Genomic DNA, 139,885 nt, shown 5'->3' on the forward strand with positions numbered 1-139,885 from the left:
TATGGAGCTGCACTTTCTTGATTTTTCCTAAATATATGTACTAATTACCTTGACAAAGAAAGAACCGTGTAGCTACAAAAATTAGCAAGATAAAATTCTGTCATACCTATTCTGACCAGGAGCGGTCATTAATACGTGTAAAACATATTATTTTTTTCTATTTATCAGTTAGTACTTGCAGCCATGTATTGAAGTTTGATTACATTAGTCTGCATTCCTCAAGTGAGCAGTCTGTTGACACTTGTATTGTTTCAATGAACCTCCTCATAGCCCATCAATCAGCCTTGACAGCTCATGGTGCCAGGCTGTCTGTCTGTACTGGTCATAAGAACATAAGAACATAAGAAAGTTTACAAACGAGAGGAGGCCATTCGGCCCATCTTGCTCGTTTGGTTGTTAGTAGCTTATTGATCCCAAAATCTCATCAAGCAGCTTCTTGAAGGATCCCAGGGTGTCAGCTTCAACAACATTACTGGGGAGTTGATTCCAGACCCTCACAATTCTCTGTGTAAAAAAGTGTCTCCTATTTTCTGTTCTGAATGCCCCTTTTTCTAAACTCCATTTGTGACCCCTGGTCCTTGTTTCTTTTTTCAGGCTGAAAAAGTCCCTTGGGTCGACACTGTCAATACCTTTTAGAATTTTGAATGCTTGAATTAGGTCGCCACGTAGTCTTCTTTGTTCAAGACTGAACAGATTCAATTCTTTTAGCCTGTCTGCATATGACATGTCTTTTAAGCCCGGAATAATTCTGGTCGCTCTTCTTTGCACTCTTTCTAGAGCAGCAATATCTTTTTTATAGCGAGGTGACCAGAACTGCACACAATATTCAAGATGAGGTCTTACAAGTGCATTGTACAGTTTTAACATTACTTCCCTTGATTTAAATTCAACACTTTTCACAATGTATCCGAGCATCTTGTTAGCCTTTTTTATAGCTTCCCCACATTGCCTAGATGAAGACATTTCTGAGTCAACAAAAACTCCTAGGTCTTTTTCATAGATTCCTTCTCCAATTTCAATATCTCCCATATGATATTTATAATGTACATTTTTATTTCCTGCGTGCAGTACCTTACACTTTTCTCTATTAAATGTCATTTGCCATGTGTCTGCCCAGTTCTGAATCTTGTCTAGATCATTTTGAATGACCTTTGCTGCTGCAACAGTGTTTGCCACTCCTCCTACTTTTGTGTCGTCTGCAAATTTAACAAGTTTGCTTACTATACCAGAATCTAAATCATTAATGTAGATTAGGAATAGCAGAGGACCTAATACTGATCCCTGTGGTACATCGCTGGTTACCACACTCCATTCTGAGGTTTTTCCTCTAATCAGTACTTTCTGTTTTCTACATGTTAACCACTCCCTAATCCATGTACATGTGTTTCCTTGAATCCCAACTGCGTTCAGTTTGAGAATTAATCTTTTGTGCGGGACTTTGTCACACATTTTTCTAAGAAATTGTTACACCAATACACATTGCAAATGAATCTCTAAGATGCAGGACAGCAAAGCAGTGTTTGTAATTACTGCACATTTTACCAAACATCTATTCTGTGGCAGCAAAGATGGACAGTGACAATCTGGCTCTGAAGCAGACTGGACACCAACATGATCCATGGTGCATGGACTTGGAGGAATGGAAGGAGGAATTCATTTGGTGCCAGAAGTCTGGATTACTGCTGATAGCTGTGCCAAACACACAAAGACAGTCTGCAGTAAGTACTTTGTAAATGATTGTAAATAAAGCCCATTTAGTTCAAATTTTTATTTTTTCATGCCATTTTGATGATAGTATGTCTGTGTATAAAAGCATAGCCTTGGTTGAATAAATGCACTTTGTTATGTAGGCAATATAAACACATTTATTAGAATGTTGTGTAATAACATTCTTTACAAATTATTGTGTAAAACGTTATGACTTTTTGACCCCAAAGAAATACTACAAAAAATATAGCATAATGGGTATAATTATAATTTCGTAACATACAAATAAATACATGTTTAAAACATGCTATAATACTTTACGTTTCTATATATTACAGTATAAAGAAAACGCATGCATTTTAAATGATGCCTATGCAAATTTTTTGCTGTGTCTGTCTCAGCGTCACGTCCTCCTGATAGTCTTGGCAGAGTAACAGATTTGTTTTTAGGGGTAGGCTCTGGCGTAATAATAATAATAAAAAAATCTTTCAATTTAAAATCACAGTCTAGCTTGGAATGTTTTTTTCCAATGAAAAGTTTTAATATTTTTCTGTCAAATCTTTTTTTTTTTTTTAGTCAGTAGAGTGCAAAACCTAAATCCAAGATGGCCACCGGATAGGAACTGTAGTTGAATTTGGTTTGTAAAAAAAGCATTTTTAAACATTTAATTTTTTTTTTTTTTTCAATTTTGATTTCAGATATGTTTAAGTTAAGTGAAAACTATCAATACTAACTTATTTGGGTTTTGTTTGTTAAATAATAATAAAAAAAAAAAAAACACACATTTTTTTCCACCCTACTACCCTGCTATAAACGTGGTCGTTCTAGTGTTAAAGTACATGTTAGTGCTTTACACTGAAGTTTCGTATGTCTCCAAGTGTCTTTCTTGCCACAACCTTGCTACCTTGATATTAAATGAGTAACTGTTTTGTGTGATTTTCAAATGTATTTTGATTGCATGCTATTGAACTTGAATATGAGTAATTATTGGTAGTTTATGTTAACATCTAAATCTCTATAGTTTTCAGAGAGCGATATTGAAAAAGGTTTACATGTTAAAATAAACACAATTGTTATTTTGGTAATAGTTGGAACTGTGTCTAAAAATAATTAGCAAACAACATTATCAACAGTGTATCAGTTTCCACCAACATTATTTCTGATATCACCATAACCAGACTACTTACAGTTTATTAACACTTTGAGTAGCGAGTACTAAAATGCACTACCTGTCTAAGTGAGCGAGTTTTTTTTTTTTTAATTTATTAATTTTCTTCTGTCTGCTGCATGTGTTTGATTATTACGAGTAAAGCGTTCAAACAAACTGAAAGCTTTATGTTTGTATATATGTAATGAACACTGACAAAATACAAACAAATTATTTTAAATAAAACACACACACACACACACACACACACATATATATATAGTAATACAAACAAGGGTGTTGAAGGAGTAAAATCAACAAATATAGAAATCGACTCGGAACTCATCTGTAGTCAAGAAGTAGTTGACAACTTACAAGCTGAAAGCATGAACCACGAAAAGACTACATATCCCAGAAAGTCTAGGGAAAGTAATCAGCCTCAGCTGAAGACCAGCAGGAGTTTTAAAAATCTGCCGGAATCAGAGGGAGGGGGAGAATGACAGAGAAAGACACAGTGGAGCATATACAAACACATTTGAAACTAGCAGCGAGTGGAACAAAGGACTCTACTCACAGTTGTTACTACAATATCAAGAGGAATTATTTGCCTGTTTTTTGAGTGTAATTACAAATCAACAGAGTGGGTGTATGGGTGCGGAGAAAGACTGCTTGGAGAGAACTCACACACGGGGCGGACTCCGGAGTAATGCAGCTGCTTGCACCGTTCAGCCACAGTGAGTACATACATTTGGGGAAAGTTGTGCTCATGGAATTTATGGAAGTACGAGACTGTGAATAAAAGGAAGTACAACAGATGCAGCAAGTGTAACTATGACTGCACAGAGGGTTGTGATATGTGCGAAAAATACATATAATCTCAGGGAAGGCAACAGGGTTGAAATCAGTAGGTTTTGTTAAGGCAAAGGAACGAGAGTGGATTACAAAAATATCAAAAAGGATTTTTAACTGACTTATATAAAAGTACTTACTTGTGCAGCAACGTGCGATTGTTCTGTTTCAGAGCTTTCTTTGGGACAATCACAGTGCATAACCGTAATCCGTCAACAGGTGGCAACCAAGGGCACAATAGACGGGGACAACAGTTCTAGTCCTTTACAAGACATAGAGCCATCTGTTGGATGATCTGGAGTTTGTCTGGACTAGAATCCAGACGACAGCCAAGGACCAGCCATCACGTGCTCTCAGTGGAATATCACCCACTGGTAGAACGGTGGACTATACAGCTACGGGTCGGGGAGAAGGGAATTGAACTTGGAATGGGATCAGGATTGTGTTATTCGAAGAATACAGCAGGATTCCTGTGTTTTTTTTTCATTATATTTAGAAAAGAAAGAATTAAAATTTAATTATTATTTGCTTTCTGATCTTCAGTTCTCCTTTGTGGCCCCACCCATCCAACAGCTCACTGAAAGTCTGTCAGTAAGGTGTCAGTATTATGATCAGTATATATATATATATATAGTCTATATATATATATATATATATATATATATATATATATATATATATATATATATATATAGACACACACACACACACACACACACACACACACACACACATATACACACATTGCCTTGCAAAAGTATTCAGACCCCTGACCAATTTTGTCATATTACTGAATAACAAATGGTACATTGAAATTTCATTCTGTTTGATATTTTATTTTAAAACACTTAAACTCAAAATCAATTATTTTAAAGTGACATTGGTTTTATGTTGGGAATTTTTTTAAAGAAAAATAAAAAACTGAAATATCTTGCATGCATAAGTATTCAACTCGCACACATTAATATTAACAATAATAATGCAATAACAGCTTTAAATCATTTGGGGTAAGTATGTACCAGCTTTGCACACAGTGTCAGAGTGATTTTGGCCCATTCTTCTTGTCAGATTTGTTCCAGGTTGTTCAGGTTGGTTGGACGACGCTTGTGGACCACAATTTTCAAATAGTGCCACAGATTCTCAATGGGATTGAGATCAGGACTTTGACTGGGCCACTGTAGGACATTCACCTTTTAGTTCTTGAGCCACTCTAATGTTGCTTTGGCCTTGTGCTTGGGATCATTGTCCTACTGAAAGGTGAATTTCCTCCCAAGCTTCAGTTTTTTAGCGGACTGAAGCAGATTCCCTTGCAGTATTTTCCTGTATTTTACGCCACCCATTCTTCCTTCAATTGTAACAAGATGCCCAGTCTCTGCTGATGAGAAGCATCCCCACAGCATGAGGCTGCCACCACCATACTTCACTGTAGGGATGGTGTGTCTTGAGGCATGGGCGGTGTTAGGTTTGCACCACACATAGTGCTTTGAGTTTTGGCCAAAAAGCTCTATCTTGGTCTCATTCTGACCACAAAACCTTTTCCCCCATCGCAGCTGGGTCACTCTCAAGCTTTCTGGCAAACTCCAGACATGCTTTCAGATGGTACTTTTTGAGTAACGGCTTCTTTCTTGCCACCCTCCCATACAGGCCAGTGTTATGCAGAGCTCTTGATATGGTTGACTGGTGCACCATTACTCCATTCCTTGCCACTGAACTCTGTAGCTCCTTCAAAGTGATTGTTGGCCTCTCTGTGGCTTCTCTCACAAGTTTCCTTCTTGTTTGAGCACTGAGTTTTGAGGGACAGCCTTTTCTTGGCAGTGCCTGAGCGGTGTGATGCAGCTTACAATTCCTGATTATTGATCCAACTGTGCTCACTGTGATATCCAAACACTTGGATATTATTTTTTACCCTTTCCCTAATCTATGCAGTTGTATTACTTTATCTCTAACTTCTGTAGAATGCTCTTTGGTCTTCATTTTCCTTCAGATTCACAGCCTTACCAATGATCCTTCAACAGTGGGGTTTTTATCCAGAAGATGTGACAGGAACTTTAATGGTTCACAGGTGGAGGCTAATGGTAAGGTAATTGTGTCCTTGTTAGGGCAATTTCTTTCATCGGTGCAAACTGGGAGCTTCCACAGCACAGGGGTTGAATACTTATGCAAGCAAGATATTTCATTTTTTTTATATTTCTTAAAAATATTTCCCAACATAAAACCAATGTCACCTTCCAATAATTGATTCTGAGTTTCAGTGTTTAAAAATAAAATATCAAACAGAACGAAATTTCAATGTACCATTTGTAATTCAGTAATATGAGAGAATTGGTCAGGGGTCTGAATACTTTTGCAAGGCACTATATATATATATATATATATATATATATATATATATATATATATATATATATTATAAGGAAGGTTTTGACTAAAAAATAACATGTAGGCAATAAGCAACGGGGTGAAACAACCACAACACCGCGTCCTAACAAAAAAAAGACAGAGAGAGATGAATAAATCATATATGGGTAAACAGGTGGTGGGGGTGGAGGGAGTGAGAGTGTCGAATGCTTCTGCATATGATACGCCTTGAATCATGGAGCAATGCACAGAGCTTGGCGCTGTCTCTTTGCTGTCACTTGATGTTGAAGGTAAATATTTTTTGCTTATATCTTCACTGATGAACTCGCTGAATCTGATTCAGTGGAAGAATTATATCTATTTGAATTTAAATCGGAAATTGAATTCAGTATTATTACTATTACTTTCTCACTGAGCAATTTTTGCCAGTTTATAAACACTTTAAAGTTTTTTGTGATGGGTAATTCTATGTAATTCTGGCTGAAGGTGTAAGGGACCAATAAAAGGTGTTACATAAACCTAGTGTTACAATATGAGGTGATCAGGGATTTTGTAGGCTCAGTAATTCAAGTTTAAAGTTGCAGAACGTACCGGTACGTTTGTACTCCCACTAAGAAATAACTAATAAAATAGTTGATGAATAATATAATCACTATCTCCCTACAGAAATCTAGAGGTCCGTCATGTTGCCAAAAGTAATACATACTCCAATAGTACCGATACAACCTAAGAAGTGCTAAAACCAAATAACTGCACAGAGATGGGAATCACAGTTAGGGTTTGGGTTAGCACAGAGATGGAAATCACAGTTAGGGCTAGGGTTAGCACAGAGATGGGAAACACAGTTAGGGCTAGGGTTAGGGTTAGCACAGAGATGGGAATCATGCTAGTAATCTGTGACACCTGCATGATGTGGGAAATCCAAGAAAACCCAGCAGAGCTAAATCAAGTGTACATAAAGTGCCGCATGATCCAAGACTTGCTTAAACTAGTAAGTGTGCTAGAAATGGAGCCGGAAAAAATGAGACAGCAATAGGATCTTGAGAAGCTGGCACCCCCACAATTCATGGAAGTCTGCACCATCCCTAACAGACTGAAAGACACTAGGGAGAGAGATGGTAAAAACAGCTGGGTTCAGGTAGGCAAAAGCAGTGAAAAAAAGAAACTACATCAAACACAACCACCAGAAAACAAAACATCCAACAAATTGGAGCCACTTCAAAATGTTGATGAGCAATACCAACATCAAGAGAACTAAAGGAACAACATCCAGGACCCTATTGACAGTGGTGACCACAGCAAGTTCAGGTCACAATTTGGACCCCTTACTACAACAGTGTGCTGCCTTACAGGAGCTTCTGTCACACACATCACTGAGAACGTGGACAGGCTCCTAGAACGAACAGGAGATGACCCAATAGTTGTCGTCCACATCGGTACAAACAACATTGGAAGAGACAGACCAAAATCCCTGCAAAAGAAGTTCAGAGAGCTAGGAAGGAAATTAAAAGACAAGACCAAAACTGTGGTATTTTCTGGGACACTGCCCGCACCTTGCAAAGGACCATATGGAGAGTTGGAAATAATTAATCTAAACGTATGGCTGAAGACGTGGTGCACACAGGAAGGCTTCACATATCTTTATCATTGGGCCACATTCTACAGCAAGGACTATCTATATAAATGGGACGGTCTGCATTTAAATAACAAGGGAACCAGTCTACTTGGAGAAAAGATCCTCGAGCAGGTTCAGAAGCATTTAAACTAGAAAGGAAGGGGGGAGAAATCAACAAAAAAAAAGAAGGGAGACCACATCAAAACAAGATCAACAACTCAGGTAAGACAACCATTAAATGTATTTATCTAAATGCTAGAAGTATCAGAAACAAAATTCTAGAACTTGAAGCTACTGCACTAACAGGTAACTATGATGTGATAGGTATTATAGAAACTTGGATGTCTGAGAGTGATGGGGACGAATATAATATTTGTGGGTAGACACTGTATAGGAAAGACAGGCAGGAGAGAAGGGGTAGTGCTATACATAAGAAACAGTCTTGAAGCCCAGGTGTTAAACCTGGACAAAGAAAACAAAGCCGAATCAATATGGGTCAGAATAACAGACAAAAATTCAAAAGGGCATAATAAGAGGAGCATGCTATAGACCGCCAGATTCAGACAGTGAACAAAATGATCTGTTATACAATGACATTACAAATGCATGTAGCAAAGGAGAAGCCATACTAATGGAGGATTTAAACTTCCCCCATATAAAATGGGAAAACCCGAATGGTAGCACGACGGATGAAATTGAAATGGTGGAAATGACAAATGACTGTTTCCTAACACAATTTGTCAAGGCACCCACTAGAGGGGAGGCATGCCTTGATTTAGTCTTTTCAAATAACGAAGACAGAATAACTAAAACAGAGGTCAGAGAACTACTGGCAAACTCAGACCATAACATGATCTCACTTGAAGTGCTTTTTAAAAACCAAAAAGTAATGACTAAAGCTAAGGTTTACAATTTTAGAAAGGCAAACTATGAAGCTAACAAAAAGAGACTCACAGAGTTAAATAGAGAAAATATCCACAGAAAAAGGAAAGCTGTTTTTTAAAATGTAGTACTAGAGGTGCAAAACAATTGCACCTCAAAAGTAGACAAATCTAAATCTAAAACTAAATTGCCAAATGGTTTAATAGATCAATTTTAAACAATATTCAGCAAAAAAGGCCCTTTACAGAGCATTTAAAAGGGACCAAAAACAAAGAACACAGAAAGAGTACTTAGAACTGCAAACACAAGACAAAAAGGAAGTTAGAAAGGCAAAGAGAGAGATAGAAATGAACATTGCTAAGGGGGATAAAAACAATTCCAAAATATTTTTCCAATAATACAACAGCAAGAGAACATTCAAAGAGGAGGTTAAATGTCTAAGAGATACAAATGGCAAAATCATAGACAAAGAAAAATAATAGCAAAAATATTAAATGATTACTTTTCACAAGTTTTTAGAAAGGAAGATATGGACAACATGCTCCACATGTCAACCTGTTCCTATCCAGTTTTGAATAACTTTAGCATAACCGAGGCAGAAGTGTTAAAGGGACTAGGAGCTCTTAAAATAAACAAAGTGGTTGTACCAATAGACTGGAACATTGCAAAAGTAATACCGATCCACAAAAAGAGAAACAAAACTGAACCAGGTAACTACAGACAAATAAGCTTGACTTCTATTATATGCACAACTTATGGAAACTATAATAGATCCAAAATGGAAAATTACCTATATGGTAACAATATCCTGGTAGGGAGATTGTCTAACTAACCTGCGCAATTTTTTGAGGATGCAACATTAATAATGGATAATTGCAAAGCATATGACATGGTTTATTTAGATTTCCAGAAAGCTTTTGACAAAGTTCCGCATAAAAGAATGATTCTCAAACTGAACGCAGTATGGATTCAAAGAAATGCAAGTACATGGATTAAGGAGTGGTTAACATGTAAAAAACAGAAAGTACTGATTAAAAGAGAAACCTCAGAATGGAGTTAAATTTGCAGACGACACAAAAATAGAAGTGGCAAACACTGTTACAGCAGCAAAGGTCATTCAAAATGATCTAGACAAGATTCAGAACTGGGCAGACACATGGCCAATGACATTTAATAGAGAAAAGTGTAAGGTACTGCACGCAGGAAATAAAAATGTACATTATAAATATCATATGGGAGATACTGAAATTGAAGAAGGAATCTATGAAAAAGACCTAGGAGCTTTTGTTGTCTCAGAAATGTCTTCACCTAGACAATGTGAGGAAGCTATAAAAAAGGCCAACAAGATGCTCGGATATATTGTGAAAAGTGTGAAAATTTAAATCAAGGGAAGTAATGTTAAAACTATACAATGAATTAGTAAAACCTCATCTTGAATATTGTGTTCAGTTCTGGTCACCTCGCTACAAAAAGGATATTGCTGCGCTAGAAAGAGTGCAAAGAAGAGCGACCAGAATTATTCCGGGTTTAAAAGGCATGTCATATGCAGACAGGCTAAAAGAGTTGAATCTATTCAGTCTTGAACAAAGAAGATTACGTGGCGACCTGATTCAAGCACTCAAAATTCTAAAAGGTACTGACAATGTCAACCCAAGGGACTTTTTTGACTTGAAAAAAGAAACCAGGACCAGGGGTCACAAATGGAGATTAGACAACGGGACATTCAAAATAGAAAAAAGGAGGCACTTTTTTACACAGAGAATTGTGAGGGTATGGAACCAACTCCTCAGTGGCACCCTGGGATCCTTCAAGAAGCTGCTTGATGAGAGTCTGGGATTAATTGGCTACTAACAACCAAACAAGCAAGATTATCTCATTTGTAAACTTTCTTATGTTCTTAATCACAGTTAGACTTACAGTTAGCACAGAGATGGTAATCACAGTTAATGTTAGGGTTAATTTTAAGGTTAGGGTTAGCACAGAGATGGGAATCACAGTTAGTGTTTGGTTTTGATATTTTATCTGTTGTATTGGTTATAACCCAAAATCAGACTCTCTACATAGAAACCAGTCAATTCAGACAAGAGCTTTGTAACTCACACTCCACATGACAAGCAACAATAGTATAATTTAATGCATCATTCCAGCTATATATACACACATTTAGATTCAGTGACTCATTTTAATGTAATATTACAAACCTAAAATATCAAAATGAATCAATGAAATAGAATTATTAAATGAAACCTTACAAATTTCCTTTACAGAAATATAAAACTATGTAACACAATTTTTGTTCCTGGGTAGTAAGTGTTATTTCCTAATTGCTTATGCCTCAAAAGTATAGAAAATGGCTATTATTCCCCACAAACTTTGCTTTTGTGACCAGGACAGTGATATTTTGAAATTTACCTATTTCCAATGAGAAAACATGCAAATTTGTGTCTTTTCTTTCACATAAAGTCAGAAAAAACAACATATTAATCCAAATTAACGTGCATTTATACTAAAGTAATACAAAAATGACTACAAAAGATTTAGAAGTGAGTAGTTTTTCGGGATTTACGATTATACTGTAAATCACTTTCACGAATCAGACACCAAATGTAGTCTCCCATCATGTTCTCGTTATACTGTCCTTGGTAGCGGCGTTCAAAGTCCAGCATATCCTGGTGGAAGCGCTCGCCTTGCTCCTCCGAGTACGCTCCCATGTTCTCCTTGAATTTATCAAGATGAGCATCAAGGATATGGACTTTGAGGGACATCCTACAGCCCATTGTGCCGTAGTTCTTCACCAGAGTCTCAACCAGCTCTACATAGTTTTCGGCCTTGTGATTGCCCAGGAAGCCCCGAACCACTGCGACAAAGCTGTTCCAAGCCTCTTTATCCTTACTAGTGAACTTGTGGGAATTCATTGCACTCCAGGATCTTCTTTATCTGTACTCCGACGAAGACACCGGCTTTGACCTTTGCCTCTGACAGCTTAGGGAAGAAGTTTTAAAGGTTTGAAGGCTGCTGACTCCTTATCTAGAGCTCTGACAAATTGTTTCATAAGGCCCAATTTGATGTGCAGTGGTGGCATCAGCACCTTCCGGGGGTCCACCAGTGGCTCCCACTTGACGTTGTTCCTCCCGACAGAGAACTCGGTCCTCTGTGGCCAGTTCCGCCTGTGGTAGTGCGCCTTGGTATCCCTGCTGTCCCAAAGGCAAAGACAGCAGGGAAACTTAGTAAAACCGCCTTGGAGACCCATCAGGAGTGACACCATTTTGAAGTCTCCTATGACCTCCCAGCCGTACTCATCATACTTCAAAGCATCCAGCAAGGTTTTGATGCTGTTGTAATCCTCTTTGAGGTGCACCGAGTGAGCCAGGGGAAGAGATGGGTACTTGTTACCATTATGGAGCAGCACGGCTTTGAGGCTCCTGGATGAGCTGTCAATGAAGAGGCTCCACTCATTCTGGTTACAGGTGATTCCGATTGCCTCGAACAGACTGGTCACATTGTGGCAGAAGCAGAGCCCAGCTTGACGGCTGATCTGCGACTTGCACACTTTCATCCAACAAGTTCCACTGCTTGAGCCTAGACGTCAAAAGCTCGGCATTGGACTTGGTGAGACCAAGATCTCTAATCAAGTCGTTGAGGTCTTTTTGGTTGGGGTAGTATGGGTTTCTCACCTCAGCTCCACCTCTGAAATTGTCATCTGGATCTACAACGTCTTCCTCGCTCTCTGACTTGCTGCTCTCTTCTAAAGACTGCTGCTCTCTCTCTGAAGGAGTGGGTACGGGGAGCTCATGGCAGTGTGGCACTAGGGCTATGGATGAAGGAAGGTCCGGATACGTGATAGCAGGTGCATTCTTGCCAGTCCGACGTTTGGAAGGGTCCACTATGCAGAAGTAGCAGTTGCTTGAGTGGTCAGTGGGTTCCTGCCAAATTCCTGGGATAGAGAACTTCATGGCTCTCTTTTCCCCTCTGTACCATCCTACAAAAATACATTTATTTCACCTGTGACTAATGTGTAAAAGATTCTCGCAACATTTTTCATATATGATATATTTTTTCAATAACATTGAAAATTGTAAAACATTTTAAAATTAAAACCTTTTACAATTTTAAAAATGTTAACATTTTATAACATAAAATTCCGAGCAACAATTGTCCATCTTACCTTCCAGAGTTTTTTTGCAGTGCTCGCAGGTGAAATGAGGTGCCCAGGGTTTGGCTTGATCCCCGACAGGCATGCCGAAATATGCCTTGTAGGCCTCACACATGAACCGGTGGGCTTAAGGCCCCTGTATTTATACTACTATTTATATTACTGGAAAGTTCTAGAAGTTACTCCAAGTTTACTCAGCACTGAATCTATCTGGAATGTTCTGGAAAATAGGTAAATTTCAAAATATCACTGTCCTGGTCACAAAAGCAAAGTTTGTGGGGAATAATAGCCATTTTCTATACTTTTGAGGCATAAGCAATTAGAAAATAACACTTACTACCCAGGAACCAAAAAAAAAAAAAAAAAAAAATTGTTACACGGTGTAATCGTTTCAGTGTACAAATATAGTGGTTATATCTTTTCTAAATTGCAATATTGGTTTGTAGTGTTGACTGGAGTTCTCTTTCCTATAGACCTCTATACAGCACTGAAGCGCTGAGTAGAGTTCTCTTGCTTTATAACTCTAGATCAGTAATGTTAACAGACTTCGATACAAACAGAATAAAACAAATTTATTATATATACTATATAACTCAAATATACAAACTGAATGCTCCCTCCCAGAATCACTACCAAATACAATGGAGATAGGTCTACAGAATTAAATACAAATGCAAATAGAATAAATTAGAATGAAAAATAATACTAATTGTTAACTCAAATAATATAGAAAGCAATAGTTTAATCAAACTGCTGAAGAATATTGTACTAGTAAGACATTACATTAAAACCTGTATCTCATATTCTTGTTCAATTTGACACTACAGCTATATATTTATCACATTCTTCCAGAGTTTGGCCTTTTGTGTGTGTGTGTCATACAGTGATCAAGTTATTTACAAAAATGGTTCTGTTTATATATATATTGGTTTTGTGTATTATACTTATTATTTGTAATAGCACTTTTCCTTTTTTTGTGTGGATTTTCTTTTCTTTATTTATATTTTTGTGATCATTGTTATTATAGCACTGTTTGATTTATTAAACTAGATTGTTTGTTTTGTTGTTGCACAAGGGTATTAGTAAGCGGTAAACCTTGCTGGACTGTATTTTTCCTTACAGCTGAAACCCATCGTAAAATAAGGGGATTAGATTGAATGTGAACAGGGATTGGACTAACGTGGTCAGGTGGGCACAGTGTTTTTAATATTTTAGGATGTATCAGTGGACAAAATAGAGGAAGAAAGGACAACGGATAGCGGATAATGGATAATGGATGGTGGATCGCAGATAACGGATAACAGATAGAGAATAACGGCAATGGATAGCGGATAGCAGATAATGGATATTGGAAAACGGATAGCAGATAGCGGATAATGGGTAGTGGATAACAGATAGCGGATAATGGATAGCGGATAACAGATAGTGGATATTGGAAAACGGATAGCAGATAGCAGATAATGGGTAGTGGATAACAGATAGCGGATAATGGATAGTGGATAACAGATAGTGGATAACGGCAATGGATAGCTGATAGCGGATAACAGATAAGGGATAGTGGAAAATGGATAACGGATAACGCATAACGGATAGCGGATAAGGGATAGTGGATAATGGATAACGGATAACGGCAACAAATAGCAGATAACAGCAATGAATAGAGGATAGTGGATAATGGGTAGCAGATAACAGCGGATAACGGATAACAGATGGTTAATTGAGTATAAGGGATAATGGATAGCGGATAATGACAACGTATAATGGATAGTGGATAACAGATAGTGGATAACAGCAACAGATAGTGGATAACAGATAACGGATAGCATATAGCGAAACCAAGATACGTGGAAAAGATACAGAACTTAAGAGACACAGAGACAGTCAGAGAATCAAAAGGAATCAATGAAAAAGATTAAACCTTACCAATGACAGTATTAAGTAACTTTACAGAATGGTAATGGTTTCAGAGTAAAAATGGAGTGGATACATCTTTCCTAAATTAGGATACTGGTATGCTGTGCTGAGTGGAGTTCTTTCCTATAGACCTCTGTACAGCTCTGCAGTGTTGAAAACGAGATACGTAGAAGAGATACAGGATGTAAGAGACACAAAGACAGAGACAGACACAGGGAGAGGGCACAAGAACAGCTACACTGGATGTTGGAGAAAGCCGGTCAGGATGACATTGAAAGGCCACACCAGAAAGACACAAATAAGATTTGCAATCACTACAGCTGGACAAGAGAGAGCAAGTACACATCGGGCTGAGCCAGAGAGTGTAAACAATGCTATGTGTTCACTTTGAGTTAAGTGTTCATTTGTTAATTATATGTTTGGTATAAAGGGGCTTACAACCATAATACCTTATAATCTAGTTAAATCTCATTTATGTGCATTTTAAGTGTTTGCCACACAATGTCCAGGTAATTTGCACAGAGATTCATAACAGAGAAGTACGATAAGAGTGTAAATGCAGCAGTGTGTTTTAAAAGTAGTGGTTCTTAGTTCTGATTTCCAGCAAAGATTTATGTGTGTGAGGGGTTAGCGAGGAATGCCCTGGGGGATTTTATAATTAGTTATTGTTTAATGTAGTGCAATATAATAATTTCAATGGTGACTGGCTGTTGATACATAGTTATAAAGTATACTATTTTGTGAAGGGGATAGGATGTAGTTTCTATATTTTCTTTGTAGTGTATTATACCTTTATGAGCACAAGTGACATGCTAGTCAAAATACTTATGTACATAAGACAGCAATTGCTGCTTGATGAAGTAGGTGGCCTCGTGTTACTGTTAAAGAATAGTCTTATTTTCTCTTATCTTCCCTATATCTGTTTTGTTAGCAGTACTACATTGAAGGGGTCGTCTAAAATATTGGACACTGACCAGACGCTTCCACGTCTTCTATTGGAGGGACCAAACTGTTTTGTGGACTATCTTTACAACTGGGATCCTTGTGTTGTGTTATATTCCAATCTGTTAAATATCTCTACTGCCCTGTTATCTTATAACACCCTGTATTGTTATTTATACAGATTTTAACTGGATATTTTAGTATGCTTTTAGTATAGTGGGTCTGTTTTTATTGCAAGGTAGCTAAGGGTTGAAGTCCACAGGATTCTTCCAAGTGGCTTTTTCTGGAGGGGGATGGGTGGTGGTTGGGGGGGAGTTACGATTTGGTCAGCATCTGTTCTCACGCTTGAGAATAATTTCTAAATTGAGGGAACAGGAAGCACTATGACTCGGATACTGGTGGTTCCCAGACGGTAAGGTAAGCAGTCGCGTATTTTAGAGGTTTGTTAGTGTATAAGCTGAACATACACTGAACAAAAATATAAACACAACATGTAAAGTGTTGGTCCCATATTTCATGAGCTGAAATAAAAGATCCCAGAAATTTTCCGTATGCACAAAAATCTTATTTCTCTCAAATTTTGTGCGCAAATTTGTTTACATCCCTGTTAGTGAGAATTTCTCCTTTGCAAATATAATCCATCCACCTGACAGGTGTGGCATATCAAGAAGCTAATTAAACAGCATGATCATTACACAGGTGCACCCTGTGCTGGGGACAATAAAAGGCCACTCTAAAATGTTTTGGCACACAGCACAATGCCACAGATGTCTCAAGTTTTGAGGGAGCGTGTAATTGGCATGCTGACAGTAGGGATGTCCACCAACGTCGTTTTAGAGAATTTGGCAGTATGCACAACCGGCCTCACAACCGCAGATCACGTGTAACCACACCAGCCCAGGACCTCCACATCCGTCATTTTTACATGCGGGATCGTCTGAGACCAGCCACTCGGGCAACTGATGAAACTGTGGGTTTGCACAACCAAAGAATTTCTGCACAAACTGTCAGAAACTGTCTCAGGAAAGCTCATCTGCGTGCTCGTTGTTCTTACCAGGGTCTTTATCTGACTGTAGTTCGAGGTTGTAACCAACTTCAGTGAACAAATGCTCACCTTTGATGGCCACTGGCACGTTGGAGAAGTGTGCTTTTCAAGGATGAATCCCGGTTTCAACTGTATTGGGCAGATGGCAGGCGGCATGTATAGCATCATGTGGGCAAGTGGTTTGCTGATGTCAACGTTGTGAACAGAGTGCCCCATGGTGGCGGTGAGGTTATGTTATGGGCAGGCATAAGCTACGGAAAACGAACACAATTGCATTCTATCGATTACAGTATGAATGCACAGAGATACCGTAAGGAGATCCTGAGGCCCATTGTCGTGCCATTCATCCGCCGCCATCACCTCATGTTTCAGCATGATAATGCACAGCCCCATGTCTCAAGGATCTGTACACAATTCCTGGAAGCTGAAAATGTCCCAATTCTTCCATGGCTTGCATAATGGCAAATGGTGGTCACACCAGATACTGACTGGTTTTCTGATACACGCCCCTACCTTTTTTTTTTTAAAGGTATCTGTAACCAACAGATGCATATCTGTATTCCCAGTCATGTGAAATCCATAGATTAGGGCCTAATGAATTTATTTCAATTGACTGATTTCCTTAGATGAACTGTAACTTGGTAAAATCTTTGAAATTGTTGCATAATGCATTTATATTTTTGTTCAGTGTATTTTAGTATATAGTGTTAAGTATAACTGAAAAGAAATGTGAAGAGGGGGAGTTTTCTAGATAAAAACGATAAAATATAAAATATGGTCTTATCCTTGTCCTGGACGTGTGGTGGGTTGAAGTGATAATTAGTGAACCTGCATAGCTTATATCGTGATTACAATTTGGTCTTGAAATTCAGAAGTATTCAAGAACCAAGTTTATTGTAAGCTCTTTTTCAATTTTGTACAAGGTAATACTTGTGCTGGCATAATTGACTCTACAACTGATAGATTATCAACCACAGTGTTGAGTGATAGGGAAGGCCCAGAGTAGATATGGCCTTGTGACATGTGCACTCTGTTTTTCAGTAACAATACAAGCTTCCTGCCATCTGTGAACTAAACAGACAGACAGCTTTTCAGGGAATTAAAACACAAATGGAAACAAAGGAAAGAGGAACATAAGCTCTCCTTCTCATTTGTTTACATCTGGTGTTTTTTACACTGATAACATTTGAAAAGGAAACCTGTAATACAGATTGTATCAATACAAGCTTGTGAAGAAACAACCTTAGATATGGGAAAAGACAGAAGACTGCATATTCAATAGAGTGCCTACAACTCCCATTATGCTCTTCACCAGCAGTACCAATGAGAGATGATAGGGGCTGTAGTCAGAATGGAGTCAGCCACAAAGTTCATGATCTATAAAAATGATCATTCTCAAAAATATAAAAATGTGTGATATACCAGGGTAAAAGCACAGCAAAATATAAAGCACAGCACAACACAATCATCGTAAAGCAAAAGTGAGCATTGAGAATCACAGATATGTAGTATAAACAAGCCTGCTAATAGTGAACTGGAAAATGACTGTACATTACTAGAGAGAACTTTTAAAATGGGATAAATCCAATATGTTTTTTTTTTTTTTCAAAAGATTAGGCTTAGGGAGTCCCCTGGGTGTGTGTGTGTGTGTGCAGTGGTTTTAAATAAACACAGACCTTTCTTTTTTCAAGGAAATTCATGGTTAAATGAATTTTAGTATAAGCTTTTCTCAGATATTTATTTCTGTTGTCTGTATTGACCTGCTGTGGGGATTGGATTGTTAACACCGATTCCAGAACATTCTTAACCAGATCTTCAAAGCTGACTAGGTAAGACACAGGCCACAAACTGTGTTAACTCTTTGAAGCTCGCCTTCCAAAATGCTATCTGATTGTCTGGACTCCTAAGGTGTCATAAAACTTTCCAAAGCAAGCTATAGTGACAATGCAGTTGTAACATTATTGTGTTAAAAGTTAGATAAAATGCTTTAAGAAGCATCTTTTATTACATAACTAGTGGACTAAGTTTCATAGTTATTTCACGAGGCGTGAGCTGGGGGGTAGAGATAGGGCAGAAGAAGCATAAGGGATCGGTAAGGATAGGATAGAAGAGCAGGCGAGGCCCACTCTAGTAGCAGACCAGCGAAGCTGGACATGGAAGCTAGGATAGAAGGTGGTCACTGACTGAGGGCGGCAATGCCGACACGAGCCCAGGGCCGAAGGACCTAGCAACCGAAAACATATATAAGGGTTATGACTCGGGGAGCCGCCCCTCAGAGGAAAACGGTCCCGGAAGACCAGGACACGAAAGGAGATAGAGAGGGAGAGGTACTCAGCGTCTGAGACCTCTGTAAAGGGGCGCTCGTTAGACCCCCAATTGGCCGAGACTTCACGCTGCCTGGGACCTGAGATAAGAACAAGGCATAGAGGTTAGTATGGGGCTCAAGCATGAGTAGCCACGTCCCGTATTGAGACAGAGTATAGAACAGCCTTTAGTGAGGCAAGATAAGCGCAGGAGCTGCAAAAGAACAGAGTGTGGCCGGGGGTCCACTCTGACTCACACGGTGAGAACCCCCCTGAAAGTCAAGGGAGGCTGAAGGCTGCCCTGAGGTCAGGGAAGTGATGATCACTTGCCCCCCAAAAGGATGGACCCCCGACTCCTCACCAAATCTCCCACACCGTGAGACAAACAAAAGAGAACACATGCTAGCACATAACATAAACAAAAGACTAGAAGGACAAACAGGAGGATGGTTAGTAATTTAGTAGGATATGACTGTGTATACCTGCTGCTCAGTGGAGAGGAAAAAACCCCTTGAAGCTAATTAGGGGAAAACCTCTAGTGGCTCCGGCAGACAGGTAGCCCCCACTTCAGGTATACTAGCAATTTTGGAATGGGCTGCAACTATGTCGGCGGGAGATGAATGAACATAAGAATCCACTACAGAAGAGGACCAGCGCCCCATGGTCTTGATCAGGCTTTGATTGATGCTGGCCCTTGCAGCAGAGATGGCTGCACAGATACGGAATGAACGGGGTGAATAAAGCTGAGGAGGGAGGCCTGACCTGGAGAGGAGGGTGGAGAGGTGGGTTGAGAACCAGAGACAAGTGAAGATAGATCGGGAAGAATTGATGAATAGAGGGTCCGGGGGGGGGGGGGGGGGGGGGGGGGGGGGGGGGGGTTCCTGCATGAGAGATATCTTGGCATTGCTGAAAAAGGGTAGATAGCAGACTTGGTCCTTGATAGCAGACTTGGTCCTTGAAAGCTGAATGAACTGACCGTGCTGGATTTGGTCTGTCTTTGAAGTGCGCCGCCGAATAAGAAATAGGAGTTGGAAATAGAAGAGAGGTCACAAACGAATACCCACCGAGGGGAAGCAAGAAGCTGAGGGAACTGTGAATTCGAAGCTTCTGAGAAAGCCAAAGAGAGCTGTGAGGCAGATGGTAGGGGGAGAAGCAGCCTTTCTGAAGAGTAGAGATGATTCTAGCATTTTTAGAAGGAGCAGCAACTATATCAGGGAAGGATGAATGAATGTTGGAATCCACTGCAGAGGAGGACCAGTTCCCCCACATTCGTGATCAGGCTGGGGGGAAGGGGAGAGTCGAGGAGAGAGGCCTGCTCTGGAGGAGAGGGTGGAAAGGAGGGAGGCCTGCGAGGAGGCGAGGGTGGAGAGGAGGGAGGTCTGCGAGGAGGCTAGGGTGGAGTCAAGGAGTGAAGCCTGCTCGGTGGTGAGGGTGGAGAGGAGGGAGCCATGCAAGGAGACGAGGAGGGAGGCCTGCTCGGAGCCGAGGGTGGAGAGGAAGGAGGCCTGCTTGGAGGCAAGGGTGGAGGAATCGAGGGAGGTCTGCTTGAGGTGAGGTGAGTGATGATAGGAGTGAGAGGAATCAATGACAGGATGGTCTGAGGAGGGGAGTGGGGGGGGTTCCTGCTGTGGAGATACCTTGAAAAGGGAGATAGGGAACTTGATACTTGATGTGTGAGTGGACCGACGGCACTGAATTCATCCGCCTTGAGGTTGTGCAGCCAAGTGATGGAGTAAGCATGGAAGGTGGCTGAGAGGCAGCTGATCTCCATGGGTAAATCATTGTAGAGGGAGATGCGGCTTTTCTGAAGAGTGGAAATTAGCAAATGGAGAATATATGTTGATATAGACAGACAGGAAGGTGAGGCAGGGGGAAAGCTCTTAAGAATCCCACAGAGGGTCAAGCAGAATGCTGAATATGGAGAGCCTGGAGGGAGTTGGAGAGAATCCCTAAAACGGACCATAAGAGCCAAGTTTTGATTGAAGGGCTATGATTATTCGAGTCTGGGCGCAGAGGATTGAAGACACTGAGCAGGCTGTAGAATAGGAGCTTTTGAACAAGGTGGAGAGCTGCAGACATGTTACTGAGAGTAGGTTTCAGTCAAATAGCATCTGGAGAAGCTGAGGATTCTGGATGGGGGTTGTAGAAGCAAATGGGACCAACTGACTGAACTTGGATACCAAATGTAGGCAGAAAAGCTGGAACTGAGGGCTGAGGTGGCAGCTGGACTGAACGAACATGAATCGGCTACTGGGGAAGCACGGCTCCTTTGCGCCCCATATTCTAGAAATAAGGGCAAAGATGAGATGCCACTTTTCTATGTGTTAGTTAATACAGGATTGATCAGCGGTTTGCAACTATCATGTCTGCTTGAAATGGAAAAGGTAAACCCACATTCAGAGATTTGGGTTCCGCAAGGCCAGTTATTCTCTTAATAGTGGAAATCCTTAACTCATAATCAAGACAGATTTCCAGTCTCATACCACGTCTCAAACCAAGTATTAATGCTGTGACATTTGGGAGGATGAGCGGAGATAGGAATAGGATTGCTGAAGAAGTGCCCCGTATTTTGATTAGATGGAGATTAGCGTTAGCCTTGATTGTGGGAATGCTGCCACGATCTACGTATTGGAGGAAGGCTGGAGCATTGTAGGCTCTGGAGAAGTGCAGCTGCAGACTTACAGTAAACTAGAGTGACTTTTGCAGCTGCAGTAGTGAACTGATCTGAAGAGGGAGTGGAGATCTGCTGTAGTGAGGAGCAATTAACAGTAAAGGGCGGGATCTGCTGAACAGAGCAGAGGTCTGAGGAAGAAAACAATGGAGTGCTGTCAGTAGTGTGCAGAGGCCCAGCTGTGAGAGCAGAGATCTGCAATAGGGAACAGAGGACTACCATCAGTAAAGAGCGGTGGTCTGCTGCAGAGAGTAGGGATCTGCTGAATGCAGTAGATATTGGTCTTTCAGTGTTAAGGCCGATTTAGATGGAGCCAGAGATGGGGCTGCTTTGGGCAGAGATAAAGATTGTAGAGATCTGAGACATCTGCAGAACCAGAGAGGATGAAGAATATGTTGCGTCTGCAAAATCTATTGATTGGTAGGACATGGTTCCATGACTGACTAGCGGCTTGCGTTGATGAAATGATGACTTTGATGAAGCTGGTGGGATTGGAGGAGCAGTCCCAAATGAGGAAACATGAATCTGGGAACAGGAATAAGTCACAGGATGGATGTGTGATGCAGGAAAGCAGGACATTACTATGATGGTAGATACTGAGCATCTCGAAAACAGCCGAGTAAGGTTGCTCCATGACCAGGTCCTTGAAGAGGGGAACTGTTGAAATTGGAGAATGTCAGTTACTACAAAAGGTTGAGGAGGAGGGGGCCTCCTGCAAATCCCTCAGAATGACAACAAACTGCAAGAATGTATAGAAAAGCTGGAGCGTGTGAGCTTCACAGTGATAGCAAACCATCTTAGAGACTGTATAAAATTTGTGGTGTTATACTGCCATCTAGCAGTTATGATCAGAATTAACCATTGGCTTGAGTGAAGCCATGTAGAATATATTTGGTTATTGTGATTAAAATCCTTGTCGGTGTAGAACTACATTTGCGTATTCTTTTAGATTTTAATATCTTTGTTACATGTTTTAGGACAGTTAGTCATGTATATAAATACATTACCATATATTTAGATGTCAAAATTTGATGAGTTGAACGAGCCCTCGCAGGTTGTAAAAGCGCAGCAGCAGCAAGTGAGGCAATGAGGGTGTTGGTGTGGTAGCCACGGACTGAGACGCGCCAGTGGAAAAGTTGCAAAACAGCAGTGTTGTTGGATCTTGTTGTGACCAGTCAAAAGCACAAGCCGCCACACGCCGAAACTGAATGGACAGGTCCCTAAAACGTTGAACATAGCCAATAGAAATCCAGGCAGGATCCCATGAAGGAACGGTAATTTGTGCTGGCTCTGAGAGCAGAGGAGAGGAGCTTGATTGCAGCGAAGAGTAAAGGAATGTTCAGCTGACAGATCTTTATGGTGGATTAAATAGAGGAACTATGGCAAGGCAAACGCTGACAATGGGAATGTCGATGTCTTGTTGAAGGAGCATTAGAGGTTTTAGTGGAGGGCCAGTTTGTCTAATAAAGACGCGGACAAGTTAAAAAATGAAGCTGCGGTTTGAACGGTGCTGTTGCTAGTCTGGAGGCTGGAAAAAGCAGAAAAGACTAATGCTGGAACGCCTGCAGCCGAATGGAGAAGCTGAATGATGAAAAGCAGCACCGGAGCAGGTAGAAAAATATGTGATAATATCTTGGGAGCGCTGCACAGAGAATTGATTCCAGTGAAATGCAACGAAGTGTAGATTAGCGGAGAAATACGAAAAGACGGTGTCTGAGTGTGTGCTACAAAAAAACGAAAAGCTAGACAGCAAAAGGTGCAAGTGATCAGGGCTTAAATAGTAAATAGGAACTAATTGACAGGAAATTGGAAGCCCCCTGCTGCATGCCTCCTGAACTACGCAAGACTCGGCAGTAGGACAGACTTACGTCATAAGGCAATTGTGTAGGTAATACATCTAGGCAATGCAGAGCTGCTCCTCAGCGTCTATGCTCGCAATGACACCTGTCCTAAGGTGGGGTATTAGACACTACATCGGCATCCTGAGGTGCCATAGAGTGTAGTACAGATGCTCCAAATAATGGAGCAGAGGAATCCAGCACGTTTAACCTGTAAAACCTCATAAAGGTATGCGGTGTAGCCCAATTGGCTGCCGCGCAAATATCAGAAACTGGCACCCCTCTGAAGAGGGCCCAGGACGTTGCCATACCCCTGGTGGAATGCGCCTTCAACTGCCCTGGCGGTGGAAGGCCTGCAGACTCATAGGCTAATTTAATAGCATCCACTATCCAGTGGGAAAGGCGATGTTTTGACAACGGCTGACCCAAGGTCTTAGAACCATGGCATATGAACAGTTGTTCTGTTTGCCTCACGGTCTTAGTACAGTCAATATAACATCTCAATGCCCGCACAGGGCAGAGCATGTGTAACCGTTGTTCCTCTGGAGAGGAAAAGGGAGGAGGATGGAATGCCATCAACTCAACCGGCTGGTTTATGTGGAACAGGGATATAACCTTTGCCAAAAAGGCTGGATTTGGGCTCATGGAGACCTTAGAACCGTCTCCTGCGAAGTGGATACATGAATGATGCACTGACAGTGCATGTAACTTGCTGACGCATTTTTTGCTGACACTACCGACAGTAAAAACGCGGTTTTCATAGATATGAGCTTCATATCCACTGTGTGGAGAGGCTTGAACGATGCCTTGGTAAGGGCTTCTAGCACCACATCAAGGCTCCATGACGGTAAGTTGGTCATTCTTGGAGGTCGCAAGCGTCTTGCGCCTTTAAGGAACTGAGATGCCAAAAAATGGCAACCCGGTGATAATCCGTCAATGAGTACATGGCAGGCTGATATGACGGCTAAATACATTAAGTTTAGAGGGAGATTTCCCTTCATCTAAGAATTTCTGCAGAAACTGTAATATTACTGCCATAGGACAAGATATTGGGTCATGGCCCCCCCCGCCAGACACCAATCTTGGAACAGCTGCCATTTGTACGTGTACTGCGACCTGGTAGAGGGTGCTCTATCGCTCTGAATGGTCGAGATCACTGCTGTCGAAAGCCCTAAGGCTGACAGGCGCTCCCGTTCAGGGGCCAAGCCCATAGCTGCATGAGCTTGGGGTTCGGGTGCCAAAGCCGTCCTTTGGCCTGGGACAATAGGTCTGCTCGCAGGGGAAGCTCCTGCGGTTGAGCATGTAGTAACCGCACCACGCTCGGGAACCATACTCTCCAAGGCCACCAAGAAGCGATCAGAATCACAGTCGCTTGCTCTACCCTGACCTTCTCTAAGAGGGCTGGGAGCATCGGAATCGGTGGAAATGCATATAGGAGGACAGGCGGCCAATCGTGAGCCAGTGCGTCGACTCCTAGGGGGCTGTCGGGATCTCTCACCGAGAACCATAGGGGGCAGTGCGTGGTCTCTCTACCTGCGCTCTGCTGAACCATTCCCAGATGCACTCTACCACCTGAGGGTGGAGACGCCATTCTCCTGCAAGAGGGCCTCCTCTGGATAGTTTATTACTGCGTAATTGACTCTGCCCGGTAGGTGACCCACGCGCAGAGACGTCAAGCGCGGCTGTGCCCATAGCAACAGCTGTGCTACCATTCGGTGAAGGCGGGGGGACCGTAGGCCACCCTGGCAGTTGATATATGCCACAACCGTGGTTTTGTCCGACCGCACCAACACGTGCTTGTCTAGAAGCCCTGGCAAGAAGTGCCGGAGGGCGAGGTCCACTGCTCTGATTTCCAGAGCTTTGATGTGGGCTGACCTCCAGAGTCCTGACCACACTCCGCTGGTCCTTGAGCCGTTCCAAACTGCTCCCCAACCTTGGTTGGAAGCGTCAGTCTTAACCACTTCCCTCCGGAAGATGGGACCCAGGCGAACGCCCTGGCGGATGTTTGCCGGAACTTTCCACCAGCATAGTGCTTCCCAGCAGGTTCGGGATACCGTCAACCTCAGGTGTTTGTCTCTCTGCGGATGTAACGCGAAGGCATTGAACCAGGCCTGTAGAGGTCTCTGGTGTAATAAGCCCAAGGGAAGGGCTTGTGAGGAGGCAGCCATCAGCCCCAGCATGCGCTGACACAGCTCCTTGCTGATTGTTTCTCTCAACCTGAACAGGGAGAGACACCGTTCCAGCGAGGCAACTCTTTGTGTCGACAGGGTCGCTTCCATGGACACTGAGTCCAGATGCAACCCCACGAACTCGGTCTGTTGGCTTGGCACGAGGCGGCTCTTCTCTGAATTGACATTTAGACCCAGCTGCTGAAGATGGTTTGTAACCATCACTGTGTGCTGTGCCAGCTGCTCCTTTGAAGTTTCAAAGCTCTATGGAACAAAATGTGTTTCCAAGGTCCAAATCCAGCGAGTCTCAAAATTCTTTCACTTCAAGCTGTGATCCATCAACTTCCCAACAGTTTTCACCATCACCCAGCCTCTCATCACTAGCTTCTGAATCTAGCAGTTTGCATAAAAATCAGGTAAAAGAACCAAATTGCAAATCACAACCCAGCTTTTCAACATATGTTCATGCAAGTTTTTTTGTTAATGGCTTGGTTACTGTATTACATGCTTTGCTGTCTGTGCCACTACATATTGGAGACCAAACATACATTTAATTTGCAGCTTTGTAAGTATGTTATGTTGTAACTCACTGAGAATATATAGTATTTTTCTATATTCACACATGTATGTGTCCTTTTTGTTACACTGTACGTGTTGTTCAGATTGTGTCTTTAAATATGGCACAGATTTTATTAATAGCTACAAAGATAGATATGCATGCAGATAACCAAGGCTTGGAGAGAAAATTATCGAAACATTAAAAGTCTTTGTTCTACTTTGTATTTTACTTTTATTGCTGTATCCTTTTAATGTAGCCTTATGGCGTAGTTCGGGAGACGCTGTAAAAGGCCCTCACCTGCTTTTCTCTCTCTCTCTCATTCAGTTAAACCGAAACTACGCCATCCCGTCCTTACTGATGATATTCGGCTGGGGGAAGGGAAGCAGACACATTTTCGGTATATCCCCTTTCGGGCGGGGGATGACTCAGCAGCTCTCCCCCCAGCTGCTTCCAATAACTGGCATTGTGCTCTTGCACTTTATTAATTCACGTGCAGTTGTACTGAGACTCCAATTGAATGATTGATTACACTATGTAACACAATTTTTGTTCCCGGGTAGTAAGTGTTATTTCCTAATTGCTTATGCCTCAAAGGTATAGAAAATGGCTATTATTCCCCACAAACTTTGCTTTTGTGACGGGGACAGTGATATTTCAAAATATCACTATTTCTAATGGAAAAATGGGCAAACGTGTGTCTTTTCGTTCACATAAAGTCAGAAAAAAACAACATATGAATCCAAATTAACATGTATTTATACTAAAGTAATACAAAGATGACTACAAAAGATTAGTTTTAGTAGTTTTTCGAGATTTACAATTATACTGTAAATACAAAAGCAAAGTTTGTGGGGAATAATAGCCATGTTCTATACTTTTGAGGCATAAGCAATTAGGAAATAACACTTACTACCCAGGAACAAAAAAATGTTTTGTTACACAGTGTTACCAGTCGAGTCTCGGTACAGCTGCATAAAAGCAACATGTTTTCACTCACTTGGGGTTGTGTGTTCGGTGAGTGGAGAATGGGATTGGAGACGGAGGTAAAGATAATAAGAATAGTTAAAGTATTAGTAGTAAAATATCTGCTTACCGTGTTTTGTTTAGTTAGTTTTGTTTGTCTGGTTATTTTGGCGAATGTGCCGTGTCCTGGTTTTTGTATTGTTACAACCATTTATTTTCTGTCTGTTTGTTTATTTATTAAATGTTGAGCGAAAGCATTCGCTCAGCTCCACCAAACCCCACCTCTCTTTTTGTTTATTTATTTCCTGGCTCGGGTCTGATGCTACCCACTCTGGCGGTCTTTGTGACCATCCCAAAAAAGTTGATGCTATAATTGGTATGTATTTAATTTGTTCAACCAAATGAAGAAAATAATAATAATAATAATAATAATAATAATAATAATAATAATAATAATAATAATAATAATAATTATATATAATAATATATATAATATATAATTAGGTCCTGATATCTGAAATATAATTTATATTCTATCATTTTTGTTTTAAGCAAATCTCTTTATATGGTATATTTTAAAAGCTGTTCTAATAAACCATAATTCTACCATCAACACCACAGCTTTCTACAAAGAAACACTCTTTACTACCGGAGATACTCTTCACATCCTAAAGCTTGTCGTCACTCCATTCCCTATAACCATTTATTAAGACTGAAGAAGGACTTATTGTCTGAAACATCATGATTTAATTGAATTTATTTATTTATTTATTTTTGTTATCAATTATTCACATTTTTTTGCACTTACATTACCTTTACCTTTTTGATTTTGCACCTTTTGGTACGCAGCATCTTTCCTTTTTAAAAGCGTGTTTGCATGGTAGGCCGCTCCTGTTTATCTGTGTCGTATGTGAGCGACTGTCCGTGTGGCCATCTGCAAATGATTGTCTATTCTTTCTGAGAGTACACGTGTCCTTCTCGGGGCTAGGGTTTGTTGTATCCCCGCTGTCGAGTGACCTATGCAGTCGCGTTCTCCACAGGGCTAGGCCTTGCCGCATCCCCACTGTCGAGTAGTTCTACTGGCACAGACCCACCGCTACAGTGGTTAGGGCCTGTATTAAAGGTGTACTCTCCCTTCCTTTGCTATCTTACCATGTTTTGCTGTCTGCTTAAACTCACCCACCACGGCTTCGGCCTTGCGTCAATCCAACCCCCCCCCCCCCCCCCCCCAAATGGTGCATGCTACACGCAGACCAGGTGTGCATATGTGTGGGTTGACTGTGTGGTAAGGTAGACACCTTGAGTGGTGGCCTTCCTGTTGCTGCGGTACCATGGTGTGCTCAGAGCCCGTAAGATCGTTCTCATGGGAGTACACGTGTTCTCCTTGGGGCTAGGCATTGCCACATCCCAGTTGTCGAGTAGTTCTGCCGGCTACAGGACTACCACTGCGGTGAGTTGGGCCTTGTACAGAAGGGGTACTTCTCTCCCTCCTCTATCTCGGTGCTCAGGTGCTTAGAGTAGTAACACATGGTGCCAGAGCCTCTATGGTAGCGAACATTAACGCTACATGGTACGAGGTGCATTTAGTGCCCTCAGTACTTGGTGTACGCGGTGCTCGGTATGCACAGTGCACCTAGTGCACTCATGTTAGTACCTCTACCCCGTAGTACGATTATGCATGGTGCGTCACAGTACACAGTGCGCACAGCGCTTGGAATGCACAGTGCAAGCAGTGCACAAGCTGCATGTTGCACTTGTTGTGTAGCCACTGCTCTCCTAGTGTATACCTTACCTATGTCGCGGTGCACAAGGTGCACACGGTACTCGCCGCATGGTACGCAGTATTACTGTTTTAACACTCTGGATTTTTACACTACATTAATGCTTCCAGTGTTTAACGCAGTGCGAGCAGTGCTTTGGTGCTATGCACAAAGTCAGGCCCATGTCGGGGTCTTGTCTCTGTATAGCCTGTAACGCTGTCATCCCGCAGGAGCATAAACATACCCTTTGTGAGCGGTACCTGGGTGTTCTTCATGCCACTGCTGCCCTTGAAAGAGAAGTGGCATGCAGTGTCTGTGCGGCCCTTCAGCCTTGCGTCCTCTACGGACGGACTGTCAGCGGCTCTGGGTGCCCCAGACAGCATGTACCAGGACATACTACTCGAGGTACTTTCTGGTACCCAAGAAAGATGATGGCTGTTGCCCCATCTTAGACTTGAGGCTTCTGAATGGGTTCTTAAAAGAAAGGAGTTTCCGAATGCTGAATCATGGTCACATCCTCCAGTCTGTCCGACCGACTTATGGGACGAATTCTTTCATGTTTCCATTCGCCCAGAGCACAGAAAGTACCTGCACTTTTCCTTTCTAGGAAGCCTGTACAAGTTTGTTTTGCTGCCATTTGGCCTTTCCCTGGCTCTGCATACATTTTCAAAGTGCCTGGATGCTATCCTGGCTCCCCTGCAGCTGCAACTCAGATCACAGAGTTGCAGCTGTCCAGGGTTGCCTCATCCTGTTTTATCAGGGATTGCAGGTCACCCTCAGATTGTGCCATCTCAGCCATTCAGCTGGGTTTGTTTTCTTCCAGGGCTGAGCGGCACAAATGTGCTTATCCAGACGGACAACAGTGGTGGCGTATTTCAACTACCAGGGTGGTCTACAGTCCCCGGTGTTGCATTGCATAGCTTTCAAGTTACTGACATGGGCTCAAAGGAATCTGCTGTCCCTATGGGCGACACATGTTCCCGGCACAGTGAATTGTGCAGCGGACCTCCTCTCCAGGAGCAGCCCGCATCCATCGGAGTGGAAACTCCACCTTCATGTGGTGAAGCGCATTTGGGAACGGTTTGGGAAGGTGCAGGTTGATCTCTTCACTTCTGTAGAGATGACGCATTACCCCCTGAGGTACTCCCTCCACCTCTTAGGTGGTCCACTCGGCATAGACGCCCTAGCACACAAATGGCCGAAAGCGATTTTATACGCTTTACTGTCCATACCGCTGCTCCCGGCTTTTCTCGAAAAAGTCAGGTTGGAGAAGTTGTCAGTTCTTTTAGTGGCCCAGGAGAATATGGTTTTTGACCCTGTGCCAGCTGTTGCATGGCCACCCTTGGGAGATTCCAATTCGTTTGGATCTCCTCAGTCAGGCGAAAGGCTCTCTTTGGCACCCAGAACCAGGCAGGTTCCAGTTATGGGTCTGGCCCCTGAAAGGAACTGCTGGCTAGCCCTAGGGCTATGAAAGCGGTTGTGGAAATGATGTAGACGCTAGGGCAGACACCACTAGGTCATTATATACCTGTAAGTGGAAGTATTTTCAAACTTGGCATCTGGCTGGGAACCATGATCCCATTACCTGACCTATGCCAGTCATTTTGCAGTTTCTGAAGAACTGCTCGATGCTGGAAGGTCACCTTCCACCTTGAAGGTGTATTTAGCGGCTATCTCTGCTCGCTATGTCCCCGTAGATTCTATGTCTCCAGGTGCATATTTTTTGGCTACCCATTTCCTTAAAGGCGCATAATGATTATGCCCTCCTAGGAGGACTGTTCTCCCCGAATAGAACTTTACTATTGTTCTAGAGGCTCTCACGAAGGCCCTGTCTGAGCCCTTACACTCCATAGATCTGAAGTATCTGTCTATGTAGACAGCCTTCCTTGGCTATCACCTCCGCTAAATGGATCAGTGAACTGCAAACGGTGTCTATACTCAGATCCTGCGTGCTTATTTGGGAAGATGGCAGTAGGGTGTCGTTGCGCACCAACGCTGCTTTTGCTTCTACGGAGGATGAGCGATTAAATTTCCTTATGTGACCTGCTGTAGCTACTGTGCGTAGCAGGTGGGACACAGGCAGTGCTGTATTGTTTTGATTTAGGTTGCTAAAATCTAGTTTGCAGAATTGGACGTAAAATACCAAAAATGATCAACAAAGAAAAATAAGCTAAGTATATTTTGGCTGAGGAATGTGTCAAGACATTTCCTAAAGAAACTGTACATGCATTTGTGACTATGATCAATATGATCAATCACTATTTAGCTTCAGAATCACACATTAAACAAAAGGCTACTACAGAGGCTGCTGAACAGAATATAAAATAAACAACATCTTTCAGAAAAACTGGAAAGTCAGCACAGACAAAAAAGTATTCCTGTGTTGGTTGCAGCCAAGTTAAATCAGCACTACTGGTACAATCCAGCACAGTTACCTCCGTTCAAACAACCTGCTGTTTACTTTTTAAACGCAGTTAGAATTTTAGACCCGAATAGGCACGTTTTCTGTTTTGACTCGGTACTGATAAAATAAATTCCTGGATGGGACAAATAACATGACAACGAACGTGCTGTATATATGGACTTCATTAAAGAATGCCAGATACTTTTGGGTAGCCGAGTATTGGGACTGTTTCTAATTGATTTCCATATCTGTATAACTTGGCAGAGCTTTGCCCTACACTTCCATCCAGTTCAGTGGATGCAGGCGTGCAGTCTCAATGTATGGGCAAATCCACACCAGACAGAGAATGTCGGCAGCAACTGCTGGGAATGTTGCATGCTTGCCTTTTAACAAATGACAGCACTTTATTTTAGAAAGGAAGCAAGTACCACCATTTTTAGGCTTTTATAGTGCTATGAAATATTATCTAGGTGTATTTAATGTTTAAAGAAGTCCTCTAAATGTCTGTGAAATCCTAATCCTAACTGGATGACTTGGTCATGCGCATAAAACATCCTTTTTGCCGATGACATAACTGTAGAACTCCTTCAGCGCATACTGAAATTAATTTTTACAATTGAGCTTTGATTACCCGCGCAAGCTTCAATTCACAACAACAACAATAATAATAATAATAATAATAATAATAATAATAATAATAATAATTATTATTATTATTATTATTATTATTATTATTATTATTATTTTTATTTTCCCACTACGTTCGGTTTTTTTGCTTTTTAGTGACAGGCTCGTCAAACACCAGCCCCCATGAAACCAGACGCACCGTTTAAAACACAAGACGCATATCACATCATCTGATTGCAGGTTAACGTGATTTAATAGATGCAATGCAAAAATTCACTCAAACAACCACCCTAAACCAGTAGAGTATGCTTTTGCACTGCGAGACAGTACAGCAGCTACATATACAAAATTTCCTAACGACTGGGTTTTCAAGTTCAACGTTTACTCAAAAAATCGGAACAAATGGCGTCCCTACAGTACCTTAATCGGGACATGGGACAAAGCCCCTAATATCTGGACGATCCCAATATTATCAGGATGTCTGGTTACACTATATACCAGCACGATTCTGGTTTGTTTCAGTGTTTTGTGTCTGTCTGTTTATTTTGGCCACCATGCCGTTTTGTTTTGTGGAAAGTGTTTTGTTTTTGTTTAAGTATTTTATTTCATTTCATTTAATAAATATACGCACAGTGCTTCAACCCACAGTACTGGTGCCTGTGTTTCTTCCTGGTCTGATGTTACCACCAAGCCATCCTACCACACAATAAACAAACATTACAAGGGGTCCCATTGCTGTATCATTTTGGTCTTGCTGCGTGTACAGTGCTTGAACCCAATATAATTAAGAAACATCCCACACACTTCCACATTGAGGAAGGACTGCAATAAAACAAGCAGGAGGCCTTTAAAGAGATCTACACTTTATTATTATATTACATCAATGTTGATGGCAGTTATATACCAGATTACTCTGGTCTCACAAGCATTAAAGCATTGTAATGCTTTCATAAACTGACTGCAAAGAGAGAAAGCATCTGTATTAAATGTAAAGTTCAGAGCATGATACCCAATTTCAGCTGAGTGTGTGTGTGTGCGTGTGTGTGTGTGTGTGTGTGGAACAGTGTAGTACGAGGGAATTATACTGGATGTGAACAGGATTGTGAGAACAATTCCTCTATTTATAATAACACTTGATCAGGACATTCTTTAGCACAAGTTATTGAGATGATTACAATCTGGGGGTGTGTGGAGTTGCTGTTTCTCTTCATATGCCTCAGTTCCATTAGTCCCTGTGTATTCAGTGGATGAAGGTCGTGGTGATATGCTTTCTTTCTCTTTCATGATTCTAATCCTGGTAGCTCTGGTTGTGTATTGATAGCCATGGTGGGGGCTGCACTATAGATTTGAAATTCTGAATCAGGGTGTTTTCAGTCCTGTTTGGGATCTCGCGATGCTGAGCTGCTACAAGCAGGGCTGTGAACGTGTGAGTGTTTGTATTTCAGTGGCAGTCTGTCTGCAGCATGAGGGTAACCAGGTTAAACATATTTAACCAGCGGGGATCGCTGAGATAGTTTCAAAAATCATTCTGATTGGCACAGAGCACAGTGTATCACCCCAGCTCTGCAGGTAAGCTGCTTTGTAATCGACGACAGCACAGTCTGCATTGGAATACACTTCACCATAAAGAGAAACTCTGTTGTCTGGCTCTTTGTCTTTCCAGTACCTGAAATAGATTCATATTTAATTAATACCTTGCCATGATAAACCATACAGCACGAGAACTGGGACCAGTGCCTCTGACTCTTTCAAATGGACAGACAGCAGGCTAGTTCAGCTGCCTCTCATTCACGTCTTTCACTCTAGAGGAGGCCTGGGTTCCAGTCTTTTCACTTTCTGAAAACTGGGACTGAAGCCTTCAATTCAGATTGAGGTGGCACAGGAATTCACATTGAAACATTTCAATGAATAAATAAAAACATAAATACAGTGTATATTGTGCACCAGGGTGTTATTCACTTTCACTACAGTATAGAGTATAATGTTCTCACATTATTCGCTGGAGTATGTTCTCTACCCAGAGAAACTCTCCCTCTGTGACCGCATCAGAGAGTCCAATCCAAAAGAAATCTCTGATTGATCTCACCTGGCTCTGTATGAACTCCTAAACAAACCACAAACACAGTCAGATAGACTCATCCCTGACAGTTTTATTTTAGTTTAAAAACTAAATTACATTCCAGGGTAGACCGAATAAGATGTCCAAGTCACATTCATCAAACCTGAAACTAAATAAATCTGGAAGCAAAACAACAAAATCAGCGTGACCGACTAATCGATTAATGACTGGTATTGACAGACAATTACAATCAATACAAAGTATTAATATAATGCTATTTACTGCAAATGTTTCATAATGTCAGCTAATGTTGAATAAACATATATTTAATAAACATATATCTACTTACTTTTCAAACTGTACTTTGACAGTTTGAAAATATTTGCTTGCATGTAATTGGAAGTCAGCCAACGTGAGTAATTTAAAATATGGACTTAGTTTTTAGTGTTTTACGGGTGTGGGGGAGGGAGAGGTAACTAAAATGTAGGGTTTTTTTTTTTTAATCCATGGTGTGGAGGATGGGTTAAGTATATTGTACTTTTATGCTATTGTGACAGAGATCGAATGACGCTTGGTGTTAGATCTCCTTTCCGACCGGTGAGGGCACTAGAAAGAAGGAACAGTGTAACCTTAAACAAATGGCAAGGCAATTTAAACCAAAGGGTAGGTGGAAGTCGGCCGTTTAGGAAAGGGACGGATTTACAGCACCTAAACTCACTGACCCGGACGATAAATGGCGTGGCATCTGAGGATTGGAGGAGCGGATGCACTCGTTAACCTAGGGGTCATGGGCGAGGGTATAAATAGGGGGGCGTGGGTTTGTGATCTGTTTCTTTGCATATGGTTAAGCCAAATAACCAAGAAGGAGCCCGTCTTGTATATACGAAAAACCGTGAGTGTTCTGCTTGTCTGTGTACTAACACTGTTTGTCTTGTGTGTCGTTTTTCACCAAGAATACTGAGCACGATCTGGAGCTGCAGCCGCAGGCCAGCGTAAAACCCGAATATCACCACTCACCTTTTCCACTACAGGAACTGTCCTTTGCACCATGAGCACTAAAATCACACACTGTCGGAATTGTGTCTGTGTTTTGTGTTTTTGTGGGTGAAAGAAGTGGACTGTGGGTTACGGGTCAAACCCGTGGAGTTATAATCAGAAGTGATACACGCCGCTGTACCACTTCCAACATTATTATTATTTGCAGATTTGCTATAAGGCTCTGGACATTTAATTCATTTAATAAACACCCTTGCACCTGTACATTATCGTCTGTGTCATTTATCCACTCTGCACTGCACTCACCTGCACGTATTCACCACTTTGCCACAGCTATTCATCATTAATCGATGTAAGACCCTAGATTAAACATGGCAGGTTGGAAAGTAACAGTAAAGTTATTCATCGTACCTGCTCTGCCTCACTCTCTATAATCGCCAGATGCCTCCCCCATGGACACACAACTAGCCTGGCTGGAGTGCCAGCCCTTTCTATCAGTTGAGAAGTAGTAACACTTTCCATTGGACTCCATCCAATTCACTGGACAGGTTTTACAAACTCGCTCTGCACAATGAGAGAAAAAAAAAAAAAGCAGTGATAATATTTTATAGAAGCAGTTGCCTATAGCGATCCAATCTACAAGAAAACAGCAATCGCAAAGCTTTATTTAAAAAATAAAACAGAAGCCGACAAATCTATAAGTTCAATGAATAACTAATTATAATTTATTCATAAAAATAACTTTTGAGAACATTCTTTAACTCACAAGTTTAAGCTTTGTCACTTGGGGCCTTAATTACAATTTGTTCAGGTCTGTTTTTAAAGTGAATTTTGCTTAAATAAAAGTTACAGTTAATGAAAAAGTTTATTTGTTAGTTTTTAATTTTCTAAAGCCTGGTTTAACCAAAGAGAATGTGCTAGTCCTTAATGGTCCCTGATACAGTCCTTTTTGTGAATAGCTTCCTATGTTTTGTAATCCAGCATTAGCTGAGTAAAAAATAAGACAGCTCTAGAGAAACCACTGAAAATATACATTCATATTAGTAATAACTTTACAGCAAGAAAGGCTTTACTTTTCAAGGCATGGCTTTACTCCAGGCCTTACCTAACTCCTGTGTTACAAACCCATGAAATAAACAGGTTGAGAGAGAGAGTGCTTAAGAGAACCTGAATTACATGCTAAGCTGTGTGGTTCTATTGTCAAAACTAACAATGTTAATGTGAAAAATAAGCAGTTCAGGTTTGATCTAAATGACCTACTCATTATGGACTGAAGCATCTCGAGCTATAGACTTGAAGAAGGCCATTACTTACAAAGACATGAATGGACCAGCCCACCAATCACACTCCTTGAAAAAAGGAACCACTCACCCTTGGAAGAGGTGTCTGTGACGGGACAGTACTGGTCCAGTGCTGAGTATTTCTCTGAGATGTTGCTGTAGTTCTTCTCAAGTTCTGTATACAGGGATTGGATTTGTTTTCTCTCCACCGTCAAGTTAGAAACTGCAATGAAGAGCACTTTTGTTCAGAAAGCTGCACACACAAGCTTACTGTGACACTGAGCAATAATTGACACAGGACAGTATTTAATTAATGCTTAAGTGTTTGTTTAATAAACCACTGCCCCACCCTTCTTAGATACAGGCTTCATATTTAGGGTTTTAGGGTCTCTTTTGATGGGTTTGATAAAGGTTTGTAAGAACTGTTTTTAAACTTTATATATAGGGCTCCAAGGGGGAGTGAATTGAACAAGATTTGAGCTAGTAAGGAAGGTAAGGTACTAAGATACTATACGCAACACTCATATTATTCGTTACAGATTAGGAAGGAAAGTCAAAAGCCCCTTAGTAGTCCAACGGAAAGCCTAATTCAAAATAATATACCGGTACATATTAATAATTTATTATTTCTTCATTTAAAAAATATACAATTTTAATAAAGTTTTGGTTACAATGTATGTTAGGCTGCATGTATTACAAAAGTAAGTATCAGGACCCCGCTGAGCTTACTAACAATGTGCCTGCTCCAAGTCAATATTTATATATATATATATATATATATATATATATATATATATATATATATATATATATATATATATATATATCATGTGTTAGTGTGTTAGTGCGACTAGAAATATCGTCACTCTTAAGGATAATTTCCTGTTTGGTAAGGACAGCACAAACAGTTTAAAAAAAAAAATTTTAATAAATTCTGCTGGCGGATAAGACTCAGTGGAGCCTTTCAAAAGACTACAACTCCCCTAGTTCCTGGAACTCAGTGGATCTGTAGTGATGGGATTCTGGGAAATAAATGGGCAGTGTTTAGAGACAGTGTTGCCAGATTGGCCGGCTTCACGTCAAATTGGGCTTGTATTTTTTGTATTGTGCATGAAAAAATAGCTTTGATACACAACCTTTAGTGCTAACATCACTGTTACTAAACATTGTAACAATAACATGCATCAATATCTGTTGATATGACCCACATTGCATTGTGGGTATCATATTACTTTGGGCTATACGTAGCACTTTCTAAAAGGCACAGTCTGGTATTAAGATTGGAAATGAAAATTTGTTCTCAAGAGTTTTACTTGATTAAAGGAAATTAATGATTGATTCGTATTTCAGGCGAATGTTTAATAATTGCCAGAGACCCTAGTTTTCCTCAATACAAAAAAAAAAACAACAAAATGATCTGTTATCTCTCTCTCTCTCTCTCTCTCTCTCTCTCTCTCTCTCTCTCTCTCTCTCTCTCTCTCTCTCTCTCTCTCTCTCTATATATATATATATATATATATATATATATATATATATATATATATATATATATATATATATATATATATACACACACACACATATATATATATATACAGCTCTGGAAAAAATTAAGAGACCACTGCAAACTTTTCTTAAATCAGCATCTCTACATGTATGACAGCCATTCCATTCCAGTGTCTGTTGAATTCCAACACAGGCACACCTCATTCTACTGAATGAGGTACTGATTAGGGGATCACCTGAACCAAATCTTATTTAACGAGGAAAAGTATAAAAACCACTCCTGTGGTCATCACTATCCTCTTGCAATTGGACCAGCTGGATGGCAAAACAGTGCTAGTAGTACCTCAAAAGTAATTGGAATCAAAAAAATAACTATTGACCATGCCCAAAGAGTTGAAAAGGAAAGTTTTGAGTGAGGAAAAGAAGGGTTCAATTCTGGCTTTACTGGCAGAGGGATACAGTGAGCGTCGGGTTGCTTCCATCCTTAAAATTGCAAAGACGGCGGTTCATAAGAACAAGGTCAAGCAGCACACATTGGGGACAACAAAGCTACAGACCGGCAGAGGGCGAAAATGACTCTCCACTGACCAGGATGACCGCCAACTCATTCGAATGTCACTGAGTAACCTAGGGTGACATCAAGTGACGAACAAAAAGAATGGCAAACGGCAGCTGGAGTGAAGTGCACGACGAGGACGGTTTGAATCAGGCTCCTAGGGGCAGGGCTGAAGTCGTGCAAAGCTAGAAAAAAGCCCTTCATCAATGAGAAGCAAAAAAAAGCCAGGCTGAGGTTTGCAAAAGATCCATAAAGATTGGACCGTAGAGGACTGGAGTAAGGTCATCTCCTCTGATGAGTCCAATTTTCAGCTTTGCCCAACACCTAGTTGTCTAATGGTTAGACGGAGACCTGGAAAGGCCTACAAGCCACAGTGTCTCGCACCCACTGTGAAATGTGGTGGAGGATTAGTGATGATCTGGGAGTGCTTCAGCAAAGCTGGAATCAGGCAGATTTGTCTTTGTGAAGGACGCATGAATCAAGCCAAGTACAAGTTTGTCCTGGAAGAAAACCTGCTTCCTTCTGCTCTGACAATATTTCCCAACTCTGAGGATTGGTCTTTCTGCAGGACAATGCTCCATGCCACACAGCCAGGTCAATCAAGGTGTGGATGGAGGACCACCAGATCAAGACCCTGTCACGGATAGCCCAATCTCCAGACCTGAACCCCATTGAAAACCTCTGGAACGTGATCAAGAGGAAGATGGATGGTCACTAGCCATTAAACAAAGCCGAGCTGCTTGAATTTTTGCGCCAGGAGTGGCATAAAGTCACCCAACATCAATGTGAAAGACTGGTGGAGAGCAAGCCAAGACGCATGAAAGCTGTGATTGAAAATCAAGGTTATTCCACCAAATATTGATTTCTGAACTCTTCTTCAGTGAAAACATTAGTATTGTGTTGTTTAAAAATGAATATGAACTTATTTTCTTTGCATTATTCGAGGTCTGACAACACTGCATATTTTTTGTTATTTTGACCAGTTGTCATTTTCTGCAAATAAATGCTCTAAATGACAATATTTTTATTTGGAATTTGGGAGAAATGTTGTCAGTAGTTTATAGAATAAAACAAAAATGTTCATTTTACCCAAACACATACCTATAAATAGTAAAACCAGAGAAACTGATAATTTTGCAGTGGCCTCTTAATTTTTTCCAGAGCTGTATATAGATTATGGGAGCGCTGTCACAAATGAATCTAAAACCTGTCTTCCCTTGTACAAGGTGCAATCACCTTTTTTGAGTGAAAGATGTATGTGGCAGAGATAGATGTCTCTTTGATAGAAACAGTTTATTTTTAATCTTCCCACTGATGACGGGAATGTAGAAATGGAAGGTCTGCTAACAAGATTTAAGTTTTTGTAGGTATCAGGCTTTTAAAGACACACCTGTGGTGGCTTTGACAGATTCACTGAGAGCAGAAAGAAAGAAACTGACCCAAGACTGTGACAGCTACTGGAAGCAGCCTGATCTTTGAAATGCAAACTGAATGTTTGTGAAACTGATCATACTGTAAGATGGGCACATTTGGGGAGTCTGGAATGTAAGAAAAGTTTCCCTGCTAGACATGTCCCGATATCTTGCAGGTATCAATTAAAGGCTATTGTCTCTCATACCTGTGATGTGAAAAGATGGCTAGCTCGTCCTGTTGTCGCCTTCACAGAACCACTCAGAGCTGAACCAGAAAGGGAAGTTGAATCCTGCTGGAATAAAACTGATTTGCTTGACATAACTGGGATAATCTAAAATGAATGAATGAAGTACCCTACTTATAATTGCATTATGATATATTATTTTTGTTAGTATGCAATATAATTTGATATACCCTGTTATTAGTCAGTTGTATTATTGATTAACATTGTTGTTTGTAACCAGTAAGAATATTATTAGTGGAATTGGATGAAGTCTTTGTAGGAGAGTTAATTGCTAAAAGCTCATGCTGGCAAACTGAAGAGTCTCTCTTATCAGGAGGAAAGAATAATAAGAAGTCTACTAGTAGAAATGTTATAAAGATTTGAAACTAAGAGAATACAGTGCAGAAATGAACTTGAAGAAAAACTTAAAGGTGCCAGTCTGTGCCAGGCTATAGTAGGTTTGACAAAGAGAAGGTAATTCATTTTGGTAACCTTGTTTGTAAGGGCTAAGTGGGGGTAGTTGAAAGACTCCTAGCCACTAATGAAAGTTAGAATGGTTGGGAGGTTCTGAAATCCAAGATTTCTATAATAAATTATCTTTTACATGATAAGCAAAGCCTCATGGTACAAGAAAAAGGGAGTCATGGTAGACTAAACATGGCTTCATAAATCATAGAAATTAATAGATCACCTGGTAAAAACAAATCAGGGAGACCATGTTTAGATTTAGCAAGAACACCATATGCATGAAAAAGCTTACAGAAGGGTTTTCAGTTAATGATGAACTCGACAGAGAAGCAGACAGTTTGGAACCTGCCTGAATATGATTTTTGTAGAAGCACAGAGAGAGATCATGTTTAGTTTAGAGCACTGAATATGTAACATGGGACTGTTACATTCTAAATATATTTTTGATAGCCTAGATTTAAGAGAAACTAATTGGATTTATAATGGCTGACTTACAAGCTTGCTATGAAGCTCCTACCAGCCTTTATCCAACATGACTCTGTTTATTGCTAAATCACATCTATACATGTAACGAAGACAACCTATTAAGAAGGATGTCTCCTAAGTGGCTTCTCTGATCAATGCCCTTCTTACATGGCTGCTCAGTTTGGGAGGACGGCCTGCTCTATACAGATTCTGGGTGGTGCCGTGTAACTTCCACTTCTTAATGATCGACTTGACTGTGCTCCAAGGGATATTCAATGCCTTTGAAATCTTTTTATACCCCTCTCCTGATCTGTGCCTTTCCACAACTTTATGCCAGAGTTGTTTTGAAAGCTCCTTGGTTTTCATGGTAGTATGTTTGCTTTGAATGCACTACCCAACTGTGGGACCTTACAGTGTATTTAATCTGAAATCATATGAACCACTTTTATTGCACACAGATGGACTCCATTTAACTTATTGTGTGAATTCTGAAGGCAATTGGTTGCACCTGAGCTTATTTAGGTGTGTCATAGCAAAGGAGGTGAATACTTATCTAATGAAGACTTTTCAGCTTTTTATTTTTAATTGATTTGTTTTTTATCACACCCCCCCCCCCCCCACCCACACACACACATTTTTTCACACATTGAAAGTATTGAGTAGGTTGTGTAAATCAAAGGGAAAAAAAATGCCATTTAAATGCATCAAGATTTCAGGTTGTAACGTAACAAACTGCGAAAACGTCCAAGGAAGGTGAATAATTCCTATAAGCACTGTAGATGTCCATCTCCATAACTACTGCTGTCTGAGAAGAGCCAGATACAGGTCTGAGCTAAAGAGGAAGTTCTGACTCCTATATTAACAGTGCAGACTCTGCAGCGCTGGACAGGGGCTAGAGGAATTGAGGATTCATACTTGAAGGAGTGCTCAGAAGGCTTTAAAATCCTTTGCATATATCTAAAGGACCTGTTGTCTAATTGTGACAAAGCTAGCTAAGGATCTTTTTTTATCTCAGGGTACATGGGGCTGGATGTCTGTCACACTTGATGTACATTTTCATGTTACTGCTCAAAATTTGAACCATGGCAATGTGCTTCCCCTAACGCTGGAAGCCCAGAGTAAGAGTCACTGTTCTTCTCCCTCTCTATACTGTTTGGGGATATTAATATTCCCTCTAACTATTCCTAATTTTACACCTGTTGGTTGCTTGGGCAATACTGAACAGACTTCAACTAGACCCGCATCTTTGTTCCTTCTCTCGCCAAGCCACTTTCCTTCTGTGTCTCACAAATCTCTTGTGTTTTCTCAGCTTGCTCTGCCCCAGCTTCAAAAGCTCTGCTGCAACCTATCAGAATTCAGCAATCCTCTGGGCAGACTCCTGACAATACATTTCCTACATGAGAGAGAAGGATACAGAACAGTGTCTCCTTAATTGGCTGTCAATCCTGCATGGCTCCACTCCCCAGCCAATCACAGAGCACCAACCGATGCACTTCCAGCTGGCTTCTGTGTCAACACCACGTTTGACAAGTGGAGCCCCCTGCACGCTCACACACCGACAGCCAGCACAGATATCTCCTCATATTTAAGCCTGGGTATATAGGGATCTATATACCCAGGCTTAAATTTAACTTGAGGTAAAAAAAAAAAAAAAAAAAAAAAAAAAAAGAAAAGAAAAAAAAAAAAAAAAACAATTTGAAATACATAGCTTGACAATGCTTTCTTTCCCTTTTTTAATTAATCTTTATTTAAGCAGGATTGCATGCAAACATAAGTTATATAACAGGAGAAGAATGTGTAAAATCTTATTTTTTTAATTTGCATTAAAACATAGTACATTACAATATTTGTGTATTTCATTAATAATACTGTATATAGATTTATAACTGTATGTATCTATATTCATACAATGCACAAAGTTATTTCTGCCAATCAGCGCACAGACAGCCATTCAATTACACAACAACACGTTGGTCCAGATGATGAATATTGTTTAAGAGTTTTTATTTCAGAACAAGTTTTAAAACAAATATTGACAATTCCGCAATAGCTGTGCAGAATAAGAATAAAAACCACAACTTTATACTTCTAGATTTGTAATATTTCCTGGTTATATTGATTAAAGTTGTGGCTGCACTTTTGCAGAGCCTTTAAAGCACAAATTCCTAGTAAAAAAAATAAAAAGATACATTAAAAGGAACAAAGAATAAACAAATATTGGAAATTATAACCCTCAAAGTTGTTTTACAATAAAAACTAAAATCTACCATGATTAACAAACAATACACAACTCAAAAAACACCTCCTTAATTCAAATGTATTAATAGGAAACACAAAACAGGGATTATGATCTATTCAGGGATTCCAATATATTTAGTGAGACAGCAAGAATACAAGCAAGGGGTCTGTGTAGTCAGGGAATGTAAGTCCGGAATGTATATATATATATATATATATATATATATATATATATATATATATATATATATATATATATATATATATATAAACATATCATAAACAAATGTAAATGGAATGTAACTTCCTGCCTAAATTGAGAGAGAAAGTGAAACTGACCCACAATTGTTTTATATATCGATTATCACTGCCATGGTTTCACAAATCCTAGTATATTGTAGCAGTGTGCACGATCCATCAAGCCAGTCCTTTAGGGGATCTGCCCAGTATGCAAGATGTGCGCAATCCTCTCCAGACGAGTCCACTTTTTTCCAATCATCAGGCTCATTACCATACCAGAATCTGTAAGAGATGAGCAGCAATGCCAGTCAGCATCACACAATGTCAGTAGAAAATGTCTAGGTTGTTTGCTGCTGTATCCTTTTGATCCTCAGCAGTGATTTCAGAATGAGATTGAAGCTCTTACTTTGCGTTGTCATTGAGAGGAGTGCCGTCCACCCAGAGCCAGACTCCTTCAGTAACAGTGTCAGTCAGTCCCATCCAGTAGGAATCCCTTTTAACATTGTCTAAGAATCTCTGAGCAGAAAACAACAGCGTACTATCAGTTAAAATGGAGCTGTAACATCTTGAGGCAAAGAGGGGTGTCTTTTTAAAAGAAAGAGAGAAAACTCTTACTGTACTTAATGGAAATTAATACATGAACAGCAATTTTTTGCAAAATTATTAGAATTTTGAATTGAACTTGTTGCTGTAATATACCTGCTATGCCTCACTCTCTATAATCACCAGGTCTGCTCCCATTGACACACAGCTAGCCTGGCTGGAGTGCCAGTTCATTGTATCAGTTGAGAAGTAGTCGCACTTTCCATTGAACTGCACCCACTTCTCTGGACAACAAACCCGCTCTGCACAGTGAGAGAAAGCAGCAGTGCATGTGAGACAAAAACATCTGGAGATCTGAAGGGGGCTGCATCTACAACACATGGCTAGATTCTCAGCATTCGCACGATTTCATCAGAAGGAAACTAATGTCATTTTTAAGCCATGCAGGGCTGATTCTAAAAAGGTTTGAAAAATGACCAGTGTGGGGTTGTTTAACTTCAATTTCTGCCTGTTCAGTAATAACTAGGCCTGCTTAATAAGGATTTGAACTAGTGGCTTGCATGCACCCCCAGCAAGGGTCACCACGTGGCTCCTACTTATAAGCCCACTCTACAGGGATGTTTTATTAGGCAGTGCAAGGAATTGTATTTATTAGAAATAATGAAGCCACTCACTTTGAATACCAGATTTCAAAACATTCCAGTGAATCTTACTCATCTGATGTACGGTAGACTACCAACTGCCAAAAAATACTAAAGACCTGGATAAAAGCATTTCCTATATATTCTGCTCTTAATTAAACAAGATGTATACAATTTTCATTTAAGCAAGCGCAGCTCTGGTGCAAGATGCATTGAGAATGCCAATGGGTCTGTATAGGACTCACCCTTTGAAGAGCCTTCTTTTAGAGGACATGGTGAATCTAAGGATGAGGATTTGAAATGAACATCAACATTCTTTTTCAAGTCTGAATTTTGTTGCAGTTTCTCTGCCCTGTGAATGAGATTCAGAGAGCCTGCTATAATTACTTTGCAGTTCATAGAGAGTGTCATTGACCCTGCTACTTTCAAACAGCAGCCATGAATGACTTTCATTGAGCCTGCTACTCTCACCCAGCAGCCCTGAATGACTTTCACTGAGCCTGAAATCTGAGGGGAAGAAGCAAAGAGATTGATGAGAAACAGATCTGATTCATCAGTGAAGACTCTTATAATAAAATCACAGGAAACCAGCATTCAATTTCATCTTCAGCCAGTTTTCAAAGCTACAGAACTACTGCTGGGACAATACTGGAGTACTCAAACAAAAGCTGATTGAAACGTATTTGGTGGCAAAAACTATTATGTTCATATTTAAACATATAGCGGTATCTTGTATGTATCTACAACAAACATATATAGTACTGTGCAAAAGTTTTAGGCAGGTGTGAAAAAATGCTGTATAGTAAGAATGCTTTCAAAAATAGACATGTTAATAGTTGATATTTATCAAAATGCAAAGTGAGTGAACAGAAGAAAAATCTACATTAAATCAATATTTGGCGTGACCACCCTTTGCCTTCAACAGCATCAATTCTTCTAGGTACACTTGCACACAGTTTTTGAAGGAACTCGGCAGGTAGGTTGGCCCAAACAGCTTGGAGAACTAACCACAGTTCTACTGTGGATTTAGGCAGCTTCAGTTACTTCTCTCTATTCATGTAATCCCAGACAGACTTGATGATGTTGAGATCAGGGCTCTGTGGGGGCCATACCATCACTTCCAGGACTCCTTGTTCTTCTTTACGCTGAAGATAATTCTTAATGACTTTCGCTGTATATTTGGGGTCGTTGTCATGCTGCTGAATAAATTTGGGGCCAATCAGATGCCTCCCTGATAGTATTGCATGATGGATAAGTATCTGCCTGTACTTCTCAGCATTGAGGAGACCATTAATTCTGACCAAATCCCCAACTCCATTTACAGAAATGCAGCCCCAAACTTGCAAGGAACCTCCACCATGCTTCACTGTTGCCTGCAGACATTCATTTTTATATCGCTTTCTAGCCCTTCGGCGAACAAACTGCCTTCTGCTACAGCCAAATATTTAAAATTTTGGCTCATCAGTCCAGAGAACCTGCTGCCATTTTTCTACACCCCAGGTCCTGTGTTTTCATGCATAGTTGAGTCGCTTGGCCTTGTTTCCACGTCGGAGGTATGGCTTTTTGGCCGCAAGTCTTCCATGAAGGCCACTTCTGACCAGACTTCTCCGGACAGTAGATGGGTGTACCAGGGTCCCACTGTTTTCTGCCAATTCTGAACTGATGGCATTGCTGGACATCTTCCGATTGCTAAGGGAAGTAAGCATGATGTGTCTTACATCTGCTGCAGTAAGTTTCCTTGGCCGACCACTGCGTCTACGGTCCTCAACGTTGCCCGTTTCTTTGTGCTTCTTCAAAAGAGCTTGGACAGCACATCTGGAAACCCCTGTCTGCCTTGAAATTTCTGCCTGGGAGAGACCTTGCTGATGCAGTATAACTACTTTCTGTCTTGTTGCTGTGCTCAGTCTTGCCATGGTGTATGACTTTTGACAGTAAACTGCCTTCAGCAACCTCTCCTTGTTAGCTGAGTTTGGCTGTTCCTCATCCAGTTTTATTCCTCCTACACAGCTGTTTCTGTTTCAGTTAATGATTGTGTTTCAACCTACATATTGAATTGATGATCATTAGCACCTTTTTGGTATAATTGTTTAATCATGAACCTGACTATATATGTATGTGAACCTTTAGGATCAGTAACTTGTGGCACCCCATTGAACAGCAGTGACTTCAACAAAACGTTTTCTGTAACTGTTGGTTAGTCTCTCACATCGGTTTTGAGGAATTTTGGTCCTTTCCTCCTTATAGAACTGTTTCAACTTGGTGACATTTGAGGGATTCCTTGCATTCCTTGCATGGGGTTTAGGTCCGGACTTTGACTAGGCCATTCTAAAATGTGGAATTTCTTCTTCTACAGCCATTCTTTTGTAGATCTGCTTGCATGTTTAAGATCATTGTCTTGCTGCATGACCCACTTTCGGTTCAGCTTCAGATCACGGACAGATGGCCTGACATTCTCGTTTAGAATCTTCTGATACAATGCAGAATGGCTGTGTCAATGATGGCAAGCCTACAGGTCCTGAGGCAGCAACTCAGCCCTAAACCATCACACTCCCACCACCATGCTTGATAGTTGGGATGAGGTTCTTATGTTTGAATTTTTTACTGAGGCCAAAAAGTTTTACCTTATACTCATCTGTCCAGAGAACATTGTTCCAGAAGTCTTGTGGAGCATTTTTATATATATATATATATATATATATATATATATATATATATATATATATATACACACACACACACACACACACACACAGTGCCTATAGAAAGTCTACGCCCCCTTGAACATTTTCACATTTTGTTGTGTGAGTCTCAGAGTCTCATACATTTAAATGAGGATTTCTTTTCCCACATAGCCATTCACCATACTCCACACTGTTAAGGGGAAAAAAAGTTTTTATTGAGAAAAAAATTAAATATTAAAAATACAAAACTGAAAGATCATAATTGGATAAGTCTCCACCCTCCTGAGTTAATACTTGGTGGCAGCACCTTTGCCAGCAATTACAACTGTGAGTCTGTTGGGATAGATCGCTACCAACTTTGCACACCTAGATTTGGCAATATTCTTCTTTACCAAACTCTTTAAGCTCTGTCAAGTTCTTTGGGGAGTGTTGATGGAGAGTAATCTTCAAGTCATGTGATAAATTTTTGAAAGGATTTAGGTCGAGGCTCTGACTAGGCCACTCAAGGACATTTACCTTTTTGTTCCTTATCCACTCCAGTGTAGCTTTGGTTGTGTGCTTTGGGTCGTTGTCACTCTGAAAGGTGAACTTCCATCCCAGTTTCAGCTTTCTTGCAGAGGGCAGCAGGTTTTCCTCAAGTACTTCTCTGTACTTTGCTCCATTCATTTTCCCTTCTATCCTGACAAGTGTCCCAGTCCCTGCCGATGAGAAACATCCCCATAACATGATGCTGCCACCACCATGCTTCACAGTAGAGATGGTGTTCTTTGGGTTATGTGCTGTGTTGGGTTTGCGCTAAATATAACCCTTTGCATTATTTAGGCCAAAAAGTACCATTTTAGTTTTGTCCTACCACAAAACTTTTTGCCACATGGCTACAGAATCTCCCGAGGTTTTTTTTTTGAATACTTCAAACAGGATTCAAGGTGGGCTTTCTTGAGTAATGGCTTCCTTCATGCCACTCTACCATACAGGCCAGATTTGTGGAGTGCTTGGGATATTGTTGTCACATGCACACTTTGATCATTCTTGGCCATAAAAGCCTGTAGCTCTTGCAAAGTTGCCATTGACCTCTTGGTAGCCTTTCTGATCAGTTTCCTTTGTTATATTTGAATATTCTTAACATTACTGGGAACCATGCAGAATTAGTGCAAACATCACAGAAAGGCAAGCGATAGGTAAGCAATGTTATAAATGGCAATTAGCTCTACATCCTTTAAGTAATGGATGATTGAGTGTACTCACAGAGCACTACCAGGGCTACACTGGCTGCCAGCTGTAGGCAGCTCAGAGCTGTAGGAACCCACAGAGTTCGTCCACAGGAAGCTGCTGGTCTATTAGAAGAATCCACAAGCAGTGCAGATTCTGAAAACAAGAGAAATAAAGGAGTGCTAACCAAGGTTTTAAAATTCAATTTTCTTACCTTATTTGCCCCACACAGAGACGTTATCTGCCCCTTTCTGTGGGTAGGTGTGACAATTTGGCCAGCGACTGTGAACAGTGATGCAGTGCAGAAAAAATCACAAACAATTGTAATCCGGTATGAAACAGGGGTTTTAATTATAATTCGGATCTGATGACCAAAAAGAAAAATGCTCCGGCAATACACAACAATGTGTAATGCGCAGAGCCAAACAAATGGGTTTACAGTCCTAAACAATAATCGCTATCCGTCCCATAATGCTAAAACACGGTCACCAGTCCAGGGAGTGTGTATTAGTGCTCATGGTGGGTGATAACAGACTATTTGGTGAAAGTTCGTGAAGTGCAGTTCCGGCTTGTGCTGGCCCAAAAGCGACAGCTCAGGAACGTGTTTAGCCATCTAGTGATACAATAAACAAGACAATTACTAACACATAAAAACAAACTAACTCTCAAGAATATTCTTATGCAGCTCTCAGTTCTTCCAAGTTTATGCACACAACCCAAACGAAGGAAAAGATTAGCATTTCTCTGGCCCCTTTTATGCTACCCCACATGATCCCTTGGTAAATGATTCCAGCTGCGTTTATAGCTTGCAGCTGCTACCTCGTTTACCTGCCAGGTTAATACGTTCCTGCAACAGAGTCTCGCATCCATCCATATTGACCGACTTCCTGACCTCGGAAACGAACTGTCAGGCCAGCCCGTTCAGATACTTTTCCTTTCGCTATTTAGCACCTTCACAGTTCGAGAGGGAGATTTACAATCTGAACTCATTGTATTTCTGTCACAGTAGGTTATGGAATAAAATTAGGATTTCGTGGATATTTCGCAGACCTATTTAAACATTAAATAAACCAAAGTAGACAATATTTCAGAGCACTATAAAAGCCTAAAAATAGTGGTACTTGCTTCCTTACTAAAAGAGAGTGCTGTAATTTAGCAAGCATGCAACATCTGCCAGCAGTTGCTGCCGACATTCTCTGTCTGGTGTGGATTTGCCCATACATTGAGACGGCACGCCTGCATCCACTGAACTGGTTTGAAGTGTAAGGCAAGACTTTGCCAAGTTAAACAGATGTGGAAATTAATTCGAAACAGTTCCAAAACTCGGTTACCCAAGGGCATCTGCAATACTATAATAAAGGCAATGTATGCAGCATGTTTGTTGCCATGTTACTTGTCCCATCCAATAATTAATTTTATTATTATCGAGTCAAAACAAAGAAAACGGGCCTATTCGGGTCTAAAATTCTAACTGTATTTAAAAAGTAAGCAGCAGGTTGTTTGACGCGAGGTGGCTGTGCGAGATCGTACCTGTAGTAGGGAAGACCGGGGTTGGTTGCCACACAGTGCTCTGAAACTGGATGGTGCAGGCGGGTGATACTAACACTGAAATGTGTGTTCTATTTTCTGGCACGTAACCATTTGTAATTTGAGGTCAGTTACATCTAACATAAAGGTTAGCACATATTTCTTTTTTTTTTTCATACCCAAAGTAAAAAATGTATATCTTGTTATTCATGTTATAACTCTTAGTAGTATTGGAGTTTGTTTGAAGTGATGGCCATGTTAAATAGAACCAGATACTTTTAGTGTAAAAACAAAACCAGTAGGTTCTCCGAGAGAATTAAATTGTCATGTAAAGTCTCGTTGGGGTTGATTGTCACATGTAAATCTTATAGGAAGAAGTCTTATATTGTTTCTTTCTACGTTTTTACACCAACATGTGAGATATGTTACCATATAGTGCTTATTATAATTATTTACTGTTTGTCCTCCAGTTCTGTGGAGGCTCTGGTATTATTTGTAGCATTTCAAATATATATATGTCTATATTTTTTTTTTTTTTACATTCACATAAAATGTAAAAATGCAACTTTTTTGTCATTGTACACAGTAGAAAGTTTATGTCACTTAAAAAAAAAAAAAAAAAATGTTGCATTATTGTCTCTGTAAAAACAAGAACATACTTTGTGACAACCAGCCCCATATCATGTGAAAACCAACCCCAGTATGGGGCAGGTTGTCACAGGTAGGGATGGGACAGTATAAAATTTGCATGGTATGCCAACCGTTTAAAAAAAATACTGTGGTAACCTTAATATCACGATATACAGTACATCATGCAAGTTATCAAATAAAGGCTTAAAAGAAGAAAGACTAATGTAAATCACTTAAATTACCTTAATTCACAAAAATAAAACCAACAAACACATTTCATTTCATGGAATGATTTAAACATTTGGTATTTAGTACTTTAATATGCCAAATAACTTTTCTTCTTTTTTTATAAAGACAAGAAGAAGAATTTAATGTTGATCTCTAAATATTATTGTTTACTTTAATTTAATATTCTTTTTTATATAGATATAATATATATATATATATATATATATATATATTATATATATATATATTATATATATATATGTAATATATATTATATAATAAACGATTTTATTGTACCCTCGAGCATTATAAAATCTATTAATTTCTCAAAATGACGTGGTGCAAAGTTTGTTAAAGTATTTTAATGTATAAAATTAAATAAATAAATACTTTGTTTAGCTGAAGACAAATAGAATTGGGAAACAATCGGTCTTTTGCTTAAAACACAAACACGTACTGGTTATTAAGAGCAGAGATGAGTTGTTAATTTTTAAATAAAATACGTACAGCAAAAAAAAATAAAAAATCAGTATTTTAATACTAACATGTGTTATTGGATTTACAGCTAAATTGCACTAGTAAGCTTCCAATGATTATTACACATATGGGGCCCGATCCTCGAAAGGTTTGCGCACCACGCAGAGGGGTATGTGTGTCGCAAATCGCCATTGTGCCGAAATTGTGCCTAGTTGCAATGTTCAAAATGTCCTTTCTACGCTGTGCAGAAATAAATTGTATGCATCGCTGTGGTATTGTTGCCCCACACCTGTGTATATTTCGGTGTTGTATGTTACGTGTAGCGTGTTAATGTTGATGTATAGTCATCGGTACACGGGGTGTAATATAGGGTATGCTCACGAGTGTTTAAAATGTATATTGTATTTAGGCACGAGGATTGCACAGCACTTCACGTGCAGGTAAAATGTAATAATATGTGAGCATGGGGAATTGCACTTTTATTAAATCACGTGCAGTTGTACCGAGACTCCAACTGAATGATTGATTAGCAATTGGTCTCGATACATTGGTCTCACTCGGGGTTGTGTGTTCAGTGAGTGCAGAACGGAATTGGAGAATTGGAGTAATAGTAAAGTAATTGCAAATAATAATATCAGCTCACCGTGTTTGTCTGTATAGTCTGTTTTGTTTGTCTGTTTATTTTGGCTGCCAGTGCCGTGCCTGTGTTTTGTTTGTCTTTACAACCTTTTAATTTTCTGTCTCTTCAATTATTAAATGCTGAGCGCAACCAATCACTCAGCTTCACCAAACTTCACCTCTCTGTTGTTTATTTGTTGGTTCCTGGTTCTGTTATGACGTCGCCCACTACAGCCATCTTTGGGACATGTGGTGTCATCGTGAGATTACCAGCGCCTCCTAGATGCAGACCAGAGCAGGAACCGCAGTGTTTTTTTTTTTTTTTTTTAAATATAAGGCTGGAGAGATTACTGCACTGAGCTGGAGGAGCTCCTCAGTGGTCTGGAGGAACAAGGCTGATGCCTTGCCTGCGGGGTGTACGGGCACGTGGTGGCTGTCTGCCCCTTCCAAGAGGAGGAGGAGGAACCAGCCCAGGAAAGGAAGGTGAGGAGGAGGAGTGGCAGGAAAAAGCTGCAGCAGCAACCGCAGCAACAGCAGGAGGAGGTTAGGGGTAACAGTTGGGAGTTTTTTTTTAAAGAACCTCGTGGCGGAGTTGTGCCCTGGTTGTGGGGAGTATGGGCACATGTTTGCCATCTGCCCAAAGCAATATGCAGATGCGGAAGTAATGTCTGAGTGGGAGCCCCTGCATCCAGCGCCCAGGCGGGGGGACCGTGAGTATCCAACGCCCAGACAGGGGGAACCGTGATCGTCACTATGTCACATACTGCATGATAACCTGGCCAGAACAAACCTGTGCAGTCATGCCTTGTCTGGAGCAATTGGTAGTATCTGTCTGTATGTGTATCCTGGCTACCGGGACCTTCCAGAAGGTAGCAGGCAATACAGTGGGGATCACCCAGTCAGCCGTGACCCGCCACCTCGACAGGTTCATAACCGCGTTGCTGCAAAGTGCTGAGAAACGTATTAAATTCCCCAGTACCAGAGCAATTAGGGAGGAGATAATGCAGGGTTTTTATGAAGTTGCGCACCTGTCGTAGGTGCAATTGACTGCATCCATATTGCGATCAGGGCACCTGTTCCAGTTTTCCTGTTCTATCAGGATTCCAGTTGTATTCAGAATAGTGGGAAATTTCAATAGCTATTCCATGCCATGTAAACAGGGTATTCCGAATGAATCTGTCTGTATTCTAGACACCTTATTCAGAAAACCAGTCTTTCTAGACACACGCGTCATTATTTATAATCTATAATACATAAGACGACGGCTTGTGTCGTCTTATATAAACAAGATCAAATACACAATAAAATACAATTAAGACACAGGCAAATCACATTTAAAAAAATAATCAAAATACACAAAAGTAGTCAACTATTTAAAACAATTACAACTCTCAGTCACGACATCATGCAGTTTACTCTTGCAATAAAGCCTCAGTACATACATTTGAGATTTTAAAATGTAAAAAAGAATGAGATCTGAGGCTATGGTTACTATAGGAAGCTATAAGGTATTCATAAAAGTGTACATAAGAACATAAGAAAGTTTACAAACGAGAGGAGGCCATTCGGCCCATCTTGCTCGTTTGGTTGTTAGTAGCTTATTGATTCCAGAATCTCATCAAGCAGCTTCTTGAAGGATCCCAGGGTGTCAGCTTCAACAACATTACTGGGGAGTTGATTCCAGACCCTCACAATTCTCTGTGTAAAAAAGTGCCTCCTATTTTCTGTTCTGAATGCCCCTTTGTCTAATCTCCATTTGTGACCCCTGGTCCTTGTTTCTTTTTTCAGGCTGAAAAAGTCCCTTGGGTCGACACTGTCAATACCTTTTAGAATTTTGAATGCTTGAATTAGGTCGCCACGTAGTCTTCTTCGTTCAAGACTGAACAGATTCAATTCTTTTAGCCTGTCTTCATATGACATGCCTTTTAAGCCCGGAATAATTCTGGTCGCTCTTCTTTGCACTCTTTCTAGAGCAGCAATATCTTTTTTATAGCGAGGTGACCAGAACTGCACACAATATTCAAGATGAGGTCTTACTAGTGCATTGTACAGTTTTAACATTACTTCCCTTGATTTAAATTCAACACTTTTCACAATGTATCCGAGCATCTTGTTAGCCTTTTTTATAGCTTCCCCACATTGTCTAGATGAAGACATTTCTGAGTCAACAACAACTCCTAAGTCTTTTTCATAGATTCCTTCTCCAATTTCAGTATCTCCCATATGATATTTATAATGTACATTTTTATTACCAATGAGTCAAAATTTGAAATATTTGTGTCCAACCGCCAAGTATTTGTAAGACGCAGAGAGGGCGAGCACATGAGTTCTGCATGTGTGGTTCCCACTGTCAAGCATGGAAGAGGCAGTGTCATGGTCTGTGGGTGCTTTGCTGGTGACAGAGTTGGTGATTTTTACCAAGTCCATCACAGCATACCTCAGAGGCATTCCATTCCATCAGGATTATGGCTAGTTGGGTAGTTCTTCATTCTTCAGCAAGAGAATGACCTGAAACACACCTCAAAGATGTGCAAGAACTATCTGGTGAAGAAGAAAAGTTAAGGACAACTCAGTATAATGACCTGGCCTGCCCAGTCTCCAGATCTCAGTCCCATAGAAATTGTATGGGACAAACTGGACAGAAGAGTTAAAGCAAAGCTACCCACAAGTGCCCTACAGCTCAGGGAATTGCTGTAGAAGAGCTGGGAAGACATGTCAGGTGATTTTCTGCTGAAACTTGTTAACCGAATGCCTCGTGTTTGTGAGGTTGTTATTAAGGCAAAGGGTGGCTATTCTGAGGAATCAAAGATTTACAGACAATTTTCGATTTTCTTGAACATTGCTTTTATACTTTTCATGTTTTGTTTTGTATATTGTAACATGTGTTTTCATTTTCAAGTATTTACAGAAACGTATACGACGTAAAACATTGTGAAAAAATTATGAAAAAAACTTTGTTTTCAACAAGTGTACTCAAACTTTTGACTGGTACTGTGTGTGTGTGTGTGTGTGTGTGTGTGTGTGTGTGTGTGTGTGTGTGTGTGTATATATATATATATATACAGTGCCTTGCAAAAGTATTCAGAGTCCTGACCAATTCTCTCATATTAATGAATTACAAATGGTACATTGAAATTTCATTCTGTTTGATATTTTATTTTAAAACACTTAAACTCAAACTCAATTATTGTAAGGTGACATTGGTTTTATGTTGGGAAATATTTTTAAGAAAAATAAAAAAAACTGAAATATCTTACTTGCATAAGTATTCAACCCCTGTGCTGTGGAAGCTCCCAGTTTGCACCGATGAAAGAAATTGCCCTAACGAGGATAGAATTATCTTACCATTGGCCTCCACCTGTGAACCATTAAAGTTCCTGTCACATCTTCTGGATAAAAACCCCACTGTTGAAGGATCATTGGTAAGGCTGTGAATCTGAAGGAAAATGAAGACCAAAGAGCTTTCTACAGAAGTTAGAGATAAAGTAATACAAATGCATAGATTAGGGAAAGGGTACAAAATAATAAACTAGTGTTTGGATATCACAGTGAGCACAGTTGGATCAATAATCAGGAAGTGGAAGCTGCATCACACCACCCAGGCACTACCAAGAAAAGGCCGTCCCTCAAAACTCAGCGCTCAAACAAGAAGGAGACTTGTGAGAGAAGCCACAGAGAGGCCAACAATCACTTTAAGGAGCTACAGAGTTCAGTGGCTGGGAGTGGAGTAATGGTGCACCAGTCAACCATATCAAGTGCTCTGCATAACACTGACCTGTATGGGAGGGTGGCAAGAAAGAAGCCGTTACTCAAAAAGTACCATCTGAAAGCACGTCTGGAGTTTGCCAGAAAGCATGAGAGTAACCCAGCTGCGATGTGGGAAAAGGTTTTGTGGTCAGATGAGACCAAGATAGAGCTTTTTGGCCAAAACTCAAAGCGCTATGTGTGGCGCAAACCTAACACTCCCCATGCCTCAAGACACACCATCCCTACAGTGAAGTATGGTGGTGGCAGCATCATGCTGTGGGGATGCTTCTCATCAGCAGGGACTGGGCATCTTGTTACAATTGAAGGAAGAATGGATGGAGCAAAATACAGGAAAATACTGCAAGAGAATCTGCTTCAGTCCGCTAAAAAATTGAAGCTTGGGAGGAAATTCACCTTTCAGCAGGACAATGATCCCAAGCACAAGGCCAAAGCAACATTGGAGTGGCTCAAGAACAAAAAGGTAAATGTCCTACAGTGGCCCAGTCAAAGTCCTGATCTCAATCCCATTGAGAATCTGTGGCACTATTTGAAAATTGCGGTCCACAAGCGTCGTCCAACCAACCTAAACAACCTGGAGCAAATCTGCTAAGAAGAATGGGCCAAAATCACTCTGACACTGTGTGCAAAGCTGATACATACTAACCCCAAAAAGCTTAAAGTTGTTATTGCATCGAAAGGTGGCTCGACCAAATCTTAATGTGTGAGGGTTGAATACTTATGCAAACAAGATATTTCAGTTTTTTTATTTTTCTTAAAAATATTTCCCAACATAAAACCAATGTCACCTTACAATAATTGAGTTTGAGTTTCAGTGTTTAAAAATAAAATATCAAACAGAACGAAATTTCAATGTATCATTTGTAATTCAGTAATATGAGAGAATTGGTCAGGGGTCTGAATACTTTTGCAAGGCACTGTGTATATATATATATATATATATAATATATATATATATATATATATATATATATAGATAGATAGATAGATAGATAGATAGATAGATAGATAGATAGATAGATAGATAGATAGATAGATAGATAGACATTCAGTGCTATCATGCCCTTGTAATAAACTATAATAAAATAGTATGATTAAAATAGGCCTATTCAAAATGTAACCCTGGTAACCTGTTGAAGATGCGTTATTCAGCCCTCAGTCTCTGGTATTTACTGCACAGCACATTACTGTATTACTGCAAAAAGGAGGAGCTTTAGGAGGCTTCTTGATTGGGAAAGTTATCTAAACACTTTTACAGTTATAATTCGATTATACAAACAAGTCCCAAATAGTTTGGCTAATACAGGTTTTACTGCATGTAAATACCATTACATTTCACAATCCCTAGTTATCCCGAACAGTGCTGGAGCTGGCTTGTTTGTCAGCTGTCCTGTGGCACAGTCTCTGCTGAAGATGCTACTTACCCCATTGTTGCTCTCCTGGTCTTATGCATTGGGGCTGCTTGCTGACTGTGTTTGCATAGATAGAATCTGATGCATACTCGTTCATCCCCAGAGCTAGTGCTGAGAAGAGACATAATAGAGATTTTACTGCATGTAAATACCAATACATATCATAAGCCTTAGTTATCCTTCAGTCTACAGAGCAGCCCTGACTCTTGTATTAACAGTGCAGGTTCAGGGGGCTGCAAGAATTGTGTTTTCACATTTGGGGTGGTTGCGCTGAACACTGCTAAATACAGTACAATGCATAGTTTAGCCTATTGAGTCTATGCACAAATGATCAAAACCTTGTGCACTGCATAAAGTGAATTAATTGGGCAGAACGACTCGATTACAGGGTCCTGTACATTGCAGGTGTTTCCAGTTTGCAGTCCTACCCACTGCACTGTGTTATCAAGTCCAAACTATATGAGCACAACACTCATAAAACAGCTCTACGATTGATACAAGGCTGTGAAGTGGGTTTGAACATGGCAGCACTGCCCACTAAACAATGAAGAGGGGCTGCAAGTTTCATATTTACTGAACTTGACATCACACTTCCTGCTCCTCAGTAGCTGCAGTGACACTTTGTATGAAATCAGAGGAGGGACATTTATTCTGAGGCAGAAGCATTACTAATGTTTTTGGTTTTAACTCTTTTACAAGAACTGATTTTTTAGTCAAATTTAATCCTTGCAGAACTGCAGAGCACTCCTGTAGTAATTAAACCATCATACTAATATTTGCTACATACTGATCTATCTATCTGTTTATATTTAGTGTAAGACACTGCCATTGTTTCATGTTCTTGTCAATCTGTTGCCATCAGCCCCACCGCCCTTCTTACAAAACTTTAAGGACTCTTATAAAGCCCATTGAATAAATAAATCAAGTTTGCAGTAACCCTTTTCCTATTGTTTTAGAGATGGTTTATTTGTTTATTCTCAAGTTTCAAAGCTCTGTTTAATATATAACATACTACTTAGGGTAAAACAAAAGACAAGATAAAGAGAAATGAGGTACCAATGCTAACTTTAAGATTGGTGTCTGTGTCTTTCTACTTACCCCCATGTTGTGCTCCTGCCCTTCTGCTTGTCGGCTGCTTAATGTCCACGTTTTCATAATCATGATCTGGTTGAGAGCTGCCCTTCTCCATAGCAAGTGCTGTCTGAGAAGATACAGATACAGGTCTGAGCTAAAGAGGAAGTTATGACTGCTATATTAACAGAGCAGGGGCTAGAGGAAGTGGGGATTCACACTTCACTCTGCGTCGCAGTGTAAATGCTCCCCATCAATATAGACAGTGTTGTATGAGTTACAGATGACTTAGATAGGGGTTTAAAGGTATTGTATCAAGACAATACTGTGTTAATATATTGTGACCGTTCACCTACTCTCAGGGAGATGGAACAAGCTGACGTTTGCTCTTTGTTAACATAGTATTTGCTTGTTCATAGTGGCCCGTGGTGGCTTGGCTGTGGTGGCCTATGAGTGCGCAGCTTCAAGATACTTCATCGCTGAACACGTCACACTGACATCACGTGACACGTGAAAAATAAGGCTGTAATCAATTTCACTTTGCTTTGCTCACACCTTCTATTGTGAAAATAAGAGGTAGATTTTAAAATAATATGACTATTATATGTACGGTTATACTTCACAATGAAACAATCACTGCAAATATCTTATTTATATCTTTTACGCAACCATCCCAAAGAAGTAGGCCCCTATATCTTTTTTTTATACTTGCCAAATTTCAAAGAAACATCCCAAACATTAGTTATTATTATCATTTAGCTAATACTTATCCAAGGCAACTTAGAAGAGTAAAGGTGTCAGAGGGTAGTGGGATCAGCCTTAGGTGGACCAGCAATGACGTCACAGAGTTGAGGGTGGAGTGCAAAACTCAACGCCAAGCCAGACATCTGAGTGGTACATTTATTTGTTGTTTCACAAAAAAAAAAAAAAAAAAAAAAAGGGCCGAAGCAACAGTCAGCAACCAAATTGGGAAGCATTAATTATAAAAACAAAACAAAAAACACAAAAACCCCATCAGTAATACCAGCAATGGCAGAACCGGGTTTAAAAGAAAATAAATTACACAAGAGTCCCACACACAATAACAAAGAATACACAGCCACTGTACACACTACACTGCCGCGGTGGTGGTGGTGCTGGTGGAGCTGGTGGTGGTGGTGCTGCTGAGGCTGCAGCAGAGCTTGGTACACCTACGTCTCCATCTACAGCATACTGCAGCGCTCACTTCCCTGGGAATGGCTGGTGTCAATACGAGTTCCATGGACGTCCGCCAAGGTGGGAAGAGAAGGGTGGGGATCAGGACCCTGGAGAGGTCGCAATCTGTTCAAGGTTCTGAAGAAGACAAGCACGCACACACACGTAGCAACAAATATCCAGCAGCACAGCCTTCTCCAGGTTGCTATCCCAGGACCGATAGCCCAAATGCAGAAACCTCGCTGCCTAAAACTTGCCCAACCCCTCCCCGCCCCTGCCTCTGCCTCTGCCTCGTCTCTGCCCCTGCCTCAGCCAATTGGTGGATGCAGCACAGCTGATTGCAGAAAGTGGGCTCGGTGACTGTGTGGTTCCATGTCAGGGCAAAAGTGCCAACCAGACCGGAACTTCCGATCTGGCCACCTCCCAGCCATTCACCCCGACCTCGGACTACCCTACATAACGCCACATGAGATCAGGAGGGCAAATTTCAGCAGGACCCTGTTACAACCCTGTCAGAAAAGGGTAATACAAGTTTGTATGCAATAAGTAATTCATACAAAAAGTACAAGATATAAACAAATACAACATTAACAAAAATACTTTGAAAACGAAACCTTTTTTTTTTTTTAGCCCCAAGATTTGAAAAGTAGAACCCAGATTAATACTCTATGAATACATAACACTGTGGTTGCTTCAATAAAAGATCTGTCAATTAATTTCAAGACTTTCACCACTGCAATGAATTTGATTTTACACTATTAATCAGTTTGCTGATATGGATTGGGAGGTCCACCTGTTGAACACAAATATAAGTCATTTCAGATATTCTATAAACACCAAATGAAACAATGTAACTTATTAAACTCCTATCTGAGTTCTCTGCAGCTCACACCTCATACAGCATAATAGCTACAGAGATAAGCAGCAGTAATAGTAACAGATGGAAGTGTGAATCCCTACTTCCTCTGTCCAGCCCTGCAGAGGCTGCCTTGTTAATATAAGAGTAGCTCACTTCTCTACAGCACTAGCTATGGAGATGGATGGCATTTACACTGGGCTGCAGAAGCCCTCGGAGGATGTCTACTCAACAGTAAACCAACCCCAGGGGAGGAGAGCAGGAGCAGAACAGGGTGGTAAGTACCAAGGGGGTCACATTTAAACATGTCCCCGCTTCACTTAACTACTGGTAAAAGTTTAGCCATTTTAGCCAGTTTTTTTTTGTGTTATATATATATATATATATATTTATATATATATTATATATATATATATAACTCGTGATCTCGTGCTTTGTATATTCCATTACTTTTTTCAGCAACTTTAATTTATGGGGAAAATGTAGCAGGAGGGATACTTTATATCATTTACATTTGTGTAATGTTGTATTTCTTATCTGTTCAAAACATGACAAACCAGGGTAAACTATGGTAAATTCATACTATACACACGGAAAAATGGCAAATTACCCTGCAAGTGCAACATGGTAAACACTTATAAGGGGATATCCTATTATATGTGTTCTCCATCATTCTCTATTGTTTCTAGATTATTATTTAGATCATTTTCAACATTACTAACTATAGTTCTATGTGTGAAACAGAAAACAAATCATTTCAGTTTCTATGACTAGAACCCATAATATTTACATCTTACACAGGTAAAACAAAATAGTAAAAAAAATAAAAATAAAAATTAATCGATGCTTTTGAGTGTGAGAAAAAAAAAGAAGTTGTGTTTAAGGAAGTTAAATCTTACACAAACTGTGAGAAAATGGAACTACTGCCATTGAAACCGCAACTGTGTGTTGCATACTTTTGAATTAAAACGGCAACCCTGATCAGCATTGGCCAATGATTATATGTTCTGAAAAAGAGAAAGATACACTTTAAAAACTTTTTTCTGAAATAAAACACTGTCTGTGTAGTAGAAATGAGCAGAGTATATTGAGACAGTGTGGACCCTTATACCTGGGCTTAGTGAGACTATCGCCACATGGATCTTTTAGGCAGATCAGAGACCCCACATGAACAAACCTAGGGGCAGCTGTAAAGGCGTTGAAGCATTGTTGGGTGACTAGGACACTGGGCAGTGATACAGCTCTGGGGCTGACCCTGTGTACCTGTGCATGTGTTGTGAATGAACACTTCTCTCTCTCTCTCTCTCTCTCTCTCGTGGAGGATTGTGGGAAGGGCTTACAGAGAGGTGGAATGCCGGTGCGGTAGGACCGGGAAATTTAAAACTTTATCTATCTATCTATCTATCTATCTATCTATCTATCTATCTATCTATCTATCTATCTATCTATCTATCTATCTATTTATTTATTTATTTTGTTTGATAGTTACTTAGTTGTTCTTTTTGGGTGTGTGTTTGGAGATCCCGTTATGGGGTCTCGTTCAGGAGGGCTGGGGGCTCTCACTCGCCAACACGGGGTCCGTTGCCTGCCTGACCCCGGGGTTTCGGTGGAGGAGTGCCTGCTGGCAGTAGGAGAGGTGGTGGGGTTTGAGAATATTATGTCGGCGTCAAGAATGAATAAAGCGCTGGTAATATTTTTAGTGGAGGTGTCTCTGGTACACAAGCTGGTAGAGGAAGGATTTACAGTGAAAGGTGAATTTGTTCAGGTTTCCCCTCTAGTAACCCCGGTTACGAAAGTTATTATTTCTAATGTGCCTCAGTTTTTAAAAAATGAGCAATTAGAAAAGAATTTAGGTCGTTTTGGTAAACTGGTGTCCCCGATTAAGGGAATCCCGTTGGGGTGCAAAAATAACAGTGTTAGGCACGTCATGTCGTTTAGAAGGCAGGCGTTTGTTTTACTAAATGATCCTAATCAAATCATTAATGTTGCCTGGAATTTTAACGTAAAAGGGATGAATTGTGTGGTGTTCGTCAGTTTCGAAACGATGAGGTGTTTTTACTGTGGAGAACAGGGACACCAGAGGAAAGCCTGCCTGAGAAAGGAGGCTAGAGCGGAGACAGGGCAGGATCAGGGCGATGCTGGCAGGGAGGAAGTCGGGGGTGTTGGGGGTGAGCGGGAGGAAGAGTCGGCTCCTGCACCGCAGCCGCAGAGCGAGCCCGTGCTGACCGAGGAGGCGGCGATCCAGAAGGAAACCGGAGCAGAACCACCAACGCCACGGCCTCGCACAAAGAGACCCAGCCGCAGCCTGTCACTGACGGGTTCGGAGGATAATACAACTACTACTGAGAATGGTGAAGAATCATTCAAGGTAGTAGCGAAAAAGTTACGATTTCAATGGAAGACTGCAGAGCTGCCAGATGGCAGAGCACAGCCAGTGCAGAACCCGTGCAGACAGGGAGACTGCGGGCTCCAGGCGGGGCGTCACTCCCTCCCAACGCGGAGGAAGAGAACACAGCGTAGGATGAGCCGGGCGCGGTGCAAGACTCTCCGCTAGCTGAATCTCAGCCGCCTGAAATAGTGATGGCTGTGGCAGAGACCGGTGTCGAGGAGTCGGAGGGAGCTGCGGAGGAGCGGATTCTCGGGGGCAAGCGAGAGGACAGCGCGGATGAGATGGAGGGGGAGCTCTCTGACTCCTCGCTTATCTCAGACATCCCTGATAGCCAACCCGTCAGTAAGAAAAAGTTATACACGCTTGAGCAGGTAAATGATTTTATGATAGAAACAAAAGGGAAAAGGGGAGTAGAAATAGAGAGTTTTTTCCCTGATCTAAGGTTATTTCTCCACTCCGCTCACGTTATAACAAGGAAAGCCACAATAGAAGAATCTGATCAGCTAAAATGTTATAGATTTAAAAAAATTGTTCAGAAAATTAAAAAGGATCTTAAAAGTGGTTCAAAATCTCTTGTTTAAAAATGGCTGTGTTTTATGAAACTTCTTTTATTACTTGTTTTAGTCTGTTAGTTTTTTTAGCTATGATGGAAAGGTGCGTTTTTGTTTCTTTTAATCTAAACGGCTGCAGACAGTCTTTTAAGAGGGTGCAGCTAGTCGAGTTTTTAGAGCAGAAGCAGGCGGGGGTGGTGTTTCTGCAGGAAACACACTCGGATCAGGAGAATGAGGAGGCGTGGCGAGCGGAGTGGAAGGGGCTGTGCGTGATGAGTCACGGCGCTAGTACTAGTGCAGGAGTAGCCGTGCTTTTTAAACCCAGCCTGGGGGCAGTTTTACTAGATATGGATGAAATCGAGAAAGGGAGGATTTTAAAAGTAAGAGCTAGGCTGGGCAGTACAGTGTATGTTTTTATTAATATTTATGCCCCCAATAGAGGGGGGGGAACGAATTTTATTTTTTAAGAAATTAAAGCAAGCTCTTTTTAATATTAATAATAATGATGTGGTGGTACTAGGAGGAGATTTTAATTGTACTGTTAATTTTAATATTGATAGAAATAATGATGAACCACACCCTCAGTCCTCCAGAGAGTTGGCTGCATTGTTAGAGTCCAGTGACCTGGTTGACATATGGAGATGCCTGCACCCCAGTTCAAGACAATACACCTGGTCTCAGTATCACACAGACTGTGTATATAGAGCAAGACTAGACCGGTTTTATACTTCTAAAAACGATTTAAATAAATTTATCAAAGCAAGAATCATCCCCAGTAGTCTCTCTGACCACCACTGTCTATTAATTACAGTAATAATTCAATCAGAACCCCACAGAGCATCTTACTGGCATTTCAATGTAAAATTATTACAAGATGTAAAATTTAAGCAACAATTCAAACTTTTTTGGATAATTTGGAAAAAAGAAAAAGCACAATATAAAGATTTAAGACAGTGGTGGGACATTGGCAAAATACAAATTAAATGTTTTTGTCAACAATATACTATAAATGCAACCAGGTCACTGAACACAGCCGTGAGAGAACTGGAGTCCAAAATCCTCCTCCTAGAGGAAAGTTTAAATTCAGAATTTAAAGAACAGACCCTGGAGAACCTAAAAGAGCAGAAAATCGCGCTGGGGAGCTTGCTGAAGGAAAGAGTGAAGGGGGCGATTGTGCGTTCCAGATTCATGGAGTTGAGAGACATGGATGCCCCCACTAGTTTCTTCTTCAACCTGGAAAGGAAGAGAGCGGACAGTAGACAGCTGTGCTGTATCAGGACTCCTGGTGGGAAAGAACTGCACACCCGGGAGGAAATCAGCAGAGAGGCGGTGCGTTTTTACAAGGAACTTTATAATAAAGAACTGTGCAACATAGAGGACACTGAGCGGCTGCTCCAGGGGTTACCCAGCCTCAGTGAGAAGGAGCAGATTCAGCTGGACGCACCGCTGACCCACCAGGAGATGACCGCCGCTGTCAAGCAGCTCTCCAGCGGAAAGGTTCCCGGGATCGATGGACTGCCAGCAGAATTTTATAATAATTTCTGGGATATAATGGGGGAGGATTTGCTCCAGGTTCTGAGAGAGAGCCTCAGCCACAAGGAACTGCCTCTTAGCTGCCGTAGGGCAGTGGTTACACTGCTGCCCAAGAAGGGAGACCTTTGCCAGCTTAAGAATTGGAGACCTGTGTCAATTTTATGTTCTGATTTAAAGATTTTATCCAAAACAATCGCTAATAGATTAAAAAGTGTTATTGGAACTGTAATACATATGGATCAAACATATTGTATACCGGGTCGCTCTATTTTTGATAACTTATTTTTTATTAGAGATTTTTTAACTGTAAGTGATATTTGTGATTTTAATGTAGGAATGGTCTCCCTGGATCAAGAGAAGGCTTTCGACAGAGTCGACCACACCTACCTCTTTCATACACTGGAAGCCTTCGGGTTCGGTCCTGGTTTTATTTCTTATATTCGGCTTTTATATTCCAACATTTTTAGTATTTTAAAGATCAACAATGGGCTGAGTCAGCCCTTCCCAGTGTGCAGGGGTATAAGGCAGGGCTGTGCCCTGTCTGGTATGCTGTATTCACTGGTTATAGAGCCCCTGCTGCACCTGCTGAGGGTCAGGCTAGCTGGATGGACAGTGCCCTCCTCGCCCTCCACACCCTCCTCTGCCACAGTGAAGGTGTCTGCCTACGCAGACGATGTGACTGTGTTTGTGAGTGGGGATGCAGATGTCCAAGCGCTGCAGCAGACTCTAAATGAGTTCCAGAGAGCATCTTCTGCCAGAGTAAACTGGGCAAAATGTGACACCTTCCTGTCAGGCAGCTGGGATGAGGGCACCCCTCCTTTCCTGCCTGAGGGGCTGAAATGGAACAGAACAGGTATTAAAGTGTTGGGGGTGCACCTCGGAACAGAAAACTACATGAAAAAGAACTGGGAGGGTTTGTTGGACAGGGTGAGGGGGCGGCTGCAGAGGTGGAAGGGACTGCTGGCTCAACTGTCCTTCAAGGGCCGGGTGCTTGTTATTAATAATCTGGTGGCCTCTAGCTTGTGGCACAAGCTGGTATGCCTGGACCCACCCCAGGGCCTGGTGAAGGAGATCCAGAGAGTGTTGCTGGAGTTCTTTTGGAGCGGGAGACACAGTTTGAGGCCGGCAGTCCTCTACCTCCCTAGTGATGAGGGGGGGCAGGGGCTAGTCAGCATTGCCAGCAGGGTGGCAGCCTTCAGACTGCAGGCGGTTCAGAGACTCCTGTACACTGAGGAGGAGGCTCATTGGAAGAGGCTGGCCTGTTTCCTTCTCAATAGATTTGGGGGGCTGGGGTTAGGAAAACACCTGTTTTTAATTGAGAACACCAGTTTTAGTAAAGCAGGACTTCCTCCTTTTTATCAAAGTATTTTAAAAGCCTGGCAGCTGGTGAGGGTGGAAAGGGATGTGGAGTCCTTGACAGGGCAGGACCTGTTTGAGGAGCCCCTATTTTTTAATCCACTCTTTCCAGTTAAGTTCCTCCAGTCGATGACGCTCTGTGCCAGTTTTTTAAAAGCAGGTGTAACCAGGATGGTCCACCTGTTAAACCTTGAGCTCTCCTGCTGGCTAACTGCCTCCCAGCTAACTGCACAGCTAGGCTGGCACTCAGAGAGGCTTGCAGAAAGACTGATGGGTGAGTTGAGGGGCTGCCTCTCCCCGCGGCTCAAGGCAGTCCTGAGGGAGGAGTTGTCCAGAGGCACAGAGCAGAGACAGCTTTCCTTATTTCCAGGGATGATCGTGTCACCAGCAGTAGGTGAGGAAGGTGAGGGGGGTGGAGAGAATGGAGGGACTTTGCTTAAATTGCAGAATGTGGAGGAAATTATCTTTCACACAATGAGTGGAAAACATATATACAAATTGTGTGTTAAAGCCACAGAGTATAGTAGGCTAAGGGGTCTGGTAGACTCTAAGTGGCGAGCTTACTTGGCTGTAGAGGAGGGGCACAGGCCGGTGTGGAGGGTGCTGTACAAGCCGCCTCTCGCCAAGAGAGTGGGGGACCTGCAGTGGAAGATTCTACACTGCATTGTGTCCACAGGCAGGTTTCTCCATAGAGTGGACCCCAGCATCAGTGAGCAGTGTGCTTTTTGCTCAGCAGAGGAAACTCTCTTTCATGCCTACAGTGAGTGTGAGAGGCTGCGGCCACTTTTTAATTTACTGCAGGGAATCCTGAATAATTTAGGGGTCGTTTTTAGTAAGGAGCTTTTTATTTTTGGGGTTCTATACAGTTTTAAAATGAAAAACACGTGTGTTCCAATTAATTTTTTAATTGGACAGGCAAAATTGGCTATTTTAAAGACAAGGAAAAATCAACTCTCTGGTTCTGGACTGACCAGTTTAGTGGTTCAATTCAGGGTGCTCGTGGTCAGCCAGATCAGAGTAGAGTTTGAGTATTTTAAACTGGTCAGTAACCTGGAGGACTTTCAGGAGAGGTGGTGTGTGGGAGACGCCTTGTGTGCTGTGAGTGAGGAGGGGGAGCTCCAGTTTTTGTTCTAATTTTATTTAATTTTTGTTTCACAGTGTTTTATTTTGGCTTTTATCTGTTTTCAACAAATAAAAAAACACTGTTTAATATTGATTTTTTAATGATCCTTTTATTTTGTTTAAAATGTGTTTTTAAGGAGAACACAATGTATTTTAGGATTTTTAAAATTTTGCTGAGGCAGTAGGAATCTTAACTTTTGTTGTGTTTTACCTTTATTTGAATTTTAATGGATTTTATTTGGAATATTTAAATAAAGGATCTTAAAAGTCAAAGTCTCTCTCTCTCTCTCTCTCTCTCTCTCTCTCTCTCTCTCTCTCTCTCTCTCTCTCTCTCTCTCTCTCTCTCCTCTCCACTGCTGGTAAAGCTCCTCCATACAGATGGGCTGCATTGGTCCTGGCAGGGCTGTGCACTCTCTTAGTGGCTGCCATTATATTCCTCTCAGTCTACAGTGAGTATTGCAGACAACACACCATGTACACATTACCCATAATACAGCAGAGTGCAGAATTCAAAGGCAGTTAGTTGTTTTGACAGATTCAGTAACAGGGTTAGAAACTCACAGCAGCCCTGCAGCCAGTCCTGGGTTTTAGAACTCATTGAAGAATATTATTTTTTCACAATTGTCCGCAATGCCTTACATGTTGCAGGGTTCAGTTCTGAAGTAGCTCTGGAGTCATTACAGAAGCTGGAATTCTTCTAACGAAGTGTCATGGTGGCTGGTGTTGTTGACGAGCCTGTCGCTAAAAAGCAAAAAAGTACCGAACGTAGTGGGGTTAAAAAAAATGATTCAATCGTATGCCCATGGTCAAATTATCCAATTAGGATTAGGATTATAATTAGGATTTCACAGACATTTTGCGGACCTGTTTAAACACTAAATACACCTAATATTTCAGAGCACTATAAAAGCCTAAAAACAGTGATACTTGCTTCATTACTAAAACAGAGTACTGTCATTTGTTAAAAGGCAAGCACGCAACATCTCTTGTATGTGTCTCCGTCCGGTTCCTGGGACAGGTCGTCTGAGATGTCCCGAGCCGTTGACGGTCCGGCCATGGAAGATGCAGAGCTTGTCCTTCTGGCTCTCTCTAACCAGGCCTCTTTTACTCGGGGCTGAAGGGCCTCACAGAAGCTATATGCCTCCGTCCTTCTTGAGGGCCATGGTGGCATGTGGTACGCCCAAACAACGCATGCAGAGGGTGTGCTTGTCCTCCTGCGGGATGCTGGCATTGCAGGCCGTACAGGGATGACATTTATTTAATCTATTTATTTAAGTCACATTAGAAGATGTGCAAAAGCGATTACCTTCATCTGTACAGTTTCTTTGGAAAATGTCTTGACACGATCCTCAGCCGAAATATACTTTGCTTGTTTTGCTTTGTCGTCCATTTTTGGTATTTTACGTCTAATGATGAAAACTAGATTTTAGCAACCTGACTCAAAACAATGCAACACTAACTTTGTCCCACCTGCCAGGTAGAGTACAGCAGGGCACAGAAGGATGCACTGATAGGCTGATCAATCTGAACAGTAAAAAAGTAAGTTAACCGCTTTGGAGTATTTATTTATTTATTTATTTATTTATACATTTCTCTAAGTTTTTGCCTAAGTTCAATGCACACAGGAATAAAAAAAAAAAAAAAAACTATCTACAGGAGAAACGTAACTAGTTTGCGTCGTTTGCGTTGTACAGTAGTTCAGGGGGTTTCTTTCCTCCCCTCAACAACCGAGTGTCCCGATTCTTCACTCTTGCGATCTGATCACCATAACCATGTTGGCAAAAATTTGGCTTCATAAGTGTGGACCTGCATATAATCTCATGCGATTGGCTGAAGCGAAACAGATATTAAATTGATAGTATTGTACGGTGTATTTATCGGAAGTAATGAGCAAAAGGAAGCAGGTAAGTTTGATTGACAGATTTGTGAGATAGGTTTAAGTCTGTATTTTAAATAGGTTAATTTGTACCTTTTATTGTTGTTTGACTATTTGGCTGCTGTCACTGTAGTTGCTGTTCTGTCTCGATGGCAGTGCGCTGTGTTCCTTTTCACAATGGGAAACAGCGAAGCAATTTGATTACAGTTTTACAAAGTGACAGTGTAGGTGTTGTGAAATTAGGGAAAAAAGGCAACATTCTGATTGGCTGAAACACTTTACATCATGTTTACATCATCCTTATCTGCACAAGATGGGAGGTCAGTCTGACTTAGTTTTGCTTACCGTGTGAAAGATTTCTATGGGCGCTTATACAGTATAATCGTAAATCTCGAAAAACTACTCACTTCTAAATCTTGTGTAGTCAATTTTGTATTACTTTAGTATAAATACATGTTAATTTGGATTCATGTGTTGTTTTTTTCTGACTTTATGTGAACGAAAAGACACACATTTGCCCGTTTTCCCATTGGAAATAGTGATATTTTGAAATATCACTGTCCTGGTCACAAAAGCAAAGTTTGTGGGGAATAATAGCCATTTTCTATACTTTTGAGGCATAAGCAATTAGGAAATAACACTTACTACCCAGGAACAAAAATTGTGTTACATAGTGTTATCATTAAATCGCAGTTTGAAAAAAAAAAAAAAAAAAAAAAAAAAAAAGTATCAGGTTTCTTTATTTTTCTTTCCAGATAACCATATTTTCTATACATAAGCAACCTACAGACTAATGAAAACAATACCAAAAACGTATTTAAAAGTCACTCACCCCCATTAATACTGGTATAACACTGTCAAAAATAAAAACAATGTTGAAGGAAAATATGACTGACACCAGATTCACATAACCACTCCATTGTTTTAACTTAAATCTCAAACGTGCAATACATTCGTGAAACAATTAGCTTATAGACTTGGCATTACACAGCGCCATCTAGTGACTTAAATACACAACTTTTAATAATTGGATTAATATGAAAAGAACCTTTAAAAGACAATGTTAGGAATTTTAAAATGTTTTGTAAGTGCTCAATACCACAATCTTAAAAACAGCATGTTACTTACATTTTCCTAATCACCTCTGTTCTAAGTAAACCTTACATCGCAGAGTAATTAAATCATACTCTTACCTTAAATTAATCTTCTCGATTTCATCTGTGTAAAGTCTCTAGTAATGTCAGTAAAATCCAGTTTTCTGAGTATATCACTTCGTGGATATGATGGTAATTCTGTTTAGGCGATCCTGATTCATGGTGGTTCTTAATCAATTCTTAATGAGTCCCATGCGCAAAAATGATCGTTCTCCAGAACTGTTAAGGTAAACGCACAGAACAGTGGTGACATGCAGAAACATGGATATCACTTGAGAATTCGTCATAAGCTGAAGCTGGTCAAATGCTGTTCCCTTTCAATTTGAAGATGGCCACCAAACATCACGTATGGGATATACGGCTGCCTATTGGTAAATGTCACTGAGATCTTACTATCAAAGATGCCGATAGGCCCCCTTCCCTCTATTACCTCCTTGGTCCCGCCTACAGAGGTAATAAAACTATCATGCAGGGAACCTCTTTTTGCTTCTCAAGTTGGTAAGGTAAGACCTCTGTATTGCATTGAGCCCTTTTTATTATTTAAAAGCGCTGCATTGAGCTTGCTGCTAGTGCTCTTGCACTTCATGCTGAAAGCTGGCTTGCCGCTTTTTCATGGAATCAGTAGCTCCTAAATCGTAGCCCTTTTTTCTCTTTCTAATACTTTACCTTCAGCACCTGCTCGCTTGGGTTGCAGGCTGCTTTGTCTTTACTGTCTGTCGTCTGTGAGCCGACTGCCTGTGCAGTATTGATTTTAAAGGAGTGAGTGTGTGTCTTTCACCCTTTTTTACTTGGGAGAGCGCTGTTACTCCACCGGGGCTAGGCCTGCCTTGTCCATGCTGTCGAGTTAGTCCACTAGCCACCTTTGGGCTGCCAGTCAGGCCTTGTTGTTTTGATTGTGCTGCATTGTCCTTACAATCGAACAGACAGTGTGCTCTCCCCAATCTGAACTGAACTGTACTTTTGTATTGTGTATTTGCTGTATTGCTGTCAACTGTCCACCGCGGCTTCGGCCCTTGTATCCCCCTGTTGTACAAGTTGCCATTGTTATCTCACATGTTGCTCCAGATCTCCGGCCTGCAAGGGCAGGCCTTGGGCCGGAGCCTGGCTGGCCTAGTGCTCGCGCACAGACTGCTGTTGTTGTCACCGATGCGGATAAGGCTGCACTTTTGGATGCGCTTATAATGCCAGGCCATACATTTGGTCCAGTAGTTGAGGAGCTCCTGCAGCGGTCTTTCCGAGAAAGCAAGACGTCTAGGCAGGTAGTCGCTTTGCTCCCTCCCCCGACTCCAGTGTGGGGTAGGTTGAGCTGCAGGCACACACCTCCAACACGGTTCCTCCCCTCTCTCCTCCTTTTTTTTTACGAAATTTTTCAAAAAAAAAACAATTTTTTTTTTGACAGTCACCAGGACGGTGCCAGTCCCCACAGCCCCTCTGGGTGACCTTAGGCGTTGCCTACAGGCCTCACCACAGGCAAGAGACAGGGTTCTCCCACAACGTGGAGGGTGTGTAGGCCATGGCCAGTCCATGCAGCAGTACCCTAGAAGGCGGTTGCAGCAGGGTTACGCAATTCAGTTTCGCTTGGGACCTCTTTCTTTTTGAGGCCACGGGCCACAGACCCTGGGACAGCTTCTTTCAAAGCAGCAACTGTCACATTGGATTGCGAACAGTGTCACCTGCATATGATGATGCTGACTTACCCCCAACCGGGCGTGTAACCGCACATTACACGAGAGGTGTGGCTATGTCATGGGCCCTCTTTAGAGGTGCCTCTATGGCTGCGATTTGTGATGCGGCTAGCTGGGCTACGCCGCATACTTTTTCCAGGTTCTATCACCTTAACGTGATAGATCCCTCATTGCCTTCAGTGGGCACAAGGGTCCGTGAGGTTGCACGCTCGCACAGCGGACCACACAAAGAAAACAAAATATAAAATTAACACACTAAAACGTGACTGTTACACACAAACCTGTGGGTTTAAACGAAAGGCAGATTGAAGTTACCTCAATATCTAATTTCTTTTCAACAATCAATTACAGTAGTGAAAGCTTATAAACTCCCCATATTTTACCATTGGTACCTCCCATTTCGTGCTTCAAGAACCCAAAAAATGAACCCTATAAATGACGAGGAATCCTGTGCTTAACCGGCACTTTAAAACAGGTAACATGTTTTCTATTGACCTTGATGGAACACATCTTTTATGGGGAAGTATCTTAACTCTGTCACAAATGCATTATGGAAATTGAACGCAGCACAATGTTTGAAAAAAAGTTCATTTTACAAAAAGTAATGAACAACAGTGAGCGGAAAAATTCTCGCTCTGAGCATCACCTTCAGGGCACACCAGCACGTAACCGAGCCTGGCCGGCAGGCAGAGGGAATGCAGGTCGTGATCAGTCCACAAACCAGCATCAGAGGAGACGTTTTCAGATTTTTGGGTTTTTGAGTTTTCTCGACGACTGGTTGACGACTGTTCTCAGTTGCGAGAAGGAGCACTGGCCAACACGACGGTTGTGATGGAGCATCTAGTCAGGCTGGGTCTCACCATAAACGATGCTTACACCACTGCAGTGCACCACATCCTGGGGCTCCGGCTGGACTCCACTATGAAGCGTGCATACCTGTCGGACGACAGGGTTGCAGCTATACAGGAGTGCATCTCCCTGTTTCAACAGGGATCGCAGGTCACCCTCAGAATGTGCCAAAAACTGCTGGTTCTCATGGCCGCAGCTATCTCGGCCATTCAGCTGGGTCTACTTCTCATGCGCCCACTGCAAGCATGGCTCAATGCATTTCACCTCAATGCCAAACGAGATAGACACCATCGGCTGACTGTGTCTTACGTGAGCACAGCAGCCCTACGCTGGTGGAGGTCTACCTCTCACCTGTGCAAAGGTGTGCAAATGGGAGTATTACTAAACCGCCAAGTGGTGACAACAGATGCCTCCAAAATCGGGGTTAGGGAGTGGTCTGGGAAGGCAGAGGAGTCCGTGGATCCTGGTCATCCCTGCACATAAACATGCTATAGTTGCAAGCGGTGTTCCTTGCTCTCCACCACTTCCTCCCAGTGCCAAGCGGTACACATGTACTGATGCGGACCGACAGCACAACAGTGGTGGCGTATGTCAACCACCAGGGAGGCCGATGGTCCCTGGGGTTGCATCGCATAGCTTTCAAGCTGCTGATACAGGTGCAGAGGAACCTGCTGCCCTACAGGCGATGTACATTCCCGGAGCAGTGAACTGGGCAGCGGACCTCCTCCCCAGGAGCTGCCCCCCTCCATCAGAGTGGCGACTCCATCCTCAGGATGATGGAGTGCATTTGGGAATGGTTCGGGAAGGCGCAGGTCGAGCTCTTTGCTTTGGCAGAGATGACGCATTACCCGCTGTGGTACTCATTCATTTGGATCTCCTCAGTCAGATGAAAGGCTCTCTTTGGCACCCGGAATGAGGCAGGATTCTGACCCCTGAAAGGGACCACTGGTTAGCCCTAGGGCTATCAGACGCGGTTGTGGAAACAATGCAGAGCGCTACGGCAGACTCCACTAGGTCTTTGTATACCTGCAAGTGAAAGTATTTTCAAGCTTGGTGTTTGGCTGGGAACCATGACCCCATCACTTGCCCTGTACCAGTCATTTTGCAGTTTCTGGAAAAACTGCTCAATGCTGTTAGATCGCCTGCCCCTTATGTCTCTGGGTGCACATTTTTTGGCTAGCTGTTTCCTTAAAGGCGCTTGATGATTACACCCTACTATGAGGACTGTTCTCCCCGAATAGAGCCTTACTATTGTACTAGAAGCTCTCATGAAGGCCCTTTTTGAGCCCTTACACTCCATAGAGCTGAAGTATCTGTCTATGTAGACAGCCTTCCTTGGCTATCACCTCCGCTAAATGGATCAGTGAGCTGCAGGCGCTGTCTATACACAGCTCGTGCATGCGTATTTGGGAAGATGAGTGTAGGGTGTTGCTGTGCACCAACCCCGCTTTCCTCCCCAAGGTGATTACAGCCTTCCACATCAACCAATCTGTGGAACTGGAGTGTTTTCATCCCCCTCTGTTTACTTCTACGGAGAATGAGAGATTGAATTTCCTCTGCCCATACGGGCATTGAGATGCTACGTGCATAGGTCAAGAGCTCTACGTCAATCAGCTCTTTGTCACGGAACATGGACCCTAGGACAGCCCCTCTCTAAGCAATGTCTGTCACACTGGATTGTGGTCAGTCTCCACTGCGTATGAAAATGCTGGCTTACCCCCACCAGTTAGGGTAGTTGCACACTCCACTAGAAGTTTGGGTACGTCTTGAGCCCTTTTCAAAGGTGCCTCAATGTCTGACATTTGTACTGCGGCTAGCTGGGCTAAGCCACATAGTATCTCCAGGTTCTACCGTATTAATTTGGTAGACCCTGCCTTGCCTTCTGTAGGCACAATGGTCCTTGAGGGTATAAGTTCTCACCGCTAACCTCTGGGTTATGCTGTGTTGTGTGTCCCTCATGTGCCCATGTCCATTCCTTCTCCCTTGCGACAGCTTTTCTATACATTATCCCATACCAATGTAAGTGGTGGTCGTCTTCGAATTGAAAGGGAATGTTAAGTTACTTACCGTAACCCTGGTTCCCTGAAAGAGAAGAAGACCACCACCACCCGTGAGGTCACTTCAGTAACCCTTGTGGGTTTGATGGAAAAAAAAGAGGAGGATCTTCCTGCAAATGATGGTTTTATTCCCTCGGTAGGCGGGACCGAATGAGTCATCACAGGAAGGGGCCTATTGGCAGCTCTGGTATAGTGAGCTCAACAATACCTACCCGAAGGGAGGGAATATTCCATACCAGTGTCAGTGGTGGTCATCTTCTCTTTCAGGGAACCAGGGTTACGGTAAGTAACCTAACATTCTGTAAACTATACCGTGAACTACCAAATCAATTACAACGTGCACACAAACTCACTTTAAGTGCCAATTTGTCCCAATTGGTAGTGCAGCCGGAGGAAAAAGTTCTCTATATCCACTACAGAGTAGGCAAAACCCTATTAGCTTTGGTGGAGTTATTATCAATGATAATTATTTTAAAAAGTGCTAACGAGCAATCGGTACGCAAAAAACATTAAAACAAAGAGACAAAATCAAAAACACTGAAGAAAATAATCTAAACATACAAAGCTATCAAAAAGCAATACATGAAAATAATTAAAACCAAAATAGTACCAGCCACTGTTTTACAAAAGAAAACAAATACATATTAAAAAAAAAAAACACAGTAAAGGTGTAGTATCAAATTCAGTTCCCCACGAAATCCAGCCCCCGTATTTGTTGTGCGCATGCGCTAAACAATCTTTCCCTTGTAACAACACGTGCCTGCTCCGGTGGGACTTCGGGGGGGGAAAAAAAATCCAAAACAATCACCAAAAACGGTATACTGTATATTGTAGCGTGGACGGGTGGAGGCAGCAGCAGGGCTGGTAGGTGACGTAATCACGTACGAAGACATAAGCTCGATATTCACTCCTTGCAAAGGAACCGGCTCTTTTGTATAGCGGTATCGGCGCTATGCTTTCGTGCGAGAGGTTCCGGGTTTGTGCTTGCCTTCCGCCTGTGTGATGCGCCTGCCTGTTTTAACCGAGATCGCTACTTATATATAGTGTAATAATTGAACAGTAATATGATTAACTAGTGCCAACCACCGCCCCATGGTTGTAATGTCCCACCTGCTACACATTGCAGTTACTAACTTCCGGGCCAAGAACCTCGAACTCCAATCCCAGTTTTCAGAACTGGAAAGGAACTACACCAACATGTCTGCCACAGGTGAGTGCTGCTTCAGATTCTAGTCTATCTTTATTTTTTTTTTTTGTTTAACGTTAGATCTGAAGCAGAGCTCTGCTGGGAACCCCCTCAAAAACGCAGATCTGGTAAACTTTTTGAGAAAAGACAGAAAAAGATTAACAAACACAACAAAAAATTCAACGTAAAAAGTAGGCAAAGCTCAAAACTAACCAAGTCCAAAGCAAACCAAAAGCTTCTGTAAAATAATATCGTGAACTAGCTCATCAATTATAACGTGCACACAAACTCACTTTAAGTGCCAATTTGTCCCGATTGGCAGTGCAGCTGGAGGAAAAACTTCAATCTCTATCCACTACAGAGTAGGCAAAACTGCATCAGCTTTAGTAGAGTTATTATCAATGATAAGTGTAGGAAGTTTGTATTTTGATTATAAAAAAATAAAATTTAAAAAAGTATTATTTTAGTTTCTTTAGATATGTGTAATTATTGTTATACTGTTTGTGTATTGATAAGTGCTCATTTTCTATGCACTGCGTTCTCAATTGGTCGTTTTGTTTATAGCTGATGACCTTATTTTAGAACTCAGTTTTGAAAGTAAATGATAAAAAGAAAGAAAGCAGTGAGTTTTTGTAAGCGGAGGAGAAAATACTGGGTGCATTAAGTAAGTGAGCCGCTCAGAGTGAGAATGCTCAAAATGCACACTGAGCTCATTTAAATGACTTAATGCTCTACTCCACGAGAGCGCTGAGTGACATTTAAAAATGGAGAATAATAGTTCTTTGCTTGTTTGTGTTTCTGAAGTGATGGTAGATGAAATGGCCCTGTGTGAAGTTACTGTCCCCTGCTGTACCTCCCTGAGTTCGGCGCTCTGTTTGGACTGAACCTCATGTCTGTCTGTGTTTAATACCAACATTAATAATGTAAATATGAATAATATTCATACTACAAGCCTAATACATCAATAACCGTAAAACACCTCTACATTTTTTTAAAAATGAAATTAAATGAAAAAATTCGAAAACAATTTTTACCATATTATTTAGCCAATTAATACACTGAACAAAAATATAAAACACAACAATTTCAAAGATTTTACTGAGTTACTGGATTTCACATGACTGGCAATATAGATATGCATCTGTTTGTCACAGATACCTTAAAAAAAAAAAGGTAGGGGCGTGGATCAGAAAACCAGTCAGTATCTGCTGTGACCACCATTTGCCTCATCCAGCATGACACATCTCCTTCTCATAGAGTTGATCAGGCTGCTGATTGTGTCCTCTGGAATGTTGTCCCACTCCTCTTCAATGACTGTGCGAAGTTGCTTGATATTGGCGGGAACTGGAACACGCTGTCGTACACGTCGATCCAGAGCATTCCAAACATGCTCAATGGGTGACTGGAGAGTCTGGAGAGTTTGCAGGCCATGGAATAAGTGGGACATTTTCAGCTTCCAGGAATTGTGTACAGATCCTTGTGACATGGGGCCGTGCATTATCATGCTGAAACATGACTTGATGGCTGCGGATAAATGGCACGACAGTGGGCCTCAGAATCTCGTCATGGTGTCTCTGTGCATTCAAATTGCAGTTGTGTTCGTTGTCCGTAGCTTATGCCTGCCTATAACATAACACCACCGCCACCATGGGGCACTTTGTTAACAACGTTGACATCAGCAAACCGCTCGCCCACATGATGCCTACACAATGTCTGCCATCTTCCCGGTACAGCTGAACCTGGGATTCATCCGTGAAGAGTACACTTCTCCAGGGTGCCAGTGGCCATCGAAGGTGAGCATTTGCCCACTGGAGTCGGTTACGACTCCGAACTGCAGTCAGGTCAAGATCCTGGTGAGGACGACGAGCACGCAGATGAGCTTCCCTGAGACAGTTTCTGACATTTTGGGCAGAAATTCTTCGGTTGTGCAAACCCACAGTTTCATCAGCTGTCTGGGTGGCTGGTCTCAGACGATCCCGCAGGTGAAGAAGCCAGATGTGAAGGTCCTGGGCTGGCATGGTTACACGTGGTCTGCAGTTGTGATGCTGGTTGGACGTACTGCCAAATTCTCTAAAACAACATTGGAGATGGCATGTGGTAGAGAAATGAACATTCAATTATCTGGCAACAGCTCTGGTGGACATTCCTGCAGTCAGCATGCCAACTGCACGCTCCCTCAAAAGTTGAGATGTCTGTGGCATTGTGTTGTATGACAAAACTGCACATTAGAGTGGCCTTTTATTGTCCCCAGCACAAGGTGCACCTGTGTTTAATCAGCTTCTTGATATGCCACACCTGTCAGGTGGATGGATTATCTTGGCAAAGGAGAAATGCTCACTAACAGGGATGTAAACAAATTTGTGCACAAAATAAGCTTTTTGTGTGTACGGAAAATTTCTGGGATCTTATTTCAGACCAACACTTTACATGTCACGTTTATATTTTTGTTTAGTGTACATAACTTCATAACTTGAAACAAGTTCATCGTTCTTGACAAACCTATTTGTCAATCCTGCCAGTCATCTCCATTTGTTGCCTGCAGGTGGCCGTTCCGTTCTCTCACTAATAACTGATGAGAAATGCTCAGGAGCTCTTCGAGCGGCTCAGCAGTAGCGGAGCTGAGCAAATCGTTAAGTTGATTCTTTTACTGAGCCGCTCTGAGCCACTCACTTACTTAACGCCCCCATAGTTTTCGACCGTTGATACCGTTTGATACGTATTTAGATTAATAACAAGACTGTATACACAGAAATCATAAAAAAAGTGACACTAAGAATATAAAAGAACCTAAGGATAAAGGATATAAAGACATAAGGATAACAAAATAGTTACACTCAAGAATAGTCGTTTATGCTTTTGGATGGAGTTACTGTCACGGAACATATTGCTGTATTTGAAGGATTTTCCACTTGTCTGGCTTTTATTGGATGTAAGTAAATAAAAGCTTATTGTTTTCTGAAGATTAGGAGGGCTATACACCTGGAATTATTCTGGAAGAGTTGGAAGCCATATGTGAAGCACAGTGGCTGGATGACGAGTCGTAACGTATAGGATACCTAGCTTATAAAAACTAAGAAATGATAAAATTGTATATTAAGAAGCCACCACAATAAGTATTTTAAAAAAGTTCTAACACAGTACAGATGTAGCAAATTCACTTCTCCATGAAATTCAGTGCCCTTGTGTTGTGCGCATGCGCGAAGCAATCTTTTGCTTATCACTTTTTTTTTTTTTTTTTTTTTTTTTAAAAGCACATATATAGTCTATAGTGGTATATAGTGTAGCGTACATGAGGGAAGGGAGCAGCAGGTTTGGTAGGTGACAATCACATACGAAGACATAAGCCCGATATACGCTCCTAGTTGGTTCTTTTGTACAGCGGTATCGGCGCTATGCTTTAGTACGAGAGGTCCTAGGTTCGTGCTCGCCTACCGCTTGTGTGTAGATTGCCTCGCCTTGTGCGATGTGCCTGCCTGCGTTAGCTGACATTGCTACTAATTAAATAACTGTGTGTGTGTGTGTATACATATATATATATATATATATATATATATATATATATATATATATATATATATATATATATATATATATATATATACACACACACACACACACACACACACACACACATACACACAGTACCACTCAAAAGTACACCTGCTTGAAACTTTTTAAATGAAAATGTAAATCTTGACAATTTCAATGAAATGATCACCCAAAGCAAGGGGATTTCAGTCTGAAGCCCAAGTCAGTTAAAAGTCTGAAATGTGTATAACACGGTGTTAGAACACTGGTCTAAATATAAAAGTGTCTTTGTTAGATGTTCTGAGTTAGCTAGCATGTTACCTAATTAACCTTTTGTCACCAATTATTGTTAACAGGTGAGGGTCCATGATTACTATAAAGATATAGGTAGCATAGGCACAGGTTTGACATTCCTGAATGTAAGGGAGCAGAAAATGGCAAAATACCCTAGGTTAAGCAAAGAAAAAAGACAGTCTTTAATTACTTTAAGAAATGAAGGTCAACCTTTAAGACAAATTGCAAGAACTTTGCAAGTGTCTAACTGCTGTGGCCAAGACCATCAAACGATTTGAAGAAACTGGCACTCATGAGGACCGAACAAGGTCAGGCAGGCCAAGGGTGACCTCAGAATCAGAGAACAAGTTAACTGCCCCTGAAATACAAGCTCAGCTAAATGCTACTAGAAGTACAGATGTTTCAACATTAACTGTTCAGAGGAGATTGCATGAAGCTGGCCTAACTGGAAGAATCGCTATAAAGAAACCGTTGTTAAGGATGTAGAATAAGAGCAAGAGACTTCCTTGGGCCAAAAAACACAGAAACTGGATGTTTGAGGAGTGGAAGTCGGTCTTATGGACTGTTGAGTCAAAACCTGAAATATCTCCGTCCAACCGCGGAGTATATGTAAGATGCAGAGAGGATGAGCGCATGAGTTCTGCATGTGTGGTTCCCACTGTCAAGCATGGAGGAGGCAGTGTCATGGTTTTCAGGGGTTGCTTTGCTGGCGACAGAGTTGGTGATCTTTACCAAGTCCATGGCAAGCTCAACCAGCATGGCTAACATAGTATACTTCAGAGGCATGCCATTCCATCAGGATTACGGCTAGTTGGGCACTGCTTCATTCTTCAACAAGATAATGACCTGAAACACACCTCAGAGTTGTACAAGAACTATCTGGCGAAAAAGGAAAGTGAAGGACAACTCAATCTAATGACCTGGCCTGGACAGAAGAGTCAAATCAAAGCTACCCACAAGTGCCCTACATCTCTAGGAATTGCTGCAGAAGAGCTGAGAAGACATGTCGGGTGATTTCCTGCTGAAACTTCTTAACCAACTGCCTCATGTTTGTGAGGCTGTTAAGACAAAGGGTGGCTATTTTGAGGAATTTTAGAGATCATTTTCAATTTTCTTGAACATTGCTTTGATACTCCTTTTGTTTTGTATATTGTAACATTTCTTTTCATTGTCAAGTATTTACAGAAACGTATGACGTAAAACATTGTCAATTATGAAAAAAACTTAGTTTCCAGCAAGTGTACTCAAACTTTTGACTGGTACATATATATATAATAAAAAACACACACACTGTGACCAGAATGACTGTAGTGGTGACGTCACACCTGGAAGAACACATAAACCAAAACAGGTAATGGCGGTGAACCTGAGACTTTATGGTGTCCACTGTTTTATTAAATAATAAACAAACAAAAGATTTAAACAAAACACACAACTGAAAATAAAGGTTGCGTTGTCCAAACCAACAGACAGACAAAACGTACGTGGACGAACCCAACAAACAAGTACCGTGCTGGCACTTCCAGCACGCTGTAGCAATTACTTATATTTTTTAATTAACTTTCCTCTCTCTCACCTGTTCTCCACTTCCCGAACATACAACCCTGAGTGAGTGAAAACATGCTGCTTTTATGCAGCTGTACCGAGACTCGATTGCTAATCAATCAATCATTCAATTGGAGTCTTGGTACAACTGCATGTGAATTAAGTGTAATTTCCCATGCTCACATATTACATTTTACCTGCACATGAGGTGCTGTGCAATCCCTGTGCCTAAATACATATATACATTTTAAACACTATATATACATATTTATATCCCGCGTATTTTACACATAAAACACACAACATTAACACACTATATACAACAGAAAACACTTATAAACATAAAGGGGAGGGACAACAATAATTGATCAGTAATATAGTCAACTAGTGCTAAGTCACCTCCCAAAGGTCTTAATGTCCCACGTGCTACACATTGCAGTTACTAACTTCCAGACCAAGAACCTCGAACTCCAATCCCAGTATTCAGAACTACAAAGGAACTACACCAACATCTCTGCCACAGGTGAGTGTTGTTTCAGATTTCATACAGTCTAGGTCTAAAGTAATTGATTTAAATGTCAGCATTTTATTTTGTACCATTTTTTGTTCAGAACTACTGGATTATTATAGGACAGTAGCTACTGAAAACAATGTAAAGCAGCCGGTACGTACAGTATCTGGCAGCACTAAAGGTGGTGATAACATACAACAGGCTTTGAGTGGGGGATGGCGGGGGGTGATGCTGGGACGCCAGAATCACTGTTGAGCCTTCTTGAGTTGTCGTGGGCTAGTCAACGAAACACTGAGGATGGAAGGTGCCCACTTGAAGACCCCAGAGATGTACCCTACTTAGCTCAATCCAGACGGTTGTCATTCCATGCAGATCCAGCATCGCAGCCGTTGTGTGTGCCTGTGGGCTGGGGAGGCAAAATGAGCTGATCCCTGGAGTCAGCATTACACTTCAGCAATCAATACCAGACAGAAAGATGGCTACATCATCAAATGGAAAAAAAACGCAAATGGACGGATCACTCTAGTTTACTGCAAAGCTACGTCTTAGTTGGTGGTTATCTTGGCAAGAGCAGAGTTCAAATCAACATGAAGTTCAATATCTACTCTCATGTAATGTAAATCATAATATTGAGATCAAACAGGGTTGTAGGATTTTCTTAAAAAAAAAATCTACTTGCCTTCCATAGAAACACAAAAGATTTTTTTTTTAGGATTTTGGGTATAGAGTATAAAAAAGGAAAAACAACTTGACGAGTCTTTTCAGAAGCATTTTCCTGACAACATGGCAAATAATGATCTAAGCAGATACAACAATAGAGAAATAATACAGATCAAGTATAACTGGATATTAAACCTGGAAGATATTTTGTTAGGAAAATAGATAATAGAATGTGTCTCTTTAACCGAGTTACTTGAAGAATGTTTTTCAAGTCAGTTTCGATGGATTAAAGGTTTGTTGTAGACTGTTGATTGGTTTCTTTAACTGTCTAAAAACAGTTCTGAGAAAATCAAGAGACCCCAAAACCAGTAAATCTGAAGTCTGTATCTAAGAAGGGTGGGGCAGCAGTTTATTAAACAGATATTTAAGCATTAATTAAAAATACTCCTGTGTCAATTATTGCTCAGGGTCACAGTAAGCTTGTGTGTGCAGTTGCCTGAACAAAAGCGCTCTCCGTTGCAGTTTCTAACTTGACGGTGGAGAGAAATCAAATCCAATCCTGGTATTCAGAACTGGAGAAGAACTACAGCAACATCTCAAAGAAATACTCAGCACTGGACCAGTACTGTCCCATCGTAGACACCTCTTCCAAGGGTGAGTGGTTCCTTATTTCAAGGAGTGTGATTGGTGGGCTGGTCCGTGCATGTCTTTGTAAGTAATGGCCTTCAAGTCTATAGCTCAAGATGCTTCAGTCCATAATGAATCGGTCATTTAGATCAAACCTGTACATCATCACTGCTTCTTTCTGTCATTGTGCAGAGCGAGTTTGTAAATCCTGTCCACAGAACTGGGAGCTGTTCAATGGCAAGTGTTACTACTTCTCCACTGATAAAATGAACTGGAACTCCAGCCGTGATAACTGCACATCACTGGGGGGGCACCTGGTGATTATAGAGAGCGATGGAGAGCAGGTACGACTGTCTTCTTTACAATGATAGATTTTCAATACACATTTCTGTTGGTCACTTCACTGCTAGCTAACACTGGAAATGAAGTAACATGTATGATAACAATGTGCAGAATAGTTCTTTCACCCAGAAGCAAACACTGTTCAAATGAAACTGAGCTTTCACTTTCAAACACTTGCCACTAGATGGCAGACTACAAACTCAGACACCACTCAACTGATAGAGGTTTATTTTCTGTTCAGAAATTCCTATCGGATAAGGCTTGGAACATCACGCAAGCGGCTAATATAATCAAAGAAGAAGAGAAAGTCCACTGGATCGGCCTGACTGATGCTGTTACTGAAGGAACCTGGCTCTGGGTGGACGGCACTCCTCTCATTGGCAATGTCAAAGCAAAGTAAGAGCTTCAGCCTCATTCTGAAATCACTGCTGAGGATTAATAGGAAACAATGTCCTAAAGCGCTGGTTCTCAAACTTTGTTTGGACCATTTTTTTTTCCTCACAGCAGACCACACAATAAACCATGCAGCTGACTGTAAAATAAGCACAAAAACAACCAACAAACTAAAGTACTAAGAATAACCATAGACTTGGCTTTATTTGTTTTAATGCGATGGGTGGGCCTTCATCTGTAGAGTTATTTTAAAATTGGAGTTTTAAGAATGGTTCTAGTTTACTTTTCATAATACAAATTTAACAAGGGGGGAACAAAAACGGATAGTTTTATTTTTAAATTGGTAATTATAGCAGAAGTTTTTTACCATAGTTATATAGTACTGTACAATGCACGGTGGAACATTTTTGCCAAAGCACAGTTCAATTAGTAAATGATCAATGCACAACATATTAAACTTGCAATAAATACACATTCTTGTGAGAGGTCTTTTTAAAGTTTTTAAATAGGAGTGACATTCCTTTCATCAAATTTGATCTTTTCAGCGGCTTGACAGTAGACAAGTGGTTAGAATTGCAAGAAAAAAATACAAAGTAAGAGACAAGATTTAACAAGTCAAGAACTTAATGAAATTGAAGAAAACAAATGAGTCGGCCCCTGGGGTTTTTATTGAGTTGATGAAACAAAAAAATGGTAAAATCGACTTAAACAGTTTGTCTTGAAAATCTAAATGGTCTGTTATGATAATTTATGCTTCAATATGTAATTCGACTAGTCAAGAGTACTCAATTGTGTTATGCTAGTCTCCGTTCTGGTCTAAATCATTCTGTAAACAGTGCTGACATAAACCGCAAAGATAGCCTGTAAGTGACCAAACATTTAAAAAATGCCAATAATGTATTTTTGTATTAACTTCTCCAGGTCAGCGGTGGTAAGGCGTGGATAGTGAACTTTTGTCTTTGCCTCCTTTTCTGTATCTTTTCATTATCAACAAAAATACATGATTGTCATTTTCAAGTGCTTCATCATTAACAAAGCAAATATAGGTGGAGTTTCCATACATGTTTTTTTTTTTAGCTGGAGACATTTTGTAACAACCACTCTGCACAACTGAGAGGCAGTTGCACTGTCGTCCCTAAGGAGGTACTACTGGCCCTATTCCTATAACTCAATAAGTCAGCAAGGGTGACAGACAGCAAAAGTAGGGATGTCAGAGGTGTCAACTTCACAAACAACCGGTTTATTGTTGTGAACAATAATGTCAGCAAATGAAATAAAAACAAAGTGGACAAAACAGGTCCAGGACAAAGATGGTAAAGGGAAATTCATAAATGGAAAACAGAAGGCTAAAAAGTAACAAAGGAGAAATGGATGTAGTGTCTGGTAGGCCTCAAAAGAACCCCCCCCCCCCCCCCCCATACACAAACACAAAATCAATGCACAGGCAGACAGAGAAAGAAAGGTGAATGAAAAGGTCACAGACAGTAATAATAACAACAGTCTGGGAGGCAATGGATGTTCCATGAAAGTTAGACCTAACAAGTACAGCAGAGCAGCAATGTAATTGAAAACCAAACAAAGTAACAAAAGAACAAAACCAAAAAATACACAAAACAAAGTATCAAATTTAAAAGTAGAACAAATCCAAATACAAAAGGAAGGGTCTCACCAGCAGATAAGGAAGTCCAGCAAAGAGTCCAGTAGTAATGATGATTATAGAAGGTTGAACAAACCAAGTACATTGATAATGATGAGTCTGCCCAGTAGTGCTGTTTGGAAAAACACCTGTTTGGAAAAAATCAGGAGGATCAGGAAAAAATTGAGACTCAACACACAAAACAACAAACACTAAACAGACCTTGAAAAACAGTTAAACTTAAACAAGTAACAGTGAAAACAAAAAGAAGAGTTTAGACAAAGTTCAGGACACAATAAAAAACAAATGACTGCACTGGAATTATCTGAAGATGCCAAATGATTCCCTGTAATTTAAGTTTGTAATGCTGTACGTTATGATGAATTCCTCGGAGAAAGAGGGTCAACTTCCAGACCTACTCAGCAAGCTTTAATATAGGTGTTGGCTTCTAAAGAACTCTGATATTGGAGAGGTGGATATTTAAATGAGTCAACGGTGAGAGAGGATGAACAGAGGGTGGTTGCAAGGAACTGGAGAATAAAGTTTTAACCTGGCCTTAAAGGACAGGTGGGTGAGACCTACACCCGCATTATGTGGCATGGGAATTGCTACAATTTGCTTGAGAAAAATGTCTCGTGTAAAATGCGTTTTTGGGTTTCCATTAACTCCATTCCATTTTACTCAAGTAAACTGGGCTTTTCACCTGACACCATGCAAATGAATCCTGGGGGTTGATATGTAAATTAGCTATGCGTAAAGTACTCATGCTGTTTTTGAAGATTACTAGTGAAATTTTGTGAAAATGTGGTTTCTATGCACAGAGAACTGGTACATGAGTAAATCTAAGCTTACAACTCATTTATTAAAAATGAACTCATAGGTATAAAATGAAACTGACCAACAGGTATTGGAGATCACCATAACTGTAAACCATCAGAGATGTTGTGGATGTCGTGGATACTGATGGAAACAGACTGAAGTGCAGCATTAGTTTGTTCCCAAAACTGCCACTGTCTTCTGTATCCTGAACTCTTGTCAAAGACAAAATGTGGTTCCCTTTCAATTCGAAGATGGCCACCAAACATCGTTATGAGATACACTCCTGCCATTGGTAGATGTCACTGAGCTCCTCTGTCAAAGCTGCCAATAGGCCCCCTTTCCCCAGTAACGTCCTCGGTCCCGCCTCCCGAGGGTACTTAACCGTCATGCAGGGGAAGAATCACCCTCTTTTGCTTCTCACACTGGTAAGACCTCTATGATGCATTGAGCCCTGTCTTCTTATAAAAAGTGCCACATAAGCTACTGCTAGTTCCCCTGCACTTTGTGCTGAAAGCTGGCATCGCCGCTTTCCCAGAATCAGTAGTTTAACAAATTGTAGCCTTTTTATTCTGTTTCCGACTTTCAGCACCTGCACGCTCCGTGTGTCAAGCTGCTTCTTTCTGTATGTCGGCCCCGGTTGGGCCTTGTTTGAATTGTAGCTGAACGCGTCCCCGTACTTGCGTAGAGAACTAGCCGCTCCGAGGCTGCTTTTACCGGGCCGGTCATATACTCCTCACTGAGGCTTCCCTCATTGTTGGGTTGAGATGTAAATGGGCTGCACGGGCCTTCACCTTGGTGTAGGTCGCTTAAATCAATAGACAGAGTGCTCTCCCCCATCTGTTCTATAATATTGAACTGTTTTTAGTATTTTAAAAACTTTTTATTACTGTGTGTGTAAGTCAATCTCCCGCTGCGGCTTCGGCTCTGTCTCCTGTTGTATTGTCCGTGCTGCTCAGACTTGTGACCACGTGGTCAGGATAGGCACCGTGCACAGCTGCCCGGTGTTTCTAATACCACGGTGGGTAAGACTCTGCCCGTGCTACTTCGGTACGACGGTGCGCACACTGCTTAACTGTGACCCGCCGCGGCTTCGGCCCTGTCCCCCTGTAGTACGCTACGCGCTGCTCAGACGTAAGACCACGCGGTCAGGGTAGGCACCGTGTGTATTCGACTGGTGCTGCACGGTACACACGGTGCCTGGTGCAAGAGGTACACGCGGTGTTATTATTGCACAGTACTCGGTGTACTCAGTCCATGTGCTGCACGTCGTACTCTGTGCTTTTTACCCAGTGCCACGCTACTCCTGGTGCCCACAGTGCTTGGTGCACGTGGCACACCTGGTGTTATAGCGCAGAGGTTTCTAACCTGTGGTGTTATTATTGCGCAGTACTCGGTGCACGTTGTACTCAGTGCTCTTAATGCTACTCCCGGTGCCCACAGTGCTCAGTGCATGTGGCGCACATGGTGTTACAGTGCAGTGTTTGCTAACCTGGCACTAAGGCTGGTAGGGCTGGCTTCCATGCCTGTGTGGCTTGTGGGACCAATATCCCACAGGAGGATAGGCTCAACATGTGTGCGCGGTGCCTAAGCCCTGATCATGCCGCCTGAGCCCCAGTTGGTGCCTGTAACATCTGCATTGCTTTTCAGCCCGTGTGCTCGCGAGCCGCCTGGAAAAAGTCGTGCAGGGGGCGTTCTTCATCCCCCGCAGTGGGCCACTCCCAATAACGCCTCCCGACGCCATCACAGATTCCCTTTGGGGAGATTCCCTGTGCTCACGCATCCGTCTGTACCTGCAGCCTCTCTCCGTTGCATCCTGTTAGACGGGTGAAAAACTCCTGGCAGGCACAGAATGTTATGGATATGAAAGCTCAGATCGGTCACATCATGGAGCTTTTAGAGAGGCAGGCCCAACCGGCTTCATTCGTGGACTCCTGTGTGGCATCCCCCCACCCCCTGAGCCAATCACAATCTCTGTGCCGCCCCCTGACCCCTCCGGGGGAGTACAGGACGAGTGGATCGACCAGGCTCTCTGCTCAGATGAGGACACACTTTCCAACGCTGCCTCATGGGGTGTCCGCGTTCTATCCGGATATGGAGGTCAAGAGGGAGCCTGAATTCCAGGCTGACACGACCCTAGTTCTAAGGCTGCCCACGCTTATGGGGCGTGTGTCGGCGTACCTGCAGGACAGGTACCTCCTGGACATTACAAACGCCGTTCCGTCTTTGGACCGCATGACGTGGCTCCCCGAGCTCAACCTTTCACAGCGTTCCCCGATTTTATGGAGGAGATGTGTTCATCTTGGAACCGCAATGCTACAGCGCCGGCGTAATTGAGACATAGTTCTCCTCTGGCCTCGCTGGAAGAGGCGGAGAATCTGAGCCTGGCCAGTTTTCCTCCTGTGGAATTGTAGCCTTGGTTAAGGCTCCTCCGGTGGGAGGTATGCCCATGGACCCTGTGTGCCCCAACCTGCAGTGCAGGATAACGGACACACACTTCCGTAGAGCCTATGTGGCGGGAACCCAAAGTACCCGCCTAGCGAACATGTCCAGCATGCTCATTGCATACCTGGACTGAGTTTTGCGTGATGCCCCGCTACCAGAGCCAGTGGCCACAGAACTGTGACTTCTGTCTCACACGTTGCTCCAGATCTCTGGCCTGCAGTGTCAGACCCTGGGCCGGAAGCTGGCGAGCCTAGTGGTCGTGCGCAGACAGCCATGGTTGTCGCAGGCGCAGGTGCCTGACGCTGATAAGGCTGCGCTTTTGGACGCTCCCAAATCTCCAGGCCACAATTTCAGTCCAGCAGTGGAGGAGATCCTTCAGAAGAGCCAATACATCTATACGCATACACATTTATTAGCTATTAGCTGTTTTTTGTGTTTTCAGTACAGTTGCAGATGTGTAATGTGAAAGGGAATTGTTCTTGGTACACTTGAAAAGATGGAAGTGAACTCAGTACATTTCCAAGTGTACTCTGCACACATCTAGTGTGAAAGAGAAACAATCCAAGGTGGTTTCCACTGAAAAGCACCGAGCACACTTGGTAAGTGTACTGTACTTGGTACACTTGCAAGTGTTCCCAGCATGAAAAGGGGATTACACCAGTTCTTGCCTCACTGCATTGGTTGCCGGTTAAGAGCAAGATTGATTTTAAAATGTTACTACTAACTTATAAGGCTCTAAATGGTTTGGCCCCAAGGTACATTTCTGAATTGTTAACAAGGTACCTTCCCACTAGTAACCTTTGAATTCAGGTATGTCAAGGATTCCAAAGGCTAAGCTTCATTCAATGGGCGACGGTGCATTTTCCTGTTTTGCGCCTAGGCTTTGGAATAATGTTCCAGAGGTGATCAACAATGCTAATACTGCTGTTGCTTTTAAAAACCAACTAAAAATGCATTTCTATGTACAGGCATTTCATCATGGTTAGGCTTATGTCACTGTGCAATGTTTTATTTTATAATATGTTTTATTTGTAACTATATGCTGTGAATTTGTTGTTTGTACTTTGTTTAATTGTTTTTAGTATTATTGTTCTAAACTATACAGTGCTTTGAGTGGTTGCATTTAGGCGCTATACAAAATAAAGATTATTATTATTATTATTATTATTATTATTATTATTATTATTATTATTATTATTATTATTAACACAGTATGCTTCATTTAATACAACAAACTGCCCTAACATTTCCCCTAACATGAGAGCACTAAGATGTACCATAGCAAGTGTAATACAGCCCAGTGAAAGCGTGGTACAGCATAGGTAGCCATTGTAAAGACCAGAGAGGTATGGTAAAGCATATTAAAAATCAATGCAAGCCTTGGTAAAGTATAGTTAATGCATAGCATAACCGTGAGAAAACTGCAAAATGACAGTGCAGGCTTACTATGGGGAACTTTTAAAAAGCAAGTAGCATTGCTTGAATGCTGCAATGAAACTGGGTCATATTCACAAAGCTCAAAGACTTTTGATTCAATTATATTTGTTTAAGAAACCAGTGACAGCCTAGGTCTGCATCTTTAATGTCAAATGTTTAAAAAAATCAAACAAAAAAAAAAAAAAATCACATTCACTAAGTGCTGATTAAGTGTTGCAGTGAAACAGTGAGCATGTCCAATTTAGTGCTGTTATATTGACTGTCATTGCTCCTCATCTCTTTCAGATTCTGGGGCAGTAAGATTTATAATGGTGTTGATTATGGTAAAGAGCCTGATAACTATACTGGAGTGGACCCGTCTGGGGAAGATTGTGCACAACTACATCCAAAGAGGAATTCCAATGAGACCTGGTTTGATGCCTCGTGCACAAAACAATATAAAAGGATTTGTGAAACTAAGACAGTGATTGCCTAATAAGAGGATTATCAGGACAATAGGAAGTTAGGGTTGCTGAAGCACAGAGAAAGATTAGAAAGAATAGAAGAAGCTCAGTTCAGATAGACAAGCATGCAGGTCATCCCCCAACATTACCATATTAACCGTTTGATTCCCACATTATGAAAAAGCACAGATAACAATGAGCTGGTGGTTATTTGTATTTAATGTAGTCTGGCCTTGAGAACAGAATTGCATTGTTGTTCAGAAACAAAACTGAAACATAAGAATCTCAAAATGTGAAAGTGCATCTGAGACATAAAACTTACCTCAGGTAGTTTAGCAATGTGATCAGAATTTCAGTATTTATTTAAAACCACTGCACACATGCACCGAAGTGACTCGCTAACCCTGATCTCTTGTAAAATATATAAATATTGGATTCACCCAAATATAATGTGAAAGTTCTCTAGGAGGCTAGAAACAGTTATCATGTTCACCATGTAGAGTGGGACACACAGAAAGACACGATGAGTGCAGAAAGCTCCACATCTTGCATGAGGACCCTAACAACAAGATTGGAAGCCCTGTTCACACTTGTATCGGTAGGATACTAGTACAGTTTGTTTCATTATAAAATATACTGGTACGAATCCACTTTCTCTCCTAACTCATTTTCCAATACTGGTACAGAATCGATACAGCTGCGATATACCTGTCCACATTCATGTATGTTTAAATCAACAGTGTTCAGGTTCTGGACTTGTTTCCATGATGACCTCTGTCACATCTGTTAGTGGTGTTTTAGAGTGGTACTGCTCTTCAGTACCCTTTACCTCATAGTCATACTCACTTATTTTGTAGGAGATTATTTTGTCACTTATTTTGGCATTTTTGGTGCAGCTCATGATACGGGTATTGCTCACCGTAAAATGTAAAGCTGTTTAAAGTATTTAAACTTTAAAGCAAGACATGTGTGTGCTTCAGAATATTAACTTACCTGTATCGATACCGTGTCGGTTTACCTTTCCACACTTAAGCTGTTCCGAGTCCTAACGAAACAGTACCGGTACGAAACCTCTTTTGTGAGTTTCGTAACGATACAGTTACATCGATACGACAACAATAAAAACTCCAGTCTGGACAGATGTTTCAGTATGGTTCCGCAACGAATAAAAATGGTATAAAAATGCTAGTGTGAACAGAGCAAAAGGCTTAATCGTAATGATGGGTAGATTCAACTTGATTCCTCACAGGGAGGGGCCAGCCCTACCTAACTGATAGAAGCACACCCCCACAGACAGTCTGAATCAGCACATTGATAAAAGCACCAGCTGAAACGATGGTCTACTTGACTACTCCCACTGTCTAAATAACACACAAACAAGATTGTACATGGCAGCCATGAGGATTCAATACATGTTGATTGCACATCATTTAGGTCTCCATGATTGCCTATTGAAGTCAGGGATGAAAACTTCTGAAGTAAAAACCATATTCAGAAACAACCGGTGTGTGTGTGTTAGTGCTCACAGATTGCAGTGTCAAACTGAACAAGATTATGAGATCTGGATTTCAATGTAATGTCTTACTAGTGCAATATTCTTCAGCAGTTTGATTAAACTATTGCTTTGGATATTCTTATCTTATATTTGTATTTTTTTTTTTAACTCTATAGAGCTGTCTGCACTGTATTTGGTTGTGATTGAAGTAAAACATATTGATAATAACAATTAATATATATATTATATATATATATATATATATATATATATATATATATATATATATAGATAGATAGATAGATAGATAGATAGATAGATAGATAGATAGATAGATAGATATTGTGACTTAACTTTTTATTGTGTATTTAACTGTTAATGTTGCTGATCTAGAGCTGTGTAGAAGTCTATAGGAGCGAGAACTCCACTCAACACTGCAGAGCTGTATAGAGGTCTATAGGAAAGATAACTAAAGTAAGCAAGAATAATACAATATAGCGAAGCACAGTTTAGCATAATAAAGATAGTCATGAAATGTGGTAACGCTAATATGGATATATTTGAAGGAGGTGTATATATACAGTGCTTACAGTAAGTATTCACTGCTTGGACGTTTTCACAGTTTGTTGTGTTACAACCTGAAATCTTGATCCATTTAAATGTTTTTTTGTCCTCTGATTTACACAACTACTCAAAACTTTGAAGAGGCAAGATAATTTTTTTTGTGAAACAGGAGTTAGTGAAAAATATAAAAAATGAAATGTCTTGGTTAGATAAGTATTCACCCATCTATGTCAATACTTTGGTAGAACCACCTTTGGCAGCAATTACAGCTGTGAGTCTTTTGGGGTAAGTCTCTACCAGGTTTGCACATCTGGATTGTGCAATGTTCGCCCATTGTTCTTGGCAAAATTGTTCAAGCTCTGTCAAGTTGGATGGGGATCGTTGGTGGACAGAAATCTTCAAGTCTTGCCACAGATTCTCAATTGAATTAAAGTCTTGGCTTTGACTGGGCCACTCTTGAACATTCACTTTCTTTTTATTAAGCCACTACAGCGTCTCTTTGGCTGTGTGCTTAGGGTCATTGTTCTGCTGAAAGGTGAATCTCCATCCCATCGTAGGTTTTTTGCAAACTGAAGCAGGTTTTCCTCAAGGATTTCCCTGTATTTACCTCCTTCCATTTTACCCTTTACCCTGACAAGCTTCCCTGCAGATGAAAAGCATCTCCATAGCATGATGCTGCCACCACCATGTTTCACAGTAGAGATGGTGTTACCTGGGTGATGTGCTGTGTTGGGTTTGCGTCAGACATAATGCTTTTCATTTAGGCCAAATAGTTAAATTGTTGTTTCATCGGAACACATAATCTTTTGCCACATCTTTTCAGAGTCTCTCATAAGCCTTTTTGCAAATTCTAAGCAGGCTTTTACATGGGCTTTTTCCAGAAATGGCTTCCTTCTTGCCACTCTTCCATAAAGGCCAGATTTGTGGAGTATCTGAGCTATTGTTGAGACATGGACAGTTTCTCCCATCTCAGTCATGGAATGCTGTAGGTCTTTCAGGGTTGTCATTGACCTCTTGATGGCTTCTCTGACCAATGCCCTTTTTACCTAGCTGCTCAGTTTGGGAGAACGGTCTGCTCTAAGGAGATTCTGGGTTGTGCAGTATAACTTCCACTTCTTAATGATTGACTTGACTGTGGTCTAAGGGCTATTCAATGCCTTTGAAATCTTTTTATACCCCTCCCCTGATCTGTGCCTTTCCATAACTCTATCCCAGAGATGTTTTGGAAGCTCTTTGGTCTTCATGGTAGTATCTTTGCTTTGAATGCACTACCCAACTGTGGGACCTTACAGAGACATGTACTTAATCTGAAATCATGTGAACCACTTTTATTGCACACAGATGGTCTTCATTTAACTTATTGTGTGAATTCTGAAGGTAATTGGTTGCACTTGCGTGTCATAGCAAAGGCGAGTACTTTTCTAATGAAGACTTTGTGTTTTATTCACACACTGAAAGTGTTTAGTAGGTTGTGTAAATCAAGAGGAAAAAATACTTTCAGGTTGTAACTCAATAAACTGAAAATGTCCAAGGGGGTAAATACTTCCTATAAGCACTGTGTATTTAAAGGAGGTATAACTGCAGTGTACAAAAATGAAAAGGTGTTTTGGGATGTACACAAAAGTTTAAGTGACTCATCAGTGCAATGTTACTGTACTCTGACTAGTGAAAAGTTCAGGAGAGTAAGTAAATACAAAAGGTTTTCGAGTTAATGTGGAGAAAAAGCTGTAACTTTAGAATTACGGATAATCGGGATATGATGTCTAAAATTTACACTTAAATTTTAATACCGAAAGTTTACAGTAAATTACAGCCATGAATAAGTTAATAGTTTAAGTAATCACAAGTAATATGTATGCAGTGATGCCACAAAGACGGCTGCAGTGGGTGACGTCAGACCAGAAACAGGAACTGACTCAGAACACAGGTTTTGGCACGGTGAAGGCGTTGATGCGCAGTTTAATAATTAAACAGGCAGAAAATAAAAAGTTTGTAACAAAAACAGCACACGGTACGTGAGGCCAAAATAAATAGACAAAAAAATGAGTAGACACTAACAAAACAGGGTGGATGAACGCTACACAAAACAAATATGGTGCTGCTGCTTCCAGCACTAGCAATTGATTATTTATAGTTACGCTTCTCCTCTCTCTCTCTCTCCCATTCTCTACTTCCGAACACACCACCCCGAATGAGTGAAAACATGCTGCTTTTATGTAATGTACTGAGACTCAGTTGCTAATCAATTATTCAATTGGAGTCACAGTATAACTGCACATGAATTAATAAAGTGCAATTCCTCGTGCTCACATATTATTACTTTTTACTTGCATGTGAAGTGCAGTGCAATCCTTGTGCCTAAATACAAAGATACATTTTAAACACTCGTGTTACACAGACCCAGTTATATCCCGTGTACCAATGACTATACACCAACATTAACACACAACATACAACACAAAATACACACAAGGGTGGGGCAATTTGCCACTGTTGACCACAAACATTTTATGTTTTTCACTTTTGACATGAGACCAGGAACAAAAAAGGCCAAAATATGTGCTAAATTGTAAGCGACTGCCTGCAGGGGTAAGCACTATTCCACTAGTTTTAAGTGGAACTAGGAACCCTGTGACTCAATGCTTCCTGGGTGATCTGTTATAGCTTCTCCTTCACTTGATCTGTGGGAAGTCCCAGCTGTCCAGCCTGGGATATGCAAACATCAACCAATCAGCGTACAAGTCAAAGGTAAAACTTACAAACAGGCAAACGTTTGGGCTCGTACCTTCATCAGAGCTACTGGGGTAAACTGAGATGGTGATTTCCTGGTCTTTTCTCCAGATTCTCCTCCACAGCTCCCTGGAGACCTGCTCTGTGAGCTGGAGGCTGTGTAGCTCCACTGCCGCCACAAATCGCATGACAGACAGGCTTCCTGCCGTCACAGGAAGTGAGGTCAGCGCTGGTTAACGACACTGTCTACACTTACAACTGTTAGCTCCAGGACTGCGTGAGACATGGAACATTCGCTTTAACCCTTTGCGGTACTACGTAGAACCAGCTCCGACATTACAATTTTCCTTTTCCAGTCCGATGTCGGATCCTGTCTGACATCAAAAAGATGTAAAGCACAGGTCTCTAGTCGGGTTTTTCTCTGGAAAAAGATGAGAAAACTTTTCAATGGCCGAGTGAAACCGACAAGAGCCGAAAAAAGAAGAAAAATATGGAGTGTATCTGAGCAATAGAGCTAGCAGCTGACCACAGAGATAAGACGGGCACAAACAAAGGAGACTGCTGCTTCCGCATCCAGCGCTCAGAGAATATCACGGACATTTGCAGAGCATTTTGAGATGTTATAGTAATAAAATAATGACTTGTATTGCATTATTGAGGAGTTTGGTGATAAAACGAGTGACCAAGAGAAGATTTATCAGTATGCACGTCTATAAAGAAATATGTGAAAAATACAGCGAACAAGGGGTGGGGATTGGCTGGAAATGCAGTAGTGAGTGTCTTCTTGCGATTCAGTGCCTTTTAAACCTGTTTTACTCTGGGGGAAAAAATATTTCAAACAGAGCATGTAAAATAAACAGCGCATGTGAAAATAAATTGGACCTGATGCACCTGACAAGCGCTGAATAAATGGACCGCTAAGGGTTAACAAATCTGTTACTTTAAAATCTCCTTCAACATATTGAAATACTTCACTGTTTAATATCCTTGTAGCAGGGCGGTAGGAAAGCCCTGCTTAAATGTATTGTTTGTTTATTTTTAGAACGGGGTCTCCCCCTCCTCCCCTGTTATTTATGTATTATGATTTATTTATTGTATTTTGTTATTGTAATGATGGCGTAGCTGTGCATTTTTGTTTTGTTATTGTTTTTTAATTTTAAAATGTGTTCTTGCAGAGGTGAGGGGAGTAACTCGTCCTCTGCAGGAATGATTAGAAACCCTGTGCAGAAGGTGGCCATCTCCCGAATTAAGTGATGAATTTGTTGCTATATCGGGAGATGGTCACCTGCATAAAAGCCTGCAGCTCCCTCCCCTCAGGGTGGGTGTCCAGAGGTGGAACGAGAGCGAGCGAGGAAGCAGAGAAGGGAGAGATTCATTTAAAAAGGAAATGTATAGATCAGTGAAGGCAATTACCCAGCCTGATTTCGATTTTGTTGTGTTTTGTGTTCGAAATTTGTTTTATTTAAAACCTTTATTTTTGCTCTGTGAACAATGTTTTTTTTTTTTTAAATATTTTATTTATTTTTGTTCTTTAATTAATGGCACCATAGTGCATCTCTTTTTCCAATTGCAGTACTTGCCTATGTTTTCACTTCCTCATTCTGGCCTGACGTCACTGCCACGCCATTTCCTGTCACAATCCTATAATACGTGTCCTGTAGGATTCTCTATTGCTCTTTCCATTAAGAGCAAAATTTACAAGGGTTACTAAACTAAAGATCTTTTCTCTTTTAACCATTTCTTCTGAAAAGACTCTTAATACAAGCTAAAATGCAACGCTTGCTCTTTAGCTGAATGGGAAAGTGTTCATTGTTTAACCATGAAGTTAGCAGTTCATGTCCTCTCCATTCAATTCAATGGGCTGAGACGCCAAGCCATTACACCTGCTCCACATGACTAGCTTTTCTTACTGTAATAAGTGTGTGGACCAGCTGGTCCATTTAATGTCTGCAGGTGCACATAGGCAGATAAACCTTTCTCAAACGTGGCTTCAAAGAGGTTGTTTACTCAAAACACTTACCATTTCCGAGTTCATTCTAGCTCTTGGCCATTTCAGGGACATCATATGCGAGTTCTATCCCAACCGCAAGGACGAGTTGGTTAATTATATGGTGATCATTTTAAACTGCTCTGTTAGATTTGGAGATTCCCATTTCTTTGAATACTACAAAGCATTTTCTGCCAAAGCCGCTGTCCATCTCCAACAATGGAACCAGAGTACCTATTTGGGAGCACTGGACCAATACATATTCTCCTATTTTTCAAAGGTCTTCGGATTCTAGTATTCTTGGCATGCGGTTGAACAGCTCACCCCACTGACCCTCCACCCCATCCCCTCATGTCCCACCATCGCAATCCTCCTCATCTTTTCATCCCCTCCAGATAAAAAGATGATCAGGGCTGAAATATTGCATACTCTGGAGGCTGTCAGATTTGTAATAACTTTAACAAAGGAACTATACTATTCTGCCTGTAATGTCCTTCATTTCCACTCGCCATATGTAACTCCAGCACACCCGGCATTAATAGTTTTAATACCTCTCGAAGATTTCTCCCTGCAATATGCAAAAATCGACTACACCATATTCTTAATCAAAATTGCTGGGGAAGCCAGCAATGTGTTTAAAGCTGATATATCAAACACGTTTTTTAACCATGCCCATTAAGCCTGCCCTCTTCTGAGTACAGTGGCTTTTCAAATTTTATTTTTCTGTTCGCTTGACGTTCGGCTGCAAAAGCAGCCCATAGATATTCAATACCCTGTCAGAAGCGTTGTGCTGAATCCTCCTTAATAAATACCACATTCCTTTTGTGCTGCATCTCCTGGATGATTTTCTTCAATTTGTTTTTCCCCACGCTTCCCCTGCCCAGAAAATAATGATCCTCAAATAATTATTTTCAAATCTGGACATCCCCCTAACATCAGAAAAGGCCTTGGGTCCTCTCACTTCCATCGAGTTTCTAGGCTTCTCGCTGGATTCTCAATCTTTTTCAGCCTCGCGGAGCAATCGTATTGTTTCTATTTCCACTTTTCTGTCCAGTCGCCCTCCTGCAAACACAATCTTTTGTCTCTCATAGGCCATTTAAACTATGCAGTGAGGATAATTCCTCAAGAAAGAGTTGTCTTCTACCTTCCCTTGATCAGTTCTGTTGATTCCCACAACAATGTCATACTCATGGATCCTTTTTGCCACAAATCCAAATTAACAAATGTTGTACATCCTCCCACCATATAATGATAATATTCAGAAGGATACCTGTTACTCATCGGTTCATTCTCAGAGTTCAACATATTCTCAGCCACCTGAATTTAATTGCCAATTCTCTTTCTCATTTCCAAATGCAGAGATTCAGAGCATTAGCTCCTGAAGACAACCTCTCGCCAGCTCAGTTTCCTTCATTTTCAGACCTGATATTCATGCGAGCCACCTGCTGCATTCCGTAACTCTGCAGGCTCAAGAAACAACTCTTCTCAGCATCACTCTCTGCTCGCTGCAAATGTACTGGTCGTCTTGGAATTGCATTCCGTTCCCTTCATTTTCAATGCCTGTAGTATCATCTTATAGTATGTCCCTTAAGAATGGAGCTATTAGAGTTTCCTCCATCAATATTTCAACTTCCGGCATCCAGTTTTTCTACAAACTCATTTTCGGCATCCCAGCTCTACACTCAACAAACCACACATTTCTCTAATCCTCAAATATAGCCTTTACCTTTATTTGACCTTTAGCTGAGATCAGAGGTCACAGGCAAGGATGTTTTTGATAGAGCATATATGGCTTCCTGTATGTGTTCCATAGTAACCCTGATCTTATTAGCACTCTGAAAGGAGTATAGGGTTTTATCCGATTTAACCCAATCCCCCCCCCCCCCCCCCGCCCCCCATACTTTTCTCTGCATTAGGGTTACACCTGAAACTCCCTGAATGGTGTTATTTCTCTTGTTTCAATTGGCTGGCATGAACACTTTGAAGTAAGTTTGGGGGGACAATTTTTTAATTGTACCTTCTAATGATACTTGTTTAAAATACTTTGGGAATCAGTTTTAAAAAAAGCTACCGTAGCTTAAGGTGGGTATTATTTTTATTTGATTGTTTTCTTGCTGCACTTTGTGCTTAAGCATTTAAGTGAATAATTCTACACGATTTTTAAAAATAAAAACCTCTAGTCTTAAGCCATAAGGGTAGTCTGTGCCCCAGGGTTCCCATCTCTCAGTTTCAAAGAAGATTTTGTTTTTTTTTTATTTCATGTGGTCTGGGGCCCTTTTCTTTCCTACTTCAACAGTCTGCAATTGCAACCTCTGCCTTAACATTGTGGTAATATATTTTTATTTATTTTTCTTTTCTCTCTTTTCTATATTTGAATTGGTTCAATTAGATAATGTTATTTATTATTAGCAATATATAATAACATATCTCTCTATTTTCATTATTATTTATTTTTGTCTGATTTCATAGCATTCTGATGGGTGGGTAAGGGGGTGGGTGGGAGATTTGATGGGTGACAATCACAATGATTTTTGTTCAATGTAATTGTTGAATGAATGTTGCCCACGTTAAAATCCAATTTTAAAAATAAATAAATGAAAACAAATCTTTTTTTTTTTTTTTTTTTTTTTTTGGGGGGGGGGGGGGTTCTTGGCCCCTAAATAAATCTTAATTACTGTCCTGTTATATTTCTTGTTTGTTGTTTTAGTTTTCCTCTGTTACATTTTGTATTCCTGTTGTCTTTGTTCAGTCACTTATTTCTTTGTGTTTATGTGTTTAAGAATGTTTTTCCTTTATTAAGTTGCATTGTTTCATTTGGTGTTTATAGAATATTTGAAATGACTTATATTTGTGTTCAATAAGTGGACTTCCCAATCCATATTAGCAAACTGATTAATAGTGTAAAATCAAATTCATTGCGGTGGTGAAAATCTTGAAATTAACTGGCAGATCTTTTATTGAAGCAACCACAATGTTATGCATTCATATAGTATTAATCTGTGTTCTACTTTTCAAATTTTGGGGCTAAAAAAAAAAGGTGTAGTTTTCAAAGTATTTTTGTTAATGAAGCATGTTGGTAGAAGCCGTAGCCTATCTTTACACTTCTGCATGTTGTATTTGTTTAAATCTTGTACTTTTTGTATAAATTACTTATTGCATACAAACTTGTATTACCCTTTTGTGACAGGGTGTAATAGGGTCCTACTGAAATTTGCCCTCCTGATGTCATGTGACGTTTTGTAGGGTAGTCCGAGGTTGGGGTGAACGGCTGGAAGGTGGCCAGATTGGAAGTTTCGGTCTGGTTGGCACTTTTGCCCTGACACGGAACCACATTGTCACCGAGCCCACTTTCTGCAATCAGCTGTGCTGCATCCACCAATTGTTTGAGTCGGGGGCGGGGACTGATTGCAGGGTCGGGCGGGGCCTGATTGCAGGGTCGGGTCGGGGCAGTTTTTAGGCAGCGCTGTTTTTGCATTTGGGCTCTCGATCCAGGGATAGCATCCTGGAGAAGGCTGCTCTGCTGGATATGTTGCTATGTGTGTGTGCGTGCTTGTCTTCTTCAGAACCTTGAACAGACTACGACCTGTCCAGGGTCCCGATCCCCACCCTTCTCTTCCCACCTCGGCGGACGTCCATGGAACTCCTATTGACTCCAGCCATTCCCAGGGTAGTGAGCGCTGCAGTATGCTGTAGATGGAGACGTAGCTGTACCAAGCTCTGCTGCAGCCGCAGCCGCAGCAGCAGCAGCAGCAGCAGCAGCAGCACCACCGCGGCAGTCGAGAGAATTACAGTGGCTTGGCTGTGTATTCTTTGTTATTGTGTGTGGCACTCTTGTGTAATTTATTTTCTTTTAAACCCAGTTCTACTGATGGGGTTTTTGTGTTTTTTGTTTTGTTTGTATAACTAATGTTACCCAATCTGGTTGCTAACTGTGGCTTCAGCCCTTTTTTTTTTTTATCTGAAACAACAAATAAATATACCACTCAGACGCGTGGCTTGGTGTCGTGCTGCGTGATTCAGTTCGTCTGGTGTGCCTTCCTTAAATCACACAATCCTACAGCAGCAATCTCCCTTTATTATTGCTTCTCTCCTGCTTCACCTCTAGTTGGCAACTGCCCCCAGATAACTCAATGCCTTTTGGCCAACAAGTGGTACTTATCTTTGCAGGGTAATTAGCCTGGCTTTAGGAATGAAGCAGCTGCTCTCTCTAGATTCCAGTTGGGTACTCGCTTCCGTGGCTAGGTCCTTTCTCTCCACCTACAGCTGCACAACTGAGTCGGAGCTGAAATCAAAACAAAGACACAGGCACAGAGGGTTATGCCGCACTAGGGTCCTTTTGCTCTAACTCTTCACAAATTTAAACTTCCACATTCAATCAAATGTTTATCAGGACAGCGAATCTTCTCTGTTCTAATTTCCAAACCGTACTCTACTCAGTGTCCAATCTCCTCTGTATTAGTCCTTTCCCCCTTGTTGGAGCTCTGGAAAAACAACCTTCTTTTCTCTCTAGTAATCTTCTCTCTACTGCTGGCCACTCCCCTACTTCCCTTGTATCCAGTTCCTTAATCCAGCCCAGGTGCTGCAGTTATAGGGTGACCAGATAACAAGAGTGAAAAATTAGGACACTAGTCAGTTGGTGAGGAGAAACCTTGTGAACTACTGCACAACTCATGAGACACAAATTAAGTATTTTTTCTTCTGTAGATAGTTTTTTTTAAAATCTTTGTCTTCCTATGTGCATTGCACTTAAGCAAAAACAAAAACTTAGAGAAATATAATTTAAAAAAAATTCTACAAAGCAGTTAACTTTCTTGTTTACTGTTCAGATGACAATGATGTTTTAAGCAGCCTGTCAGTGGGTCTGTACTGGCTTTCCTGTGATCTGTTGTACTGTAAGTAACAGGTGAGACAAAGGCAGTGCTGCATTGTTTTGATTCAGGTTGCTAAAATCTAGTTTTCGCATTAGACCAAATTTACCATTAGTAAAATACCAAAAATGGTGGACAAAGCTAAAGAAGCAAAGTATACTTCGGTTGAGGATCGTGTCAAGACATTTCCCAAAAACACTGTCAGTGCACATGGAGGTAATTGCTTTGCACATCTTGTAACGTGACTTAAAGAAAATATGATTAATCACTAACTTTAGAATCGCACATTAAACAAAAGGCTGTTACAGAGGCTGCTGAACAGAACGTAAAATAAAACAACAGCTTTAAGAAAACATACTGGAAAGTCAGCGCAGACAAAAAAAAAGTATTTCTGTGTTGGTTTAACCCAAATTAAATCAGCACTACAGGTACAATCCTGCAAAGCTACCTTGGTTGAAACAACCTGCTGTTTACTTTTTAAATGCAGCATATATGGACTTTATTAAACAATGCCAGATACCTTTGGGTAACCAAGTTTTGGGACTGTTTCTAATTGATGTCCACATCTTTGGCCAAAGCTTCGTCTTACACTTCCAACCAATTCAGTGGATGCCGATGTGCAGTCTCAATGTATGGGCAAATCCACACCAGACAAATAATGTTGGCAACAAATGCTGGGGGATGTTGCATGCTTGCCTTTTAACAAATGACAGAACTCTGATTTAGTAAGGAAGCAAGTACCACTATATTTAGGCTTTTATAGTGCTCTATAGGCTGCAAAATGTATGTGAAATCCTAATTATAATCCTAATCCTAATTGGATCACTTGACCATGGGCAAATGATTTAATCCATTTTTTTTTTCCCCACGACTTTTTAGTGACAGGCTCGTCAACACCAGCCATCATGACACTTTACCAGTAAAATCGGTCGCACAGGCGCACACACCAAGAAAAACTCTTTACACATACCGTACCATATGACTTCAGTTTAATGTGATTGGATACTTGCATAGATGCAATGCAACAACTCACTCAAACAACACACCCTAAACCAGTAGAGTGTGCTGTTGCATCACGAGACAGTACAGCAGCCACATATATGACATTTCCTAATGAGAAAATAAAAATTTCACATTTTTCGCCTAGGTTTTCAACATTTACTGTAGAAATTGGGACAAATGTCATCCCGACAGTACCTCGATCGGGACGCGAAACAAAGCCCTAATATCGGGATGATCCCGATTTTTATTGGGACGTCTGGTCATCCTAGCTGCAATTAGTACAACTATACCAATGCAATTACCTTAAACACCAGCAGATGTTTCATAAACATTTATTTAAATGGCGTTGTGCATCTGATTGGTCTCTTTTAAAGGCTGCTGCCATCTGGCACAGTATGTTGTTTATCAGCTTACTACATGTTCAGCATAGTAAGCTTTGGTCACAATCGGTAAACTGTAATTTGCAGTGTTAAGTTTGCTGTTTTTACGATTGATCTGTGTTTTTTTTCCTTGCAAAAAACAAACAATAAAAAGAACAGCTGCGACATACAGAGAAGTCACAGACATGTTGGATTTTTATTTCTTTTTTACCAGTATATGTGCGTGCATGCGTGCATGTGTGGGTGCGTGTGTGTGTGTGTGTGTGTGTGTGTGTGTGTTGTCGGGGGGGGGGGGGGGGCATCAAGTACCACAGAAAAGAGGAAGGGGGGCGTCAACCAAAAAAGTTAGTAGAGAACCACTGCTTTAAGATATACATAGAGGACTACAATTTAAATGGAGGGATATACTTTCCATTGTATATGAATATCATGTTTTAAAATCAGCCTTCCAGTGAGATAAGAATGGATATTAAACACAAAAAGACCTACATTTTATTTGATGGTAAGAGCTGACAATTCCGAAAAAGACGTGAAATTGTCAGGTAAGGCCACAACTGCGCCCTTACCTGACCCATGTTCTGACAAGGCTTTCCAGCACATACTGCCTAACAACAGGTGGGTTCACTTCAGACAACATCTGTTGACAACATAGTTTTTTGTGTTTAAAGTGTAGTATACTTCATATTAATACACTAATTATATTTTTGAACAGCTGTACTTTTTCCAAAAAAAGGGTCATGTTCAAATAAGTATTGTTTATTAATAATAGACATGTTTCTGTATGTTAAATATCTAATATCAGTAATGAAAATAACTCTCCCATTGCAAAGTTATTGACAGAGATTGAATGATTGTCGGTGTTAGATCTTTCTCCTGACCTAGGAGTACCCAAAACTAAATGGCATGACCGTTTATTCCAGTGGGTAGGTGGAAGTCGGCCATCTAGAAAAGGGGTGAAGCTACGATAGCCGAACTCAACGACACGGATGGGAAACGATGTGGCATCTGTAGATTGGAGAAGCAGATGTGCTCATTAACCAAGGGGTCATGAGGGAGGGTATGAATAGGGATTGTAGTAAAGTAATCTGTTCTTTTATAAATGGTTAGAAACGATAAAAGGAGACCCTGTATTGCCGAAAATGTGAGTGTTGTGTTTGTTAGTTTGTCTCGTTAAACTGTCGGCTTGTCTATTTTTTTAAAGACTACAAACACGATCTGGAGCTGCAGCCGCAGGCCAGCATCAAACCCAGACACCAGCACTTCCATTTCTCACAGGGAAATCTCTCTTTTCACTACGAGCACTTGATTCACTAGCTGTAGGAACTGTGGTTGTGTTTTGTGTTAAGTGTGGGTGAGGAAAAGGCTGGACTTTTTGGTTTCAGGTCAAACCTGAGGATTACAAACGAATGATACACACAGTTCTACCAATTCATTTATTGTTTACAGGTGTTTCCCATAAGGCTCTGGACATTTTAATTACTCGATAAACACCCTTACACCTGGATATAGTTGTCTGTCTGCTTATTCATCACTGCATTGCATCACGTGTGTTCACTCACCACTTTGTCACAGTTACCTACACACACTGTAGCTTATCATGTTCATAGTAAAACCTGGAAAGAGTGAAACTGCTATGCAATAGGAGTCGTATTTCCATCCCTGGATATTCACATGTGTATACTGTTTCTGAAGCACAGATAATGGAAATAGCGTTTTTAACACTGTTACCCCCCCCCCCCCCCTCCCCCTCAAAAAAGTGCTAATAGCTAAGAGTGCTAGTGTCTTCTTTGAAATGCACAAACAAATTTCAGATAGAAATTGTAGATAAACCTTTTCATCCTGGTACCTGTGCTGTAGGTCACATGGTCTGATTGCAGCTCAGCCATTGGAGTGATTTAATCTGTTGAGCAGAAATATCTACATATTCTAAACTGATGTGTTACAAGTCTACCTAAATTGCGATTTCGCAGATTTCGTGGAAATCGGGAAAATTGAAGGGTTTTCAGCAATCTAGTTTTCAGCATTGGAGGTAAAATAGCAGAAATGGAAGACAAAGCAAAAAATGCAAAATATATTTTGGCTGATGATCATGTCAAGATATTTCCCAAATAACACTATGTAACACAATTTTTGTTCCTGGGTAGGAAGTGTTATGTCCTAATTCCTTATGCCTCAAAAGTATAGAAAATGGCTATTATTCCCCACAAACTTTGCTTTTGTGACCAGGACAGTGATATTTTGAAATATACCTATTTCCAATGAGAAAACGGCGAATTTGTGTCTTTTCGTTCACATAAAGTCACATAAAAAAACAACATATGAATCCAAATTAACATGTATTTATACTAAAGTAATAAAAAAAAATGACTACAAAAGATTTAGAAGTGAGTAGTTTTTCGAGATTTATGATAATACTGTAAATCACTTTCATGAATCAGACCCCAAATGTAGTCTCCCATCATGTTCTCGTTATACTGTCCTTGGTAGCGGCGTTCAAAGTCCAGTATATCCTGGTGGAGGCGCTCGTCATGCTCCTCAGAGTACGCTCCCATGTTCTCCTTGCATTTATCAAGATGAGCATCAAGGATATGGACTTTGAGGGACATCCTACAGTAGTTCTTCACCAGAGTCTCAACCACCTCCACATAGTTTTCGACCTTGTAATTGCCCAGGAAGCCCCGAACCACTGCGACAAAGCTGTTCCAAGCCGCTTTCTCCTTACTAGTGAGATTCTTGGGGAATTCATTGCACTCCAGGATCTTCTTTATCTGTGGTCTGACGAAGACACCAGCTTTGATGTTTGCCTCAGATAGCTTAGGGAAGAAGTTTTGAAGGTTTGAAGGCTGCTGACTCCTTATCTAGAGCTCTGACAAATTGTTTCATAAGGCCCAATTTGATGTGCAGTGGTGGCATCAGCACCTTCCGGGGGTCCACCAGTGGCTCCCACTTGACGTTGTTCCTCCCCACAGAGAACTCGGTCCGCTGTGGCCAGTCCCGCCTGTGGTAGTGCGCCTTGGTGTCCCTGCTGTCCCAAAGGCAAAGATAGCAGGGAAACTTGGTAAAACCGCCTTGGAGACCCATCAGGAATGCCACCATTTTGAAGTCTCCTATGACCTCCCAGCCGTACTCATCATACTTCAAGGCATCCAGCAAGGTCTTGATGTTGTTGTAATCCTATTTGAGGTGCAACGAGTGAGCCAGGGGAAGAGATAGGTACTTGTTACCATTATGGAGCAGCACGGCTTTTAGGCTCCTGGATGAGCTGTCAATGAAGAGGCGCCACTCATTCTGATTACAGGCAATTCCGATTGCCTCGAACAGACTGGTCACATTGTGGCAGAAGCAGAGCCCGTCTTGACGGCTGATCTGCGACTTGCACACTTTCATCCAACAAGTTCCACTGCTTGAGCCTAGACGTCAAAAGCTCGGCATTGGACTTGGTGAGACCAAGATCTCTAATCAAGTCGTTGAGGTCTTTTTGGTTGGGGTAGTATGGGTTTCTCTCCTCAGCTCCACCTCTGAAATTGTCATCTGGATCTACAACGTCTTCCTCGCTCTGACTTGCTGCTCTCTTCTAAAGACTGCTGCTCTCTCTCTGAAGGAGTGGGTACGGGGAGCTCATGGCAGTGTGGCACCGGGGTGATGGATGAAGGAAGGTCCGGATACGTGATAGCAGGTGCATTCTTGCCAGTCTGACATTTGGAAGGGTCCACCATTCAGAAGTAGCACTTGCTTGAGTGGTCAGTGGGTTCCCGCCAAATTCTTGGGATATTGAACTTCATGGCTCTCTTTTCCCCTCTGTACCATCCTACAAAAATACATTTATTTCACCTATGACTAATGTATAAGAGATTCTCGCAACATTTTACATATATGATATATTTTTTCAATAACATTGAAAGTTGTAAAACATTTTAAAATTAAAAACTTTTACAATTTTAAAAATTTTAACAAATTTTATAACAAAATTCCGAGCAACAATTGTCCATCAAGTTAAAGGGGAGAGTGGGGTTGGTTGTCACACTTTTTACTCTATTATTTTCTTCAATCTGGTGACATTCTGCAAGGTTCCTTATTATATTCAAGAATAACTATTCACATACAAATTTTTTATTTATTTTTTTATTTCAGCATAACTTTATTCAAAATATGATATTTACTCGGTTGAAAATGTACCTGTCACCTGTGACTGGGGATCGGTCGGTATACCGGTTTTTCGGTTTACTGCGGTTTAGGTACATTATGGTATTAATACTGTTCCTTTTATTTTAAACCGCAATTATCATACACCAGTTAATGCATTTTTCAACTGCAAACACTCTTCTTCTAAATCAAGCAATGGTACTTGCAGCCTTAGCAAAGTGTCTGAGGAAGATCTTTTTGTGAACAGATACTGTATTTTGATAATGGTTTTGAAGGAAACTGTCAACAACACAGAATACACGTTTCAATTGCTGCATTCTGTTACCCAGAGCTTGCTGCGCCGGCTGTTCTTGGATGCTGTCTTTCTGACATCACACGCAGCTTTTAGAGAAACGCCTTCTCCAAACCTTGCAGCACAACATACATTTCAACGTCCTATTTTTACATTTGTCTGGATTATCACAGTCAGTTTAATGTAATAGATTAACATTAACTTCATTGTAAAACTATACATCACTTAGCAAGGATTTAGTACATTATCTTTGTTTAAATAATTTTTTGTTTATTTATTTATTTATTTAATATATATGTTGACAAGGCTGTTCACGGCTTCATTGCACAATGATAAAATATCGTTCGCAATCCGCTAACTAGGTGGCAGCAGTAGTTTTAGTTGATATTTGCCTTACGATTAGCAGGTCACTCGCGATCTTTGCATTGTCCCTTTGGTTCACAGCCGCAGCCAACCTCTCGCAATATAATTTCAAAGCTGTGCTGGGCTATGCAGTCTACATATATTGTGTGGGTGTTGAATGACGTCTACAGCACATCTCTGATATTCTGTGTTGAACTGTGCAGAACTGCAGAAATCTGCGGAAAACACAACCAATGTCTTATATAAAACACATAGCACATACCCGCGACCACAATGTAATTTTGTTTAAACAAGTTGTAACGGTATTCCAATTTTCATAGGTAAGTGAAGAATTATTTATTTATTTTTTTTACAAACTCCAAGGGCCCGATCTTTGATCTTCACGCAGTCCCCTCACTAAATTTGTGCCTCGCCTTGGCACAAAATGAGAGATATTCCAAAATGGTACAAAGCTGTTGTGAGACATTGGATTATAGCAGTTTTTTGAGCAAATCTCAATCTGTTTGTGCCTCGCAAAACCGTCTGCACATTCACTACCAATATAGCAACTGCACACAACAGCCAAGCGAGAATGCAGAATGATGGACAGTCACCATTAGTAATGGCATAACCCCAACAAGCTACTATCATTTGTGTCGCCACAGTATGTACCGATAATGACAACAAACGAGACCACACAATATATCGTGCACACATGCATACGGACCATTCAAATACACAATTGGCTCCATAACTAGGTGCCGAGGTTTCAAATTAATGTACTGATAACGCCACTTTTTACGGACAGTATTGTATCACAAGGAAATACTATATAAGTTTCTTTAAAGAACAGCTGATCCGATATAGCTGTATGTTTTTGAAGTAAAATTTAAAAAAAGGCTTTGGATACTGTCTGTTTTTTTTTTTCTGAATGATTTTTTTTAATATATACATATATAAGTCGTGCCATGACAAAGTCTATTGTGGTAGCACACTCTTTGATTTGTAAATGTAACAAGTTAATTCACCTGCAAAGAAAACATAAATCAAGCATTTTTATATACACAATACACAGAAAGGCATTATGTTATTCATTCTACTCACTCATTTGAACATCATGACTAAGCCCAGTTTGTAAGGTTTTGAGTGTGGATTGGATTTTTTTCGTTATGACATTTTTTTTTTTTTTTTTTTGTAAGAATAATAATTAATTCTAAATATGCTCCTAAAATGTTAATTGTAGCCTACTATGATTTCTCAATAAATTAACAGTTTGTGTAGAATTAGCAACATCGACATTCAGCAGACTGGACAGATGCATAAAAACAGCCAGAAATTAAAGTTAACAAAACTGTTTATCTCGTCTCAGCTAACTTATGATTGGACTGCTGCAGAAAAAATATTTTTCTTTGATTGGTTGATTGTATCACTGGTCTGGCTTTAGGAAAATGTAAGCATGCCTGTCACAGCAAGAGTGCCCTGACGGTGATTGGCTCTCCGAACTGCAGCTCCCACCCTGATATCCGTAATACGCAGCAACCTATGGAATAGCCAAATAAAGCAATGGGCCACAAGATGCGTGAATGACGTATTTATACAATCAATTTACAGATATGTGAAAACACACAGCAAAGATAACAGATAGGCCCCTCCTCCCCTCCTCATCCTTCTCTCAATCTTCATTTCCATACTTTAATGGTACAAGTTGGATGCCGATATGGCTGTGGATCATTGAAGATAATCAATACAATACTCTGTGATAAAACACATAACTGATCCGCCCATCCGGTGTGTGCGGATGGGGGGGGGGGGGGGGGGGGGGGGGGCTTGGGGTTCTGTACTATTGTACATTTAACACTGCATCGCAGTTGATGCGAATCTCATCAATATCGTAACATAACACGGACAAGCAGTTGATCAGAAAACTGTTAAAGCGTATTGAACACAGCTTACTGTTCACCCCCTTCTCCGTAATGCATTCTTAATGGGCTCCATCTGTGTCTGGCTGTGGACTGTAACTCTGACACTATCTGAGCCAGAGGTGCGCTGTTACTGGAACTAGTGCATTGCAATTATCACACAGATATTGGTATATACAGATGAATTAAAGCTTTCACCCAATTCAAATTTGATTGGGCTATGTGCATATTGAATGTCCACCTTGAATACATTTGCATCACATGCTTTGTATGGTAATACGCTATAAACGTCACTATGATATGAACATGTTATGTATGTTATTATTATGGAAACAAAAAAAGAGGCTTATTGCTTGTATGTTTTTGCAGCAAATTGACTATGGTGATGCAGTATATAGGTTTGCATCACCATCAACTTTAGGTAAACTGGACTCGCTATATCATGCAGCATTGAGGTACTACAAATACAAGATTTAATACTCATCACTGTATATTATATGATTTGGTACGTTGGACTTATTTTGCTTTACGTAGGCACTGGTGTATTCTGGTATATAAGGCTATTTAATGTAAACTACCTTCTTATTTAAATGAATACCTTATAGCTTCCCATAGTAACCATAGCCTCAGATCTCATTCTTTTTTATATTTTAAAATCTCAAATGTGCGTACCTTTATTGCAAGAGTAAACTGCAGGATTTTGTGACTGAGAGTTGTAATTGTTTTAAATAGTTGACTACTTTTGTGTATTTTGATTATTGTTTTAAATGTGATTTGTCTGTGTCTTAATTGTATTTTATTGTGTATTTGTTCTTGTATATATAAGACGACACAAGCTGTCGTCTTATATATTATAGATTATAAAATAATGACGCGTGTGTCTAGAAAAAAACTGGTTTTCTGAATAAGGTGTCTAGAAGGACTAGTATTCCAATAGTATCCTAATACTACGTGGGTATTCGGTGTCACGTTTTCGGAATACTGGTATCCAGAATACAGACAGATTCATTCGGAATACCCTGTTTACATGGCATGGAATAGCTATTCAAATTTCCCACTATTCTGAATACAACTGGAATCCTGATAGAACAGGAAAACTGGAACAGGTGCCCAGATTGCAATATGGATGCAGTCAATTGCACCTACCACAGGTGCGCAACTTCATAAAAACCCTGCATTATCTCCTCCCTAATTGCTCTGGTACTGGGGAATTTAATATGTTCCTCAGCACTTTGCAGCAACACGGTTATGAACCTGTCAAGGTGGCGGGACATGGATGACTGGGTGACCCCATTGTATTACCTGCTACCTTCTGGAATGTCCCGGTAGCCAGGATACCACCAATTGCTCAAACAAGGAATGACTGCACAGGTTTGTTCTGTCCAGGTTATCATGCAGTATGTGACATAGTGACGATCACAGTTCCCCCTGTCTGTCACCAAGTTGAAGCAGTTTTGTAAGGAGACAAGGACCAAAATTCCTCAAAACCGATGTGAGAGACTAACCAACATTTACAGGAAACACTTAGTTGAAGTCACTGCTGTTCAATGGGGTGCCACAAGTTACTGAATCCCAAAGGTTCACATACTTTTTCACACATGGATATTGAATGTTGAATCAGTTGTGGATAAATAAATGTTGAAAAAGTATCATGTTTTTGTGTCATTTGTTCAATCAGTTTATCTTTTCTTTATCTATTAGGACTTAAAATAAGATCTAATAGCATTTTTGGTTTGAAATATGTGAAAATCCAAAGGGGTTCCCAAACTTTCTCAGTATACTATATATATATATATATATATATATATATATATATATATATATATATATATATATATATATATATTGTGTGTGTGTGTGTGTGTGTGTGTGTGTGTTTATTGTAGATATAGACAAGATACTGTTATATGAATAAATATGAACATAATATTTTTTGCCACCAAATACGTTTCAATCAGCTTTTGCTTGAGTACTCCAATATTGTCCAAGCAGTAAGTTCTGTAGCTTTGAAAACTGGCTGGAGATGAAATTGAATGCTGGTTTCCTGTGATTTTTAGAGTCTTCACTGATGAATCAGATCTGTTTCTCATCAATCTCTTAGCTTCTTCCCCTCAGATTTCAGGCTCAGTGAAAGTCATTCAGGGCTGCTGGGTGAGAGTAGCAGGCTCAATGAGTCATTCATGACTGCTGTTTGAAAGTAGCAGGGTCAATGACACTCTCTATGAACTGCAAAGTAATTATAGCAGGCTCTCTGAATCTCATTCACAACTGCAGAGAAACTACAGCAGGTTCTCTGAATCTCATTCACAAGGGCAGAGAAACTACAACAGGGTCCAAGATGAAAATTCAGACTTGAAAAAGAATGTTGATGTTTGTTTCAAATCCTCATCCTAGATTCACCATGTACTCTCAAACAAGGCTCTTCAAATGGTGAGACCTATACAGTCCCATTGGCATTCTCAATGCTTCTTGCAAATGAAAATCGTATACCTCTTGTTTAATTAAGAGCAGAATATATATTAAATGCTTTTATCCAGGTCTTTAGTATTTTTTGTCAGTTGGTAGTCTACCGTGCATCAGATGAGTAAGATTCACAGGAATGTTCTGAAATCTGGTATTCTAAGTGAGTGGCTTCATTATTTCTAATAAATACAATTCCTTGCAATGCCTAATAAAACATTCCTACAGAGTGGGCTTATAAGTAGGAGCCACGTGGTGACCCCTGCTGGGGGTCCATGCAAGCCTAGTTCAGATCCTTATTAAGCAGGCCTAGATATTACTGAAAAGGCAGAAATTGAAGTTACACAACCCCCTAGGGGACATTTTTCAAACCTTTTTAGAAGCAGCCCTGCGTGGCTTAAAAATGACATTAGTTTCCTTCTGATAAAATCGTGCGAATGCTGAGAATCTAGCCATGTGTTGTAAATGCAGCCCCCTTCAGATCTCCAGATGTTTTTGTCTCACATGCACTGCTGCTTTCTCTCACTGTGCAGAGCGGGTTTGTTGTCCAGAGAGGTGGGTGCAGTTCAATGGAAAGTGCTTCTACTTCTCAACTGATACAATGAACTGGCACTCCAGCTGGACTAGCTGTGTGTCAATGGGAGTAGACCTGGTGATTATTGAGAGTGAGGCAGAGCAGGTATATTACAGCAACAAGTTCAATTCAAAATTCTACTATTATTGCTGTTCATGTATTAATTTCCATTAAGTACAGTAAGATTCTTCTCTCTTTCTTTTATAAAGACACCCCTCTGCCTCAAGATATTACAGCTCCATTTTAACTGATAGTACGCTGTTGTTTTCTGCTCAGAGATTCTTAGACAATGTTAAAAGGGATTCCTACTGGATGGGCCTGACTGACACTGTTACTGAAGGAGTCTGGCTCTGGGTGGATGGCACTCCTCTCAATGACAACGCAAAGTAAGAGCTTCAATCTCATTCTGAAATCACTGCTGAGGATCAAAATGATACAACAGCAAACAACCTAAACATTTTCTACTGACATTGTGTGATGCTGACTGGTATCGCTCCTCCTCTCTTTCACGAAGTGCTGATTATGTGTTGCAGTGAAACAGTGAGCATGTCCAGTTTAGTGCTGTGATACTGATTGGCATTGCTGCTCATCTCTTATAGATTTTGGTATGGTAATGAGCCTGATGATTGGAAAAAAGTGGACTCGTCTGGAGAGGATTGTGCACATCTTGCATACTGGCAGATACCCTAAAGAACTGGCTTGATGGATCATGCACACTGCTACAATATGCTAGGATTTATGAAACCATGGCAGTGATAATCGGTATATAAAACTGTGACAAAGTGCCCACCCCTGTGTATATTATCTATTATATGTTGCTTGTGGTGTGTTAAATGTTGGTGTATAGTCATTGGTACACGGGATATAAACGGGTCTGTGTAACACGAGTGTTTAAAATATATATTTGTATTTAGGCACTAGGATTGCACAGCACTTCACGTGCAAGTAAAAAGTAATAATATGTGAGCACGGGGAATTGAACTTTATTAATTCACGTGCAGTTGTACCATGACTCCAATTGAATGATTGATTAGCAGTCGAGTCTCGGTACAGCTGCATAAAAGCAACATGTTTTCACCCACTCGGGGTTGGGTGTTCGGTGACTGGAGAACGGGAGAGAGAGGAGGAGAAATTTAATAACAATTGCTATTGTGTGCTGGTGGGACCAGCACGATACTTGAATATTTAAAACTCACCGTGTTTGTCAGTGTGTCTGTCCGTGCACCGTGTTGTTAAGTATAGTCAGTTTTTTTGTTTATCTATTTATTTTGGCGAATGTGCCGTGTCCTGCCTTTTATCTGTTTAAAACCTGTTTATTTACAATAAACCGGCGCAAGCAAGTGTCTCACCATTTCATTTCATCTGTTTTGTCTCAGTGTATTCCCTTCCTGGTTCTGATGTCACCAACTACGGCCGTCTTTATGAAAAAACCAAATGTGGGTCTGTTTCACTTTCTCTCTCAATTTGCACAGGAAATAAGCTAAATGCATCCCACAAGTTACTTACATTTCAGTTATATATATTATATATATATATATATATATATATATATATATATATATATATATATATATATATATATATATATATGTGTGTGTGTGTGTGTGTGTGTGTGTGTTATGTTCTTTTTTTTTGCATTCCCTGACTACTCAGACCCTTTGCTTGTATCCTTGCATTCTCATTAAATATATTGGGATCCCTGATTAGATAATTGCTACAGTATGTTTAATCTTAATCTGATATTTAGAGACTGCAGCCACTGACTGGACAGAAAATGCTCTATTCTAGTGGTGACTGGCTCTCTCTTATGGCTGGTAGTGGCATGGCTATAGTACAGTTCATCTTTTCTAACATGTGTTTTGGGAGTCTGTGCAACACACTGAGAGGAAACAATTTGAACTATCTGTTTTGTCCCAGTGCTGCTAGAAAAAACTGCATTTTAATATTGTGGGTTCCTTCATTGTAGCTGGAACCCCCTCCTTTTGCTCAGCAAAAAAAAAGTCTGTCTTGTGTTTCCTGTTAATACGTTTGAATTAAGGGGGTGTTTTTTGAGTTGTGTATTGTGTATTGTTTTAGGTTTATTATTTCCAATATTTGTTTATTCTTTGTTCCTTTTAATGTATCTTTTTTTATTTTTAAATTGGCAGAAATAACTTTGTGCATTGTATGAATATAGGCATACAGTTATAAATCTATATACAGTATTACTAATGAAATACACAAATATTGTAATGTGCTGTTTTAATGCAAATTAAAAAAAATATATATATTTTATACGTTCTTCTCTTATATAACTTATGTTTTCATGCAATCCTACTTAAATAAAGGTTAATTAAAAAATGGAAAGAAATGCACTGTCAAGCCATGTATTTCAAATTGTTTTATTTTGTTTGTTTGTTTTTACCTCAAGTTATATTTAAGCCTGGGTATATCGATTCCTATGACAGGGGAAATCTGTACTGGCTGTCTGGTGTGTGAGTGTGCAGGGGGCTCCACTTGTCATGTTGTTGACGCAGAGGCCAGCTGGAGGTGCATCAGTTGGTGCTCTGTGATTGGCTGGGGAGTAGAGCCATGCAGGATTGACAGCCAATTAAATGAGACACTGTTCTGTATCCTTCTCTCTCGTGTAGGAAATGTTTTGACAGGAGTCTGCCTGGAGGATTGTTGAATTCTGATGGGTTGCAGCAGAGCTTTTGAAGCTGGGGCAGAGCAAGCTGAGACAACATAAGAGATTTGTGAGACACAGAAGGAAAGTGGCTTGGAGAGAGAAGGAACAAAGAAGCGGGTCTAGTTGAAGTCTGTTCGGTCCTGTAGGTGTAAGGTTAGGAATAGTTAGAGGGAATACTATTATCTCAAACAGTATAGAGAGGGAGAAGAACAGTGACTCCACAATATACATTGTATTTATGTTTATATTTATTCATTTAAATGTTTCAATGTGAATTCCTGTGTCACCTCAATCTGAATTGAAGGCTCCAGTCCCAGTTTTCAGAAAGTGAAAAGACTGGAACCCAGGCCTCCTCTAGAGTGAAAGAAGTGAATGAGAGGCAGCTGAACTAGCCTGCTGTCTGTCCATTTGAAAGAGTCAGAGGCACTAGTGCCAGTTCACGTGCTGTATGGTTTATCATGGCAAGGTATTAATTAAATATGAATCTATTTCAGGTACTGGAAAGACAAAGAGCCAGACAACAGAGTTTCTCTTTATGGTGAAGTGTATTCCAATGCAGTCTGTGCTGTCATCGATTACAAAGCAGCTTACCTGCAGAGCTGGGGTGATACACTGTGCTCTATGACAGTCAGAATGGTTTGTGAAACTATCTCAGCGATCCCCGCTGGTTAAATATGGTTTAACCTGGTTACCCTCGTGCTGCAGACAGACTGCCACTGAAATACAAACACTCACACGTTCACAGCCCTGCTTGTAGCAGCTCAGCATCGCGAGATCCCAAACAGGACTGAAAACACCCTGATTCAGAATTTCAAATCTATATTGCAGCCCCCACCATGGCTATCAATACACAATCAGAGCTACAGGATCAGAATCATGAAAGAGAAAGAAAGCATATCACCACGACCTTCATCCACCAAATACACAGGGGTTAATTGAACTGAGGCATATGAAGAGAAACAGCATCTCCACACACCCCCAGATTGTGATCATCTCAATAACTTGTGCTAAAGAATGTCCTGATCAAGAGTCATTATAATTAGAGGAGTTGTTCTCACAATCCTGTTCAAATCCATTATAATTCCCACACTCAGTTGAAATTGGGTATCATGCTCTGAAATTTATATTTAATATAGATGCTCTCCCTCTTTGTAATCAGTTTATTAAAGCATTACAATGCTTGTGAGACCAGAGTGATATGGTATAAACGCTCTCTTATTATAACTGCCATCAACATTGATGTAATATAATAATAAAGTGTAGATCTCTTTAAAGGTCTCCTGCTTGTTTTATTGCAGTCCTTCCTCAATGTGGAAGTGTGTGAGTTGTTTTTTAATTATATCGGGTTCAAGCACAGTACAAGCAGCAAGACCGAAATGATACAGCAATGGGACCCCTTGTAATGTTTGTTTATCGTGTGGTAGGATGGCTTGGTGATGACATCAGACCAGGAAAAAACACAGGCACCAGTACTGTGGGTTGAAGCACTGTACGTATATTTATTAAATTAAATAAAATACTTAAACAAAAACAAAACACTTTCCACAAAACAAAATGGCATGGTGGCCAAAATAAACAGACAGACACCAAACACTGAAGCAAACCTCCCCCCCCCCCCCCCCCCAGACTGAAAGGTTCCTGCCTCTTTTATGCAGCTGTGTCTGCGTTCCATGGCTAGTCAGTCATTCAACTGGCCTCAGGCACATTTTATAAATGTTACTGTTGGCAGGGAAGATAATTGTCTTCTTCCCTGCCAACAAAAAACCTACATTAACAATAATAATAATAATAAACCGTTTTAACACGAAATACATTTAAATAATAATAATACAAATAAACATAGGGGCGGATGACCCTCATCACAATCCAAGCTGTACTGTGCTCTGTTAGAATCGCAGGATAGGAGGATTTGGATCCTCTATTGAAAGTTATAAAATAACTTGGATAAATTAAGTGCTGTGATTGGCTGAACAAGATCACATGCCCGTGCGGTAATAATTGTCATACCGCACGGCTATGACATTATAGACCAACTTACTTACCTGATCTATTAATGTTACTGTGCCTTAATTGTAACAATTATCTAAACAGTGTTTCTGTAGGTAAAAATGTCAACATACAACTGAATCAGCATTTAAATGACTCAATTTTTTTTTTTTTCATCTCTGTTACTAAGAATTATAGAAAAATTGGCAAATATATTGTGGTATTTATTTAGTCAGAGAGCAGAACAATGAAAACTCCGAAGCAAGCAGTAGCAGTAACACTATTCCAACGCTTTCTGAGAAATCACCATGCAAATCTCATTCAGCATACGGTTATATGCAGCAGCTAGTGTGACCAGACATCCTGATAAAATCGTGATCATCCCGATATTAGGGGCTTTCTCCCGTGTCTCGATTGAGGTACTGTCAGGACGCCATTTGTCCCGATTTTTAGAGTAAACGTTGAACTTGAAAACCCAGTCGTTAGGAACTTTTGTATATGTAGCTGCTCTACTGTCTCACAGTGCAAAAGCATGCTCTACTGGTTTAGGGTGGTTGTTTGAGTGTATTTTTCCATTGCATTTATCCAATCACGTTAACCTGCGATCAGATGATGTGATATGCATCATGTGTTTTACATGGTGCGTCTGGTTTCATGGGGGCTGGTGTTTGACGAGTCTGTCACTAAAAAGCAAAACATACAGAATGTAGTGGGAAATAATAATAATAATAATAAAAATAAAAATAAAAATAAAAATAATAATTTCTTCTTCTTCTTCTTCTTTTACTTGTGACTGTGATTTGAAGCTTGCGCGAGTAATTGAAGCTCAATAGTAAAAATTAATTTCAGTATGCGCTGAAGGAATTCTACAGTTATGCCATCGGCAAAAAGGATGTGTTATGCGCATGACCAAGTCATCCAGTTAGGATTAGGATTTCACAGACATTTAGAGGACTTCTTTAAACATTAAATACACCTAGATAATATTTCATAGCACTATAAAAGCCTAAAAATAATAATACTTGCTTCCTTACTAAAACAGAGTAAAGTCATTTGTTAAAAGGCAAGCATACAACATTCCCAGCAGTTGCTGCCAACATTCTCTGTCTGGTGTGGATTTGCCCATACATTGAGACGGCACGCCTGCATCCACTGAACTGGATGGAAGTGTAAGGCAAAGCTCTGCCAAGTTATACAGATATGGAAATCAATTAGAAACAGTCCCAATACTCGGCTACCCAAAAGTATCTGGCATTCTTTAATGAAGTCCATATATACAGCACGTTCGTTGTCATGTTATTTGTCCCATCCAGGAATTTATTTTATCAGTACCGAGTCAAAACAAGAAAACGTGCCTATTCGGGTCTAAAATTCTAACTGCGTTTAAAAAGTAAACAGCAGGTTGTTTGAACTGAAGTACCTGTTCTTGATTGTACCTGTAGTGCTGATTTAACATGGCTGCAACCAACACAGGAATACTTTTTTGTCTGTGCTGACTTTCCAGTTTTTCTGAAAGATGTTGTTTATTTTATATTCTGTTCAGCAGCCTCTGTAGTAGCCTTTTGTTTAATGTGTGATTCTGAAGCTAAATAGTGATTGATCATATTGATCATAGTCACAAATGCATGTACAGTTTCTTTAGGAAATGTCTCAACACATTCCTCAGCTGAAATATACTTAACTTGTTTTGTTTTGTTGATCATTTTTGGTATTTTACGTCCAATGCTGTAAACTAGATTTTAGCAACCTAAATCAAAACAATACAGCACTGCCTGTGTCCCACCTGCTACGTACAGTAGCTACAGCAGATCACATAAAAACCAGCGCAGATGCACTGATAGAGCTGATTAAAACATCATTGTCATCTGAACAGTAAACAAGAAAGGTAACGTTGGGTTACCTACGTAACCCTGGTTCCCTGAAAGAGAAGACAACCACCACTAGTAGGTATAGGATATTCCTGCCCTTCAGGTAGATATTGCCAGAGCTGCCGATAGGCCCCTTCCCGTGATGACACACTCAGTCCCGCCTACCGAGGGAATCAAACCGTCTCTCACAGGAAGATCCTCCTCTTTTTCCATCGCGGGTGGCGGTGGTCTTCTCTTTCAAGGAACCAGGGTTACGGTAGGTAACCTAACATTCCCTTTCAATTCGAAGATGACCACCATCAAATAGGTGTGGGATAATGTATACCAAAGCCGTCACGAGGGAGAAGGAATGGCAGCAAATGAGAGATGCACAACACTGTCTAACCCAGGGGTAAGCAGTGTGAGCTTACATCCTCAAGGACCCTTGTGCCTACACAATGCAATGCAGGGTCTATCACATTGATACGATAGAACCTGACGAAAGAATGCGGCATAGCCCAGCTAGCTGCAGTACAAATATCAGACATCAAGGCGCCCTTGAAAAAGGCCTAAGATGAAGCCAACCCTCTAATGAAATGTGCGGCAACCTTAACCGGAGGGGGCAAGCCAGCACCATCATACGCAGTCGAGATGTGTCCACAATCCAGTGTGACAGATGCTGCTAAGAGAAGGACTGTCCTAGAGTACATGTCCTGTGACAGACAAAGAGCTGGTCAGATTGACGCAGAGCTCTTGTCCTGTGCACGTATCATCTCAATGCCCGCACTGGGCAGAGGAAATTTAATCTCTCATCCTCCGTAGAAGCAAACAGAGGGGGATGAAAAGACTTAATTTCCACAGATTGGTTGATGTGGAAGGCTGTAATCACCTTAGGGAGGAAAGCGAGGTTGGTGCGCAGCGACACCCTACTTCCATCTTCCCAAATATGCATGCAGGAACTGTGTATAAACAGCGCCTGCAGCTCACTGATCCATTTAGCGGAGGTAATAGCCAAGGAAGGCTGTCTACCTAGACAGATACTTCAGATCTATGGAGTGTAAGGGCTCAGACAGGGCCTTCGTGAGAGCCTCTAGTACAATAGTAAAGCTCTATTCGGGGAGAACAGTCCTCCTAGGATGGCGTAATCGTTGTGTGCCTTTAAGGAAATGGGTACCCAAAAAATATGCACCTGGAGACATAGAATCTACCGGGGCATAGCAAGCAGAGACAGCCGCTAAATACACCTTCAAGGTGGAAGGTGACCTTCCAGCATTGAGCAGTTCTTCAGAAACTGCAAAATGACTGGCATAGATCAGGTAATGGGATCATGGTTCCTAGCCAGACACCAAGTTTGAAAATACTTCCACTTACAGGTATATAATGACCTAGTGGAGTCTGCCCTTGCAGTCTGCATCGTTTCCACAACCGCGTTTCATAGGGCTAGCCAGTGGTCCCTTTCAGGGGCTAGATCTATTAATGGAACCTGCCTGGTTCCAGGTGCCAAAGAGAGCCTTTCGCTTGACTGACGAGATCCAAACAGTGGAATCTCCCAAGGGTGGCCATGCAACAGCTGGCAGAGCGTCAAAAACCATATTCTCCTGGGCCACTAGAAGAACTGACATCTTCTCCAACCAGACTTTTTCGAGAAAAGCCAGGAGCAGCGATATGGACGGGAAAGCGTATAAAATCGCTTTGAGCCATTTGTGCGCTAGGGCGTCTACGCCGAGTGGACCACCTAAGCGGTGGAGGGAGTACCTCAGTGGGGAATGCGTCATCTCTACCGAAGCTAAGAGATCGAACTGCGCCTTCCCAAACCGTTCTGACGGATGAGGGCTGCACAATTCACTGCGCCTGGAACATGCGTCGCCCATAGGTACAGAAGATTCCTTTGAGCCCATATCAGTAGCTTGAAAGCTATGCGATGCAACCCCGGAGACTATAGATCACCCTGGTGGTTGAAATACGCCACCACTGTTGTGCTGTCCGTCCGGATAAGCACATGTGTGCCGCTCAGCCTGGGGAGAAAGTGATGGAGAGCAAGGGACACCACTTGCAACTCCAGCATGTTTATGTGCAGGGATGTCCAGCGGTCCAACCAGGATCTGCGTACTCCTCTGCCTTCTCAGACCACTCCCCAACCCAGGTTGGACGTGTCTGTCGTCAACACTTGGCAGTTCAGTACTACTCCCATTTGCACGCCTTTGCTCAGGTGAGAGGGAACCCTCCACCAGCGTAGGGCTGCTGAACACGCGTAAGACACCATTAGCCGACGGTGTGTGTCGCATTTGACATTGAGGTGAAACACATTGAGCCATGCTTATAGCAGGCGCATGCAAGCAAACCCAGCTGAATGGCTGAGATAGCTGCGGACACCAGACCCAGTAGTATCTGGCACAATCTGATGGTGACCTACAATCCCTGATGAAACAAGAAGAGGCAACCCTGGATAGCTGCAACTCTGATCCGAGTTGCAGCCGCAGGGGAGCCAGGATAGCGTCCACACACTTTGAAAATGTATGGGGAGCCAAGGAGAGGCCGAATGGCAGCACAAAAAATTTGTACCTAGAAAGGAAAAGTACAGGTACTGTCTGTGCTCTGGACGAATGGAAACATGAAAGTTTTCGTCCCTTAAGTCCATGGCCATGAACCAGTCGCCTGGTTGGACAGACTGAAGGATGTGACTGTGCGTTAGCTCATTTCATTTAAGAACCCATTCAGGAGCCTCAAGTCTAAGATGGGGCAAAAGCCGTCGTCTTTCTTGGGTAGCAGAAAGTACCTTGAGTAGTACATCCTGGTACATGCTGTCCAGGGCACCCAGAACCGCTAACGGTCCGGCCATAGAGGACGCGAGGCTGAAGGGCCGCACAGACACTGCATGCCATGTCCCTTTCAAGGGCAGCGGTGGCATGAGGAACACCCAGGTACCGCTCACAGAGGGTATGTTTATCCTCCTGTGGGATGACAGTGTTAGAGGCCATACAGGGAGAAGACATGGGCCTGACTTTGTGCATAGCACCAAAGCACTGGTCTCACTGCGTTAAAACCTGGAAGCGTTAATGTAGTGTAAAAATCAATATACATAAGGTATACGCTAGTAGAGCAGTGGATACGCAACAAGCACCACATGCAGCTTGTGCACTGCTTGCACTGTACGTTCCAAGCGCTGTGTGCACTGTGTACCGTGTCGCACCGTGCGTAATCGCACTACGGGGTAGAGGTACTAGCACGCGTGCACTAGGTGCACTATACGTACCGAGCACCGCGTACACCGAGTACTGAGGGCACTAAATGCACCACATACCATGTAACGTTAATGTTCGCTACCATAGAGGCTCTGGCACCATGTGTTACTACTCTAAGCACCTGAGCACCGAGATAGAGGAGGGAGAGAAGTACCCCTTCTGTACAAGGCCCAACTCACTGCAGTGGTAGTCCTGTAGCCGGCAGAACTACTCGACAACAGGGATGTGGCAAAGCCTAGCCCCAAGGACAACACATCAGAACGATCTTATGGGCAATGGGACGGGAAGGCCACCGGTCAAGGTGTCTACCCTACCACACGGTCAACCCACACACACACACACACACCTGGTCTGCGCATAGCATGCACCATGGGGGGTTGACGACAAAAGGCCGAAGCCGCGGTAGGTGAGTTTAAGCATACAGCAAAACATGGAAAGATAGCAAAGGGAGGGAGAGTACACCTTTAATACAAGGCCCTTACCACTGTAGCGGCGGGTCTGTGCCAGCAGAACTACTCGACAGAGGGGATGCGGCTAGGCCTAGTCCCGTGGAGAACATGGCTGCGAAGGTCACTCGACAGTGGGGATACAACAAAGCCTAGCCTCGAGGAGGACACGTGTACTCTCAGAAAGAATAGACAATCATTCGCGGATGACTGCACAGACAGTCACTCACATACGACACAGATAAACAGGAGCGGCCTACAACGCAAGCTGGGAGGCCACTGAAAAACAGAAAGGCAATAAGGACTCTGTCTTTTTTAAGTCGTTGATTCCAGGAAAGCGGCAAGCCAGCTTTCAGCGCGAATGCAGGGGAAATACAACCGACTCAAATCGACTCGAGAAGCTCTTTTCTATAAATACACTCCGCTCAACACAGAGGTCTTACGTTTTTTGTTTTTACCAAAGTGTAATGCACAAGGAAGATGAAGGAATAAAAAAAAAGCATATCTACAGAAGAAAGATACGTAGTTTCTGTCGCTTGCGTTGTGCCCCTTATGAAAAAGTAGTACACTTTTTAGTATACTTTAAGTATAGACAAGTATATAAAAGTATACTTTGTTAAACTATTTTGATCCTAAATTGAGCCACTTTAGTATACTGTAAGTATACTCATGTTTTACAAGTATATTTTAAGTCTATAAAAAGAGTAGCTTATTGTACACTATTAGTATACTTAAAGTATATGTTGAATATACTTAAGTATAAAATATTTCCACTTCAAGTAAACTACACCTATACTTCTAGTATACCTAAAGTGTACTTGAAACATACTGATGTACTAAATAGTAATACTTCAAGTAAACTAAACTAAATTATAAAACGTCCTATTAGTATACTTAAAGTTCCTTGTAGAAATGTATTAAATAAAGCACGTATAGTACAAGTGAGTTTGTTTTACTTTATCAAGATCATAAATAAAATGTAACATTAGTGAAATTGAAACATTTTGCTACAAACACCTATAAAATGAAACATAAGTAATGATAAAGCAACAAAAAATGGCCAACTTTAAGGGGTTGATGGGCAGCAATGTTGCCAGTAGCCAAGCTGCTACTGGCCATGCTGTCAGCAGACATGCTGACAGTGGGGCGAATCTCTTGTCCTGCTGTACTACTGGCAGCGGAAATGCTGCCAATGGTGCGTCTGTCAGCAGATTTGCTGACAGATCCCAGGCTGACTCATTCAGCCAGGGCAAGTCCAGCAGCGGAAAAGCTGCTGGGGTTAGTGGTCTTCAGACCTTCCCCAAGATCTCCGGCAGAGAAAATGCTTCGGGAGAAGGTGGTCTCCTGACCTCTCCCCCATTTATAGCCGGCAGCTCCCTCTGCGGGGACTCCAGCCCCCAGAACTCCTCCAGCGAAATTGCTGCAGGGAAAGGTGGTCTGTTGACCTCTTCCCCCGTTTTCATAGCTGGCAGCTCCCTCTGGTGGGGCTCTGGCCACACTGACCCCTGCGGCCAAGCAGAGCCGACTGCAACCCCTGGCAAAGCAGTTCCATCGACCCCAGGCGATACGGAGCGGCTGGCAACCCCGGACGATATGAAGCTTTTTGCAACCCCCGGCGATGCGAGGCAGGCATCCTTGGCCGAAGCGAGGCAGGGAGTCAGGACAAGCTGGGGTGTGGGTGTCGGCCCTCTTCTCGGCCACTGCGGCAGGGCAGTTCTTCCACGTGCTTCCCTCGACAGCCTATGCAAGGGCTGCTGAGGACCTCCAGAATCTAGTCCTGGTCCTGGTCCTTCTGGTGAAGGGAGAGGCAGCTCCTGCTCCTCTCCCCATGATGGTGATGGAGCAGAGGCAGCTCCAGCTCCTCTCCTCGTGATGGTGGGGGAAGTGATACCAGCAGGCATTCATCCTCTGCTGGTGGGGGAGTGTTACCAGCAAGCATTCACCCTCTGCCGGTGGACGGGAACCCAGCAGCCATTTACCCTCTGCTGGTGGACGGGAACCCAGCAGGCATTCACCCTCTGCTGGTGGACAGGGACCTAGCAGGCATTCACCCTCTGCTGGTGGACAAGGACCCAGCAGGCATTCACCCTCTGCTGGTGGACAGGAACCCAACAGGCATTCACCCTCTTCTGGTGAACAGGGACCCAGCAGGCATTCACAACTTGCTGGTGGAACAGGCAGAAGCAGCTCCTGCTGCTCTGCTCCTGCCGGTGGAGGTGGCGGAGGCAGAGGCAGCTCCTGGCCACGGAGGTGGGAGCAGCGTGTAGTCTACCCTTGTTACAGGGGACTGGTGTGGCTCTCCCTCGCTTGCATGGGACTGATGCGGCCCTCCCTCCTGCTCTGGAGACAGCGGTGGGACCTCTCCCTCTGGTGCTGGAAACAGCAGCAACGGCTCCTCCCCCTCTGGCGCTGGAGATGGCTCCTCTCCCTCTGGCTCTGGAGGCAAAACCAGCAGGCATTCTTCCTCTGCTGGTGGAAACTTGGGCGGTGGACGATCTGCCTTCCTCCTCCCCTTTCCTCGCCTGGGCCAGTTCCTCCTCTCCATACTGCGTAGGGCATATAGCCAATGTGTACCCATATGCCCCACAGCCAGGGCATAACTCTGCCACGAGATTCTTTAAAAAAACCTCCCAGCTGATGGGTGGGGAAGACGGAGGTGACCCCTGCTCCTCCCTCTCCTGATGGACAGGGCAGCGGGCCACATAGTGCTCACCTCCGCAGATGGGGCATAGTTGAGGTAGCTGTCCGAGGGGGTACCAGGGGCAGTTGGTGCTAGAATGCCCCAGCTCAGCACAGCAGTAACACCCGGGCTGGTGTTCCTCCAGCTGGTGTTGTGGCTGCTGCCTTCTGCCATTCTTTCCCATCTTTTTGATTTTTTTTTTTTTTTCACAAAAACACCTCTCCTGGTCTGACGCTTGGAGGCACTATTATCCCATGCCACGTGTCACAAAGACGGGTGTAGTGGGGACGTCAGACCAGACAAAACATACAGTAGAGAGAGAGGAAATGATAAATGGATGCGCTGCTGCGCAGTTTATTATTACAAAATAAAACAGGACACGGCACTGGCAGCCAAAACAAAGAGACACACAAAACGGACTAACACTAAACAAAAACACGGTGAGTAGATATTGTACTTCTATTCTTATGATCACAATTATTACCTCAGTCTCCAATCCCATTCTCCACTCACCGAACACACAACCCTGAATATGTGAAAACATGCAACTTTTATGCAGCTGTACCGTGACTCGATTGCTAATCAATCATTCAATTGTAGTCGCGGTACAACTGCACGTGAATTAATAAAGTGCAATTCCCTGTGCTCACATAGTATTACTTTTTACTTGCACATGAAGTGCTGTGCAATCCTTGTGCCTAAATACAAATACACATTTTACACACTCGTGTTACACAGACCAGTTTATATCCGTGCACCATTGACTATACACCAACATTTAACACCTCACACGCAACAGATAACAGAAAATACACACAGGGGCGGGCACTTTGCCACAATAGTGAATGAAGATTTTGCCCCTTTGATTATTGTGTTGTTGTGGATGTATTTACAAGTAGCACAGTGTGACCAGTTGCATGGAAATGAGCCTTTAAGATTGTCACAACTGGGTCCCATGGATTATTGAATATAGGAACCTTATTGGGATTTTGTTGGAGAACACTAACATTTCCTTGTATGATATGTTGTAATTTTTTTGGTCACATTATGATAGGTAAGAACTAGGGGGATATGATAACTATTTTGTGTTTTGCTTTTGTACAAAACATCCTTTCTGTTTATCATAGATACACATAACTGAGCTTCTCTTATGGTTGTGTTTGGAAAAAAGTTTTTGAAATTCACACATTTCATTTGTTTAAAAAAAAAAAAAAATCACTATCATCACTACAAATGCGCCTCAGTCTTAATAAATGGTTATAGGGAATGGAGTGACGACAAGCTTTAGGATGTGAAGAGTATCTCTGGTAGTAAAGAGTGTTTCTTTGTAGAAAGCTGTGGTGTTGATGGTAGAATTAGAAACAGTGATAAAATATACCATATAAAATAGACTTGCTTAAAAACAAAAATATAGAATTAAACAGATATCAGGATGTGACAGGCTGGCGAGTGGATAGAGGCCCAGAGACGACTGCAGTTCAAAAAAAATAATGCTTTAATTATAAATAACACAAAATAAAAGGGCACAAGGGCAAAAATAAAGATATTTAAACACAAATAACAAAACACAAAACAAAACTTACAAAAATAAAGATTTCCAGGCTGGGCGATGCCTTCACTGGATTAGAAAATTCAAAAATCACAAAACCAAAAATAGCAAGCACAACCGTCTGCTAGCTTCCTCAGCTCCCTCCTCTCCTCTCATGGGAAACTGAGGCCTCCTTTTATGTCAGGTGGCTGGGTGTTGATTGATCGTTAATTACTCTAATTTGATCGTTAATTACTCCCCCCCCCCCCCCCCCCCCCAGAGTCCAATTATATCCCGTGGGTGGGCTGTTTCGATGGGCGGTGGTGGGAGGGGTTGATGTCGGAGCCCCCAAACCTTCTTTGGTTGAGGGGGCCCCGGATCTCCAAGGAAGTATGGCAATGCTGTCATAGGACCTGGACCCTCCAGCAGATGCAGTGCTGGCGGGCAGGCAGCACCTGGACAGTGTGGGTGTGGCATCCTCAGGCGATGTGGGTACCCCTAGCAGTGTCAGACCCTCCAGTGGCGTCGGACCCTTTAATGGCGCTGGACCCTCCGGGGGCGGCGGCCCGCTCCCTCTGGTGGTGGAGGCGGGGACTGTGGCAAAGTTGACGGTCTTTGCTGGGAATATCACAGGTGGATTATCTCCCGAGCTCCCGTGGGATAGGGATTCAAATTTGTCAAGGGCTGTGTGGCAGGCTGGCGAGTGGATAGAGGCCCAGAGACAGACTGCAGTTAAAAAAAAAAAAAAAAAAAAAACTATTTTATTATAAATAAACACAAAAATAAAGTGCACAAGGGCAAAACAAAGATCTTTAAACACAAATAGAAAGACAACAAAACTTACAAAAAAATAAGGTTTCCAGGCTGGACAATGCCTTCACTGGATTCAAACTTTCAAAAAATACAAACAACAAAACACCAACCTGCTTCCTCAACTCCCTCCTCCCAAATGAGAATCGGAGGTCTCCTTTTATGTCAGGTGGCTGGACGTTGATTGATCATTAATTAAGTTAATCATCTAATCAACTGATCAACCTCAGCCACCTGAACATAATAAACCCAGGCAGGTAGAGGAAATTAACCCCATCCCTGCCAATTTCTAAACGGCAGAGCTTTGCTCTGCCACACACCTCCCCCCATGTACAATGTACACTGGCCACAATCGGCAACCCTAGGAGACAAAAAGGAGACACCAGCAGCCCCAGGCAATGCAGAGCAGCAGGCAACCCAAGGTGATGCGGAGCAGCAGGCAACCCCAGGCGATCCAAATGTGGCATCTCTGAATGGAACAGCCGTGGCATCCTTGGGTGGTGCAAGGCAGGCATCCTTGAGCGGTGCAAGGCAGGCATCCTTGGGCCATGGCTCCTCCATTCTGGGGTATGGGAGTGGCGGCTCCTCTCCTCTGGGCTCTGGGAGCGGCGGCTCCTCCCCTCTGGGCTCTGGGAGCGGCGGCTCCTCCCCTCTGTGGCTCTGGGAGCGGCGGCTCCTCCCCTCTGGGCTCTGGGAGCGGCGGCTCCTCCCCTCTGGGCTCTGGGAGTGGCGGCTCCTCCCCTCTGGGCTCTGGGAGCGGCGGCTCCTCCCCTCTGGGCTCTGGGAGCGGCGGCTCCTCCCCTCCAGAGTATGTGAAAATATGTTGCTTTAATGCAGCTGTACTGAGACTCAACTGGTAATCAATCATTCAACTGGCGTCTCAGTACAACTGCATGTGAATTAATAAAGTGCAATTCCCCGTGCTCACATATTACATTTTACTTGCGCGAAGTGCTGTGAAATCCTCGTGCCTAAATACAAATATATATTTTAAACACTCATGTTACACAGACCCGTTTATATCCCGTGTACCAATGACTATACACCAACATTAAACACACAACACGCAATATATAATAGAAAATACACACAGGGGCGGGCACTTCATCACATATACCCCCCCCCCCCATGCAAAGCACACATGGCCTTAATGGCCAACTCCCCCCTTAAATCCCAAAAGTCTCGCTCAAAGGCCTGGGCCAAGAACAGGGACTTTAAGGGGTTGATGGGCAGCAATGTTGCCAGTAGCCAGGCTGACAGTGGGGTGAATCTCTCCAATGGCCGTTTGGTTTGAAGATTCTTATGTGCACCAGAGCGACGACCAAATAAAAAATACTCAACGGTATCCGTATATTAAACAGTCCCCCCTCTTTGTATATTAAACAGAATCCCTCCCTCTCTCTTTTCCCTCTCTAGTGGGACGTGTTCATGGTTTGTCCCTCAGGTTGACAGGTCTCCACGTATTGACCAGCCAGTATAGCTGTGTGTTTTTCTTCCCCCACCAGGATTGACAGCTTCTGGCTATCGTGCATTTTGGGGAATTCTGGGACTAAATCGATGAAAACTAGGAAAAAAATGTCCCTTCTGTTTTTATGTTTTTCACAGTGCACCACAGAGATGGTTCTCCCTGCCAGCCAGGTCTGCTTGTGTCGGCCTTTTTCAATGGCCAGGTTGTGATCACTGAGCCGATATTTGGTCATGATCTGCCCCTGCTTTGTGTTTCTCACAGTTACAGCTCTCAAAAGTATTCACCACCCTTAGACTTTTCCACATTTGATTGTGTTACAACATGTAATCAAAATGTATTTAAATTATGAGTTTTTGCTACTGATCAACACAAAAAAAGTCTATAATGTCAAAATGAAAATGAAATCTACAAATTTTTCTAAATTAATAACAAAAACATAACAGAAAATAATTGATTGCATAAATATTCACCCCCTTTTCTATGACACACCTAAATAAGCTCTGGTGCAACGAATTGTCTTTAGAAGACGCATATTTAGTTGAATGGAGTCCACCTGTGTGCAATTCAGGGGTTTCACATGATTTCAGGTTAAATATACCTGTCTCTGGGAGGTCCCACAGTTGGTTAGTACATTTCCTAACAAAAACTACATAATGAAGATGAAGGAACATTCAAAGCAAATCAGGGGTAGGATATAAGAACATTTCCAAGGCATTGAATATCCCCCAGAGAACAATAAAGTCCATTATTAAGAAATGGAGAGAATATGCCACAACTGTGAATCTGTCTAGAACAGACCGTACTCAAAAACTGAGTATCCGGATGAGAAGGGCACTAGTCAGAGAGGCCACCAAGAGGCCTATGGCAACTCTAAAGGAGTTACAGTCTTCCACAGCTGAGCTGGGAGACACTGTGCATGCAGCAACAATAGCCCGGTGCTTCACAAAACTGGCCTTTATTGGTGTGTGGCAAAAAGAAAGCCACTGTTGAAAAAAACTTGAATCAAATCTCAGTTTGCCAGAAAGCATGTTGGAGACTCTGAGACCAAGTGAAAGAAGATTCTATGGTCTGATAAGACCAAAATAGAGCTTTTGGGCTTCAGTGCTAAGCGCTATGTTTGGCTCAAGCCTAACACCGCACATCCTCCTGAGAACACCATCCCTACCGTGAAGCATGGTGGTGGCAGCATCATGCTATGGGGATGCTTCTCTGCATCAGGGCCTGGAAAGCTTGTGAAGATAGAGGGCAAAATGGATGCAGCAAAGTACCGAGAAATCCTGGAGGAAAATCTGCTGAAGTCTGCAAGAGACCTGGGACTTGGGAGAAGATTTATCTTCCAGTAAGACAATGATCCCAAACACATACAGCCCAAACCACAATGGAGTGGATTAAAAACAAAAAGGTCAATGTCCTGGAGAGGCCCAGTCAAAGCCCGGACCTCAATCCAATTGAGAATATGTGGAAAGAGTTGACAATTGCTGTTCACCAAAGGTCCTCATCCAACTTGACAGAGCTTGAGCAATTTTGCAAAGAAGAATGGGTACAAATTGCAGTGTCCAGATGTACCAAATAGACTCATGGCTGTAATTTCTGCCAAAGGTGCCTGTACCAAATATTGACTCCAGGGGGTGAATACTTATGCGATCAATTATTTAAATAAAGATTGTATTTTTCACTTTGACATTATTTACTTTTTTGTGTTGATCAGTTGATAAAACTCCTAATTAAATCCATTTTGATTCCATGTTGAAACACAATAAAATGTGGAAAAGTCCAAGGGGCGGGGAATACCTTTGAGAGCCACTGTAAATCACAGGGGTGCAGGAAATGTTATGTTAACCTAAATCTGAGTATTTATTTTGTGCTTCAGTATTAAAACAAATTAGATTCACAATTGATGTGACTACTTTTTAGACACAATATAAAACACATTTTAAAGTATACTACTTAATAAGTATACGCCTGTATAAGTTCAAAGGCAGTATAAAAAAGTACATAAACAGTATTGCAACATACTTAAAATATACTAACTCTTAAGTATACTATGCACAAGTATAATACAAGTATATTTAAAGTACAATATTAGTCTCTTAGTATAAGTACATTTATAGTATACTTTAATGTACTACTTTTTTTTTTTAAGTAGCCGTAGTTCATTTAAACAAGGTTTCTTTCCTCCCCACATCAACTCAGTATCCCGATTTTCCAAACTAGTGTCCCAATTTATCATTCTTGCTCTCTGGTCACACTAGCAGCCGCTGCATCTACTTATTAAACTAAATAGCACCTTATAAAACTGACTAGTGAGTATGCAATATTTAAACTCAACACAACAGATACATTTCACTACTACTCTCCGATTTCAGAAACATATTTAAAACAACATTACAATCGCTCCTGCTCTCTGCTGACACAACCGTTGGGCTTTTAAACAAGGTTGGGTTCGTAATAGAATTCTATTGTGCTCGCCATGCACGGGAAGGACTGCAGCACTGCGCAAACTGACACTGAAGTTGTTTAGTCCACATGTCATCTAATGCTGGTTTACAATCTATGGAAATTATGCTGGTTACCGGCATCGGTGTGAAAACAGTGTCATAAATTATTTGTCAGCTTCTCTTAAAGACTGCAAAGCCTGAATAGGATCATTTTTTACAAAAAAAAAAAAAAAAAAGGCCCTCCCTTGAGTGCCAGTGCAGTGCAGTGTTTGGCTGTTCCTTGAATCCTCCCTCAGAAGTGGGAAATCAGTCTGCTTTCAATTCACAAATGCCATTTTATCACAAAAAATGTTACTATAAATGTCAATGTTCAATGTAGTGTTTATGGCACATAAAAAAAGTACAAAATATATGTTACAATCAAACAGAGTCTTCAAGGACTATTTTTCTCAGTGGAAGGATACATAATATATTTCTTATTTTTTTCATTAAAAAAAGCCAGTTTGTGTAATTATTTTCTTTTTTTTTTTTTTTTGTTCATTTTATAAGCAAAATAACCCACTCCAGGGTGTGTGGCAAGTCAGTTCTTACCGCACTTCCTGGGTTGTTGAAGGCACTCCGCCTGCAGCCTCCTGCCTAAGCACCCAGGTTGAGCGGTATGAATTGTGAAATTGTCATTTTGATTGGAATACGGCAAGCTGTGCTGAGTTGCATACAACAAACTGAAATGACAGGTAGGATAACAACTTCTGTACCTAATATGAAATATATATATATATATATATATATATATATATATATATATATATATATATATATATATATATATATATATATATATTTGTTAATAGTGTTCAATGGAACTGCTTCTGTGTTTTGAACACAGTAACTGAAGGCAGGCACAGTCAGCTGGCAGACGCGTACATTCCTCCATAGAATACAGCCGGCATAGCGGAAGTAGTGTTATATTTTATTTTGATTTAGTATTAGAAACAATGATTTGGTTTTATAGTTTTGTGTGTACATACACCCATTTATACCTGTACACGGTTACATGTACATACCCTTTTCTTTTGAAATATGTATTTGTGGCAGGAAACGGCGTTGCGGTTACTCAGACCAGAAGAAAGCACAACCAAAACAGAGGCACGGTGCAGTGGCGTGTGCGCCGTTTATCAAAGAAAAAACAAATAAAATATTCAAACAAAAACAAACACTTGCTCGCCGAGCAGAAATAAAACAATTAAACAAAAAATAAATCTCGAACCCAAATGAATTAAGGTCTGGCTGGGCAGTAGCCTTCACAGATCCTTATATTCCTTTAAATTTCGTTTCGTTTCGTTTCGTTTCGTTTCGTTTCTCCTCTCTCGCTCGCTCTCGTTCCTTCTCTGAACACCCACCCCGGAGTGCAGAGAGCTGCAGGTATTTATACAGGTGGCCACCTTCTGCACGGGTTTTAATTAACGTGGATGGACTTCCCATCCACGCTGAAAAACAAAAACGCACGGCGGTTCGCCGTCATTTATACACAAATACTTAAAAAAAAAAAAAAAAAAACACAGTAACACAAAAATGCACGGCTGCATTGTCATACAAAATAATAAACAAACTAAACACACGGCGGTTCGCCCTCATCTATAAAACACAAATATAAAACAATAAACAAACACAAAATAACACAGGGGTGGAGGGGGAGACCCCGTTCCAAAACAAACACTGTACAGGGCTGCTCGCCCTGCTACAGTATTTTATTCTATTTATTTACTGTTTGAATTTGACTGAACAAAGATAACAGGAATACAAAATGTAACAGAGGAAAACTAAAACAACAATGGATTTTTTTTTTAAATTGGATTTTAACGTGGGCAACATTCAGTCAACAATTACATTGAACAAAAATCATTGTGATTGTCACCCATCAAATCTCCCACCCACCCCCTGACCCATCCATCAGAATGCTATTAAATCAGACAAAAATAAATTGGGTTAAATCGGATAAAACCCTATACTCCTTTCAGAGTGCTAATAAGATCAGGGTTACTATGGAACACATATAGGAAGCCATATATGCTCTAACAAAAACGTCCTTGCCTGTGACCTCTAATCTCAGCTAAAGGTCAAATACAGGTAAAGGCTAAATACAAAAATGATTAATTTAAGTCCTTATAGAGTGCAGTTTTGAAAAGGTTGGTCATTTTCAGAGACAGGAAACTTCTTGACTTTGGTCCTCCAGGACCAGCACTGGAGTCTTATCTTTCTGCACACTCCATAGGGTAGAAACCACTGTGTTATACATTACTGTAGAACCCATGCAAAATGCCACTTTTCCCATTACCCACGTATCTGAGGGCAAAATCCTTGTGGCGGTGTCCCCACATTGAAATTCTGAACACTATGATATTCCGCCTTGTGCTCTGCTGAAAACACTGTCCAATTTACGATGGCTGTTCAGAATAGAAAGTTATATATAATGAGATTTGTAATGTACTTTCAGGATACACACAGCATTACATAAAACAGTCATAGCATTCACAACCCTTCTTTGTCACAAGTAACCTAGCTGAGTGATGACCAAACCCTGTTTCAGTAGTTTGGGACAAACACCAATCACAAAATGTTTTAGTACAACTATTTATTGTAGAGAATGTTGTATATACGCTTTCATTTGGCAACAAACCTAACTTGGTTTGAGGGCTCACTGCCTGGCCAAATGGACGAGGCAGAGACCCCCCAAAAAGAGCAAGCCAGTCTCAATGCCACTATTAGTATTGAATATAGCCCACTTGAAAGTTTAGACAACCTTTAACAAATGATCACCAGCATGCAAGAGAGGAAAACGAAACCCATTTTTGGGAAATAAACCTCTGGGAATCCATGGCTGATTCGATTGCCCTTCCTCCAGGCAGGCTACTAACGCTTAAGAGCACATTTTTGCAAAAACATTTTTAGGATCCATAATTTGTTCTAATGTAAACTTGGTAAGCACTGAACGACCAACAACCTAACCATTTGATAAGGGAACCTGAAAGTCTGTGGCAAGAAGCTGCTACAATTCTGAAGGAATGACCGGAGAACTGCTCAGCTGTGAATCCGGACCTGGAAAGAATCTGGCGAAGGTGAAAGAAGAACCAATGGCGGGCGACTATTGTTCCATTTTCGTTAATAAACAGCAGGTCTGAGGGTGATGCACCCTGAGAAAGACGGATAAGAGAGAAAGGGGTCATATGGGCTAACATGGGAGATTTATTTATAAACGAAATAGAAAGGGTTCTATAATCTTCCTGGACAGTTTAACTTCTTTTGAGCAGGAAGGAAAAGGTATCAGATGAGGTAACTGCAAGGTTGGAGATACCTTGCAGTTAGAAAGAGGGGTGAATCTGGGGGTTGACTTTGAGAGCAATGTAGACTCTGGAACACCTAAGGAACCCAAGAAGGCTAAGAGAAAAGGGCTTTAAGGTTTATCTAAAAATTGGGAAGAATAGCTGGAGTGGATGAGAGGCACCAAGAGAGTACATTGATGGTCATAGGTAAGCAAGCAGGGGGAGAAAGAGATTCTGGTTGTTGAGGCCCTTTCAGGATTAGAGAAATGTGTGATTTGTCGAGTGTAGAACTGGGATGCCGAAAATAAGTTTGTAGAAAAACTGGATGCCGGAAATTGAAATATTGATGGAGGAAACTCTAATAGCTCCATTCTTAAGGGACATATTATAAGATGATACTATAGGCATTGAAAATGAAGGGAACTGAATGCAATTCCAAGATGACCAGCATATTTGCAGTGAGCAGAGAGTGTTGCTGAGAAGAGTTGTTTCTTGAGCCTGCAGAGTTATGGAATGCAGGAGGTGGCTCGCGTGAATATCAGGTCTGAAAATGAAGGAAACTGAGTTGGCAGGAGGTTGTCTTCAGGAGCTAATGCTATAAATCTCTGCATTTGGAAATGAGAAAGAGAATTGGTGATTAAGTTCAGGTGGCCAAGAATATGTTAAACTATGAGAATGAATTGATGAGTTTAACAGGTATCCTTCTGAATATTATCATTATATGGTGGGAAGATGTACAACCCCATCAAGGGAAGGTAGAAGACAGCTTTTTCTTGAGGAATTATCCTCGTTGCATAGTTTAAATGGCCTATGAGAGGCAGAAGATTGCGTTTGTAGGAGGGCGACTGGACAGAAAAGTGGAAATAAAAACAATACGATTGCTCTGCGAGGCTGAAAAAGACTGGGAATCCAGGAAGAAGAATAGAAACTCGATGGAAGTGAGAGGACCCAAGGCCTTTTCTGATGCTAGGGGAATGCCGAGATTTGAAAATAATGATCTGAGGTTCGTTATTTTCTGGGCAGGGGAAGCGTGGGGAAAAAAAGTTGAAGAAAATCATCCAGGAGATGCAGCACAAAAGGAATGTGGTAGTTATTATGGAGGATTCAGCACAGCGCTTCTGACAGAGTATTGAATATCTATGGGCTGCTTTTGCAGCCGAACGTCAAGCGAACAGAAAAATAAAATTTGAAAAGCCACTGTACTCAGAAGAGGTGCCTGAGGGCAGGTTCAATGGGCATGGTTAAAAAATGTGTTTGATATATTGGCTTTAAACACATTGCTGGCTTCCCCAGCAATTTTGATTAAGAATATGGTGTAGTCGATTTTTGCATATTGCAGGGAGAAATCTTCGAGAGGTATTAAAACTATTAATGCTGGGTGTGCTGGAGTTACATATGGTGAGTGGAAATGAAGGACATTACAGGCGGAATAGTATAGTTCCTTTGTTAAAGTTATTACAAATCTGACAGCCTCCAGAGTATGCAGTATTTCAGCCCTGATCATCTTTTGATCTGGAGGGGATGAAAAGATGAGGAGGATTGCGATGGTGGGACATGAGGGGATGGGGTGGAGGGTCAGTGGGGTGAGCAGTTCAACCGCATGCCAAGAATACTAGAAGCCGAAGACCTTTGAAAAATAGGAGAATATGTATTGGTCCAGTGTTCCTGAATAGATGCTCTGGTTCCATTGTTGGAGATGGGCAGCGGCTTTGGCAGAAAATATTTTGTAGTATTCAAAGAAATGGGAACCTCTGAATCTAACAGAGAAGTCTAAAATGATCACCATATAATTAACCAGCTCGTCCCTGCAGTTGGGATAGAACTCGCATATGATGTCTCTGAAATGGCCGAGAGCTAGAATGAACTCAGAAATGGTAAGTGTTTTGAATAAACTGCTGATGAGCTGAAAGAAGAAAAGCATCTCACAGAGAAGGGGCCACTATGGGGCCTGCTGGAAGCCTGCAGTGTGGGGAGAGAAGCTGAAAGGTTATAGTTGGCACCAGAATGCTCAGTAACTGCTGAATGAGCCTTTGATTGTGTGCAGCTGGTGTCTGGAGCAAGCTATGGTCTGCTCAAGACCGCTGCTGAGTGTCTAGCAAGTTATGGTTTAATAAATCTGCTGCTGTAGAGTACAGACTGGCCCAGGACCAACACACACATACACACCTTGTGTTTCTCTCTGAAAGAAAGAAAACAAATGTTAGTACAAGTAATAAAATAACACAATAACAATAATTTCAAATAACAGCAAGCTGAAAAGAGTGAGAATGCTCGAACAAGCTACTCAGCCGAGTCCTTAAAGGGCAGTGCCAGCCGGCACGTCTAATACGAGAGCTAAAGTGGGTGCCAAAAACCAACCAAGCCCGGTGATTTGTGGCCCATGCTCAGCGAACTTAAAACTACAGATTCAGTGAAATAAATCCAGGGAAGGGACAACCGCCAGCTTCCCATGCTCAATTAAGGCAACGGACGGTACAGACACTGAATTAAATAATAAAAGAGAGTTGTAAGAACAACAGTATAGCTACGTTCAATCCTGATCAAGGCTGAAAGTAAAAGAGGCTGAGCTTCCTACGCTCTACATAGTCATTCAGCACCCGAGGGGAGGGGCGTTGACATTGGAGCTAAGGAGGCCTAAAGGCAGCTTTTATATTAAGATCAGCATAATCCTATCACCTGACGGCAGTACTCATTAGTTGATGGCTATTTTCAAATTGGAAGAGAACTGCTGAATGAGCCTTTGATTGACAGGCGCTGTGGTCCCGTCTTCAGAGTTTTCTGGATGTAGACGCGCTTCTTGGAGATGCAGTCGTTGCAGGGCGAGGTTTTTCAAGTCCGCTTAATAAGCTGAATTGGGCTTGATTCTTGAGAGTCATGGGTTGGAATTTGTAGAAACACCCACAATGGCATGGGTTGGGCTTGCTTTGTCGTGAGACTTGGCAACACTGGAAGCGACCTGGAAAGCAACGAGCTGTACTTACGTCATAGCACCTGCAACGGGAATGATGCTGCAGAGTGGAGAGAAATAAAGTAAACATTTTCCTTACATGCTGTATATTTAAATGTGATGTTGTTGCTACGAAGATAATGCTGGAGCCTGGGGATCGTCCAGTCTCTGATGTCAGGAGTTGTGGAGGAACGAGTGGCCAGGCGGGAGCTATGGCAGCCAGGAGAAGCAGACATCTGGGTGGAGAAGTTTGGAGTGGGAAATACCGCCGACCTAGGTTGCCATGGAGTTGGCCCAGGAATGGTTGGTTGAACTGGTTGAGTGGATCTCGGCTCCGAGAAAACTGCAAACAGATCATCATCTGATGAAACGGAATAAACCAGAATATTGACTGTGATGCGTGTATTTACCATGAAATCAAAACGCAACTGAGAGGAAAGTGAAAAGGGTATTTATAGTGCTAACAGTCTTAAAATAGCTAATATATAAATTGAATGATTCAATTTGTGACGCAGAGATTTGTGTCTGACCCTCCTCCCGAAATTTTATTAAAAATACCAATAAATATTGATCACACCAAAAGCCACAGCCTTAAGAAATATCTAATATCCCTGGAAATAAGGCTTCATGCACAGCTTCTTTTCCAATATTCTGGTGGACATTACTTTCACTAAAAAGTCATTTAGAATCAACTTCCTATGAAATCGGGTCTTTTAATTATTTTTTATTTGTTGATATTCCGCCATTACCCATCCCTCATCTTAAGCATGTTAGCTTTAACTTTCTACACCCATCCCCCTCCCCTGTGCAACTTGATTGACTCTCAAAGTAAATCACAGCAGATACCTGCTGTCAAAAGGGAGAGACAGTAAGATGCCAAAGTTACAATAGGCTGATAGAATTACACTTGACAGCTCATATTACAAGACAACATTCACTGGGCTCACTGATCTTATCACAGTTCGATACAATTCCTGCACATTCATGATTGACAAATAAAAATAAATCAAATTAATACTGCACATTGAAGGGTAATTACTACAGATAACTAGAAAAAGTCCTACTACACATGTGGAGTAAATCAGTCGTGCTTGTGAGCGATATAGTTGTCGT

The 139,885-nt window shown here is 41.3% G+C and overlaps 1 protein-coding gene and 1 long non-coding RNA gene across 4 annotated transcripts; one reads left to right on the forward strand and one right to left on the reverse strand.

The window, feature by feature from the left end:
- Positions 1–48,810: 48,810 nt before the first annotated feature.
- On the reverse strand, positions 48,811–58,285 carry LOC121325165. The gene is made up of 3 exons (XR_005951320.1): positions 58,179–58,285; positions 57,093–57,191; positions 48,811–49,036 (listed from the first exon to the last, which is right to left on the reverse strand). It is a non-coding gene; the product is annotated as an uncharacterized LOC121325165 (long non-coding RNA).
- Positions 58,286–60,338: 2,053 nt separating this feature from the next.
- On the forward strand, positions 60,339–92,247 carry LOC121326079 (CD209 antigen-like protein C). Of its 3 annotated transcripts, XM_041269233.1 has the most exons (8): positions 60,339–60,478; positions 67,500–67,601; positions 75,900–75,983; positions 81,766–81,849; positions 83,020–83,151; positions 83,317–83,468; positions 83,708–83,862; positions 90,479–92,247. In XM_041269233.1, exons 1-8 carry the CDS (start codon positions 60,376–60,378, stop codon positions 90,666–90,668), a joined length of 1,002 nt encoding a protein of 333 aa, XP_041125167.1. In that variant the 5' UTR covers positions 60,339–60,375; the 3' UTR covers positions 90,669–92,247. The 3 variants fall into 3 exon arrangements, with proteins under 3 accessions (XP_041125167.1, XP_041125169.1, XP_041125168.1); XM_041269234.1 differs by lacking the exon at positions 75,900–75,983 and having other exon boundaries at positions 60,340–60,478; XM_041269235.1 differs by lacking the exons at positions 75,900–75,983; positions 81,766–81,849.
- The last annotated feature ends 47,638 nt before the right edge of the window (positions 92,248–139,885 follow it).

This window comes from Polyodon spathula, chromosome 13 (genome assembly GCF_017654505.1).
Source record: "Polyodon spathula isolate WHYD16114869_AA chromosome 13, ASM1765450v1, whole genome shotgun sequence".
In the NCBI taxonomy this organism is placed as follows: Eukaryota; Metazoa; Chordata; class Actinopteri; order Acipenseriformes; family Polyodontidae; genus Polyodon; species Polyodon spathula.

Excerpts from the sequence above, each read along its gene's own strand:
- LOC121326079 (XM_041269233.1), top strand. The coding sequence starts at position 60,376 with ATGGAGATGGATGGCATTTACACTGGGCTGCAGAAGCCCTCGGAGGAT. Across the intron at positions 75,984-81,765 it reads CACCAACATGTCTGCCACAG|TTACTAACTTCCAGACCAAG; the intron begins GTGAGTGCTGCT and ends TACACATTGCAG. Across the intron at positions 83,469-83,707 it reads TAGAGAGCGATGGAGAGCAG|AAATTCCTATCGGATAAGGC; the intron begins GTACGACTGTCT and ends TTTTCTGTTCAG.